Raw genomic sequence first — 142,379 nt, forward strand, 5'->3', positions numbered from 1 at the left:
ACTCACTCCCTGTAAAACAAGCAAGAGGCTGCATCCCACGGGCTCCGGAGGTGCTGCCGTGCTCCAGGAGCACCTGCAGCCCTTCCTCCCTCCCTGCTGGGGACCCTCCACCAGACAGCTTTGCTGTGCTGCCCTGCTGCCATGCGTGCCCACCGATCAATGGGGTGAGAGCAGGGCAGCAGCAATGAGCGGGATGCATGCACGGCCCCCGCAGGGTGTAGAAACTGGGGCTGCTGACCTGCAGCATCCTTCACCTGGTATTGACTCACCATAATTCCTGTACAATTGCACAGGACACCATGGGCTGACACTAACAATTCGTCTCACCCCTTCGTGAAGCAGGCTGGGGGTAGCTCAAGGTGTGCACATCCCTGCTGCAGGGCTGGCCAGGCTAAACCAGGGGGGCCGGGGGGGTGGCTGCCAGGCCCCAAGCCCCGTGCGGGCAGGGCTGGCAGGGAGCAGCCCGCGGCTCGGCGGCGCCTGCTTTGTGAGAGCTGCCGCCAGTTTTGTGCCCGCTCTGTTGTGTGAACAGTCTCCAGTAAGTGCCTGGGGGACCCAAGGGGAGGGGGCAGCTGGGCTCTGCTTCAGCCGGGTCAGTTGGCGTGTGGTGCTGTGTGGGGACACAGGCTGCCGTAGCTGGGAAAGGAGTGCTCCTGCTACAGGCTGAGAGGTCCGTGGGGACCAGCCGCAGGGTAGGGACGGCCAGAGGAGACCTGCGAGAGGCCAGTTTTCAGCTGCCCGCTGGCACAAAACCTGCCTTAAAAGGGAGTGCAGCTGAAGACGGCTGTCCTAGCCGGGCAGTGGCCTCAAAGCAGCTTGGCACCATGTGGGAGGGGAAGCAGGGCCACCAGAGAGGGGAGAGGACATGCCCTGTCCCTCGTATTTCATCAGGGTGCCAGCTGCACCAGGGAAGAAGGGTGTCCTGGCCTGGGCAATGCAGCCAGGCGCTCATGGGGTTCTGTGGCTCGGTGCAGGGGGATGATGTGGCATGGCTGAAATACGGTGCTTGCATGTGTGTGGTGCCTCGGGGTGGGAAGGACCGGGAGGAGGCAGGGTGGAGGCAGCAGCCCGTGCGGGACACCTCTCTCCTCCCATGCTGTAAGACACTGTCTCAGCATGACTCACGCCTTAGCCAGGCGCAGGCTTCCCAGCGATGTCCCTGCCAGCGCAGGCTGCTGACCACCCTGCAGAGCCCAGCGGTGCCCTTGCCCATGCCCAAGGTGCTCCCCAGCCTGTGGTGGGGCTGCTGGCAGGTGGGGTGAGCCCGGGACCATGGGCAGCCTCAGGGAGCATCAGCAGGATGAGGGATCCCGCTGGGAAGAGGGGCTGGAGCCAGGCTGGGTCATAAAGCAATCCCAGCTGAACCATAAACAGCTTGCTGCCTCTCCTCCTGCACCCACGATGCCAACAGGGCCTGGTTTGTGCAGGCGGGAGGATGAGAGGTGCCCTGCATTTCGGGAGGCAGACACTAGGCGTCCTGGCACTATGTTTCACAAGCCCTCATGACCTTTGCAGCACAGCAACATGCCCTGGGGAGGATTGTTTCATACAAAACAGACCTTTGGATAGGCTTTTCATTTCCTTCGCAGCCAAGCACAAAGGAACAGCGAGTCCTCCCTCCTAATAAAATGACAACAGTCAGCGACGCAGATGGGCTGGCTCTCTGCAGTGAGCAGAGCCATGTCCCGCACCCACGCCGTTCCCGAGGTCCTGCAAGAAGGGGGTTACCACCCTATAGCTCCCTCCTGCTTCATCCTGTGCCCCAAACTTCCCCACAGGCAGGAGACGTTGCCTGAGGGTCAACTTTTACACTCCCTTGGGAGCAACAGATCTATGCTTGGAGGGGGAGAGCACTTCGTGGTCAGCACCCTATAAGTCTTCATCTGGGAGCATGGTTAATTGACAGATGCCAATCACCCCTCCAGCCCCGCTCAGAGTGGGGCTCTTGATCACCCGCACGGCACAAGCATGGGTAGGGAGCAGGCATGGAGCCAGGGTGCAGCGACTTGCGGTGCAGTGGCTGTAGGGACGCAACGGGTATAGGGGTGCAAGGGTGCAACTGCTGTCGGGCTGCAGGGTGCAAAGGGCGCGGGGCTGCAAAGGGTGAAAGGGGTGCAGGGGGTGCAGGCAGAGGGATTGCAAGGGGTGCAGGGGGTGTAGGGCTGCAAGGGGTGCAGGGCCGCGCCCTGGGAGCCCCTGCAGGGCTGTGCCCCGGGTGGGTGCTTCCAGCTGCGGGCGGGGCCGCACATCTGGGCGGGGCGGGGCGGGGCGGGGCGGCCGCGCAGTGACTCCGGCGGGGCCGGCGCGGAGCATCCCACAGCCGGTGCGAGCTGTGCCCCGAGCCGAGCCGAGCCGAGCCGAGCCGAGCCGAGCCGACACCATGCCCAAGTGCCCCCGCTGCCAGAAGGAGGTCTACTTCGGTAAGGGCGTCCTGCTCCCTCCCCGGCCGCCTCCACCCCGCGGGGAGCGCAGGGCTGTCGGGTTGCTTAAGCCGGGGTGCCCCGATGCTGCACCCCGCGGGGCTTCGGGACCCCGGGCACCCCAGCGCTGCGGGTCCCCGGGGGCACCCTGGTGCTTACGGGTCCCTGTGCACCCCAGCGCCGCGGGTCCTGGGTACCCCGATGTTGTGCGCCTCAGCAATGCAACTTCTTGGGGTGCCCCAAAGTTGTGCACTCCTGCGCTGTGGGTCCACGGGGTTCCTCGGCTGCTTGACCCTGTAAACCCACGCAAGGAGGTGCCTCGCTGCAGGGTGCGGGCTGGGGTGGGTACCCCCAGTCTGCAGACGGGGCCACGGCACAGCGTGGGAGCTCAGCCCTGTTTCCTTCCAGCACCGCCTGCAGCCCTGTGCTGAGGCAGGCGGCTGGGCCAGCCCTGAAGACTTCTCAGTTTGGAGCCCAAAGGCCTGCTGCTCTGAAAGCCTGGGTGGGCAAACAAGCACCTTCCTAAAAGTAAATCCTGCCCTTGGGCACGTTCCTGGGTCAGTGGGTTGCCCACATGTCCTGCGTGGTTTAACACAGCAAGATGACAGCCCTAGGGTGTTATTTGTAAGCCACTGTTGCAGGCTAGCCGCAAGCCTTGTTTGGCTGCTGTCTGCCGCTGGGTTCAGGTGGATGTCCTCCCTCTGAGCTGGGGCACCTTCTGGTGCTGTGATTCCACTGCCCTACCCAAGAATATCTGGGGGTCTTTGAGCCTCTCTCCCTGCTCTCAGCAGCTGCTGGAACAGGCGGGGTCCATCTGCCAGACCTCCCCACTTCCTTGGTTTAGCTGAACTTGAGTGGGTTTGCTGAGAGCAGCTTATATGCGCTCCCTGCTTTTTAATTTACTAGGGATGCGGGATCTGGGACCCAAGTGCCGTCACTGACTTCTGTTCTCTCTGCCTTATTCCTGCTTGACTTGTGTGTACTTCCCAACTTCTTCTGCTCTGCCAAAGAAATTGGAGGCTCAAATGCAGGGGCTGCTCGCCCTGCCAAACAGCCGTGTCCGCTACTGATGCCTGCCCTGGGGAGTTGTGCTGGGGCTGGTGTGGGTGTTGCCTGGAGGGCTGCTGGGGATGTGGATCCTTAAGTTAGGGAACATCTCTGCTTAAACTTGAACTCCCTGCTTGCAGACAGGCTTTGAGGTGGGGTTTTGGCACAATACAGTTTGTGGGTCCTTTCTGTAACCAAGGGTTCTGGGGCACCTCATTTACCCATGTGGCTTGATAATAAGAGCTACCAAGGTGCTGGTGTCAGTGTCTGCCTTTCCCGTGTCCCTGCAGATCTGCTTTGACCCCAGTTGTGGTGAGTGGGGTTTGCTGTGCCCGCAGGTGCGGCTGTGGAGGCGCCGGGACGGGGCCGTTTGACCAAGGAGGGGTTGGGCCCTGCACTTATCAGGCTGCGCTTACAAAACAGTCTCTGTTGATGCAGAGGCTGAGGAGGGTTCAAAAGCTGCTGGAGAACCAAGCTCGCTGCCTGATTTCTGTCCCTGAAGATAAGGAACACTGGTAGAGGAAGCAGAGCAAGCCTTGCTCTGGAGCACCCCGGGGCTCTCGGAGCCTGGCCATCCTGCTTGGACGTGCCTTGGGCGGATTTTAGCCAAATCGTGTCTGTAGAGAGCAGGGGTGAGGAGGAGATGATGCCGAGAGGACTGGGGATTGGGTTTGCGTGGCCACCACCAGCTTTCCAGGGGAATCTTGCCTGCATGGCCGAGAGCTGGGGGGTCTCTGCTGCAGCAAGATTTGGCAGAGCTCCTGCCCAAGCATTGGTGCAAATCCTTGTCTGAGAGGAGGGGAGGCTGAGCGCCTTCCAGAAACCCTGCAAAGGAAAGGCCGCGCTGTGGGCCAGGCTTGGGCTCCTGGAGCTGCCCGGGGGGAGGACGCTGCGGCCCCCACCAGGCTGTGGGCACAGGAGGCTCTTTGTGCCACTGGGGGATGGCAGCAAGACTGCCTTGTGACATTTGGGCACTGCCCCCGCTCCCACCTCTGCAGCCGCCGGCTTGCTTCTTGCATAAGCTGTTGTGGGCATATTTGGACTCCAACGAAGAGGTGCTCCAGGCTGCTGAGGGCCCCCCTGGGGCATGCTCTGCCAGCAGCAGCTTGGTCTCATTGCTCGACCTCCTTTTGCAGGCATGGGGAGAGTGCCCAGATCTGGCTCTGACACGATTCCTGTGGAAAGCTCTGCTTTATCACTTAATAAATCCCCAGGAACGTGGCTGCCAATATGAAGAGCACACGCGCCTGCAGAAAATACCCTTCTTCCCTGCCGCAATTAAAAGCCACCCTGTGTTCCCCCCCCCCCCCCCCCTCGCTCCATAAACATGTTCTGGCTCCAGCAAACAGCATGTTGTCCCCCCTTGCAGCCACCTGAACCCCAGCCAAGCTCCAGACCCACTCTGTTTTGCCATGGTGTGGGCAGAATCGGAGCTGTGGCCAGAGTGCTGGTGGCTGGAGGGGACTGGTTTGTGTTGGCAGGGCGTGGCAATGGCTTTGCCTCCCTGGACCTCACTGGCATCCCCCCTTCACCCCTGCCAACTCTAGTGATCGCTTGGGCTCCAGCTGGCTGGGGAGAAATTCATCCCTATGCAGGCTGATGTTGGAAAGGGGGAGGTCCCCAAATCTTTGGAAGGTGGATAGAAGTCAGTCCATCTGCATGGTTGCAGCAATGTTCACCCTAGGCATGGCACTGCAGTTTTGGATATGGGTGCCTGGAGGTGCACGGTGATGGGTGCACAGCGAGCACTTGGGTTTGAAACACCGTGCCCTCTGTCATGGACAAATAGACTTGAGAAACTGCCCAGAAGTATCCTCCCTAGGGTTGATGATGGGGAGGCCAGCCTGCCAAAACTGACTTTTGTGCCTGTTCAGTGCCTCAACTAACCCATCTCCTTACCGTGGCAGCTGAGAAGGTGACTTCTCTGGGGAAGGACTGGCACCGGCCCTGCTTGAGATGTGAGAAGTGTAACAAGACCCTGACATCTGGAGGCCATGCAGAGGTGAGGTTTGCTGCAGGTGGGGTGGGATGGGCAGAGATGGAGCTGAGGGCGGTCAAGGCTGATGCTCTTTCTCTCCCCGCAGCATGATGGCAAGCCGTACTGCAACCACCCCTGCTATGCTGCCTTGTTCGGGCCCAAAGGTAGGGTTGCTGTGGCTGGGGTTGTGAGAGGGAGGGGAAGGGGGCTTGAGGCTCCTGTCTCTTGGCAAGGTGCATCCCTTGGTGCACTCGCCATCCCATGGGGATGCTCACCCTGCTCTGTCTCTCGTCCAGGGTTCGGCCGGGGAGGAGCTGAGAGCCACACATTCAAGTAAACCTCAGGTTGGTGCCCCCCCCCTCGGAGCTCCCCTCCTGCCTCCGGCTCCGTGGACTGGCTGGGGCTGGGCTCCCCCAGGCAAGCGGGGAAGGCAGGTGCGCCACGGCATCTCTCCAGGCTGGCTGTGAGCCCTTGTGCTGGTGCTTGGGAGCAACCTGCTGGGTGCCAGCTCCTCCTCTCCACCAGCCCCAAGTGACTACCGGCACCCACTTAGCTCCAGCAGCGGACGCCAAAGGCTTTTGCTTTGTGGCCTGTCGGCAAAGACAGGGTCTGTCTGGGAGCACCGTTGTCCCTGGGATGTCTCCACTCCCACCCCAGCCTGACTTCATCCACCCCTCTCTTCCATCCCTCTCCAGGTCTGATGGTTCCCAGCACAGCCTGAAGACAGCACAAACGCACCGCAATAGACATGCATTTTTACTTTGAATTCACTCTGTACTAGACTAGCACATTAAAAGCAATAAGTAACCAAGGCTGGGCCTGGTGCGGAGAGGGGCTCTGCTCCAGATGGAGCGCTGCCGGCGTGGGGGCGTTGGGACGCCCTGCCGGATAGGAAATTTGGCCAGTATTGCCGAAGGCCGCCTGGAGAGGAGACCGCACCCTTCCAGCCAAAACCCAGCCCTGCTTCTGGCACCCACCTCTTATGGCTGGGCCCACAGTTGTATTCTCAGTCTTTAATAAACCCAGTCCGAAAGATGCTTCCCTCATGTAGCGGCTGTGCTCTCTGTAAGGGGGGTCTTGCAGGACTCCATCCCAAAGCGCTTGCTGCTTGCTTAAGGACACCACGTGGCCTCTGGATTGAGCACCGCACTGTGCGATGGCTCCACGCGCTTTGGCTCCTGGTGTGCACAGGGTCCTGCCCTTGGCTGCCCACCCCAGGGGCTGCCCAAGCCATGTGGGGCAAGAGCAGTCCCCAGGTGCTGCAGGCACCGGGGCTGAGTGCGCCCTCTGGGAAGGGTGTGGTGGGTGTCGTGCTGGTGCTTCCCCAGGGACTTGGTCTTCCTGGGCTCCGGGAGAAGGTCCTACTCCACCACGGCCTCGCTGAGTTTGTGTCACAACATTCACAGAAGGCTAGAGCATCCAAGCCATCTCTTGTTGCCTGCGGCTGTAAGAGGTTTAAAGCAGAGGTATGCAGTGCTGCTGGGCAAGGGTCTGAGACTGCTGATCCACCGTCTCCCCAGCACTCAACAGTTTCCTGGCTGTGTCCCGGTCCCTGGCAGTGCCTGCTGGAAAGCCATCCCCACGGGCAGCCCCAGCGCTTTGCTGCTGGATCTGAGATGGCACTTTGGAGCCCGCAGTTTGGGCAGGGAGGTGCCTTGCTGGGAGGCAGTTGACTGTCACATCAGGAGAACCTGGTATTTGCTGCTTTCACTCTGAGCAGCCATACGAAAAGGCCAAATAAGGCAGGATGTTACCTTTGAGGCAGAGCCATCCTCCCTCAGCAGGGAAAGCAAAGGTGCAGTATCACGAAGCGAGAGCTGGCTTGTGAGCTCTTTTTGTGTTTCAACCTCTTTGCCCTGCTGGAAGAACAGCACTGACAGATGTAAAACATGTTGACTTGAGGGATGTTTCTAAAATGGTTTCTTAACCATGTCGTTCCCTAACCTCTACCATCCCATTTACATATTCAGAGATACTTCATAACACGCTGGGATATTTTTGTCTGTGGTTTATGCATGCATTTCCTTAGAGACTGCTCTGCATCTTAGTGTCACGCCAGCCTTCCTGGGACTTGGCCAAAACCCTCAGGGGTCAGAGGTACATGTCCAATGTCAAAATCTTTGGTGTCAAAAGCAGCCCAATCTGATAAGCATCTCAAAACTTCCCGTATGCTTGATGCCAAAAGGCTCTGCACCCACTAGGCACGCTTCAGGGGGACAAACAACCAGCCAGCGCTGCCTCGCCTCCCACCCAGTTAGCACAACAAATGCAGGCGTCTGTGTCAAAGGCAAACCCTAGCTATTGCTGTTCGGCCACTACCGTGCCTCCCAGCCAGCCAGGGCTTGTAGGGCCCCCTGCCCTCCCACTGCTGCCCTCGCCAGCACCCACAGCTCCCAGCCAGCGACACACAGTCCTGTTCTGCACCAACGCTGGCACCCAGCCCACCCCTGGGGCACTGGGATGTGGCTTTCCTCTGCGAACTCGGCTTCAAAGGAAATTAGTGATATAATCCCGGCAGCCTTAAGCATGCCAGTGAGACAGCGTTTACTCTCAGCATTAAAAAAAACAGCAAACACAAGGCTCGTCATCCTCTGGGCTTGCATAAGTGTGTCCAGCTGGGAAAGGGACCTGTGAACTGGGCTCCTGGTCTTTCCCACAGGGCCCTGCACCAAAACTTTTCAGGAGTAGCTAATTCCAGGTGCAAAGGGCCAGGCTGGAAGGAACGAGCAGGGAACCAGTGAGAGGTATGGAAAAACAAGTGCTGCCTGAGGAGAGGCTGGGGGGATCAAGCCCTCCAGCTGAAAGCCCTTTCTGTGGGCAGTGGCCGCAGCTGGGGCAGGAGGCAGCATGTTGCTGTATGCAGTGTGCTGCCCTGGGGCTGCCAGTTGCTTCGGTCCCTGCCACTGATTTGTGGTGTAGGTGTGGTGACTGGGGACGGCTCTCCCTGCCCTGGGTGCGTGGAGGGATGTAGGAACTCTGCAAGGTCTGCGTAGCCTCAGGAATCCTGCAAAGAAGCCAAACCCAATCCTGCAGCTGCCTCACTCTGTGCTGCAAGGGGCGGGGGGTGAAAAGTGGGGGTCCCTCAAGCAAAGGTCTGGGGACAAGCCCTTAGGTATTGATTCCCAAAAAGCTCCTTCTGTGTGTCCTGTTTCTCTGTCTGCCCTGCAATAGGCGCTCCCACTGAGATGGTGTTTAGCCCCAGGACTTGCTGTCAGGATACTCCCCTTGGAGTGCTGTGCTTGTACAAGTCATGCTCTCTGCCTGCTCCAGCCTTGATGCCGTAAAATTGGGCAGTTCAGGCACGGGTCACATCCACAAGGATCCTTGGTCAAAGGAAATATATGATAAACTGAGTTTTTAAAACTCGCTTCGGTCTTTGGAGAGGAAGCAGAAACAGCTGTATCACATTTGGATAGGAAATCCACGCCCGAGCCGGGCGCTCCCCTCGGATGCGCAGCGAGGCTCGGCCGCGGCCGGCGTGCCGGGGAGGTGGGCTGTCAGCAGACACAATCTTTTCTCCGTTGAACAGTAAATCTCTGTGGCCTGGAGCGTGAGCTGCTCAGACAGGCAGCAGCATGGCTTCCAGCGCAGCTTGTCTGCGATGCTCTCGGCTCTCAGCCCTGGTGGGAGCTGGAGATGGGCAGGGACGGTTCCTCCCCTCCCAGTGCAGCAATGCCCTGGCTGTGCTGCTCGTGGAACAGGGGAACAGGTTGCTCAGGTCAAATCCCAGCTTTTTTGGGGAGCAGCCAAGGGACGCCGGCTCGGTGTGCCCTACCAGATGCTCTCACCACTCTTGAGGCAGAGAGGAGACCCTTGGGAGGTGGCTGGCAGCCCCCACATCCCACCTGGTCACCAGCCAGCAGCCACAGGGATATCACTGCCATCGCAGGTGGGGTCAGGGCACAGCCCCAGCCCCAAGGTGCCAGTCTGGGCCAGCAAAAGGTTTTGGGTGATCTCCAGTTTGGTGATGCCCAGCATGAAGGAACTTTGCTTTGGTGTCCTGAAACACCACCATTGCTGACCCCAGAGGAAGGGACTGTGCTTCCTTTGCCATTATTTCGGAAGCTTGGGCTGAGATCAGTGAAGTTTGTGGATTGCGGAGTGATGGTTGCTATAAACACTTCATCACTGTGACAGAAAAACCAAACAACATCACCCGTTCCTCTGGCAGCTGGGTGCGGGCAAGCCCCAGCACCCTGGGTAGGGAAACAGATGAGGTTTTGGCAAAGGACAGGAAACGGGATGGGTTGAGCAACTAAACTGCTGCTGCTCCTCACCCTGGCTCTGCAGCTTTTTGTACAGAAGAATAAAGGAGCGGGGGGTAGAAAGGGGGTTGGGGGGGTCCTTTAGTTGATCTATAAGAGGTGAGGGTGTTGCTTCAGCCCCCAGTGAAGGCAGAGTGCAGGCAGGAGGGGCTGGAGTGGGCAGCCTCGCCCTGCATCTTCCTCCCAGCACAGATGGGACAGACCTTAATCCGAAGCAGGGGACAGATGTGTCCCTGAGTCTGCAGCTGGCAAGGGGGGGCGGCTTAGGCTGGGAGTCTTACAAGCAGGGTGCTGCCCTCAGCATCACTCCCTAGGGCTGTCCTTGCCAAAAGCAGCAGCTGCAGCCCGGGGGACAGGGCTGTGTCCTGCCAGCGTGGCCGTGGGAGCGGGCTGCAGCCTTCTGAGCTAACATGTGGTGGGGACCTGGGGGGTCTGGTTCAACGCTGCCTCGCTGAGGTGCCAGCAGGACCACCGACCCTCCCCTGCCAGCTCTCATTTTGTGTCTCATCCACGCAGGCTCCAGCCCCTCGGGGCCATGGCAGCCCTTGGGGCACGGGTGGAGCCAGGCACCTGCTGTGGGGTGGCGAGCAGTTTGTTACCCTGCGTTTTCTGCAAATACAGCTGTGTCCCCTTCAGGGACAGGCAAGGCGCAGGCGGGGACAGGGAGGGTGGCACAGGGGCTGCGGCTGCAGGGGTTCCTGCTTTTTTGCTGTGTGGGGCTCCTGGGGATGAAGCTGGTCTGTAACTGGGTGGTACCCAGCTCGCCACTGCTTCAGATATTTTTAAGGCTGATTTATGTTAAGCTCAAAGAGCTCTGATATCTTTTAGGTCGAGAAAGTGTCTGCCCATCTCCTAACACCTCAGAAATCTGCCTTCTCATCTGGGCAATGGTAAGAGGGGTTGTGCAGCTGATGGTGGGCAGCAGGAGCTCTGCAAGCTTGTGCGGTGAGCCGGGACTTCCTGGCCCAGCTCTGCAAAGCAGTGGGTTGGGAAAGCCCCATGCCGCCAGCGGAAGCAGCTTTGCAGAGGTGGCAAAGAGGGGGTCAAACCTCGTTCCTGATGGGGAACAACATCCCCAGAAAATACTGAAGCAGCTGAAGACAGAGGGGCTCTGGGCAAGACAGCCAGGGCTGTTAACAAGAAGCAGACGAGACCATGAATCATGGTACTGGAGACTGAGGTCTAATCAGGGTGGAAGGAGAGGAGGGGATGGGCTGTTCCACCATCATTCCATCCCTGGCCTGATGATCCAGGGTTGGAGAAGAGCTGGGTGCGAAGAACACTGAGAACGTTTGACAGGTCCTGGGTGTTTTTCCTCAGCAAGGAACCTGAGAAGGAAAGTTGGCATCAAGCCCTAGAGCTGCATTTTACTGTCACTCCTCTTGTGTTATTTTCAAGAAAACAGAGAGAGTTTCCAAGGGGGAAGGGTGTAAGAGCTTCTCACCAAAGCCTCTGTCTTTGATGAGTCCTGTGTCAAAGGCCCAGGGGGGGAAGAGGGCAGAGGGAGTTTGCCTCGGTGCAGAGGACTGTCAGCTTGGCTATTTAAGTAAAAAGGAAAGGGTGAAACTCCTGAGATCAGAGAATAGAGAGATCTCAGAACATTTTTGCTAATCCTTCCCAATTCGCTTATCATACTGAAAGTGCAGACTCTGCATCAGAGGGCCTGAAACGCCAACGCCTACAATAAACATCCAACTGCCGGGAGCTGACCTTGAATTTTGGCGCTACAGCCCACACACAAGCCTATTGCAGACTAATTCACCGTGTCCAGGAAAACCTGCACTAGAGCATTTGTGTAGCTGTTACGGTCCCTCTCAGGGACCCAGTGACCTGTAACTGTTACGTGATGCAACTCAGGTTGCTAAACATGTGCTGGCCATGCCAGAAATATCAGCATCCCTTACACCCACCAGTGAGGATGGTGCCATGAGGCAGCTCATTGCTCTGTGACAAGGAGATGCTTATTTGCGACTTGACGTGGCTGCTCTGAGCATGCTGACGGCTGGACTGCAACAGCAGAGATCCCAGGCTGGCTGGTCTGGAAGGCACCATCCTCTCCCCAGCGAGGGAGAGCAGCGTGGCTGACGGAGACAAGAGCCCACAACAGAACATCATCATCAGACGCCGTGTCCGGTGGGAGCTGTGGTCGCTGACCCTTCCCCAGGCGGTGTGGGGCTGAGCATCACTGCAGGGCTGCCCTGCTACGCAGGCGGCCTGTGTTCACTGCCCCCGCGCTGCTCTGCTCCTTCCTGCCGGCGTGGTGTTCGCCCTGCTGTCACGCCGTGCCTCTTCCCGCTCGGGTTAACCCGGCGTCCTGGGAGAGCCTGCGTGTATAAAAGAGCTGGGAGGGTGTTGGGAAGGAGCTGGAAATGTTTGCAATAGGAAGCGGTGCAGCCTGCCTGCTCTGCTCGGGGTGTGAAATGCTACGGCCGCCCAAAGCCTCCCTCGTGCAGGCAGGGAGAGCAGCTGCGCTCTGCTCTGATGTCTGCTCAGCCGCTGCTGCTGCTGCGGGGAGGAGAGGAGAGAGGAGAGGAGAGGAGAGGAGAGGAGAGGAGAGGAGAGGAGAGGAGAGGAGAGGAGAGGAGAGGAGAGGAGAGGAGAGGAGAGGAGAGGAGAGGAGCGAGGAGAGGGGTGGAGTGTGGAGAGGAGCTCCGGCTGCCTCAGCTGGCGGCTGAGTGTGGGAAGCACCGATGCACGGCCCAGGGGCCTGGCTGGGAGACAAGCTGGCTCCTGCCTGCGCCTTCACAGGGATGAAAGCCTTAGAAAAATAATAAAAATAAAAGAGAGAAGAGGTTGTTTTCCTGGGAGGAGAGCTCACACCTTCTCCTTGGCAGGGCTGGGCCGAGGTGACATCAGGAAGCTGCCGGTGTGAGCAGAGATTGCTGTTATCGCATACAATCTGCATGAGGCAATGGGACACGGCCGTCATCTCTGGCAACGGCCACAAACAGTGGGGCTGTCTGCGGTGGCGGGTTGCCATGGCGCGGGTGCAAACAGGCCCCCTCGGCCCTGGCTGAGTCACCCCGGGTGGAAATGACCCCAGCTGACACACCGCGCTGAAAACGGCCGGCTGTGCGGCTGCGCGGCTTTACACGAGCCCCGTGAGCCGAGACAGGGTGAAGCCCCGTGACCTCTCCCCAGAAGGAGCATCCCTGGCCTCGCAGAACCCACCAGGAACTCCCCTTCCCGTAGTGGTGCCCACGGCTGCTCCCACTGCTGGAGCACCCCCGAGCTCGGCTCCTCCCGAAACTGCCTCAGTGCCAGGGCAGAGCTTGGGGGCCTGGAGGAGCAGCCAGGCAGGTTGAGCCAGGTTCTTGAAGGCTTCTGCTGGTCTCCCGGCCCCTCACAGGTGGGATCAGAGCGGTGTGCTGACATCAGCCTGCCATTATGCATTTGCAGCCGTCAATCCCTGCGGGCCAGGGCTTGGGACAGGCGAGGTGATGGTGGCTGGGATGCAGCGGGGCAAGGGCTCTGCTCCCATGGGGTGGCCTCACCATCACTGCTGGGACAGCACACCGGGTCCGTCACACCGTCACCTCCTTTGTCTGTCCATAGCATAAGGTCCCACCTCTGTGGCAGGAAACCATCGCCTTCCCATCAGCTTCTCCCACCCTGGGAAAACCGCCCAGGCAGCCGGCAGAACAGATAAGTGGGGCCTCGCATGGCGGGACTGAGCCTGCGCCGCGCCGTGCCGCGCCGGAGAGGCTGCGATTTGCCGCCTGGCGTCAGACTCGCCGGTGGCCAGGTGCCAGCCCTTTGCAGCGCCAGGCGTCTTGTGTCAGCTGCGCCCACAGGGCTGTGTGCTGGGGGAGCCGTGGGACCGGGGACCAGGGGCCGCTGGCCGGGAGGGTGGCCAGCTCGGCTCTGGGGCGCCGCGGGGCTGGCCTGGCCAGCGGGATGGAGAGGCGGCATGGGGGCTCTTGGCGTGCCGGGATGGCATGCATCCCAGCTGCTGCTCCCATGCCAGGTGATGATGCTCGTTTGCCAGGGTCTGGCGCCTTGGCCAGGGGACGGGAGCCCAGAGTGGGGGTGACGGGCAGGACCACCCACTGGTGCGTGCACTGGGTGCTGCAGGAGACCCCGTGTCTCAGCAGCGGCAAAGCAGGCAGCTGCCCTGGGGAGGAAAGGCCTAGACAGAGGAATGTGTGTGGGGACAGGGATGGCTTTGAGCAGGGTTTATGGAATGGTCAAGAAAACACAGGAAATTGGCTCCAGCTGAAGGTCCTCCTGCCTGGAGACTGCAGCGGGGACGGGAAAACAGACAAGTGATGTGTCACGGAGGGTCCAGACAGCGCTCGATAGCAGGAAGGTATGGAAAGCCGAGAAGGATGCCAAAGACAGCAGAGGATTATCCGGGTCCGATAAGGCTCTGGACGATATAAAAGGACTTTATGGGCTGTTGGGAACCGAAGGCAAGGAACCATATGGAGATGACAAACCTGTTAGGAAGGAAAGTGAAGAAGTGGATAGAGAGTGCTGAGCTAGAGCTGGACGAGGGATAAAGAAAATGCTTTCCAGGCCATTAGGAAAGAAGAAGGATGTGAGACAACATCTGCTAGAGAAGATAGTTTAAAAATCCTTGAGCCTGGATAACTCACACCCAGGGGTCCTTTCATGGCTGGTTGGAGCGGCAGCCAGGATCCATGGGACTGGGAGAGCCCTAATGCAGCAGTCGGTGTCAGAAAGAGCCATGCTCCCCGGCACAGGGGTGGGAGGCAGGAGAGGCAGCAACTGGAGGGAAAGAGTGCAAATGCAGTTCATGTTAGCAAGTGGGGCTTTGCTGAAGGTCTCGTTGGACCAGTGTAATACTCTCCTTATTGAGAGCAGCCGTTTGGCTGCACTCAGCCATTCCGTAGCTCGAAGGAATTTCACATGTTATTTCATGGTGTTCAGATACTGGGAAAAAAAAAAAAGGAAAAGCATCATGCTAGATCCATAGATCGCACATTAAGTGGGTTTTGTACTGCGTAATTAGCCAAGAAACCGTCAGTGGGGGTTTTGAGCAGGTCATATGCACAGGCACAGGCAGGATCCCTGCTGTGCTGGCAGAGCAGACCAGCCTCCCCAGCACACACCAGATGTGGTCGCCCCTCTGTAAGGCCCACAGTTGGGAATCCACCTCAGGGCCAGGTTTTGGCCGTGTAAACCCCAGCCAAGAGGTGGACTTGTCATCTCAGTGACTCAGGCTATCTCCCAAAAGCAGAATCACTTCTCCCCCATCACGTCCTCCCCAAGGATTAATCCCTGGGATTGCTTCAAGTAAGAATTTATACACCTGGGGACCCGAGCTGCCTGCATCACAGCCCACTGAACTGAGAGGAAGGCGGGAAGCCGGGGATTTGAGCTGATCCCCTGCTGCCGAAACCACGTGCTTTCTCCTCGGCCGAGAAAGGATTTCTTGATCTGACAGCAGCAGGGCTGTGTTTTTAGAAAAGCCGAAGAAGGGTTTTGTGGTTACTCTTTCAGCCAGGAAGGGTGGAGGAAGCTTGCAGGGCCTGCTCGGGGTTTTGGGCTGGCAGGGAGAAGTGGCCTTGCCTCGTGTGGGCAGCAAGAGGTGACCCGCATGTGTGCCGTCCCCTGGGTGCTTCCCGCTGGTGTCACTCTAGGGGAGGGAAGAAGCGGGTTGCACAGGGAGAACAAACAACGAGACGCTCAGCGAGCTACGGGAAGGCCCGGAGGGAGGCAGCGAGAGACGCCCGGAAGGAGGCCCGGAGGGAGGCAGCGAGGGAGGCCCGGAGGGAGGCCCGGAGGGAGGCCGGGGCCGCCGCCCGGCTCCCGCGCACCCCTCTCGGGTCGCGGCCCACGCGTGTCGCCCCCACGCGGCGCAGGGGCGGCCGGCGCAGTGCTCCCTCCCAGCGGCCAGGGGGCGCTGCTGAGGGCGGGCTGCGGCGGAAAAGCGGCGGGGGGGGAAGCGCCCCGCCGCACTGCGCATGCGCACGCCGCGCGCCGGCGGAGGGCGGGAAGCGGCGGCGGAGCAGCGGGATGCGGCAGCGGGAGCAGCAGCAGCAGCAGCGGGGCCGGGCGCTGTCGGCCGCCGTCGGGGCGCTGTGCCGGGCCCTGCCGCCCCGCGCCCGGCCCGCCCCCGACACCCTCCGCCGCGCTAGGTTCGACCGGCCGCAGGCGGTGAGCGGGGGCCGCCCCGGGGCACCTGTCGGCGGCGGACCCCGCTGTTACCTAGTGCCCCCCCCCGCTTCCTCCGCGGCCCCCGGGGGGTACAGGGTGGGGGTGGGGGGGCTCTGTGAGCGGGCAGGGATCCCCGTGTGGGGCCGGGTCCCAGGTGAGGGGGGACGGGGACACCCAAGTGGGCCTGGGGACAGGGGCACCCGTGTGGGGCCAGGGCCTGGCTGGCGGGGCTTCTGTGTGGGCCCTAGCTGGCATGTGTTGCGTGACTCTCTGCAAACTTGCTGCTCTTGAAAGGGCTTTATCTTACTGTGGCTTGATATTTCACTGTGGTCTGCAGCACCCTTTTAGTGTCACCTGAGGTTTGCGTCCCTTTACTGTACACCAGCTTGGGTCTTGCGACTTTTGGGGCTTTGCAGGGCGATGGTTGTGAGGTCTGCAGCTCACACATGGGGTGCTCCACTTGCTCAGCTGTCTATTTTAAGTATGTTATGAGTGTCAACTGAAATTCCAACTGTGAGAATCACTGTTTCAGTTTGTCTGCATACTGGCCTTGTGTGGCTAAGAAATAATTTCCAGTTCCAGCTCGTTGTGTGCTGCCTGTTTGATACTATCGTGGTCAGACCTTTTCAGTGTCTTCAAGTGCTTGCTTGGCCATGGGCAAGTTGTGCCATATGTGGTTATATCAGAGCAGATATTTTGGAAGCTGTGCTCCTGTATGCATGTTCCTCAAAAGAGAAGTGCTGAGTCTTGCTGTACAGCCAGCATTTGTAGCCCTTCTCTTTCTGAGAGCACCTCACCGTAGGTAGTGTTCGTAAAACAGCTAATATGTGAACCCACCTGCTTCGACAGTGTTAGCAGGATGCAGATGTGCTCTTCTGTGTGACAACTGATGCTCAGATATGGATTTAATTGCCTAATTAAGACTAAGTATATGGCAGATATTTTACCTGCTGTTCTCGCCTCACCCCTCTCTTTCTTTTCCAGAGCCTGGATTTCTGGAGGCTGCTCTATGCTCTTCTGAAACAAATCCACGGAGGCAAGGGGACAGAGTCTGATGCCATAGGTAACCGAGTCAGTCTGGCTGACTGCGATTTCCATCTGTCCCAGGGAAGTACTGGGACTTGTTTTGTAGCACCTTTTGTTTGTCTCCTTGCTCCCTGTCAGGAATGCTCCATTTTGAATACCTGTGCCACCAACTTACTGTTGCATCACAGCTGTGCAGGCAGGTTTACTCCTCTTTGGCTTGCTTTGTCCAGGAAAGTGGAATGTTCTTGTGTCTGCTAGGGGCTCTTGCTTCCCTTTGACATTTTACTGCAGGTGAATCTCTGCAATGATCTTGGGCATTCTCAGCATCTGCAGAGATAATTACAGAAATAAGTTTGTTTTTCCTTTGATTCCTTCTTTCCCCATTCCACATATGATGTGTGATTTTGTGGTTAATTTTCTATCAAGTCCTATGTCAGGGCTGTGAATTATAGCATATGACCCATAAAGGCAGTGTTTTGGGTTGAAGTTCTAAAGAAAACAAAAAGTGGAGCGTGTCTGTGATTATTTTAGAGGGACCAAGAATATCTCTGTGGACAGGGCTGCTACTCCAGAGAGAAGCCGAATGCAGGTTGGCTTCTCACAGTAACAGAGCACTATTTACTTCTTAAATGTATGTTATTCCAAGTAGGATACTACTCCCCAGACTTCTTTCTTGAAAGGTGTCTATTTGGAGCCCTTTCATTGTCAGAGGAAGTTTTGAGAATGGGATTGTCTGTGATGGATAAAAATCTCCTCAGACCAAACCCCCTTAAAATCCACTCTTGCCCTTGAAAGCAAAAACACCTAAACAAGATTGTTTAAGCCCCTGAAGAGCTGGGAATCTTATGGCTCTGTAAATGGAGCTAAAAAAGGCTAAGCATTGTGGAGCGTGGAGCAAAACCGGCATAGTTCTGCTGGTAGCTCAGCAGGAAGACAGCATGGTTCTGTGTTACTCACAGGACCGCTATTTTTCGTTTGGCTGTTTTTGCTTTTCCACTCATCCACAGTCTGCTGTGTATGGTAAGTCAACTTATTGTCTGTCTCCTACAGCTTTGTGGAGGTGGTCCCGCATGAGTGCAACCTCACTGAGCCTTGGCTGCTCCTGAACTAATTGCTTGTAGCATTTGGAGACAGGATTTCCATGTGCATGTGGCAGGTTGGTGCCTCTAGAGAGAGTAAACCCAGCCTCTGCTGGTAGATTGTGAGGTAGGAACTGCTAGGCTGATTTTTAAGAAATTTGTTTAATCACAACTTGGTGATAGAAGCTGAAATTTGGGTTGGAGAGCCGTACTGTTTTTCAGATTGCACAATTACCTTTGCTTGGCCAAGTGAATGAGTTGTCTGCACGAAGACAATATTTTGTTGCCTTTCTTCTCTCCCTGCTCTGGAGCACTTGTGGATTTCATGCATTTATTTCATGCAAATGAGGTGGAAGCCTTGGGCTAGGACTAAATAACTTTCTTGGGTTTGTACAGGATCCTGTTGCACAACAAAGAATTGAAAATAATTCCTCTAATCTAAGTCCAATGCTATAGTCCATGGATCAGGCTTTCCTTTCTTTGCTGTTTTTGTACCTCTTAATTATTTTAGCTAAAACAGGGAGAGCAGCAGTTGCCAGATCCCAGAGGAAGGCTGTGAAGACTCCTTCAGTATGAGGGTTACTGTGTGCATAGGAACAGCTTTCTGGAAAAGAAAACCCTTACTCAAATGGTCTTGCACCCTTTTTTTTTTTAAAAAAAATTTTTTTTAGCTAAAAGTTTTTCTGAAGGGAACACTGAGCTTTGGCCTGTAGTCTGTGTATGTTGCTGGGGTCACAGTGGTTCTTCTCACACTACTCTGTAGAGTGAGACCTGCATTTCAGGGACTGCCTGCCAGATGTTGGGCCATTTGCAGTTCTGAGGTTCCAGAAGAAAGCAGTGTGTTGCAAGGACAGAGTGCTCTTACAGATTTTGTCCATGGAAAAGTACAGATTTTTCCAGAAATTTTTCCTTGATCTGGGGAGTACTTTTTATCAAGTGACTCTTGAAGTTGAACCCCAGTGTGTATTTCTGTTTTGAGTTAGTAGTTTTCATTAGTCAGTTTTTCATCTGATCTTATACTATAGGTGAATTTTAGAGGAGATTAAGACTTCCTTTGAATAGAACAGCTACTAGTCATTCCCTTGTTATGGTTGTGGTGTGATATTCTTTAGAAAAACTTCCTGCATCATATATTTAGATGGTTGGTATATTTTATTGCCTAGCTGTTTTGTGCAGAAAATACAATATTTGAAAAATCACATATAAAAGAAATCCCATGCAGTTTGATGTTTTGAAATATAAGAACTATTGCGTTCTTGCAAAAAGAAACCAGAAACCACACTGAAGCCTGCCAGTCAGTGGCTATACAATTCTGCAAATGGCTCTTTTGGTTTCTCATTTTGGAAGAATTTTTTCTTCACACAGTAAAAACACTTGTAAACTTTGGTGGGAAGCCATCAATACACTCCAGCCCCTTAAACATGTCAGAACAATAGGTCTCTTGTCAGTGGAGTATGAGTCAAAGTAAGCTGTGTAATAGTACTCCGGGCATAACCTTACTGATGAAGTCATGATTAGTGCTTTCATGCTGCCCTTTCTTCACAGGGCCTGAGAGCTGAGGGATTGGTAACAACCTAACAACCACACCAGGCAGCAGTGCAATATGCATTTAGATAGTTGGAGGAAATTCTTCTTTTCTGGAGTTGCAATTCATTTTTTTTATAGCATGGGAAAGTGGTCTGGAGCTGCAATATATTTTTGTTTGTTTGACAAATGAAGTAGAAAATGTTCTTCTGCAGCAGTAGTTTCCCATAATACCACTACCTATGCAGGTGTTTCTTGCCTGAGTGCATGAAGTAATGTGTCTGTGTCTGTTCTTGTACTTGATTTAGCGCCTTTCCATCTTAGCCTGCCAGGCTAATGCATAACCCGTATTTGAATATCATGTAATTCACTGAAAATATTCATAGGATTCATAAAGTGGAAGAGCACAGCTTGAGTATAGTTTTAAGAGAGCTGAATTTTGAGGTTTATCCACAGCTTGGTCTTGCTTCCTGGACGTACTTTTTATAAATAGGGTGCTGCAGAAGGGGATTAGTTGGAAGGACTGTGGGGGTCAGTCTTTGTAAATTGCCTAATCCTAATGAAATGCTGTAAGAAGATCTCAAAAAGGAGGTGTTTGAGTGACTGGTGTTATCTGCTGAGTGGTGGTTATTCCTCTACCTCTGCTGTCATTTATCTGAGCGCTGTTTCCTTGTACGCAGAGCACTGTAGAGATGAGGAAAACTAAGTGACTTCTCTAAGGTCATGGAGAGGCTCTCTGAGCCCCAGTTCCAGATCCGTGCGTTGACTGCTCGCCCACATTTCCTGCCTGATACTCACACCAATTGTACCCTCTTGTGTGAGGGCAATGTGTTGCAGAGGGAGAGATGAAATAGGGGGAGATGAAGGACCAGAGCGACACAGAAATTCAGGTGGCGAATTGCCTTGGTGGATCGGGTCCTGAATGGTGTATTAGTGCAGGGAAATTGTGATAAAGGAAGAAACCACCTGGCTTGCTCTGTATTCCTTCTCTTTGATATGTGATTTCTTGGGGAGCTCCCTGAACTGCAGATGGCAGCATGTGATGCTTGTTTGTTTTGAAAAGGGAGGAAAGTATGTACTGATCTGCCTTCCTTTTGGAGTATTTCTGCCTTTACCTGTTATGGCAGTTCCTTTCTTGACAAATGCACAAAGAAAAGGAAACAGCAACATGAAAACTTAGCTCATGTGAGAAGGTTCAAGAATCTTCAAAATAAAATCTCTAATATCTGAGTGCTCCTCCTGTGCATGAGGGATTGGAGTGCATATCTACAGCAAGATTTTTGGCAAACCGTAGGCATTTCTGCCTCCTTAACATCGTGAAGGGAAGCTGCTTGTTTTTACATTAACAGGTTCTGCAAAAAGAGCAGATAGGGGGATTTAGGTGTTTGGGTTTCCTTTTTCTGTCTGTAATGCAGAAATAAGCTAGGTTTAAGGCCAGTTGTCTGACTGTCATGTGTCTCTGCAGAAACTCTGTTACACAAAACACTAGTCCTGCAAAAAATCAGTAGCTCTGCATCATTGTGTCACCTGATTAATCATGCTCATGATCTTGTTTTTAGTTCTTCAGTCATGGTTAATGTCTTTGTCAGGAATTCATTTGTAGCTTTCAAATGGCCCATCGTGCATTCCTGGTCCTGCTGCTGAAGATGTGTAGTGATCTGTATAACAGTTTTAGCCGTGTGTTTGCACTGTGGAGCACTCTGGAAGTAGACATCTCATTAGGGATCCACATTCTGTTTCCCTAAATCCTAAAGTTGGTCAAACAGTGCAAACAATATACCTTCCTCCGGTTTGTCAAGGTGCAAAGTGCTTGGTGGCTCTCTATGACTGCCGACTCCTTCCAGCATCAGCAGAGCTGGGGCAGTGTACTGCTCCTGTAGGGTTACTAGCATAGGTCAGCTTATAGCTCCTCCCCGTGTCTTGGCTTTGTATTACGTTTGTGGATAAGACTCCTTAGCGTTTTGCAAATCAAGTTAAGTCAACCGCTCTTCACTGTGAGAGTCTTTTGTAATTAACAAAATCCTTTTGAGAGCAACAGGATTTTTTTTCTTGTTTCTGTTTTGAAGTTGGTCATTATGTGGTGGTTGAGCTTCAGCAGCCGCTGCCAGGCAAAGAAAGATTGCGATATTTGTCAATGCTAAGGGATGTTTTTACCAGAAGTGGCAAGGAGCAGGCAAATGAGTATGTAATGTGATGAATTGGTGTGTTAATTAAGGACAGCAGTGACAGTCCTTGATTGTGTGAAGTTTGTACTTCATGTTATTTTTTTGTGTGTGACAGTGTACCTTTTTGTAATGAACCCTATGGAGATACTGAAGCATTACACTGGAAAAGGGGAGCAGCTTTCTTCCTTACTTTTTAAGAATGCCTAAACTGGATCGAACTGAAGGTTCTCTAGCTCCGTCTGGCTGTGGCAGCTGTCAAAAGTGGATGCCCAGGGGAAAGGAAAGAGCAAATATAGAAGGGTGCTTTCAGGGCGGTATTCTTTCAGCCTCCAGTAGTTTAATCTCAGACTTCCCAAAACAGAGAGGATATCTTTGTATTTCATAAACTTCCATGAACTCCTGCTCCATAAATCAAGTTCCTCCTTGAGCCTGTGTAACTGTCAGTGTCCATAGTGTCCCATGACCAGAAATTTCAGAGCTTTGCTCTATGTGTGAAGAACATCTTGAACTTGTTTTGACTCACATGCTTGCTAACTTTGCTTGGTGGCTTACAGTTCTTGTATTGAATGTCGTGCAAACAGATTATTCCCTATCCATCCATTCCACAGCACTCACGGTTTTAAAGAGTTTTGTCATATCCGTTCTCAGTCACCTTCTTGGCCTATGTTGTCAGTTCTTACAATGAAGCTGTTCTATATGTGTGATCATACTTGTCCTTTCTCATTTTTTTTTTCCAAGTCTTCTGTAGCCTTTTTGGGACTGAAGAAATAAAATAACACTGTGAATTTGGGATGTGGGATCACAGTGGATATAGAAAACAATATAGTAGTTCCCTGTGTTCTGTTTAGTTTCCTTTCTTGGTTTCTCACATGCAGTTTTGGATGTATACGAGAATCAAGTGCGATATTGTAATGAAAAATCCTTCATGATCTGCCTGCATTCCTTACTGCTGAATGGTATCACATCAGCACCAAATTTTCTGTCACTGTCATGTTGTCTGTGTGTCATTTTGAGTTGATTGAACAGCAGCTGTTTAGCCCAGAGCCCCCATGTGAGACCACCATTTGTTCCTACCCTCTGGTTCTTGTCTGCTGGGCACTTATCATCGATTTAAGGGGCCTTCCCTGTCCCTCCGCCGCAGCAGCTTGGTTTCTTTGTGCTAGCTGAGTCCCACTGGGAAGATTTAGCCCTGCACTGGTTGCATCTTCCTTAATCGCTTGTTGCCTTTAGAGAACTCCAGTAGCTTTTTGAGCAGGACTTCCTTTTACAACTGTTGGTTCTTCCCCATTATGTATTGTTTATCATTGTGCCCCCTAATTATGTTCTTTATTATAGTTTTGACTTGGTACACAGCTGAGGCTTACTGGTCGGGACCTTTTAAAGTAATTTTCTCTGTGTTTCCTTGGTACTTTACAGTTCTGTAGTGCCTGTCTTGTAGCTGTCAGGTAACATTAGCTGGTGTGAAGGAATACTGATCAGAGCATTCCTGAGAATTAAATAGTCCATGTGGTCTGGTATGCAGTGTGGTGTGCTGTGTTATCTCTGCCTGCTCACTGGTGTTCAGAGATTTGCAGCAGACTGTGAAACTCCTGTCTCTAAATTCCAGTTTCATTCAGGAGTAAAGTGACTCGGAGTGTTTACTAATTCATACCATGCTTGGTGGCTCATAAAAAATGAAGAGGTGAATTGGAGTCCTGTTATAGTGGGATAGCTATTTGCCTTTTTTGCCTTTGTTAGTCTCCAAGAGGCCGTTACTGGCCATGTTCTCAACTTTGAATTTCTTCTTTTCCCTTACTAGTAGTTCCTGTAGATCAGGATGGGGCAGCACAAGGAAAGCTTTTACCCTTTACCTCCTGTCCTTTATCAGTTGTTGATGAAGACTTTAGTCTCCACTGTCCTCCATTAATCTTAGGCTTGATTAAAAATCTTGCTCTCGAAGGAGGCAGCAGTTTGTGGAACTGAATGGGTAAATGCATTGAGTAGTGCAGTGTGTTACTCTTAATTGTTTCCTTCTTTTCAGATAACCAAATTAGGTTTGTAAAATCAGCGTTGTGGTACCATGGCTATGGCAGGCCAGAACTCTATCGGCTCCCCTCCGACGGCTCAGCGGGTAGTCGGGAGCTGCTGCTGGCATTTTCCTGGCTGCTGCACAGGCTCAGCCTCTTGGAGCAACTTTTGGCTCGGAACAGAGTACAGACTGGAGATGAAACCTCTGTATGCACGGTGAGCATGTTTGTGTCCTTCCACCTTATCTGTCCGTAAGTAACATTCTGTGACAGTAGCCATGTTATCACTAGTATGTATGTATGGTATCTTGATACCTTTACAACTAAATGCCTTACTCCAGCTTTAAAAAAAACTTAAAGGTGCCAGCATCTGGAGCGTGTTTTCTTTCCCGTCTCTAAACTTTCTGTGTGCAGGTGATCTGCGTTCCTTCTTTTTCTCAAACTCCCACTCCTGCGTGAATTTATTTCCAGTATAGGTGAGACCAGACCAGTGTGGAGGAGTGCACGTAAGTGAATGTCTTTGATCTCTGTGCTTCTGAGTTTTGTGCTTTCAGGCTGCAGCTTGGGTGATTCTACAGTGTAAGCAAACAGGTTTGCTGTGAGTGCTGCGTATGTTGGCATTGGGTAGAGCAGGTAATCCAAAGGCAAATACTACTTTTTAAAAAGATCAAGATCTCAGGTGGTAGCTACTGTGCTTGGGGTAACTAATGACCTTGTAGCCTCCTTGAGAGAACGGTGGGGTATGTTGTTGTGTTTCCATCAATAAAAAGATGTTAGCACATAGAAAGCCTGCTCTGAAGTAAGCTAAGGGTAGCTGTTGACTGCTTTAGCTGCAATATATATATATATATGTGATTAAAGAAAAAAGGCAAAAAACCCCCACAAAAACACAGTCTAGTAATGTTTGGTAATACTGTTTTTAAAATCCATTCCTTGCATTTAAGACCACATGCACGTATTACAGTTGCTGTGGAGCATAGAGTGAGAAGCTCAGGAGAGAAGATGTTTTTTTGATGTTTATATCGTTTGTTACAAATAAACTGTTCCTGCTCTTAACACAACAGATAACATTACAACTTCTTCCTAATATCCAATCCAAATCTACCCGTTTCTAGTTTAAAGCTATTGCCCCTCATCCTATCGCTACGTGCCCCTGTAAACAGTCCCTCCCCACCTTTCCTGTAGGCCCCCTTTAAGTACCAGAAGGCTGCTAGAAGGTCTTCCTGGAGCCTTCTTCAGGGTCAACAACCCCAGCTCTCTCAGCCTGTCCTCATAGGGGAGGTGCTCCAACCCCTGATCATCTTCGTGGCCTCCTCTGGACCCACTCGAGCAGGTCCATGTCTGTCTTGTGCTGGGGGCCCCAGAGCTGGACGCAGCACTGCAGGTGGGGTCTCACCAGAGCAGAGCAGAGGGGGAGAATCCCCTCCCTCAACCCGCTGGTCACACTTCTCTTGATGCAGCCCAGGATACAGTTGGCTTTCTGGGCTGTGAGCGCACATTGCTGGCTCGTGTCCAGCTTTTCATCCACCAGCCCCCCCAAGCCCTTCTCCCCAGGGCTGCTCTCGTTCCACTCATCACCCAGCCTGTATTTGTGCTTGGGGTTACCCTGACCCATGTGCAGGACCTTGCACTTGGCCCTGTGGAACTTCATGAGGTTTGCACGGGCCCACCTCTCCAGCCTGTCAGGGTCCCTCTGGATGGCCTCCCTTCCTTTCAGCAGGACCGCACCACGCAGCTTGGTGTCATCGGCCAGCTTGTCGAGGCTGCACTCGATCTCACTGTCCATGGGACAAAGCAAAGCAGGAGAGCAAGAGTTTGGAAAGCTGCAGTGTAGATACAGTGTGTTCAGAAGGAAAACGCTTGTACAAATGGAAAACAGTTCAAAGGGAAGAGTCACTTTTGTAACAATATTATTAGCAGTATTTTGAGAAAACAGAGCGTTCTTGCTGCATAGAAGAGGGAGCACAGGAGGCTGTGCTTGGTGCACTGGGTGTGAGTGGTGGTGGTGTGAAGGGTGCCTTGAGACTTTAGGAAAAACACACTTCTGGAGAACTTTTTACTTTAAACTTCTCTTACCATTTTCTTCTTAGGTGGTAGCAGATTATTTTTTGTGTCCTTAATTTCTATTACAAAAGAGTGACAAGTGAAGTGTGGCAGCCACATGAATTCAGGAAATGGGGCAGCGCCTATGTTATTTTCTCTGAAGGTCTTAAGTTTTGTGTTTTCCAAAAAGAGGTGAAAGACCTATGGTAATACAATGTTATCTTTTATGGCCACACAGAGGCACACTGAGAAATTTATTGCTGTGCCTTTCACTGAAATTCTAACCTGCTCTCGAGTGTTTCTTATAAAGCATGGAATATGTATTTCATGTTTTTATCCAATAACTGTGTGAAACAGTGTTTGGAAAGGTTTACAGATCTGGAAAACTTTTTTCAATAACCCAGACAAAAATTTTATAGACTGGGAGCTGGGAGTTAGTGTGTGTATGTAAAACTCATTGTATTAATGGCAACATTTCTTGCATGGTGTTCATCTATCAAGTTTTCATGCTCCAATGAAAATAGGTGTTCATAGGGAAAAAATGACAGAATGTAGTTACAGCGTAACTATTGTGTTTTGTGATTCTACATCACAAGAAAGTTAAAGCAGAATTTGGAGGGAGAGGTCTTATCTTTTATTTGATCAGTGAGGCATTACAAAACTAATAAATTCAACCACTAAGACCCAAACAAATTAAGGTTTGGGAATGCACACTTGAGGACATAAGGAGGTAATGGTGGGTGAGGAGGAGAAGATAGGTGGATCACACACCTCATTTTAGTTAATAAGTCAGTTCCTTGTAAACCACTCATGAAAGCCTGTTTGTTGCATAAAAGTGTGATAGTTTTGTTATTGTTATTATATGTATGTTTTTGATAATTATTGTTATTTTATGGGATACCTCCATGTGGCAAAGTCTACTCATCAGTCAGACAGCATTCAAGAATGTAACCTGTAAAATCATAGTAAGAAAGGAGGAAGGTGAGGTTGTCAGTTTGATACCTGTTATCTTGTGAGTTAAAGTACAACTTGAACGAAGGAAGTACTGGAATTTTGACTCTGTGAATGTTAAGTACCAGGCATTTGAGTTTACTTAAGCTTAAGTGTTGGAAGATGCGTAACAAATTGTAAAGGCGTTGCTGAACACACCAGTCTGCAGTCCTAACTTTCTGCTATTTAAATAAATTGAAGGAAAAAGGTAAAAGAAGAAGAAAAAAGCTTCACTAGAGGAAGATCAGGCTCAAAAAAGAAAAAAGAAATGGAAATGCTCTTTAAAACAACTGAAATTCTTGGCCGAGAAAGAGCTTGAAAAATCTTCCACTGCATGGAGTCTTTTTTATTTTTTAATTATTATAAAAATGGAAAATATTTTCCTGAAATGAAAATGTCGCAAAACAAAAATCCGTGAAATAGTATTTGGTTCTGTGCATTGTTGAGATCTCTGCCAAAATCAGCAAAGCATGAAAGCCAGTACTTACTGGCAAAGCACATCTGTTGGTCTACTGGTGAGAATAAATGTGATGAAAATCCTTACTCTTCATCTGAAGAAACGAAGTCTCAAGAACTGTGGGCATAGCTGTAGTTCAAACTGGTATTCACGTGGTTTGCTTTTAAAATTTTGTCTGAAATCCACAAAAGTGGACATGTTCTGTTGTATGGAGAGAATGCAGCTAATCCCTAAATTAAGGGTGCAATCATGTTCTGACTATTCTTTCAGCCTAAGTTTAAAACAAAGCCTACAGCCTGCTAAATTGCTTATAATATGCCACGTACCCAACATATCAAGGGCCAATTAAATTACTTCCTTTCATTTCATTTCAGATTGCCACGCTCTGGCCTTTTTTTCTTTGCAGTTTCTTAGCAACACTGTTTTCTTCCCCTGCAAATTGAACACTTCCATCAGCTCTAAAGGATTTCAGACCAGTTATTTATAGAGGGACAAGGGTATTGATGACACATGTGGGACATGGAGCTCAGCCACTGCATGGAATTCATAATCTTAAGATCCTGAGCTGGGGAAGGCTTCCACGAGCTTACTTTTACATGCACTTACATCTTCAGAATCAAAAGTTAGGTGATTCCTAAAATTATAAACTGTACAGTGGTGAAAGCACGATGAAAGGATAGTTAGGTAGTGCTTAGTGTGGCTAATGTAGTTAAAAAAATAATCTTGAGGTAGATGTTGGTGAGGACAGGTATGGTTAGTAGCCTGGAATGGTTACATGGCTTGACTGCTTTTGTGTGTTAGATAAGAAGATCCTTCAGGGCACCTTGTCATGTGGCCTTCAGCTCGTTTTTTTTTTTTTTGGTGTTTTTTTTGTTGTTGTTGTTTTTTGGAAGGGCAGTGCTGCAGTCTCTCCTGAGCCAGGGTACTGCTCAGAGCTTGCTGCAGGGTGCCCCCCTGAGCAGGACTGGAGCCACTGCCCTCTGTAGCCTTCCACTCACGACTGTCTTCCAGTACGTGGAGTTTATAAAACGAGAGGGGAGATGGTTAAAAGAGCAGATTGGAACCTCTGTGTTGCTGTGCAGGAGGAAGAGCAGAGGGAAGAGGGGATTGATGGTGCATGTCAAACTCTAGTACCTGGCTGCTGTAGTGCGAGTCCATTCTCTGAATTTACTGTGCTGATCTGTCAGCAGGTTGTTGACTCCAGAGGCAATAAGTGAAAGTTCAAACCTTGCATTGGTCAACTCTTTAAAAAAAAAAAGTAATTACTAATTCTATTAGATCTATAAAGACTTAAGTACAATCTGAATTGGAGGTTCGCATTGATTTACTGAAGTGTCTACTTGGGAATTCTTGCCTGTTGTTGCTGCCTTAAAACACCGGGCGATTAATTGTTGGACATTGTCTTCAAAGGCTTTTTATACCCCTTGTGGATTTCTGTGTCAGATATGCACTGCCGTGATGTCAGTGAACATCTCGTGTTGCTTTGGTGATCATGTACAGGCCGTTTATTCTCAAGTGTCATTTGTTGATTCCTATTTACACATGAAAATCCTGGAGTAAAAACACATCTGAAAACCTGTAGGTGAAACACTGTGCTTCACTGAACCTATAAGGCAGACCTGGGGACTTCTCATATTCTCTCTCTGAGAAGATAATTATTTGAGATAAACCTGCCTTTTTAGAACATTCAATGTTTGACTAAATTTTTTTTTTTGCCTTGCTTTTTAAATTTTAGTGATATCATCGCAGTCTTCTCCAAATCAACGATGGTTTGGGCAGATAGTAGCGGTACTCTGTGAGCATGTATTCTTTCTGTTTCCAGGGAGGAATGCTGCCTGTAGTGGTATCATTTCTACAGCTGAAATTAATTTGTGTGCTTTGTAATTTAATTATGTGTGGAGGCTGTTGAGTCTTTTAGGTGGGGGTAGTGGTGTTATATCCCTCATTATCACCAGAATATGCTGTACAAATGCTGGTTCTTGGTTCCACTAATTCCCTTTGCCTGCTTCTTGCCCTCTGAGTGAAATTGGATGCCCCTCCCCTTTTCTGAATGTATAGTAATTGACAAATAGAGCTATTATGGCTATTATAGTTGGTGTTCATGCATGTCTTTCTAGCATGCCAAAGTGAGCTCAGTTTAATTATTTCTGGTGGGAAAAATGGAACTAAACATGCTTTCTGACTCTTAGGTTTGCAATTTCATTAATCGTATGTTTATCATGGTCTAGTTTGACTCACTGGCTGTTTCCAGGATAGTGTAAGGCTTATGCTTGGTCTCATCTTATTGTTGAAATGCCTTTCTCTTGTAGAAATCTTGACTGTCGCTGCTGTTCCATAAACCATGTTATTAGAGGAAAGTGTTAATGTAGCAGCCAAGCTTGATGTTCCCCCCAGCAGAAAACCAGGAGACCTTTGTCACTAGTGTCAGTAAATATAAATTTCCTGTTTTTTTCCCCCCTTCTTCACCTGTTCCATTGAGGGCAGAGGTAGGGATTTTATTAACCTATTGATTCTGACTCAGAAGCATAATTACTTTCCAGATCTTTATGGGCTACATTAGTCTGTCAGCTTTCATTTTTTGATTTCCCTCCTTTATTCCCTGTGCTTACACTTGTATTCTCTTTGTTCTCCTATCTTCCTAGTAACTTACCATTTATCCTCTTGTCCTTTTTTGTTACTAGCCTTGCCACATTGGAGTAGCTGCTAAGGAACACTTTTTTAAAAGCTGTCCCCAAAACCTGAACAGAGGGCACAGGATCCCTAAAGTTTCTCCTGCAGAATTTCCCTCACTTCATTTTTGCCAGTGAGCAGTGCTGCTCTGCCTGGGACAGCCTGATGGGTTTGGTGTGTGCTGCACCCCTCTCCACGCCGCCTCTGCTGGGGTAGCACCAGGGCCAGACTTTTGCAGGTTACTGGGCTCCTGTATGTATGGCTGCCAGATCTGTTGAAGCGCTCATTGTGCTGCTGCCCACCCTGTAAAGGCTTCTACCAGAAACTAAGGGGAAAAAATGCTTGAATTTTGCTTTTCTGCCTTTTGTACTTTAAAGTCACTTCCTGAATAGATAACTATTGAACCCTAAAGTCTTAATTTTTGTCTAGTTCCTGATATTGCCTGTAGGCTTAAACGTATTTTGTGGTCAGAGGCGATTAAATTAGGAATATGTTTTTGCCATACGGAACTAGAGCACATTTCAGTTTGGGCTCTTGAAATGCACTTTTAATTTTTTTTTTTGGTGTTAAAGCACAAGTTACAGGTGATAGCTGGAATTGTCCCTCTGTCGTTCTGCATGTGCATATGTACATGCTATTCCTTCTGATCTTTTGCGGGGTTTTTTAATTCTATGTTTCGGACTTGTCATGGAACCTTTTTCCCAATGAAAAACAATTGCCTGTGGTGCACTGGAAAATGCGTGGTTAACATCTATTTTTTTTCCTGACACGGTGAATATACCCTTTTAAGAGGGTTTTTTGTTGTTGTTTGTTTGTTTTTCCAGACAGCATGTCAAGGTAAAATGCTGTAAAAGAGGAGTCTGAAATGATCAGAAAGGCTTATAATTTATTGAATCTGCTGTTTCTCTGGTAATGTCTAAATTTCAAATAAATGCAAAATATCTTGAACCTGATGTTACAGCTGGTATGTTCTGGATGGGGTCCTGGAGTCATTTGAGCTTTCATGTGAGGAGAGGAAGACGAGGACTGTCCTGCCAATAGGAGGGCTTAGCATGGTCATACTGCTGCTCTGTACTTTGCTGAAATCCTGCGTAGGGAGCTCCTTCCTTGTCTGTTGGGGAAACCGAGTGATTTTTAAGGTGTTTTAGTGCCTCTCCTGCCCTCCAGTGACAGTGAGCAGCCAGTACGTTTGGTACCTTCTGATTATCTTTGCCTTTTGATGTAAATGATAACCTCTGCTTTTGGTGGCCCACTTTAAGTGATCAGGGTTTAACTCTCATTGGAGGATCTTTTGAAATAAAGCACTTCTTCCTCAGGAGGACAAAAGGAGCACACAGAGAAGGCCACGCAGGCCTCCTCATAGGGCAAAGCTCTGCCTCTCCTGTCCTGGAGGGCTGTTACTGTTTCTTCTTGTGTCGGCCTCTTGCTCCAGATTTGCTGCTGATGTTGCATGCTGTGTCTTTCTCTCTTCACTGGATACCCCCTGTCCAGCAGCTTCCAACAGCGGAGGAAAATGGATGTGGGCAAGCAGGGCTGCAGCTGCAGGCAGAGGAAACTCAGTGCAAGGCGTTCTCTGTGTTGCATTTCTTGAGACCTGCAAAATGTGCTGCTCAGCGAGTTAAGGTCTGCCCTGCCATGTGTTTGTTTTAGCCTATTTGGTTTCCGTGTTTGTCTGAATACATGATGCAGTGAGCTTTGGGATTTAAATGTTATTTTAAAACCTTGCAGCTCCAAAGATTAGGCAATGGCTGTGCTCTTTTAAAGGCATAGTGCTTTTGCTGTATTGCAGAGCAATACCTCCTGGATGAGTGAGGAGGGATGGGATAAGGGGCTGACTTGCTGTAGTGCCTCAGGCCTGTGGCTACTGCCAGACAGGCTTGTTTGAACAAGGCAGGAATGGGTAGGAGCTGTGTTCACATTTTCTGTCTTCCCTCAGCACCTTTTCTCTTTTTCACTCTTTGCCAAGAGTGAGCTCTTGGGAGTGCTGTTGAGAGTAGCAGTTTTTACAAAAGGCATTGAAATTTAAAGGCTAAAAGGCCTTTTTTGCTACTGGTGTTGCTGTATTAGAGTAGCTGCATGGAAACACAGGATTTTATTTTTTTTTTTTAGTTGCTAAATACTCTATGAACATCTACATTGTGAGCACTTATGTTTATGGAAAATGTATTCTTCTGTGCAAGTATCTGGGTATTTAATTGGTATGTACATTGTGTGGGAGTGGGTTCTTACGCCATCTAGCTTTCCGTGCATATGTCTAATCTGGATCCTACCTTGTCTAGGAGGAAATCCAATTAGTGATGGTGCTCTTAATGAAAATAGTGTTGGCCCTTTTGCATTCGTCTGTTCAAATTGTTCTTTTTTCACATTTTCCCCTCCTGCAGATAGATATATGGCTGTGTTAATTAAGAAAGCATGTCTGATACTGTTATTTCTGGCTATGGTGTTTAATTTTTAAAAAAATTATGCTCCGTTTAAAGATCTCTAGTTACACAGCTTAACATATGTTATGTCACATCAAAACCATTGTCTGAATTATGAGCAGTTCAGAACAAGCGCTTAGTACAAGCTGTAGAAGCGCTTTATTGACTTGATTTATGTGATTGTTTTGCCTTTCCTGAGTCCTGCAGTGAGGGATCTAGATACGTTCCTTCCTACCTCTGTGATGCCAGGCTGCGTGCTTAGTGTAGTTAAGATTTGAGTAGTACCTGGGAGTAAATAGTTTCTGTCTAGACCCAGATTAACTCGAGTGCAAGTGAGTAGCGGGCTGGGAGCATGCACTGGAGGTTTCAACTGGCAGTTGCTTTGTTTTGCTGTGCTCAAGGACTGATGTCAAGGAGTTGACTTAATGCACACATCCATGGGTGAAACATGTTATCCGTGTTCCAGTAGGATTGCTTCTTCATGGGAAGAGCAGCAAGCTGTTCGCTGGCTGTCCAAATATGGAAGCAGAGAGCTGATCTTTGGAGGGATTTGGAAGATGTGGGGAAGAGCCACAGCGCACCAGGGACGAGCCAGTGGCAGCAGGGCTCTGTCCGGTACCGACAGGTGGCAGCTTGTAGTCAGAAAAGAGCATCTCTCTAGGAACTAGCCTTGCTGTAGCCTTGCTTTTACAGCAATGCAGGCAGTGTAGGCCTTTTCTTTTCCATTGTGCTTACACGGCGTAGTAAATTTATTAAGGTAAGAATTTATAAGCGTTGAGATACCTGTATGAATTGGAAAAGTACAGAAAGTGTAGAAGTGTGATGAAATTGCACAACAAAGGGTTTTCTTTGCGGTGCTGTTTGTGGCATGTGGCAAGATCTCCACTGAATCTGCAAGGAATTTTTCTTTAAAACAATTTCTGGAGTTTGTTTAATTCAAAGTATATGAACAGATCAAGGTCAACCATATACCAGGTTACTAAAATCCCGAAATGAGGCAAGTAGTGTAAAAACTGCTCCCTTCTCACGTGTCTACGAACACATTGCTGCTTATGTTGTTCTTTGATAAACTATTTATAAGATGAAGTAATTGTGTAATTTATCTCCATCCACTGTTGATAGAACTGCTGTCTGTGTTCCAATAACATGGGATTGCTTTGTATTTCAAACCAAAAAGAAAAGCTTCATTTCTGCTCTAAAAGTTGAAACTTCTTAATCTTTAATTTCTCTCTAAGCACGTTGCATGCAAGTTGTTTGCTCAGATGTATGGAATGTGAATGAAAATTGATGTATCACCGTGTCTTTTTTCGTGCCCTGCTTTCTCCCACCCCTTATTCTTTTCCTCTAAGTACTGTTATGTCTGATGGCTTTTCTCAGTTCAGTGTGTTTCGTGAATCTGTCTTGCCGGCTCAGAGCACTTCTGCCATGAGGACTGTGTTGGCTTTTTTTTGCACTTGCTGCATTGCTTAACCACAAGTCCCTTCACACGTTTTGACAATGATCTGGCATCTTTTTTTCATAACAATTGGACTTGGAATAGCGTGGGGGGGAACGTTTAGGGCAAAACTTGTGTGGTGTTGGAGATTGTATTCTAGGCTGCCTTACAAAAGTTTTAAATATATCCTCTTAGGACATAAACCGTGTTTAGCTCTAAGTCAGAGATGTATTTATGAGCTTGGGGTAGGTTTTGTAGTTTGTGAGCTGCCTTAGTTGGGCTGGTGCTCTGTGGTGTCCTGGAATGTGTACTTATTCTGGGGTTTAGCTGGTTATTTGCCTGGATCTTTTACCACAGGAGAGCTGGGTTTAAGTTCTGCCTAAGTGCGGGCAGGGTGGCAGTTCAGGAATTGGCTTGAAGAGGGTTCATATAAATATATGCACGTCACCTTCATCAGGCTTCTGCTTGCTTTTCTGAGTCTTGCCAATAAATGGATATTGTGATCATCTAACAGCAGTACTTTGAACTTTTAGGACAGAAAAGCTTGTTTGGGGTGAGTTACAGTGGGAGTGGCGTTGAGGGGCTTCAGTCTAGCTTCTGCTTAAGTTACGCTAATTGCAGGTGCTCTGCTGAGTCCTCATCATCCAGTTTGACAAGATGAGCTCTGATATCGCCAGTGTAATGGGAAAAGCCTCTGACGCTGCAATAAGGGTATCAATATGTGTTGTGGCTTTTGTACTGCAAGCCTGCGGCACCATTCTGTAGCTGGAATCCATGCAGCTCCCTTCTCTGAAGCAGAATCAAAGAGAAACATTAATTGCAGCAAACAGTTTACAAGCAAACAACTTTTCTGGGAAGTGGCTGTGAAATGATCTCTTCCAGAGCTGGTGCGGAGCATTCCAAGTGTGGGGAGACCATTGAGAGCCCTGGGTAGTTGCCTTGGCTGCTCTCTTTATGACTTTGGCTAATAATATGCATTTCTGTATCTCAGAAGTGAATGTAGGTGTGTACCCGTATTGCTGCATAGATTAGGTAAATTCATAGTGGTATCTGAAGCAAAGACTCTCACTTGGGCTGGTATTTTAGTGATTTTTTTTTCTCCCACTGGGAGAGCAGTAAATAGTCTTAGATTGTAAAGATGGGACTAGAAATTGAGGTCACAGTATAATATGCAAGAACTTTTTTTTTACCTTGTTTACTTTATGCCAGGCTAAGTATTTCTTAGCAAAAGTAAATTTTTTGTGCAGTTTGTGAAATAAATAATAGAGAGATCCTGTTAAAAATGCATTGGCTGGCTTCCTTATTTTAATATTAATAAGGCGGGTTGCTACAATAAAATTAGCTCTGCATGGTGTTTGTCACTGTACTGCCAAAGCAATTGAGTCTAATGCCATGCCTTCCTGAAATGAATCCCCAGGAGAGCAGTATTTGTGCTGTTCTGACACCTCTAACCAGGGAAGCTGGAGTTGAACTTAAATTATGGAAAATGCAGATTTTAATCTGGGAATCCCAAATCTGTCTTTGGCCTTGCGGCTTTCTGGCTGCTTATGTGAAGTGTTTTAATGTTGTTTACACATGCATTTTCTCTGCTGTAGTGACTAATATCCAATTGCTTGGCTCATCATGTTTATGGAAAACTTGGTAATCATATCTGTATGGTTTCACAGTCCAGAAACCTGTCCTGGGTGGGGGCAAGACAATCTGAACCACAAAGATACTCAGCTAGGACTGCAGCACCCTAGGACATGGTACCTTTTGATTTAGGGGCATGGGGCTGAAGGCATGGGAGGAAAAAGAGTGACGTTGCAGTTGGCACAAAGGAGGTACTGTTTTTTGGGGTGTTTTTTTCTATGTGTTTATTTTTTTTTTAAGATGAATCTATGCCTTTAAAAATAAAAGCCCTTTACCAACCCTGTGCCCCTGTGATTTATATCATGCATTTATCTGAGCCACAGAGCAAAGGGGAAAAAACCTGTAATTTTGATACATTTTGTTATGTGACCAGAACAGCATTTTTGTGCTTATAAATAATAGGAACACTCATTGTATTAGAAGCCCTGTCAACTGAGGTGATATTTAGGTTGAAACAAGCATTAGGGGGTTATTGGATCATGATTATGAATACACTTCTGCTGAAATCTGCATTTAAGGCAACATTAAACTCTCTTCAGTTTTACAGCTTGCATTTTTAGTTTAGCATCCAAATTGGAATTACATTCAAGTTTTGCCTGCCAACTGAGTCTTTGTAAGATTTTATTGAACATGGAAGTCTGTGAAGCAGGGAAGCACATATGTTTAAATACCATCAAGGTCTATGGGTCCAAATATCTGCTTAAGTGTTTTCTTGAAAACAGTCATGTTTCAAGTAGGATTTTTAAATTTCCACTTTAAGGAAATGTCTTGAGAGCCCAACAACCGGGAGACCCTTTCTTAGCTTGCAAACATGCATTCTGAATAACCAGGCCTTTGCAGTTCTGTGTTATTTCTTCTTCTTATGATATGCTGTAGTAAAAATTTGGAATTATAGATTGTGTTTATTGTATGTACTTTCTATAGACTGGATGAATTTGACAGCTCAGCCTTACTTTAAGTAGTGTTACTGGCATCAGAAGTAAAACGACCTGTGTCTTCCTCCCTTTTTAATTTGCAATCTGCAGGAGTCTTAGCTGAAAATGGAGAGAGAGAGATCTGTTTGTAAATGTGAATGATCTCTTTGTGCAAGAGGCTGAGGGAGGTGGAATTCCCCCCATGTTCTTTGGGAAAGAGATACGACAGAAATGTCTGTCTTGCTTTATGCCATTGGGCAAGCTGAAATTTCATCTAGAAGATGAAGGTGGGCGGTGTGGTGGTTTTGGTTTGGGTTGGTTTGTTTGGTTTTGTTTGGGTGAGTTGGTGTTTTTTGGGGGGGGGGGGTGTCTGTTGTTTTTTTTTTTTCAGCAGAAGGAAGGTGGGACAAAATGAACAAAATGGAACTCTTTGCTGCTTCTTCCTTCCAAATTACTCTAGAGAAAGGCAAAACAAGGCAAGACAAGTGGTGCAATTGTAGCTGGGAGTGCCTCTGTGGACTCCTGGCCAATGTCAGTTAGATGATTGTTTCGTTTTCTCTATCCTGCAAGAAGGGAAATGCTGGATGGAGAAAAGAAAATAGCTGGGTAAGCACAGGTCCACAGTTTTGTCCCTATATAAGGCATTAATTTGCAAAATAGGGTCACTGAATACAGCCTGCAGCACGTTTGGGAAGACACTGGAGCAGCTAAATCTGGTTTTTATGTTCTTTGACGTATTAGAATCTAGTCAAAATGTGATTTTTCCCATCTGGGTAAAGAACAAGCTTGCTGTCTCAGGAACACTGTGTCTTCCTGGGTATGGAAAATGAAAGACGAGAGAGGAGACAGCTCACCACATCAGAGCTCAGAAGCTGATATTTATTCCAAACTTCTGTACTTGTTTAGGCTGTTCCCAGTCCTGTATTCTAAAAGATTACAATTTCTCTCTACTGCTGCAACTTATTTCATTTTGGGGAATTTTTTTTTTCTCTTTGGCCTATTTGTGTTGTATGTTCTTCACTACTGAATGATTATGAAAGCGTTGAAGCTAACTTAAAACATTTGGGTATTCTCTTCTGCTTTTAGTGTGAAGATGATCTGCCTAACAGCCAGAAAGGTACAACTGAAATAGCACCTGAATATGGGCTGGAAGACCGAGTAGATGTTCGATACCTTCAGTGGCTAAATGGAAGGCTGAGGTTCCAGTGGCAGAGTTTGCATGCTCAGCACCAAGAGCAATGCAAACTTTTGCACAAGGTAAATGATTCTTCTAACTCACTATGGCATTGTTTATTATTAAAAAGCCTTGTCAGCTAGTGCTAAATGTACAAATTATTCTTGTTTGCTAGTTCTGCGTTTTTTGTAGATAAGAGTGAATTACTGTAAATATAAATACCCCTGTCTTTCCCTAGTGGGGCAGAACAAAGAAGTATGTACAGCATTTGTAAGCTTATAATTGTTGTATAAAAGTCTTGCAGATTGGCCCATTAGTCACTTCTGCAACCATAGGTTGTCTCCATTTTTCTCAGAAATGCCTGGTAGAGGCAAGATGGAGCATTCTGGTCCCACAGACAAGAAGCGGTGATTCAGAACTATAAGTTCAGCGGAAATGTGGATTCAAAATATTGAGCGTGGATGTTGAAAGTAATAGCAGCAAAATAAAAAGTTTTGAGAAATTTCTCCTCGAAGAACAATATTTATCAGAAAGTTGTCAGAATCGGAACAAGAGGCTTTTGAATGAAGATGCCTTCTTGGTTTTAATCCTGTGTCTGACAGAGCAATGCTGAAAACTAATGAGGTTACATTTTGTTCTTTACATGAATTGATTGCTAGGCAAGATGCCTGATTGACAGCCCTAGGGGAAGATCAGGTGGTATGTGTGCAGCATCTAAAATAACTTTTTGCTTCTCATTGCCCACTGTGAATGTGCTTTCCTGATCTGGGAACGAAGATAGCAATTCACCCTAAGTGCAGGTGCAGTCCTTGGCTTTTGCACTGAGATTACAGACAGCGATGCTATTGGGAGAGCTGGCATAGTGATATAAAACTCAAATGAAATGATTGGCATCTTCTCCCCTTGATAAGCTACCTCTATTTAAGGTATGCTGATTTTTATAGTATGTGAGGCAAATACCTCCATAACTCATCATCAGTGCTCTGATTTATGTAGTACTTGGCAGTAACAAATCATTAGGCAGCTTCAGTACCTCAGCTTGAAGTTAATGAGACCAAGGAAGAATTAAGAGCAGGTCGAACCTAGGGCCTTGAGTACGGAGATAGTCTCAATGGTCCAGATCAGACACTGAAATGGTGAAGAGATGTGCTGATTGGGCAACATGCTAAACTTGTTGACAGGAGAGATGATGACCTCCTATGGGGATTGTACTTTGAAATAAACTTGGACTTTTTTTCCCCCTGTGGCTATCCAAGGAAAAATGTTTGCTGAAGTCAGGACTGTTACAGTCAGACAAATATAAGACAGGTTAGTTATGCTGCAGCTCCCTGGACCACAAATCCAGAATCTGAAAGAATAAGCAAGAGGGAGAATGTTTCTCTGTTCATCCAGTTTCCCAAAGCCACTGTTACTGCCTTCTCCAACAGTCAACGTGGACTGAATTGAAAGCAATAAGCAGTGCTGGTGATGATTCTTATGATCAGACTATGTGCTGCAGTGTATGTAGAGGGCTGCCATCACAGTTGTATACATGGGAGGATAAATTGGAGCCCAGCTTCTCCATATGTGATCACGCAGCGATACTGTGCATGCTCAAATACGTATGTGCAACTGTGGGAGTGCTGTTCAGAGCTGTAATAAAGTGGAGTGCTCTGAGTTATATTTTAGCCTGAATTAAAAGCACGAAAATTGAAAGGTAAAAGTGACTTTTGAAGAGACTTTATTACAGTGCCGCATTAATGGTAACATTTACAGTAACACAAAATACAACATACAGTTTAACAGCTGTATAAACAATAATTGATATTTCCTGACTCTTTGTAGAGAAATTGTCTCTGATACTGCATTAATTTGGAAACTTTTGAACTAGTCTGTGTGTTAGAAGACTGAGCTTGACCCAGTATGACCTCTATATGAGCTGCTGCTTTTCTCATATGAACCACAAACACAGTATGCAAAAGGCTAATGAGTGTTCTGTTTTTTAATTATGCTGACAGATTTACAGAGGGCTTTCTCTACAAAATGGTAATTATGGCTTTTACTTTCTCTGTTTAATAACTTAACAGGTTATGTATCTCAACTGTGGAACAGTCTTATTTACTGCCGAGCACGAGCTATAATTTTTGCCAAGTAGCGGCGACACTTCCACAGATTTCATTCTGTGACTCACACAGGCTCTGAAATACCATATTGACTGTTTGGGGCTTTCTGAGAAAAACACATCACACTTGGAAAATATGTTCTTATTCAGAAGATGACTGCTTTTCCACTCAGGTTTTTGTGTGGTGTGGGGTTTTTTTTGGTTTTGGTTTTTTTAGTACGGATATTGCTACTGGAAGTAAGAATTGTACAGAGAGGATCCAGCAAGAGGCTACCGAGATAGTCAAGGACTAGCTGTTAGGCATGAATCCAAGAAGAGGTTGAGGGAGTTGGCTTGTTTGCTCTGGTGGAGAAGAGGCAGAGGTCACCTAATAGCTGCTGTCAGCTATTTGATGGATAGTTACAAGGATGGTAGTTACAAAGATGGATCCATGGTCTTCTCAGCAGTACCAGAAGATGAAGGGGAAGGGACCACTGATTATAGCGTGGCAGGTTCAGGCATATTAGAAAAAGCTTCTCTGGGATGATGGGTAGTGTTGGAGCAGGTCACCAGAGACACAATGATCTCCATCCTCAGAGGTTTCCAAGACTCACATACACGAAGCTACAAACTGATGTTGGTGATAGTCCTTGTTAGAGCAGGAGGTAGGACTAAAGACGTCCAAAGGTCTCTTCTGTTTCTATAATTTTGTGAAAAAATTCTGAATCGCTTGGCTGATGAGGGACATGTACTTTCAGGTTATAAGCAATGACTTGTGTCTTAATGAAGTAGTACTCTACTGCCTGAAGAGAGGGTAAGGGAGCAGTAGGAGGGAAATACGAGGGTGAAACAGGGAAAAATAAGTGGCTGTTCTTTATTTAGAATACATAAATGATAACTGAAACTGATTGCTGGGGCCTCCATCTACTCTGTCCTGCTTGCAGCCTCTTAAGGTTGATGGTATGAAGTTCTGCAGTAACCAGTGTAGGTGACTGAAGAGGGAAGCCTCCCTAGAGCTATAGCTGGTCATGTGTGGGGAATTGCTTGTTAGGTGGTCTGACTGGCTGTTCCTCTTTGCTAGTTCTTCTGATGAGCCACTTTTCAGTGACTTTGGCTCCCAGAAGGCATGTTGAAGCTTACTGACACACACATGTCCTGCTGTAGGAGGAAGGCTTAGGGATATCTTAACCTCTCTCTTGCTGAGGAATTTTGCCGCCTGAGGCGATGAACTGTTGAATAACATTATAATGGTTCGTCAACATGGACAGGTTGGCCTACTTTGAAAGTATAATATAGTAATACCGTTATAATTCCCTTGAAATTCTCAGTGGTACATATTTACCTGTTATACCTTCAAATATAGGGAAGCATGAAGGATAAATTACCTTGTTAAAGCATGCCTCTTGGTTCCTTTTATGCTGTTTCTTCCTCTTTCTGTCAAGTGCCAGAGGACTATCTATCTGCCTGGTTTTTGATCCCTCTTGAATTCATAGAGGAGAGCAGCTGTTTTTAGATAGGCTTTGAATTACCACTTTGCCTTAAAAAATGTGAATGAGAAGCCTAGCATAGTTTCAGAAAAACAGGTAGGAACGGGTATAGTTTAAAACTGGCATTGTTTTTTGGTTCTGTTAAATGCACTGTGTGACAATCAGCATGTGAAAAAAAAATAGTGGAACAAGCAAGTTGCTGCAAAACAGATAGATTTCCTGTGGGCATTTTCAGCTATCCTCCATCCACTAAAAGACTAGGACAGAAATTACACCTGAAATAGGGGAGGATTAGATCAGGTTCAGAGGTGAATATTGTTAAGCAGGTGAACATCTGATTGTGGACTATGTGTATAAGTTAGTAGGAATAAAATGATAGTAAATGGAATTCTTGATGATAGAAAAAGAGTTTAACGTAATTGACATTATCAGATCATGGTAAAATGACAATAATGGTTGTAATATGCTTGGAAACTGTAAGAGCAAGAGTTGTATTTTGTCAGTAAGAATGCAGAGCACCACTGGGAAATACCTCCTAGGAAGAGAGTAGTTTCTTGTGCCTCCTCTAAGATAAAGAATATAAAATAAGATTTATTACAGTGGATTGGGTTGGTCATATCTGTATATCTGATGTTGTAGTAAAAGAGCAAAGCACAAGGACAAAGTCTTGATCTCTGAATAACAGAGGGCAGAGACTGGTGCTGGGTGATTACCTCATTGTCAGTAATTTATGAGTGAGCCAAACTGCAAATGTTAGGCGCATCTGTATCTTGGCGTGAAGAATGTACCATATTACTGTGTAAATTACTCCATTGGTTAATTATATCTTTTTTTGCCTTGAGATATTTGGTGTGAAAATCTTTGTGTTTTCCTAAAATGAATTTGCCATTAGATCTCAATGGCGCATTCTTTAATTCAGTAGAAGTTTTTCCTTTCATGCAAGTGTGTGTGGACTATGAGCAAGCCCCCTTTTCATCTTCTCTTAGGTGAATTAGACAAGCTGATCTCCCTGTAGGGTGTCTAAGCTCAAGGGCGTTTAGGAATTGGTACTGGAAACTACCCAGAAGTGGCGCTCAGTGCGGGGCTGTGCCTGTACTCTCATGCAAAGGGTAGCGTAAGGTTAAATCAGACCTGCCTCCACCTTGGTCCATTCCAGTGCCACAACAGCAACATGCTCTGTCTCTCACCCTCACCTGCTCCTTCTACCTTGGCACTGTTTCCCTCTAAGCCTTGTTTCATCTTCAGTATGTTGTGCTTATCAGTAACAGATTGCGAAAATACAAATAGTGGATTATTCTAATTACAAATACTGGATTATTCCAGTATCTATCTAGTCTGGTTTTAGGGTAACACCTTGTTCTTCTGTTGTTACGGCTTTGGAGTATTTGTTTTTGGCTTTAGCCAGTGATGCTGCTGCAACATGCTTTTGAAGAGGGGCTGAAATTCATTCCTGGCGCTGGAGGCCCAAAGGTTTGGCAGCCAGAGTTACGCAAGAATGCAGTAGGGAGAGGAGTGGCAAGTAGAAAGGAAGAACATTGTGTGGGGAGGTGCTCTTTTATTTTTAAACTCGCATAGCTCTGCACATGTGACAGATGGTTGTCACCAGAAGTGAGTTTTGGGAAAGGAACGCTAAAATATTCTGAAGTTTCAGGGAAAGGTTGATAATTACCCAGTGCCTGTCAACTTTAAAATAGTTGTCAATACCCAAGTGTATGATAAAGTTCATATTAGAATAAAGGAAGAAAAGCAGGAAACATTCTCTGTCTTCTGGCAGAAATATTAATGAAATATGAGCGATTGTGTGACAAATGTGCAGTGCTATCTTGTTTGGCAGCTGCAGTTATTACAGTAACAAAGGGATCAGCTCTGAATAGGAGGAATTGCTTTTTATTGTTCCCTTGACTAACTTGGGAAGCTTCTTCATCAAGTAATTGATGATACCATCACCAGCGCAGCTGGGACAAGGTCCCAGTAAGTGAAAGCCAACAATATATAGCAGCAAAAGAGAAACTTACTGTAACTAGGTAGCATTTTCCGCTTTAAGGAAGAAATCAAAAACTATTCTAAAGGTATCCTTTCCCTCTGGTAAGACTTTTGCTGTCTGTGTAAATGGTTTCTCCTTCCATGCTATGTGCAAGAGCATGTGTAGTATAAGGAAAAAGACTTTAAGACAGGATGAAGAGAGAAATCCTTAGTTTTACTGCAATGGCAGCAGTAGCAGTTCCTGCATGTGGTTCTGGTAACAATACCAGATGGACCATTTTGTGAGATGATTGTGGTTCATGATCACTTCCTGCAGGCTGTTTTAAGAAAGTCTGTGGTATTGGTGGTAGTAGTTACATTTGTATTTGTCCATTGGGAATGGGCTTGTAACCACTGGTTCACATCACCATTCCTATCCATGCAGCCATTAGATGGTTGCTAATGGTGTTGTTAATGATCTGGTCCCTGTACTGACAAATATCTTTTAAATTAATCTGTTCCAGATCCATTTATTCACTAGCGGCTCACATATGGACCAGATCCTTGGACATTTTTCTGTCACAGAAACAGAACTCGTTAGACAACCAGAGAAGTACAAGCAGGTAATGCTTCTGCTGCAATTCTTGGATGCTTAGTATGCTTTACACAAACATTGTTCAGCAGAAAACTGCACTCCTTGTAACATGTTTTTAACTTGGTTTCCTACAGAAATAAGGGCTTATATATTGAATTGTCAATGTCCTCACTTATAACTTGTATTCACCAGATGGTTTCTTCCAGTTTGATAGAATATAGACACAAAGGTATTTGGTGAAGTTTTGTAAAAATTGACAGACAGGGAGTGAGGAGAGACCTGACTGAAAGTGTCCCTGAAGAAAAGGCTTGTAGAATAAAACTTTCTACATCAGTTGGCTGACTGCTGTTGTGTACTGCCAGTAACCCCATCTGGGCCAGCCGGGCAGAGACCTGTGACCTTGCCTGAGTGGGTTGTCAGTGAGAACATGGAGAGGTCTGATTTAACTCTCCAGGTGAGCTAAAGCACATGTGATGCTAGCACTCATTAGTTCCAGAAGTTCTACAAGTTGGCTGCGTTTTTGGATGGTAATAAGGGGCTGTATTTTGAGAAATGTTTTAGAAGCACAGAATCGTTGAGGTTGGAAGGGACCTCTGGAGGTCACCTGGTCCAACCCCCCTGCTCAAGCAGAGTCACCTAGATCAGGCTGCCCATGACCATGTCCGGATGGCTTTTGAATATGTCCAAGGTTAGAGACTCCACAGCTGCTCTGGGTGACTTGCTCCATGCTCAGTCATCCTCACAGTAAAAAAGTGTTTCCTTATGTGTTCAGACAGAACCTCCTAGGACAACATGATTTTTCCTAGTGTACTGGTTTACCCTTAAGTATATATTTCTGTTGCTCTCAAATACTCAATTATCATAGATGTTTCAGTTTGTTATTTGAAGTAGTACAATTTGCTTGTTTAATACAATGTGATACATTTGTTTTACAAATCAGTTTGTAGAAGTTCATTCTATGTGACATTTGAAGCTCAGTCCTAACAAAATCAATGTTTGGCAAATTTCTGCGGTCTGTCCAAATCTGTTTACTCAAAGAAGATATTCTTTCTGCCACTACCTTAAGAACAGAAGTGAGCATTGTAAATGCCGCGCACAAAGAAATTCAGAAAAGCAGATTTGAAGATGGGAGGTAGTCTTATGTTCAAACCCCCTAAAGTAAAGTGCACGTTAATCTTTCGTTACTGAGCATTCCTTGGATGAATGGTTCGCACATAGCCTCTTGATAAGGTTCAGCTGTTTAGAACATTTTCCTGAAAAAATACTGGTTTTCTAGAGCAAATGGCTAAGTCAGCTTCAGATTTCTTTTTTGTTTCTGCTTCACAGTCTGCCTCCTACGGTTTGCTTAGCAGCTCAGAACACACAGCAGCACAGTTCTCTGAAGCCTTCCAGAGCTTAGCAAATGTCCAGAAAGGTCTGGTGGGCTGGTACTAGAAGCTTCCAGGCTGTGTGGAAGGACTTTGCAGCTACCTTTTTCCAAAACCTTATCCTGAATATATCACTGATCTGTTACAGTGAAGCATAACGATACTCTAATAAAGCCTATTTGGTTTTGACTGCACTGTTAATAAATCATTCCAGGAGTTTTATTTCTTGCACACTGCTCGCTTTCCTGGGTGTCTGCTTCAGGTGTGCTGTTCAGTGGAGGCTCAGGGTAAAATGGAAAGAATCTTCTTGTATTTTAAACATTCTGGTTAGGTAAAGTGCTGTAGTCCAAGATGGTTTAGTAGGCAGCTATGTTGCTTAGTTAAAATCTGTGGAGTCTTCATTCCACCTTTCCCAGGCTTAAACTGGAAGTACATGAAGCAAGGGACACCTCTTCAAAACAAGGGTGATCACTGAGAGGGATAGAGGCAGGGTGGCAGAAGATGTTTTCTTCAAATAAACTATGAGCGGCCATAGTCTCCATCTCCTTCAGTTTCTGGCTGTAACAGGTGCAATCCCAAACAGGCTCCAGCTCCAGTGTGTGTGTTTTGGAAATTCTTTTCTTATGTCACTTACTGCTTGGACTGGTCCAAAATTGGAATTATTTGTTGTCATAATCAGCTGTGAAATTCTTAACTTCTTGAAGCTCTCTAACCTATTCAAGAAAAGCGGCTTCTCTAAGCTGCTCTTGTGCCTGATTCTAAAATAAACAGGAAAAATTGCAGGAAACGATGACAACACCTCAGAATAGTATTTTTGAGAGATGTAAAATTATTATTGTCATCATTTGAGCGATCTTTGTAGTTTTTGTCTCCCCTTACCCTTACTTCCCAAAAAGCAGCTTCCAGAAGTCATATGCTCAGTATGTATGAAGAGCCTGATGTAACAAGGTGGTATGGACTGGAAAAGGCAAGGCTGTTTCAAGCGTCGGTTTTCCAGACGGATATAATACTCAATATGCAAAGTGATGCTTCTTTAGAAAGTGTAATAAAAAGCCTCTAATTTTCAAATTTCTTGGTAAGATTAAGTAAATTGTGCATATTTGAATAGCTTGGTTTTCAAATGTTGGTGCAGATGGCAGCACTCTGCCAAATGTTTTTCCCAAAAACTGTGAAATAATTTTTTCTCATAAAGTAATGTGACATTTCTGTTAATGTTACTTCAAAGAACATCCTGCTGCATGGATCAATAAAAAGAGCAAGCATGTCGATATGTCTTACTGTAATGCACCCCTGTTGGTGGATGGTGTTATAAATTCCTTCTCATGTTAGGCATCCTTCAAAGGATAGAAATGCAAAGTGGATCGAAGTGTCAAAAATTAGCTATCACAGAAAGGACATTGGGCTGTTTTTATTGAAGCCTAGAGTTCATTTTCATCAAAAATATCTGGTGAGATAAGTTGCTCTGAGCTGTAATAAAACAAGAGATGTTTAGTCTGACAGGAAGAGTGTGATAGGATACAGATAGCTGTGAAGTTAAACTTCAGTTTATGTAATGGAAAAGTCATGCTGCTCCTTTTCTATAAAAGTTGCACATTAACTTGTTTAAAATGTTCTTCCCTTGGATTTCTGACTATAAAGCTCTTTTACTGCTTTTATGTACAGGGATTTTACTGGACATTATTATTCTTTTATCATCATAAATGCCTTTGTCAGATTCATAGAGCTGGAGGTTTTCCAAGCGTAATAGTTTTAATTATGTTTTTCTCTAGTGAGGCATGATCAAAATTCCAACTTTTCATGCGGTTTGACTTGGCTGTGGTTATATATATGTTTGTGTCTGTGAGTTGCAGGTCCCCGCTGTGCTTGGTTCCTGTGCCGCCCAGTGGTGTCAGTGAATGGGAGGTGACGTTATTTCAGCTGAGATTCAATTTCCAGTTGAAGTACATGTGCATGCTCATGTTAGCTCTTGACCTCTACATTTATGTCCTTTCTTTCCCAAGATGCTGTCATGTCTTTTTGAGCACTCTCTGGCTTGCAGAGTGTTGCATGAGAAATGTGCTGCTGGTCGTTTTCTTGGCCGAAGCTCCTCAGTCAGTGGTGATGGTTGTGGAGCCATTTCCCTGCGAGGCTGTGCTAAAGTGTGCAAATCAGGGACAGTGGCAGCGTGCAACAGCCTGTGCCTTCCTGGGGAGCTTGGATGTTCGTTGTGTCTTTCCTTGAAAACCTCTTGCATGTATCACTTTAGAGTGTGCTAGAACATAGTTTGGAGCATCTTGAAAGTCTTGGGTTTTGGTACATTTTCCAAGCTGTATCGATACTGCTTGTTTTTAAACGATTCCTCTAGACAACTGGTGTGGGGCTGGGGGGCTGGTGTTATTTGCCAGCCTGAAGTATCTCAGGGCACAAATGGAGTTCTGGTCTCTGGCACTGTGGCTAAAACAGTTTGGAAGCGGACTGGGCAGAGCATGTGGAGGATGTGGCTGAGCGTAAGCAACACCTGACCCAAACTTTCCCAGGTGGTATGATCTGTCTCTGAGGAGTCACATTCCTCTTGCGACTGTGAGGACTGTGATTGTAACGTGTGACCGGTTGGGTAGCTTTTCATCATTGTGAGCATAATATAATCCTGCTCTTGTCTATGAAGCCCATTTACCTTAATTCTACATTGCAGTGTAGAACTGCAGACTACAACTACGTTGTAGTTCTGACATTTTACCTCGAGCTTGAAAAAACGTGTGTTGCACTTAAGAGTCATTAAATTAACTTTCTTATCAAATTGTTACCGTCTAGAGATCAATGAACTTTAAAGGAAAGCAGCCTAGCCCTTTGGTTTCCTCTGTCTCTTCGTATACTGTTTTATATGTGGAATTCAATCTTGCAGGTTTTGTGATTAGCAGAGATTAAAAGTTGTGGTCAGAACTCAGGTCATTGGTACAATGCTGGCAGTGCTGGAGTGATCAGTGAAATTGTAATGACACCTTTAAATGCCAGTAGATCAATTTACTGAGTGTGACAGCAAATAAATAATGCAGCTGTCTGTCAGATGGACATGCGAAGAAATTCATAGAACTTGGATGTGACCACGAGCCAGCAATGTGCCTTTGTGGCCAAGAAGGCCCATGGCATCCTGGGTTGTATTAGAAGGGGTGTGGTCAGTAGGTCGAGGGAGGTTCTCCTCCCTCTCTAGTCTACCCTGGTGAGACTGCATGTGGAATATCGTGTGCAGTTCTGGGCCCCTCAGTTCAAGGACAGGGAACTGCTTGAAAGAGTCCAGCGCAGAGCCACAAAGATGCTTAAGGGGCTGGAACATCTCCTGTATGACGAAAGGCTGAGGGAGCTGGGTCTCTTGAGCTTGGGAAGAGGAGACTGAGGGGTGACCTCATTAATGTTTATAAATATGTAAAGGGCGAGTGTCAGGAGGATGGAGCCGGGCTCCTCTTGGTGATGGCCAATGACAGGACAAGGGGCAATGGGTGCAACCTGGAGCATAGGAGGTTCCATGTTAACATGAGGAAAAACTTTTTCACTGTGAGGGTGACAGAGCACTGGAACAGGCTGCCCAGAGAGGTTGTGGAGTCTCCTTCTCTGGAGACATTCGAAACCCGCCTGGATACGTTCCTGTGTGACCTGCTCTGGGTGGTCCTGCTCTGGCAGGGGGGTTGGACTAGGTGATCTTTCGAGGCCCCTTCCAACCCCTCACATTCTGTGATTCTGTGAATAGCTAATAATTTTATTGCGGAATTTTATGGAAAATATTTATACTTGTTGGTCATTAACACATTTTAAAGGGAATTTATTTGGCTTAAGGAACTAAGGTTCTTGGTAGCAAGTAAATAGTCTGTCTGACTTTGCATTCATAATGTATGGTCAATTCCATGCCTATAAAAAATTCAGGTAAGCTTTAGCTCTCCAAGCAGCAGGGATTGGGTGGTATGGGATAGGATGGTATAGGCATAGCATTGATCTGCTTTCTGGACTGTTCGTGTGTCAGGGAAGAAAGCCAATGTACAGTATGTGTATTGCTTCCTTCAGTCAGATGGGACTCCATAATTTCTTATTGGGTCATTCAAGGGGTAAATAATCAACTCATAAGTTGATTGTGGACCCTAAATCTCACAGCAATTTCCATTTAAAACGTCCCAGCTGGCTGTTACAGATGGGTGACACAACTGTGAGTAATAGCCCGTGGTTTGAATTCATGCAAAGCACTAAGGAGCTTCTGTTCTTTTCAGAACAAGTACATTCAGATTGGGAGCATTAGGATCTGATAGGCTTTGAATTTTCAGAAATGTTGAACATGCATTTACTAGTTACTTTGCATGAAATTCGAGTCTTCAGTTTGCGTCATGTGCATGCACATGTGGGCTTGTGCACTTCTTGCATGAAGTCCTCCTGATCTGCTGAAGGATTTTACCCCCATAGGCATGTTAAAGGGTAAGATCAACCAGTATATTGAGTGCACAAACACCATGTGGGAGCTCTTGGCCCATTTCCGTCCGAGTGATAGCACCACCTCCTGGAACATATGTGAAGGCAGAGCAGCAAAAGTGAAGTCTGCTATCTAATACAAGTTGTTCAGCTGGGTACTGAATAATTGCTGTGGTACTGCATTATCTCCAGAAATAGATCCTAAGTTGCTGACCGTCTTGCGTGAAAATGGAGTAACTATGGCAGGATAGTCCCAGCTGCTGTGCCAGGCTATATTTGGTGTCCTTGTGTAGGTTGTTTAGGACTTCATGTAACGTTCCTAGTGGTGATAGACGCTGCAGGCAGGCGCTAAATGAAAATAAACAGTTAAAACCCTGCTGCTAAGCTTGACACTGTGTCACATTACTGATTTGATGCAGACCTGTACTGTTACGTAGTGTTTCTGTAATCAGCCCTGTTATGGTCTTGTATGGTACAAGTGAAGGATATGTAAACTTATTTGAATTTCAAAGAGCCTGCTAGGGGACCATCTGATATTTTATGATGTCCTTCCATCTGTTGTACAAGAAGCAGTTGAACCAACACATTTCTCAGAGTGTAGATACCAATGGAAAAAAATCACATTCATGCTATAGGCCGTGATGCTGCCGTGTAGAACACTAATTCAGAAACGAAGGCTTGTACTGCATGCAAATTCCAGAAAAAAGATTTGTTCTTTGCTGAAAAAAATGACCTTAAGCTTCAAGAACAAGCTGCCTTCATTGGTATAAATTGTGAAAGGTTCATTATCTTCTGTGATACTCTGGCAACTAATTCTGTTTGATCTGGTCCTTGGCTTTTTATATATATATATTTTTTTTTTTTTAATATTGCTTCATTCCCTTGGTAAAAGCCATAGTTCTGTCATTTCCGTCATGGAACAGGATCAGTATTTCATGTTGTAACTACCATTCCAATTAAGGGCAGCTTTGCCTATTTGTCATAGTGTTTCAGTTTCTTGAAAGGAAAAAAATACTTGAAATTTCTTAGGTGGACCCTGCATTAAAATAATAGAGCATAAAGTTCAAGAGGAATTGCATTGGGGCTTATGAGTATTTGTGAAAATGTGGGGGGTTTTGATTTGTGGGGTTTTTTTTTCCTGTGCATTTTCTGTCTGAAATCCCTCCTTGGCCAGTCTTGACTCTCCAGAAATCTTCATGGAGATTCATTTTACTAGGTGTTACGCCAGGCTCTGTGTGACCTCTTCTTAGAAAGATTGTAGCATGAACCAATTTTCAAGGTGGGGAGAGACCGTGTTGCTGTGAATGAGATCAGAAAGGTGGAGAACAATCCTCCCCAGAGGAATACAAAGGCCTGTGACACAGTTCTTGGAGCAGTAGGGCAGAAGAGACAGCCAAGCCACAAAGGTTCTAAACACAACAAGGTTACTTTAGACTTTACATGCTGCCAGAATAAACGTAGTTTGAGTCAGTAGTGACTCCTGATCATTTACTAACTCTGCTTACAGGGCTTCAGATGACCAGAATATTTGGATTCCGATGCTGTTGAGTTTTCAAACCAGCAAGTAAGCTCGTTGATTCTGTAGCAAGAACATTTTTTTTCCTTTTACTTTTACAGAACTTTTTAAAGGTACAGGTTTTTCTAACCCAATGCATCAAAATTTTTACTTGTTTTTAAGCAAGTTGGTTTTTCATTGATGATTGCTGCTGGGTGTATCTTAAGTAAGTTCTTCAACGACAAAATGAGAAGAAGTTCTAGAACTGCTGTCCTTTAATAAATTTCAGGGTTCACTAATGAATTGTATGCTAGACCCATGGACACACGTGTTTTGAAAAGGTCGATTATGACAAGTTTTTTGAATTTGCATAATTATGCTTGCCACAGCACTTTGAATAAAAATAGTAAATGCTTTGCCCTTTTAAAGTATTCATGTTTTCCTCTCTTCCTGTTCTTTAACTTGCTTTTACTAAACCATTCTAACATTATTCATTGAAGAACATAGACTGTCTGTGTTAGGAGCTGCAGGCTGGGAGCAGAAGGGCAGCTCTGGACAGGCAGAGGATGGACAGTGAAGAGCCTCTTTGCTCTTGTTCCATGAAGTCAGGAGCTGGAAGAGTCTGCTGGACAAGAGGCCTGCATGAGGGTGTTGGGGAGGCAAAGTGGCTTTGATGTGAAAGAATTCAGGCTATCTGTGTGAATAGAGACTGAGTGAGGCACTGAAGAGAGGCTGCCACTGGAGGGGCTGAATATGCACAGGAGGGTCAAGTCTGGAGAGGAGGGTTAGGACAGGGAGCAGTGAATGGGGAAGATGAGTCTGTCTAAAGCCTTGAATCACTCACTGTCTTGCTCCTTGAGGGATTCTGAGAAATTCCCTACTTGCAGGAAAACGTCAGCTTCCTCCAGTGATGGTCCAAGTGGACAACCTGCTACTGCTGCTAGTTAGTCTATCGACTCAAGAGTCTGAAGCATGTCTAGTTTCTCTAGAGGTGATGATCCTGCAGATATCCAATGGGTATCTTTGTTGCTGCAGGAAGAATTTTCAAAAGTATCTTTCTAAAACCACCAAAGGTAGTAATAATCTAAATTGGAGTATGATATTGCTGGGTAATGTGTGTTTATTAGGAGATATTATCCCAGGACTGTTGTATCATTCAGAAAGCAGAATGCTTTGTTTCTGAGTCAGAGCTGTGATGAAGAAAGTGGTTGATGAAGGTGAAGAAGTAGTAGTAAGAGTGGGAGAATCACTGAAAGAGGAAGGAAGCCTTAATAGCCAAGACAGTAGAGCTTTGTCCTGGAGAGTTGCAATAATTCTGTGCTTTTGGCTTCTCAGGTTCCCCACAGCAAGTTACTTAAACTAGACATTCCATGGTTGGCTGCTGATGGGACGTTCACATTTTTCGTGTGCCCAATTTGATGCTCAGAGATCTGATTTCTGGAAGTTTTGTGTTCCTAACTGCTACTAAACTTGGTGGGGCTTCTGCTTGGAGTCCCTGAAGAGTTTCAGCAGTGCAGGCAGCATCACCTAGTAATGTCAGATTCAACCCCAGATGGTGTTGTAGGTCCTTGCAGCACACTGCTCTGCTGAAGTATTAAGCTGGATCCTAGAGTCAGTAGGGTGGTTTGTGATAATGCAGCCTAAGCCAGCTGCCTGGTTTCTTCTACTAGAGCTGATCAGCAGAGGCAGCGTGCCATGCCTGTGTTGGCTCAGGACTAACTCAATGAAAACTACCTAAAGCATCTCTGCAAGTTGAGTTGGGCTGGGTAGATGTATCCATGAAGAGTTTTATAGTAATTTTTAAATTCTCTGAAAATTGTGTCTCAGAAGTCTTGGTTAAGGCATCCAAAAGAAATGGAAGCATTTTACTTTCATCTCTTCACTTTCATTTCCCATCTGTAAAACAACAATAATGCTATCATCTCATCTCACATGGGTCATTAGGAAAGATAACTTGTTTATGTGGAAAATAAAAATTCTGTCTTCAGAATGGGATTTGAACGATGTATGGCAAATAAGTCCATGGCTTCCCTCTGAAGAATACACACAATAATATGCAATTTAAAAGGAATAGCTTGTGGAGTGAGCACCAGCCATTCTGTGCCCTTGATGAGACAGGTTATGAAGGGAAATATTTTGGTCACGTAATTCTAGATCTTATATGCATAGGATGGTCAAATTAGTGTTGTTTAGGCACCTTGAATTCTGTCACTTTTAAACTTTGAATGGTTCTCCAATGTTAGCAGTTATCTTGCTGGATTGTGCATTAAAAGTGCAAAACATACTGCCGCGTGCTCTGGACAACACTGCCAGTCAAAGCCAATGCTTTTTTTTCTCCTGTTAAATTACTTAATGTTTTCTGTTGTTGTTCAGTCATAGTTACTTTAGACATTTTACATGCATGGTAGTCAGATTGGTGAGAACTAACATGGGAACTGACATTAATATTGCAGAGGAGAGCAGATCTGATAACATACTGAATTATATATGGGGCTCCAGCACCTAAATGCAGGAGGCCTGGAGGACCACACAGGAAAACTCGAGGGAGCTGAATGATCCAGAGTACTTTTTGATGGTGGTTGTTCAAATAAGAGTGGAGGCTGTGAGGATGGATTTAATGTGAAGTTCACCTGCGGGCTCCAATGAAATGTAGCCTCTGTGCTGCTGCAGGGTCAGGAGCGCATCAGTGATACGTGGCTGGTTTGAGCTGGCTTTCGAACCCTGTCCGAGAGTCCTGCCCTGTCCTAGACTACTGCTTTCCCCTTGGTGCCCTGATATCGGTAAGATGGACCATGGAGCAAGAACTGGCTTTAAAACCCCATGGTTTATGTTGGTTGAAAGATTGATTTTTTTTTTATTTTTTTTTTTTCCCTCTAGATGTCTAGTTCAGTCTTCTGGTGATGTCATGTCAGGAGTAGAGTGCCTGCGATGGTGCTGTGCACAGTGCGATCTGCTACGCTGGGATGGGCAGGGTTTCAGAGCCTGCAGAGAGGATGCGCTGTACTGGGAAACCCACATTTCCCATGTGTGTGAGGATGTTCAGCACAATACATTAAAGCGTTTTTTGTCCTCTTGGCGGGACTGCCTCGATAACTAAAATCCAGGATACTTACTACTTATTGTTGTTTTTCTGGGAAAAGGCTCTGTTGGTTTGAAGCTTGGTACACTGAAGATTACTGAAATTGAAAAAAAGCTGTTCTGTTCTGTTTCTTCCAGCTGTGTACAGGGGAACCTCTCCTTACAATTGCTGGAGCAGCAGTGGATACTGTCTTACAAATGGGTGATTTGGTGGTTGTTACATATTTCCTGTACAGTAGAAGAATGGCTACTGAGAAAACAATTTTAAAATGAAATCAAAAACTGTTGGTGATTCAGATATCGTTTTTCCTTCTCACATTTCATTGCAAGGAAAGGATAAGCGCTAATAAAGCAAAGAAACTGTCAGTGACAGCATGTGCTGCCCACCCCGTGCTGGGTGGCAGGAACGAAGAATTTTATTCTTGCCTTTCTTTAATGATTCACTACAGAAGGAGGGGGTAGGCTGCCATGTCATTTTCCTTCCGAAATACCGTAGGCAATTGGTTTTCAGTTCATTTGCTGACATTTATCACATAAAACATGGTTTGCTATAGTAGTTATTAAAACCTGTTGGAAACAGTGGGTCAGGTACTTATTTGCAGAAATGAAGCAGAGCAGATGCAACCCTTGTCATCTGTGTAAAATGGGGAAGAATTACAGAGGTCAAAAGGCTTCGAAGCTGCTTTTAGACAGTGTCTACTTGCAGCTGAGTTCCTGATCCTTCTTAAGAAAGTGAAAGGCCCTGGCCAGCTGTGCACTGTAGAAGCAAGAGCTATCAAATTGTGCAAGATAACACATATTGGTATTTCTAAGGCAGATTCAAGTCAATTTGGTGTCCTGTGGGGCAGACAGTGGACCAGTTTGGGGTGAGGAATTCCTCTCCTAACTTTTCTGGTCTTCCGTGTTCTGCTGCTGCTGGAGGTTTTACTCCCGCTATGGGAAGCAGTGGGGCTTGGATTCCAGATCCTGTCTGGAAGATGGACAAAGACTATCCAGAGCCAAGCAGCAGCTGGAGGTCAGGGTGGAAGTTTGGGGTTGATAACAGGAGAAGGGATGAATGGATACCCATGGGAGAGTTAATTAAGGGAGGTTGAAGAGGCTAGAAATGTATCCTCATACTGTAGAAAGAAAGAAAGAAGCCTTTTCAGGAGCTAAACTGCTTTAAATCTCAAAGAATGAATATGATCAAAACAATCTCCTCTGTTTCTCCTTCCCTGCAACTGTCTGTGGCATCAGACGGTTTTCTGCTCATCTGATGCCTGCTGTTACCTGCTGGTTCAGTTCTGCCTGCTCTGGGACAGGCACTTTCCACCTCCACAGTCCCTTCAGATCTTGTTGGAGGTTCCCTTTCAAGGCAGTGTGCAGAATCCCATCCCAGAAGGAGGCAGACATGTAATTAAGGAGCTTTGAGAAAGGCAGATAGGGACAGAGAATGTGCCTGTGTTTTATGTATCACTAAAAGAAAATCCTTGTATCCTTGTAGCCAAGTTGGTTAGAGATGGGCTGGATAAGTGAGCAGTAGTGTGAGTGGAAAATTGTTTGGGCCACTGAACTCAAATTGGTGTCTGGTTGTTAATGGTGTCCCTCTGGGATCACCTTTTGGGCCAGTACTGTTTAACATTTTCTTCATGGCTTGAATGATGGGATGGAGCACACCACCAGCAAGCGTGTGGACAAGGCCAAACTGGGCATAGGAGTGAGTACTCTGGAGGGCAGTGCCGCTGTTCAGCAGGACCGAGACAGGCTGGAGAAATGAGCAGAGAGGAGCCTCAGGAGGCTAGTGCGAAGGCCTGCATCTGGGGTGGAATAACCCCTTGCAATGGAACAGGCTGGGAGCTGACAGCTTATACGCGGCTTTGCGAAAAAATACCAAACCAAAACCCACCAACAAACCAAGCCCAATACCTGGGGGTCCAGGTGGACAACAAGTTACCCAGGAGCCAGCAGTGTGGCCAGGTAGCAAAGGCTGGCTGCATCCCAGCTGTGTTAGCAGGAATGCAACTGGCAGGGCAAAGGGAGGGATGCTGTCCCTCTGCCCAGCGCTCGTGAGACTGAGTGTTAGGTGTCCAGTTTGGGCTCCCCAGCACAAGGACAGTGGCATATAGGAGCAAGTCGAGTAAGGCCACTAAAGTGGCTGGGGCTGGAGCACAGACCAGGCTTTTCTCACGAGTTGCACTAGGACAGGAGAAGGGGCAACAGACACAAGTTGGAACATGAGAAGTTCTGGCCAGATATAAGGGGAAGAAATTACCATGAAGGTGGTCAAACTCTGGAGCCAGATCCTGGAGAAGGGGCGACTTCTCTGTTGTTGATGTTCAGGACTTGCTGGACAGAGCCCTGAGCACTTTGCTTTCAGCGGGAGATTGGATTAGAGACCTCCAGAGGTCCCTTCCCACCTACGTGGTTCTGCTTGGCAGCTGATGGTGTTAGCATGAGACCAGCTTCTTCAGCTGGCAAGCACCAGCTTGTCACCCAGACATGAATCACTTAGTTGTTGAACTCTGTACCAGATTTCACTTTCCCAGTGCCCCTCCTTGGGAAGGATGCTTTATTTTTTTTATTACTCCAGACAGTTTTAGTGCTAAAATATTTCTTTAGATATTTTTTAAGCAAGGTGGCCTCTTGCTGCAATTAGCGTCCCATTGGAAGAACTGGCAGCATTATAAAGCAATGCTAAAGCAAATCATTCTACCTCATGGCATTATTACCTTGATCTGAAAATTTCCCCAGGCTGCAATTTGTCACTAATATTGCCTTCAGCTAAACTTACCTATAAAAAAAAAAAAAAAAAAAGGGAGTTAATAGAGCTGCAGTTCTGGAGTTGCCATCACTATTTTTTGGGGATGAGTTATTACTTAGTACATTTTATTGACCAAGCACGTAGAGTTCTTGGTCCTTGAAAAATGATGTGGTGGTTCATCATGGACTCCATAAATTGTTGGAGTACGTAGGAGCGATATCTTAGTCTCCTGCACCATAAGAACGGAAGGTATCTCTGAAACACAGTAGATACGTACTGCACTGAAGTGCGACCTGCATTGTGTGTCTTCACTGATACGAACACTTGGTTGTGATTGAAAGTGACAGAAAAACTGATAGGATGATACTGAGTTTCGTGGCTGCTTTTGTGCTTTTGCTTGTTTTATGCCGTACTTAACATAATTTGAATGCTGTGACAGTGACAATGACAGTGATACACTATAATGTAATTCCACCTGAGACAATGCAGCTGGAATTAATAAGCTGGAGAGACAAGGCTGAGGTGCTTTGTCATCAGTTGACATTGGATAATTTCTTTTTTTTGGTGGAAGTGCTAACAAACCCAGTGGTGGGAGCAAGCTGCCCCTGCTCAGGTGATGCTTTGGGCCAGCACAGGGAGGCCAGGCAGGTTCTGTGGTCTCGTACAGTGCTATGGAAAAGGTTGTACTAGCGTCATATCTGGTGTCTGTAAGCTGAATGATGAAATTCCCATTATTGGTTAGGTCAGCTGAGGCTGGTGTGCAGGGGCATGTTGGTGTGAGAGGTGTGTCTTGTCTGTACATTCATATCAAAATACCCTGGTCATGCTGCCTCTTAACCTTCCTTGGTAGGAGACTTTGGAGTGAGAGTTGCTTACTTGTTGCCATTCTTTGGTGATGGAGTCTGAAAAGGTCTCGTTGGTCCAGCCTAGTGGATCTTAACTGGGAGATTTGGCCCTGAAGGGACAAATTAAATCTCAAGAAAAAGAATGTTAGGGTGAGGAGCTTTGAAGCTCGTAAACCCTGTCCTGAATTATGCCTTGAAGCAAACAGTAGCCACTGGAGAGTGCAGAGCATCTTTGCTTGTGGAGTCTTTACTGCTGTTGTTTTCAGCCAAAAGAGAAATCAGTTATCAGCTTCTAACAGAAAAGGGACATCAGGCTTGTCACTCTTCTCTTGTGCCAAAATATGGCTATTGATGAAGGCTGATCCTGAAGTGCCCCAGAGCTATGATGATCTTATGGTCCCTCACTGGGACCTCTGTTATCCTGCATCCACCGCTGCATCAAAAAGACGCTTAACCCGTCCAGAAAGTCAAGCAAAACAGAACCACTGCATTCTCTAGCCTCATGCTAGTTAAAGAAGCAAATTCCAGTTAAATTCATATATTACAATGGCTTTGGTCACAAATGAACTGTTGCTGGAAAGCTGAACGGAACTGAACTCTGGTTTTTAGAGGTGAGAATGCAGTCAGATTGGGAGGAGACTGGTAGAGCTTTTTTTACAGCCTTGTAAAATTAAGCTTTGTGTGCAATTGGCCCATAATGCTAACTCCACTCTACTGGTAGGTATTTTTGGTTTTTTAAATAGCCAAGGAAATAGAGTTATAAAATCAGCTGTTACTCATGCTTTGCAAGTGGTTTCAGATTTGTGGTTCTTTTTAAATATGTTTGTCGCTTAATTTAAAGGACTGTGCTAAGAGACTAGCAAGAGTAAGAGAAATGAATTGACATAAGGGAGACTGTAGCAGACTTTAAATTAGTAGTTTCTGTAGTCAATAATGCATATTTTTAAATGTGTGAAAATAACCTGCATGCACGATGGGCTATGATGGCTTGTCAAAGAACAGCTAGGCTGGGAGAAACTGTATTCATATCAAGTTGGCAAGCTTAGACTAATCCTCATATCAAATAACTTTTTAAATTCATTGTTTAACTGTGATATATCTGTGATAATTCTGTGTGCTGTTGCGTCTCCAATGGTGAAAGCCATTTTTCTTTATGTTTCTTTTTCTGTCTTTGGGTGAGAGCTAAATTTTATTTAACATTTATATTTCTTAGTGCTTAGAGGTTGGGTTTCTGTTGCTGTGGATACTGTACAAGCCAGTCCTCATCATGATGTCCATCTGATGGTGCCCTGGGAGTGCAGGTGATACCATGCAGCTCCGTCCCTGACGAGCTGTCCCTTGAAGCAGAACTGGGGAAGCCTTGGATGTCACTGCTCACCCAGCCCTAGGTTGAAGACCACATGGTCCTTACAGGCCAGTAGGCAAAGAAGGTGACAGGGAGCTTACAGGCATCTGTGGGGAGGTCTGTGCCAGGAAGGCACTTCAGTTGTGCCTCTGAGCCCCTGTTCTGGCCGGAAGCAGACAGGGAGGGAAAAGGAGGCTTGGGAGCCTTAATGTAGCCTTTGGGACTGGCAGCCCGTGGTATACTTAGCTGAGAATAGATGAACTGATACAGCAAAGTCCCCACAGGAGTTTAAGACATCACTTGTGCACAACTTGGGCTACAGAGCCCTTTATTTTGAAGAGAAAATACTAAAGCTTAAGGGCTCAAAACAGCCAGCCAATTCAGGCTGATTTAAAAAAAAAAACAAAAACAAAAAACCATTTCTTTGGCTTTGGGTAAGGATAGTTTTTGTTTATTCACTGCCAAATGCAGGAGAAGGATGTCAAGGAAGGACACAGTAGGTGGATATAATAAGCTGGTGGCAAGGCTGTGTGGGATAATAATGAGGGGGGGTAAAACCTAAAGGTTAGTTTCCCTGTTGAAGTTAGCAGTCATAACACACACACACAAAGGAAAGGAAATGCTCCTCCTATGACTAGCACTTCTTCATGGTGTAGTAACATCCAGTGTGGAAACATACAGAAACCAGGTTGTTGGTACTGTTCAGAAGTGTAGCATCAATTCTGAATTCAGATGAATTTAAAAAGCAAAATAGAAATTGTTTGTTTCTGTTGATTTCTATGTGTGTTTTTGTGGTCTGTTAAAAATATAGGAAAATGGGCAGGTATATAGGGGGAAAAAAAAAAGAAAAAACTGAGTATGGGTAACGCTTTGTTCTGTGTACAGAAACAATCTGAATAAAAGTGGATTAATAATGGTGGTCTTTTGACATCAGCTACATGGGGGTTCTGGTTGGCAGTACCATATGAACAGCTGTCAGGCAGTACTGTGATACAATTTTGTGCTTTCTTTGAAAGCCTCTGGCTGAGATTTCTCTAAAGTAAATTGTGATTTTTGGTACCTACTGGATATGCTTGAAGTGAGCGTATATTCAGGTAAATGTACTTAGTACTGGCTGAAAATTTGGGTCTTCAGGTATGCCAAGTTAGGCACCCAAAATCATTGGTACTATTGGGGAAGAAAACATGTGCCTGTTCCATTCTCATACATCTTGATCTTGGCTTGATGTTAAAGTATAAAACTTGCACTTTGGTCTTATTACTGATCTTTTTTCCCTGTTTTAATATGTGCTACTTCCACAGGGAAAAATGCAAAGTGGTCCATTCATTGACCTGTTCCTCTGCAAATGAATGTCATTGTTAGTATATTCCAGTTGATTGCCTATCAATGTGAAAGCTGTAGTACAATTTTTAGTGCCAAATGCCTCATTTTGTTTGCTTTAAATTCCATTTTCTTTCAGTTTCATTTTAAACAGCTGTTTTCTAAATCCCTCCACAAATAGCAATTATGTATTATAATGATGATGTTTGTCACTTAAGTTCTTAACTAGTGGTTTGATTCCCTGCTCTCAGCAATGTAAAACTGAGATAGCTCAATTGAAGTTTGAGTTGTGGTGGTCTGAAACTGGTGTTGGCAGGTAGAAAAGTCACATATTTTGTTTTAGGTGTTGGAGGTGTTGCACACATCCAAGCATGTGGAATCACACTCCTCCACCCACAGCTGCTGTGTTTTTTATTTTGTCTTCTGCAAAAGATCAGAGTCCTGTTTTTCTTTACAGTCTGCACCACAGAAAAGCCCCCAACATTACAGTTCCAAAAGAGATGATGCTCAGCAGACACAGGAATATCTGCTTCTGGCGCCACAGAGGGCCTTTCCCCATTCCTGCTAGTGTTTTGGTCAAGGTCCCTATAGGATCCATAGCTGATGGTGGGAGAAGTTGTCATCCACTTGTGTCATCCAGGAGCCTTTCTGATCCACCTGCCTTGTGATGGCTCGGCTGCAGTGTTTCTTCTGCTCTATCTCAACCCTCAGTGATATTTCAAAGGCAGAGAAATTACTTGATTAGATCTTTATTTGCCTTGTGCTTATTGGTCTGTTGGTTTTTGCTCTTCAGATGCTTGTACTTCACACTAATCTACCACTACTGACTGTATGCTGGGCTGCATTAAGACAAGTGAGGCCAGTAGGTCTAAGGAGGGGATTCTCCCCCTCTACTCTGCTCTGGTGAGACCCCACCTGCAGTGCTGTGTCCAGCTCTGGGGCCCCCAGCTCAAGAAAGACATGGACCTGCTTGAGTGGGTCCAGAGGAGGCCACGAAGATGATCAGGGGGCTGGAGCACCTCTGCTATGAGGACAGGCTGGGAGAGTTGGGGTTGTTCAGACTGGAGAAGAGAAGGCTCCAGGGAGACCTTATAGCGGCCTTTACTTCAAGGGGACCTATAAGAAAGATGAGGGCAATCTTTTTGGCAGGATCTGTGGTATAGGACAAGGAGTAATGGTTTTAAACTAAAGGAGGGTAGATTTAGACTGGATATAAGGAAGACATTTTTGATGATGAGGGTGGTGAAACACTGGCACAGGCTGCCCAGAGAGGTGGTAAAGCTCCATCCCTGGAGACACTCAAGGTCAGGTTGGACGGGGCTCTGAGCAACCTGATCCAGCTAAAGGTGTCCCTGCTCACTGCAGGGGGGTTGGACTAGATGGCCTTTAAAGGGCCCTTCCAACCCAAACTATTCTGTGATTCTATGATTCTATTCCAGTGTGACTTTCCAGTTTTCAGGCCTGTTTGTTTTTGCTTCAGCCTTCAAGGAATATATGGGAAGCTCTTAAACCAGCTTTGCTTTTCAAGAAATCACAATGTGGAACTGAATCTTCAAGCACTGAGAGTGTCCACCTACAATGTTGCTTTTCTTGTCCCAGCCGTAGACATGTATGATACCAAGATTTTCTCTGGTTTTTGGTGAAGGAGTCTCAAAACTTAGCCCTGCTAAAGTGCAGTTTGGGCAGTATGTGCCATTTTAAACCAAATGTCATCCACCTGACAGCCTGCCTGCCAGGAGGCTCTCATTTGTCAAGGTTTGCTGCGTTTTTCTGTTAAGGGAGTTTTGTATTGTAGCAGAGATGAAGCTGTGCTGTAATTTATTTCATCTGATGCTTGGTCAGGTCTCTAAAACCTTAATCCTAGTTATGGTCTACTTCTGGTAATGTACATTGTTCAACTTTTTAATGAATGCTTACACCTTTCTTTGCATTTTTTGGAAGGAAATTCTCCACTTATCTTCTCTCCTGCTGTTAGGTATTCAGAACTACTATTCAGATTACCAAAATTCAAGTTGAATAAAGCTATTTCCTGTTAAACAAATAAAAGTAAGATATAGCATATTGATACTTTCCCCATATAAGCTTTCATACTAAGCCGACTTGTCCAACTCTGCCTCAAGCCTTGAGTCATACTTCAAAGATGTTGTCATTTAGAGTGAGGTTTGCAGGGATGTGGAGTCAGTGCAAGTTTTCTGTCTACAGTCATACGTGAGTAGGTGATGAATCAGCAGTCTTTTGTCTTTGAGCCAAGAAACATAATTTATTGCTGAAAACTGTTTTTTGTCTGTCTAACAATAGGATGATTTTCTGAATATTTAGGCAGAGCAATTTTTGATTAAAAATACTTTTGCCAGTGATATGGTAGTTGAATTATGATTTGTGGGCATCAGATATTAAATACTTGTTGCAGGGAGCTCTCTGGAACTGAGCCTATGAAAAGGATGCATTATGCTACAAATTATTAAATATTGATTTCTATAACAGTCTACATGCTTCAATGAATTTAGCAATATGCTATTAAATAACATGAAAAAGATTAATATCTCAACAGAAAAAGTAATTACAAATATGTTTAATGATTTTGGTGTGAGTTAGATTTGTGGATACCAAAGACGTCTCAACTTTGGCCTCTTGTTGAGTATCCAAAACCACCTAGAAGATGTTTTCACCTAGGATTTCTGCAGCTGAAGTTTCCAAAGTTTCTGAGGTCTGTGAGCTGTGTGGGATGCTGGATGTTTGGCTTTGGAGATCACAGCCACATGTCAGAGGAAGCGAGGCATGTTTTTCCACAAAGTTTTCATTCTTCTGCATCACACTCAGGTTTCCTGGCAGCCTGCTCTGAGACAGCTCAGTTAAGCACAGTTTAGCCTCTATAGCAAAGCTGTTGTTTGCAAGTCATTTGCACCAGTGATGGTTTCTTTACAATGGTTTAAAGGAGTTGTTACTGCAAAGTGTTTGCTCTCAGCATTCATTATAGAATTACTTCTCCACAGAGCTTAGCAATTTGAATTTGTCATTACTTTTTCTCTGTCTAAGTATTTTAGAGCAATAACTTCCTTCAGAAGAATGAAGGAAATGGATTTCGTTGTCTTAATTTTGTGTAGAGGAAAAGACAATTTTCATGTATTATCCCTAAGCATCACTTAGATATCCACGTGAGGCACATGTTTGACTTGCTGCTTCACTTTGTTCATGAGACAAAATTAATGCTCTTCTGCAGATGTTAGTCTTTAAATTTCATTAGGAGGCATGACAACATCTGGGTTCTTAGGTCACTGGAAATGAGCTTTAGTTGCAGCTTGCAAATTTGTCTTATATTTAGAGAGGCTTATGTAGCAACAGAAGTGGAACTGCTCATCGCATATAAAGGTGTTTCTGTATGAACTGTTGGTATGAAATGAGTAAGAAAGAGTAAGAAAAGGTACTGTATTGGGGGAAAATGCAGAGATACAATTTGGGCTTTGGTTTGCACAATTGCAAGTACTGCTGAAATACCAGCTCTGGGATGAGTGTGATGAGTGACTTAAGAAAATGTACGCCATTGGGCATACATTGGGGGAAAGAAGCTGCCTGATACAGATAGCTATTCATTTGCTAAGTGCAGGTATGTCCGAGTGAAAGCCTGTCACCCCTGGGTCATGGGGAGACTGTCCTTCTGCCCAAATTCACAGCATGCAAACATACAATCTGTTGTCCCATCCCCGCCTTGAACGTTTATTTGGTTTTATTTTTTTTTGCTAAGGTATCTCAAGGATATTTGTAGTACATTAGTTTTTATTGTGTTCTGCTTTATTCTCCGTGCTGCAATAACGTCAAAGTCTTGCAAGGCCCATATGAAGGATGGCAGAGAATACTGGCATCCAGGAACAGTGCCTTTAGTCCCTCGGGGCAGAAACTCAAATGTTGACTGTTGCAGGCTGCCTAATGCTGTCATGGCGGTATTCCAGCTAGGTTGAAAACTGTCCTCCTAGGATGAGCGGTGTAGTCATCCAGTTACTGATTTATAGCTGAAACAATCTAGCACACAGTTGCTGGACTGGTATTTCTGGGTGTGGTAATACCTTAGTGAAAGGTGAGGATGCCATAAGTAGGTAAGTCAGATGAATGCTTTCAAATGAGCTGTTCAAGTTTTGTGTAACTAATGGAGTAGTTTTAAAAAAAAAGGCAACAGAAACCCCTCAAAATGCAAAAGATCTTGAAAGACTTGAGATTAGGACACTGCTTAGAAAGCTTTGATTGTTGTTAAGGTCAGTTAACTCCAACAGATCATTTACAGGTTTGGTGAAGTTCCAGAGCCATATCCTTTCAGTTGTGGTGTCAAAGCAAGTGACATATGGCTTTTTTTAACATTAAGGAGCTCCTCTGGTGAGACTAAAACTAAAGATGACGATTATGTCTTTACTAGGATTATCTTTTTGGAAGGCTTAAGATGAGAAGCTCCCATTCCAACCTTTAGCCCTCTTTAGCTGTCATGAGACATGTTCATACTGCAATCACAACTGCATTACAAAGCTTCTTTAAAATCAAGTAACTTGGCTGTTGCCTGAATATTTAATTACTTTTTGGCTGGGTTTTATTGCCAGCATCAAATCCCATAATGTAAGCCATTTGTGTGGTAGATATACCTATGAAAAAAGGGAGAAAAGAAAAAAGTAACTTATTCTTCCACTTTTCATATACCAGCTGAGCTTGAAACTAGCAGAGTCATTAAGCACAATGCCAAGTGTCAGTTGTGCGAACAAAAGTGTAATAATTGTATTTTGGATCCAGCAGTGTTTTAGAGCAAACTGCTCATAATTTCCAGCTGTTACTCTTGCAAAGTACATTCCTTTCTTGGATTTCTTTATCTTCAAGTTATACCTGCAGAATCAAATTGCAAAGTCAACTCATGCTTTGCAGTTACTTAAATTATATGTTATATAGTAAGTAACTAAACCCAACAAAGCTAGCAGAAGATAGTTGTGTCTATAGGGTGGGTTTAACTGGTACTGATCTGGTCCATATCATTCTCTTCGAGACCATATACTGTCTGTGTGTCATCTTAAAAAGCTGCCTTGGGCATCAGACTGGTGTTAAAATTGTTCATTTCAAATATATGACCAGTACTGCAATTGTTAAAGTTGGTAAGCATTTATGTACACCTAATTTGTTCTTTACAAGAACATTTGTTTTACTGATATATAAATATTTAGTCTTGGAATGACTCTTAGTGTCCGTGTATGCATTCATGTCTGTTGTGTATATATTTAAGAAAAATTTATAATTCATATAGCTAGAACATAACCTGTCTTCTTCAAGTGCTCTCAGGTAAAGGGAGGGATTCTTATTGCAGCAGATCAGACAATTTATGAAATACATAACATTTTTAGAGGGAGTTCTTCCATGCTATTTCAGAGCACCAGAGATCATCTCAGTTTGAGTGAACTGAATAAAGGAGGAAAGGTTTTGGGGGAGGAGACAGAGAAGACTGGAGATACTGGAGTTCTGAGTTTTCTACAGGTGTGGGAGCAGCATTGGCAGGAGATACGTTGGACTAGTGGAGTTATCTGTGTATCGCAGTTGTGATCATAGAATCACAGAATCATAGAATGGTTTGGGTTGGAAGGGACCCCAAAGATCATCTAGCTCCAACCCCCCTGCCATGGCAGGGACACCTCCCACTAGACTGGGTTGCTCAAGGCTCCATCCAACCTGGTCTTGAACACTTCCAGGGTTGGAGCATCCACAACTTCCTTAGGCAACCTGTTCCAGTGTCTCGCCACCCTCAGGGTGAAGAACTTCTCCCTTATATCTAGTCTAAACCTGCCCTCTCCCAGCTTCCAGCCACTACCCCTGGTCCTGTCACTGCAGGCCCTTGTAAAAAGTCCCTCCCCAGCCTTCTTGTAGGCCCCCTGCAGGTACTTGGAAGGCTGCTATAAGGTCTCCCCGGAGCCTTCTCTTTTCCAGGCTGAACAAGCCCAACTCTTTTGGCCTGTCTTTGTAGGAAAGGTGTTCCAATCCTCTTACCATCTTGGTAGTCCTCCTCTGGACTTGCTCCAGCAGCTCCATGTCTTGTGCTGAGGACCCCAGAGCTAGAAGCAGCACTGCAGGTGGGGTCTCACCAGAGCAGAGTAGAGGGGCAGAATCACCTCCCTCGACCTGCTGGCCACACATCTTTTGATGCAGCCCAGGATACGGGTGGCTTTCTGGGCTGCAAGTGCACACTGTTGGCTCACGTTCGTCGTATCATCCACCAGCACCCCCAAGCCCTTCTCCCCAGGGCTGCTCTCAATCCACTCATCCCCCAGCCTGTATCTGTGCTTGGGATTGCCTTGACCCAGGTGCAGGACCTTTCACTTGGCCTTGTTAAACTCCATGAGGTTGGCCTCGATCCACCTCTCCAGCCTGTCAAGGTCCCTCTAGCGTGTCGACCTCACCACACAACTTCTTACTGAGGGTGTGCTTCATGCCACTGTCCATGCCACCGACAAAGATGTTAAATAGCAGCGATCCCAGTACCGATCCCTGAGGAACACCACTTGTCACTGGTCTCCACTTAGATATCGAGCCATTGATCGCAACTTTTTGAGTGCGACCTTCCCGCCAATTTCTTATCCATGTCTTTCCAATTTGGAGACCAGGATGTCTTGCGGGACAAGTCTTGGCTTTGCACAAGTCCAGATAGATGACATCAGTTGCTTGCATTACTGTTGAATATGAGGAGACCTGGTCAAAGACCAACTGTGTAAGTTTTAGCTGAGAGAAGGTTGTACATGGCCTGGAAGAGAAGGTGTTTAGACCTTACAGCCTTGATAAATGTGAGTGAATGGATAGATGAAAAAAATACTCTTAGAGAAACATGGTAGTCAAGAAGTGTAGAAGATTTGAAGATGGTCATGTATCTAGGCCTTAATATATCAGAATTATGGCTCTTTCATCCCTCAAAACAATATGGAAGCTCACATTTATATACATAAAAGCTGATGGTGTTTGTACAGTGAGGTGAGGAATAAATCAGTGATGCTGGGAAAGTTTTTCACATCACGTTTCCACAGCTGGTTTTACAATGTTCTTGTAAGCCAGTGTTGTCCTGTGTACCACTGACACACTTTTTGTACTTCAGACCAAACACACGTTTCATTTAGTTCACAAGTGACCACTGTTACCTGATTTTCTTTCCTTTGTCTCCTTTACTCTAGCTATTACAGCTTCTGGAATCTGAAACCATGCAACTAGAAGCCTTTCTGGAGTGGAAGCAACTGGAACCAGTTTATTGGCAGTGGATGGTAATGAATCAAACTGATTTTGAAGGGTACAGCTTTCTTGACTCTAACATAGCTGACTGCTTCCAAAGGCCCCTTCCCACAAAAATAAATGCTGCAAACCAACTGTTCAACAGCACTTGAGAAAAAGGAAAAAAGCCTTTGGTAAAGTAAGGAAAGTTTTCTTAGTTCTCCTTCATCCCTCCGTTTTCTTCAGTAAGGCTCACCCAGCTAAGTTGAAGAATTGCAGGGCAGAGTGGCAGAATTTCATATAGTTAACACAAATGAAAACGTCTGATCTTCATCTCTTTTAATGTTTTTTTAAATACAGCAATTGTACATTTTCTTAAAATTAAATGGCTTTTCAGAAGAGGGTCTCAAGCTTTATTGCAGACTTGAGAACAACTAAATTTGCAAGCAGCTGATATTGAAAACAACTTCATTTTCCCCAGCCAAATAGTGTGTTGAAATTGCCGATTTCCCCTTGAACTGTGTTGAATGATCATAAGAAAATCAATAAACCTTTCTCTCTGTATCTTATCATTTTTCAAGTGAGTGTAAACGGTACCATCCATTTCACTTCCCTGTACAACTTTTGCCCATTCACAGTTGCAGAAAAGAATAGTTTTGAGGACCACGTTACCCATATGAATTTACAAAATTTTCAGAATCAGTAAGCTGACTGTTAATTGCCCATATGCCTTGTTCTATGCTAAAAGCAAGGCAAAGGAGTGTAAAACTAGCTCACCTGTCTTGAAGAGTACTTCCAATGCAGAGCCATTCAAATTGCTGTTAGTTCTATGATGGTTTTTGCTTTACATGTCTACCATCTTATGGTTAGTTGGAAAGCATCAACACCAGCATAAGCCTGGCTCCAAACAGGCAAAATATAAGTGCAGGTGTTTATGGCATTTCAGTGTATCCACCAAAACATTTGCATCTGACATGTTGAACAGTGTGGGGAGTATTGTGAGTGTTAATGTTCCTCCTGGAGTGAAGTCCTAAATAAATACTTGCAAAATACCCTGACCAGCACATCTTTTTAAATCGTTCAATAGGCTGGATGGTGAATTTGCCTTTTTCTTTCGTTTCGCTGATGATGGTTGTTCCCGGATGCTGTAGGATGTATGGGAACGAGATGTGCTTTGAGGATACAGTAGTTTTCTCTTTCCACTTAACCTATGCTTTGCATTGCTGCTCTGATGGACGAGGTGATTCTTGCATAGCTACTGCCAGGTCTTCCTAATGGTTGTGGGCAGGAGTACGACGTAACCACAGCAACTGGAGTGACTGCAGTAATGTTACTTTAAAGTTCTGTCATTGAATGAATTTCAGATTAAAAACAAACCAACCAACCAAAACCAAAAAAAAGCTGTGTTTTATTTCCATGCAGTTTGTTAGCCTGTTGGTGTCCAGAACCTATCTGCATTGTCAGGGCATTGTTGAGGTGGGCCTTTCGTCAGCATGAGCTGTTGGCCTCAGCGCTGCTTTGTGCCATTTTACAATGCTGATGCTCGCTGAGAAAGGATGTTTTGTAGGGTGTCTTCTGCCATTCTTAGCTATATTACAAAGTTTTTTCTTGTATGAGCCTAAAAATCTCTTTCTGTGAATTAAGCCAGAGTTTTTAACCTACTTGCAGAGAAGAGGAAGAGGGGAAAAATTTTCAAAATATTCCCATTCTCTTTATAGCAATTTTTTTGTAGAAGTGAAGGCTGTTAGCATGTCACTGCCTTCGCAGTCCTAGTTTCTAGGCTAAACAAAATTTGTTCTCTCAGTGTCTCCTTTGTAGGCCATTCATTCAAACTTCTGATGGTTGTTGCTGCTTTCCTATGGGACTTTCCCTTCCATTCGCCTGTGTTTAACTGCAGGTGCCTCACCTGTGTATCAATGTTACAGTCAGTGCTCTTCTGTCACGGAGACTTGTGTTTATACTTTCTGAAATGGTACTTGACTTTAACAGTATGACTTCTGGTTTTCCGATGTCTCTCCCAGCAGTGTTGCTGCTGAGCCAGTAATTATGCATTTGGTTTTTCCTTGCTCTTGTGTAGACCATGCTGTTCAACTGCTGAATTTCCTCTCACTGTTTTCGAATTACTTCTCCAATTTCTAAAGATAATTTTGAATGCAAATTATGTCCTTAAAAGAGATTACGACCTCTTCTGTTTAGTGTCTTCTTGATAACAATATGGAAATAAATATTTAATACTCTTGAGGGAGGAGGCCTGGGTCCTTTAGTTATGCTATGCTACCCCGGCTTTAAAACTGTGTGTTTCTACGTAATCTGTGCACCACGGTGTGTAGGGATATGCATTTCAAGGACTCTGAATTTATTTGGTATTTTTTTGAGTATTTCAAATAATGGTTGCTATCTCCAAAGGCAGTTGCAGGATTAACTATAGAACCAGGTAGGTGGTCATGGTCAAGTAGAGCTGACGGAGTTCCTGACCAGCCTGGAGCAGGGATCTCTTGGGTTTCTTCAACTTTTAGAGTTTTACATGGACACAAGTGATCCCATGGGTGCTACAACTTACTGTGCCACACAGCAGATGGGTCTTTCCGGAACAGTGTAAGCACCTATCTCCTTCCTGATCATCACTTTGTTACAAAAAGCCATAGAAGTGCATCCGTCCTCAGAGTCTGAGGGAAAGGGACATATCTAGGGCTTCTCCAGTACTTACGATCTCTGTCCCACAAGTGTTTCTTTAAGCTTTAGTGCAGTGGAGAGTAGCTCACAGTATGCAGTGCTTTCTAAAATAAGCTAGGTTAGCAACATAAGTTTTCTGTTAACTTAGAAATATGTTACAGTGAACTGAGGAGGTTATCTCTTAAAATAACTCTGAAACTGTGGAGCAACTGTATACTGAGATGGCAGCAGTGAATTCCTAGTTATGAATTACCAGGAAGATGAGGGGGGGGAAACCATTTTAGATCCTGCTGAAAAGTAACTTTTATTGTTTTTCCTTTAGGAAACTGTGTTAGATAATATGGCTGAAGAGAGAAAAACGTACGAGTCCCAGGACGCTCATGTAGAGAAAAGCAGGCCACCACAGACGACCCTGTGCTGCCCTTGGGCTGTCAGTCTGACTGAGCGAATTGACAGAATATCCAGAGATCTAATGACTCTCCATGACCAGCTGCATAAGCTTGTAACTCACCGAAAGGCTGTGTGGTGTGAGAAGGTAAGGCTTTGGGTGGCGTTCTTGATCATTAGTGACTTTTAAGATCCTGTATTTTTCAGCTGTCTTGCTACTCCCTGTTGCTGCTCTGTGTCAACCTTGCTGCAGTCTCGATGTCAGATCTACAGTTACTTGTCTGTTTATGCCCACAGCATGCCAGGTGCTTTTTCAAACACAAAGTAGGCATGTGTCCCGGAGAGGCAGCATGCTGAAACATAATAAGTGTTCTTTTGGAAAGGAAGGCATCAAAGGATATGGGTTGCAGAGGAGAGAAGAGAAAAGGAGGAAGTCATGGCAGCCCCTGGAGGGGATAGAGGCATCAGGTTGAAAGCATCAGTAATGGTTATAGTGAGAAAAAGAAAGAGAAGTATTTGCAGGAAAAGGAGAGTGGGAGAGGCCAGAGCTTGTCATCTTTCACTGAGTTAGTAGTCTTTGAAATGTCTGATGGGGGAAGGAATAAGAAGGATTTGAAACCCGTGAAGTGAGAGAAGGGACTAAGCGCAAGATTTGGTGGAAGAACAGACTGGCTGTGGGAGGCTGGCTGTGGAGGAGAGCAGGTGATATGAAGGAAGTGTACATGGCATTTGCTGACATAGGGATGGGGAGACACTGGGAAGCACCCAGAGAGGGTGGTGGGGCATAAATAAAGGAGCTGTTAATGTAGATGTAGAAGGTGAATCTGAATATTAACATGCTGGTACAAGAAGATACGATGAAGATGCAGGCATAAAAACTAGTAATTTTTTTTCAGGCATCAGAAGGAAGGAAGGATACAAGAGAATGTGAAACCTGTGGATGGAGAAAAAGTGAAAGAAACAGTTGGGGCAGATGGAGCAGTAACAAAAATGATACATAACTATTTTGTGTCTGTATTAACTCAGGAGAGGGCGCTTTTTTTTGCCTTTTATTGTTTGTTTGTTTGGGGTTTTGGGTCTTTTTAGATTGAAGTGTTGGTAGGCAGGATTATAGATCAGCTGACAAAGTGAAAAGTTGCAGATTGTCAGATAAAGAGGTATTTGCCCAGGAGTTGAAAAAGGTCTGGCATGGAAAAAGTATGTGGAGAGCTAATTGCTGTCTTCCACTGTGAGGATAAGGAACTAATTAGGATCAGTTGGATAGGGACAGGAACAAGGAGCTGCTGCTTCACACAGAGTATGGAACTTCTTCCCACAGGGCACTCTGGATATAAGCAGTGTACGTGGATTTGAAATCTGTTGGACACATTCTTGGAAGATTAAATCTATCAAAGGCTATCAAATACACAGATGTAAATTACAGACTTAGGAAGCTGCGGGAGTACAAATCATTGCAGGCTGGGGGAATATTCTGAGGAAGTATCTCCATATATTTGCCTTTGTGTTACAGTCCTCTCTAGGCACTTGCTGTCGATCACTGTCAGCGATGGGGTACTGGACTAGGCAGGTCTCTAGCGTCATCAGATTTGGTTGTTTTTATGGCAAAACGGACATGACTGTTGCAGGATGACTCAGACCTTGAATTCTAAAAATAAAATATCCAATGCATGATTTCCAAAGCAAGATATGCTTTGACTCCTTATATATAACAATATATATGCTCTTAAATATTATGGTAAATACTATATAATAATCACACTGAGAATTTTTTTATGCTTAAATTTGGAAATGAAATCCAAAAAGATTAACTGATGAATTCTTCATTGTACTTTGAAATAGATGCACTGACTGGTTTTGAATGATGGTTGGTCAAGTTCCAGTGTTTCTGAGATTCAGTGAATGTCATATGAGTTTATGATTGTGGGTAACAAATGGAGTGCATCTTAATGTGGTGTTAAAAGGATGGTTTATCACAAATGCCGCCTCCTCTACATGCCCTGGAACAGAATTGTTTTGTAACGCTACATGACAGCGTTTTTTAAAATGCTATGGGTCAGATGACTGTCCATCTATCCTCTTTATATCAACTCTTCCTTTCAATCGTGTTGCTGCTTATGTGATGCTTTCTGCCTGAAGTCTGTCTTTTTTCCCCACAGTTGGGATGCCTGATGAATGCAGGCTCCTCTATCAATTGTATGTTTCTGCCCCCTTCAGTCTTTTCCCTGGAGAAATAAGCTTATCAGATCTTTCCTCCTATATTGTTTTTTTAGTCAAAAAAAGAGAAGATACAGCAGCAACTAAAGTGGTCATTGTCTCTAACTTTATATCTTGCCATACTGAGACATCTGGAAATTATCTTGGCTCTCACAAGCATGCCCAGCTGAGGGACAGTACAGTTTATTATAGCTCTTGTGCCACTACCTTGTACTTCACAAAAAACCCGTGATAATCCACAGAGTAATTATGTCTGTTGTTACCAGTGGGCCTGATGTCTGTGCCAAGCAAATGAGTAGAAGCTGTTCTGAAGAACAGAATTGAGGGCATGTGATTAAATGTGATATACTGGGGAAGAGACAGCACAGTTTTTGCTGAGAGGAATCACAAATCTAAAATCTGTTGGAGCTCTTTGAAGGGACCAGTGAGCATGTGGGCAAGGGAGGTTGAATTGCCGTCATTTAATTCATTTATAAATGGCATTTGATAAAGTCCCTGAAAAGATTCTCAACAAAAATAAACTGCCCACGAGGCTGTATTTCCTCTTACCCTTGAGCAAACAGCAGAGCAGGAAGCGGCGGCTGTGATCGGTTTGCGGAGGCGGTTGCCGGTGGATCCTCACAGGCCTGTGCTGCTCAGCGCGTGTGTCAGTGCTTTGGGAAAGGAGGTGCAGAGCGAGGTGCCCAAGGTGAAAGATGAGACTAAATCCCTGAGAGCACATGAAGGACAACAGCGAAGGGTTGTTGAGGGTCCTTGTACTGAGTAGTGAAGTGGTAAAATGTCAGGTAAAATTGCATGGAGATAAATCTAACAAAATGCATCTGAAGAGAAAATCATAATTTTAGATGTGTTTTTTCTGATCTGACTGTCATGGCACGTGAATGAGCTCTTGGGGTTGTAACGATGGTTCTGTGGAAATGTCAGTGGTCAGAAATAGTAAACTGAATCCTCAGAATTGGTAGGAAAGCAGAAGAAAGCAAAACTTAAAAAAATTCCCATCCATTCCCAGAATGCCGTCTGCAGTTCTGGTCGTAGTCATTAAAAAAAAAAAAAAAGTGCTCAAGCTGAAAAGGCACAGGGAGGGGAAGCAATGATGACCCAAGTTGTGAAAGGGTTTCTCTGCGAGGAAATTTACCTAGGCTAGGGCTCATGCAATCTGGTCTGTCTAGTTGTCTAGTCCTAAACTTATTCCCTAGCTCTTGTTACTGAAGACTGTTGGAGACAGTGCTGGGTTAGATGGAGCTTTGATCTAACAAGGTACAGTTTTCTTTACATCCAGCTTTGAGCATCACAGTTCAGGAGAGAAATGAAAATCATTCTAAGTCTGGAAGGTGTGGTCTTTATGTTAAAAATGGAAAGACTAAGGTGAGGTATATGATTCTTTGAATGTGAGGAAGTTTTCTATGGGGGAAAGATTTTTATTTTTATTTTTTCCCCCATGTCCTCAGTGAATGGGACAAGAATGTGTGTAAATCGCAACACAGAGATTCTAGTTAGGTACTAAGGAAAAAAATTCCTACTACCCAGGGCAGAGAAACATTGGAGTAGGTTGTCTGGTGAGCTGTGAAGTCTCCATTCTTGGACCCCACACAAACCAGGTTATGCAAATCTCTGTCAGGGATAGCTGAAGAGGAGCTGGACCTGCTCTAAGAGTGTGGACTGGGCTTGAAAACCTGTTGAAACCTCTTTCACTTATGCAAGCCTGTGATTGATCAATTGATTTATTTTGGACTCTATAGAGGTATTTCAGGTGTGTTAAAGTCACTGCTCTGCCACAATGTCTGGTTTGCACCACTGAACACAGCTGCTTATTATTCAAGGTGTGGTTTCAGGGGCAATGTGTCTATTTGTTGCAAGTTTGATCATTTGCACACTGTGATTCTGGTAGTTAAAACTATTGATCTTAAATCTTTTAAAATTAGGGAATGTATTTTCATTCTATTCTTTTCTTTCTTTCTTTCTGTATTTTCATTTGTGTGTTGTTTTTCTTTTTTTCCCCACTTGCCCCCAGCTCTTTCTTTGGTTATGTGCTTGGAATGACCCTGAAACTATTTCCCCTTTCAGGGACACTCACTAGAAGATATCTGGTTGTTGCCATGGGATTTGGGTGATTTGTGAAACACTGATTAGTGTGACATTTTAACTGATAGCCATCTCTAAGCAGCAATGTGTTCAGTATCTTGGAGGAGAAAAGGCATATGACAGAGGTGTGATCTGAATATGGGGCTTTCTTATTGTTAGCTTTGTTTTTTTCCATGCAGTACTGGGCAAATAATCGTCATGTCTTTGGTGACATTTTGGGGATTTGTAAATGATCAAGAAGATGAGTGAAATGGTTAAGCTTTAAAAATGTTTCTCTTCTTAGAAACAAACTTGGCTGTAAAAGATGAATTCTCCTAATTCCAGAAGAGAGCTTTTTGTTTGTTTGCTTTTTCCTTTCTGAATATTTCACATTATCTACATGCACACAGGCCCACCCCCCCCCCCCCCACCCCCCCCCGGCTTTGAGAGGGGGCCTTGATGTCGGTCTGCGTTAAACATTCGGTACCCACAAGCTGGAATGCAGAGTATTTGACTCCAAATGGTGATCGCTTCAGTTTTCATCACACAAATGCTCACACCATACTGAGCTTTTGTTGAAACTTGGGATATTGTATCTCGGCATCCTCTGTGTTCACTAGCATTTAAAAGCAAGCCAGGCTCCTTTGAGACGGCAATATGATGGGATGGAGTTTTGCTCATGCATACATACCTCTGAAGCATGGCCCAGAAAGACTTAGAGCCATTAATCTGAGCTTGAACATGCTCTTTCCACACTGGAGTCTGGTGGCTGTTATTGCATGCTTGGCTCATGTTGTGCCTGAGTACCCAAAGTTGAGACTTTAAGAGGCTGTAATCCCTGGCCCATATCAGACCTCCTTAATGACAGTGCAAGAGCACGCTGAAACCTGCATTTTGCCTTTGTTTCTGTGTTTTTCTCCTGATAGGTTACGTTCCCTTCCATTCGATAACCCCCTAACCTTCCCAAACTGTTGCACCTGCAGCCTTGATATAGGGACGGGAGGATGCAGGGCTGCCTGTTTTGGAGGAGATGGCCTTTGGAGTCATAGTCTTGGGGAGGGGCTGTATGGGAGAGGGATGATTTCTCTTGCTGGGGAGAGGGGAGGTGCAGGAGTGGTCAGTGGTGGTGGCAGGAATGGCCTGGGACACCCCATCAAGTGGGGACGGCCGGCGCTAAAACATAGAGAGGCTTTTGCTCCATCCCAAGAGTCTTGTGATTCACTCAAACTTTTTGTCACTGCCAGCTCATTGCAGCACACTGCTGGAGACCTTGTAGAGTCTAATAAAAGGAGATTTTTTTCTAACGATCTTACATTTGTAAAAGGGTTTTTGATGCACTTTTATTGAAGTTTTCAGTATTTGAAGTATGGAAGCAGCTCCAGGGGCTGATACTGAAACATAGTCCTATATCCTTCTGGTTTTGGGGTTGGTTTTTTTTTTTGTTTTTCTTACCAAGATTGAGTTGAATTTTAGTTACTCAAACAAGTTCACTTTCAAAGTTTTTCTATATGCTTTATAATTACTTGGAGGGGGGCATGAGGAGCTGTGGGTACCCTGGTAGCCACTGGTAGTGCTTGGTGGCTGTGCTGTCTATGTGGCTAACCTGCATGAAAATAAAGGCACGTGCAGTGTATGTATGTGGGTGAGGGAAATATAAAGTCTCTTTATTTTCTCCACCATGTGAGTGGTGAGGAGCACTGGTGGGGGTTGAACTGGCTCCTGGTGTGCTGCATTCCCTCCTGTACTGGTGGAAGGCTGGGTTGTATTTCTGCTGCCTTAAAGCCAGGGCTTGTGGCAAAGGGGTAGCTGAGCTCTCACTGAAAACCTCTGAAGGCTTGTCAAAAGCTTTTTTTTTTTTTAAAGGAAACTGTTCACATTCCATCTTTGCTATTTCTGCTGTTTATTCTAGTTCTGTGGGCTTTCTACTAATGTGAAGATGTTAGTGCAGCCAGTAGTTAATTATCCGGGCTGTCTGGGGTGCAGGAAGTGGAGGAGTGGTAGGGGATGGTTCAGTGCCAGCGTATTTCCTCAGTCAGCACATTCCCTTCTCCTCTACCCCTTCCCTAGTCCCAGAGCATTTCTGTGTTCCACTTTGTATTTGCAAACCTCCATCTGGAGCACTGAGCAGCTGTCAGTAGAGCTTTTCATGCAAAAAGAATTGAAGAACAAGCAAAGCTGCAAGAGCAGCTTTTGGAAATGCATGGTTGGCTGGGCCCAGATGCCTGGATAGGGGGAGGAAACACAGAGAGATCAACAGAAACATCCATCAAAGGGAGCAATGGAGGACATGGACAGGAGGACGGCAAGAAGGGACAAGGCTAATGGCTTTTATGTGTTAAATGTGGGATTAAATTTGCTGCTGATGGAATCACCATGGTATCAGCAGATTTAGGTTATTAGAAAGCATGGATTTGCTGTAAACAGTAGGAAGAAAGATCCCAATGTTTGTATTCACTTTTTGCTCATGCATTCTCTTGCATTGGTTTATTTGTCACTCATCAGTATTCCTAGCAGGAGATCTGAGGCTGGTTGCTTCTGGTAAGTGCCCGTGGAGACTGCAGTGGAGATCCAAGTGATTGTTCCTGGAGGGCAATGCGCTCTCTCTTGTGTTGGAGGGAGGAAAGAAGCCATCTCTCTGCATTGCTTCTCCTCTTAACAGCAGGATCTAACACTTACTTTAGACCTGAAGCCCCTAGTTAGCCCAGGTTAACACTGGCATGCATGTGGGAAGTTACTGCAGATAAGCAGACCTGGGATATTTTTTGAAAGAATCTTGCTCATTTCTGAGGGCTCTGTGCAGGTTGGTCAGGCTTGAATAGTCAACGTTAAGCTTGCAGCATACAAAGAGATGAAAAAGATAAGTATTTATTCTTCGTTTGCAGATGCAACTTTCTGTGCAGATTGCTGAATGAGTGCTGAACTGTGTGAGAGACAGAGAGACTCTTTGTACCAGTTGCTAAATCAACAAACTGATTTCAAACACACACGAAAACTGTAACTGAAAATAAATTAGCCAGCCTGACATTTTTCATAGGGCTTATATATTGTAAAAGACTGCAGCTCCTTAGGGAAGAGAGAAACATTAAAACCTTGAGTGCTGTCTCCTGTTTTGTGTGCAGAACTCTGGGGTTTGGAGTAAGCGTGCGTGAAAGTTTTCCTTGCTTCCCAAAAGGTGCTGTTTTCCCTTCTTTTGCCAAAATGCAGAATGTTTGCTCAGGTGACAGGATCAGTTAAAGTATAATCAATAACAAGTGTTAATATTTTACTCACGTTATTTGTCAAGATGTTGGATACCAACCAAGGCAATGAAACATGTAGTAAATGCAGCTGAAGAATTATACTCCAATAAATTTTTAGATGAGCTTTATTTAACAATAAACTAAAAAAAACCACATTCCAATGAGAGAACATGTTTTGTAGCCACTGTAAATGTTTTAGTGCATTTTTAAGAAATAAGTGTAGTACTTAATGTTCTCACAGTTAAAACACACAATAAAACATGGATGATCAGGAATGCCCATAGGGCTCAAATGCTTAAGGTACAGAAGATCGCAGGTCTCAGCACCACCTTTATCTTTTGAATGTGAAAAGTTTGGAGGCTGAAGGGTGGGATTTGTGGTACCTGTGACCACAAGGTTGCTGTATTTCGAGACACTGCAACAAATGTTGTCCTCCACAAGGGCAGTATCTTGGGGACGTAGCTAATTCTGGCTGACAGAGGCCATGTTAAACACCATAGCCAGTGGCTGTATTTTAGAGCAACTCTATCTGAAACACTATTAGTGTGTTTTACTGAACCTTTCAAAGTGGGTTTTGGGGACGGTAACTTCCAGGAGGTATCTGGCTTGCTTTACAGCTCCAGGCAGACTGTTGGGATGGGTTTCTCCTCTGCCAGCAGGAGTTACAAGCGTATACTTTGCAGTACTGCTTGGTTTTTAGTTGAGTGGATAGAGGTGCTTTTAGAAGGACAGCTTGCATTCATGCATTCAAGCTTAATTTTAAGTTTCCTTTTTTCTTAAAACCTTTGCCTTGTTCTCTCAGTCGTCTGCCCTGAATTCGAGGGTACTTGATCATAAGAGAAAAAAGTATCCGACTCATTCCTTTGTCCCTTGTGCTTGTAGAAGAGGTGACATAAAAGTAAATCTGTAATTTAATATTGTCACATCTCTTCTTCCGAGCCAGAAATGCATCTAAATAAAGCTTTAGTACACTTCTGAGCTCAGAACTACTTTTAACTCTTCATCTTATCAGCACTCTCAAAACCCTGAGAGCTGTTTGATTTTTCCCTTTGCAGGCTAGCTGTAGGGCCTGGCCTTTGACTGATGAAAGAGTCACGATGGCCGTTGAAGCAGCTTCGCATCCACCTACGGCTGCTACTCGCCATCAAAACTGTGAGCTAATAAGAGAAACTGCTGAATGCGTTTTAAGAGTAGTGGCTTTAGAAAATGCCTGCTTTCTCACTGAAAGTCTGAAAATGTTTTATGTAGACAAATCTCCACCTGGGAGTTAAAAGTTCATTTGCCTCATGCCATAGTGGTGGATAGGCTGGGTGGCTGGAATGACCTTTGCTGCTCTGGATGCACTGCTCCCGCCTCCCCCGAAAGCAGAGAGGAGAGCTGCAGGGCTGGGTACTGGTGGAGGTTCTGCAGTGCTCATACAAAGCCCCTGGAGGGGACAAGGGAGTATTTTCTAACAGAAAACGAAACTGGTTATGGGGTGAAGAAAATCCTTAAAAATCATAGGGTTTTTTGTTTGCTCGGGGTTTTTTTTTAAATGTTCCTTGTGATTTTTGCATAAGACAGACCCTTTTCTGAAAATTTGTATGACTAGGTGGTAATACCTTCCTCTCATCTGTTTTTTTTAGGAGTGGTTTGTATAAGCGTTCCTTTTTTTGGCTGTACGTACAAGGACTACATTGCTTGAATTTGTTTCACATCCTGTTCTCCCAAAGCAGGGTAATATAGAGAAGTGCAAGTAACAAGCAGCACTCTGTTTCTGAAGTGGCTACTTTCATGTTGCACAGTGATAAAGCTCTGCTTCAAACAAAGTGGGGCCTTCCAAGACTCTGCAAGTCACTTAGATCTCAGATGATATCTCATATCATCAGTGTTTGTCTCTGCTGCCCAAGATAAAAGTTTGGAAGAACAAATTGAAAAATAAGTGAGCAATTTATTATACGAAGCAATACTTGTCTGTTGCCTTCCTTTGTAATTTGTAGTTGTCAGGGTCTTTTTCAAAGTAGCACTGCAGCCTTTTTCCGAGTGTCTAAATTACTTAACACTGACATACTCTGGTTTTCATATCATATATTTTTAGTATGTGTCTATTAGTACATTAATTTGTGTGATCTTCTAATTGAATTCAAGGATTTTGAAAAGTCTGGAGATAAAACTGTAGTTAAAAAGAAATGCATTATAAGAGGCCTGGCTGTTAGGGTGGAATTTTTTTATTACTGTAAAAGGCTGAAGATTTATAATTTGGACAAGGAAATAGGTGTTTATCTCTTATGCCCTGTGGTGTGCATGCAGAATTGTGTGGCATACGGGACTTTCACAAGTCTGAACTGTGTCTCCTTGTAGTCGATGGTAAAGAATCTGCAAGTTTGATGCTCCTGCCTGGAGCTGTCCCATCTTCCCCAGAGCAGCAGGACCGTACCAGGTGGTGGACTTGCGTATCTTCTGAAGAGGTAGCTGAAGAGGTTTAGATGAGCTCCTGTCTCCAGAGCACAGTGATTCTGACCATCTTGTTGTATGCTTTTGTTAATGCTTCAGGTCTGCTCTTCTTGTGCTGGCATCCTCTTTAGCTGAACAGAGGTGATGCAGAAATTGCTGGTTTCTTTGAAGATCGTTTATTATTTTAAGATTTGTCCCTGGCTGTTGCTGCAACGGAACAATCACATGAAGTTTTTGACTCCCATCTATTTTTTTTCTTTGAGTTCAGTTGATCTCCTCAAAAGTTAACCATTGGAAAATTAGTCATGCCAAAAACTCAGGAAGAGAAAGTTCAGAAAATATCCATACAACAAGAAACTTTTCTGTAGCTTTGTGGAAGAGGGATGTATCTCATGAGGCTTTCAGCATAGCTGCCTTCATTCTGGGCTGTTTGCCTCAGGTATGTCCTTTAGCAACCCAACCCAGAGGCTGTCCTTGAAGCAACTGCCTTTTTGTGCATCTCCTGAAGGGTAGGATCCAGTGTGGCTCTGTCACAGGAGGAGAGCTGGGCGAAGCCCTTACTGTAAGCAAGTCTACTCACACAGGCTCACTGCACAGCAGTCACAGAGTTCAGTTGCTTATAGGCCTAAGAGGATTAATTTCCCTTTTGCTTTACGTGTGTGATAGGTATTTGTAGACTCAGCAAACAGACAAGGCTTTTATCAGTCGTGTGCTTTTGTATTTCGTATTGATATTTGGAGGTATACTTTGCATTTTTCTGGTAAAGACCCTGAAAAAATCTTAATATTGTTCTTTTCATGTTTTCTTAATCCTATATCCTTTTCCTTTATCTTAAGCTAAACTGACTTTTCTGATTCCTATCAATGTGTTATTTAGATACATGAGTCTAAATAGAGACCCATTTGATTATTTAAAAAAAAAAAAAAAAGAAAGGGGAAAAAACCCCCAAAACAAAACCAACAAAAATATGTTATCCATTCAGACGAGATCAGGTCACTCTCATGTCTCAATCAAATGCTTTAATTAACTAATTAACTTCCAACTTTCCATTACTGTGCTTCCTCGCCGTCTAAAAGCTTTCCATTGGAGAACCGCGTGGATGTCGTTCTGAAGGCTTGCGAAGTGCTTTGCGGTATTCAATGTATAAAAAAGGAAGCAGAGAGCAGCGGTGCCCTGCCAGACCATGGTAGCTGTTCTTGTTGGGTGCAGCTGTGTGCATTCCTGGTGTTAAAACTATATTTTTAGTTTGTCCTCAGAGGACTCCTCCCCCAGTTAAAAGATGGCCTTCTATTCCTAGGTACAGTGTCCTCTCTATGGCTTCCCTGTCAATTTGTTTTGGAATGACAATAGGTGCGCCTGGGAGCTAGCGTTTGAATAGTGAATGTCTTGCTTAAAATGCGTAAGATGGAGATGCATACATTCCTCTCTAATTGCAGGAAATTGCAAATCCGGGCAAAATTTGGAATGCAGCTGCTTGTATAATTACATCTTCTGTCAGTTGCTGTAGCTCAGCTTTACAACCCTTCTTATGGTACAAATAATGCCCCCATTAATATTACTTTGGGATCACCCCTTTCATTTATCTGCCACTAATTCCAAAGGCTTAACATTTTTCCTCTTGCTGAACTAATAACAAGTGTTAGAAATCAGTAATTATATTAACGTAAAATTTTGCTCTAGCTATTATAATTATTGTTAAGCCAAAAGAAATTATTTTCATTTCTTACTGTTGCTGGGGTTTGGGTTTAGTTAGAAATACCCATGCATGTACCTCAAACCAGTTTGGTTTGCCTGCAGCATCAGGTTTTGGATGTGTGCAAACCTTTCCGTTTCATGGCCCTGTGAAATAGAAGGTAATGGTAATGGGTCATGGAAAAGTTGTTAGGTTATTGGCAACTGAGTGTTGCTATCTGCTACTGGTCATTAAATGACGGATAAGATACAGATCATAATTTAGAGCTTAATGAAATGTGTTGGCCCCAATTATACCAGCATCACAGTTGGAAAATGGTTGAAAGGTTGGAAAGGATTAAAGGAGGGGTAGTAAAGGAATTATTTGGTCTGGCTATTTGGGAGGTGAGAAAAGTGAATTTAACCAAGGCTGGATCATGTTCTGCAAGTTCTTAGACCTGGAGTTTTGAGGGTATAAGACTTTAGATGAAAGATGGTATAAGAAGACCCAGTGGCTAAGGCGGAACTAACTGAAAAGGGCAATATTTTTAACCATAAATGTATTTCACTACTGAGATAACACAGTGATAGTGTAGTTTCTTGATCTGCTGGAGCCTGTGTTTAAAGAACCAAAAGTATATGTTTCTAGAAGAGACCCTGTAGCTTACCAAAATGCAGTAGAACATTCCAGAAATCCCTAGGTGATATACTGTAGCCTGTGCTTTGTGGTAGGTTAGACTAATAAAACAGTTTCTTATGGCTTTAAATCCATAAATGTATGAGCATTGGTATTAAATGGGCTATTTCAGAAGAATATCAGGTCTCTGTGTACAATCGAGGATCTCACAAGAAGAAAGAAACCTCATTTAGGCAAGACAGTGTGGGAGGTGTACAGCTATTAAAATAGAAAATGATGGTTTCCAGCGTTTCTAACTGGCTACTCTTCAGTGTGTAGAAATTGCTGCAGAAAATTAAAAACCTTGAAAGCTTACAGCAAAGAGGCTTGATTCAACGAGACAAGTTTTATAGAGCTGCAGTACTAACTCTGTGACTTTCTTAGAGGTTTGAAATTACATTTCGCCGAGTTACTGTAAGACATGCATTTGAAATTAGAGTAAGGTATTTTTTTTATAGTAAAACACCTGCTTACTCAGTGTTGTAGTGTTTCCAGAACAGCTGATTGCAGATATTGCTTTTGCTTTAACTCATGAGGTTTTTTTTGTATAAGCAGCAAATGCTTTTAGATGTTTTCCTGAAGGCTGGGAGTCTGATTTTCTTGAAGTCACTGTTCAGCAAATGTTTGAACTTCATAGGCTCTGCAGGGTCCTGTCCCGTCCCGCTCCATAGTTTTTCCCAGAAGTAGGAGCCTCAGGATTTCATTTTTCCATCTCTTCTGCATTCACAGCATCACTTGAAATGGTGCCTTTCTCTGCTTTTCTGAGGCTGAATGGGTCACTGTGTAGAGCTAAGGAAGGAAAGCATTTGTCATATGCTTAGCCATGATTGTTCAAAAAAAATGAAGCAAACGTTTTTCTTAAAAGAAACTGGCCCTCTAGCCAAAGTATTATTTGTTTGGGCACACATAAGCACAGAAAACACTTGGCTTATTCTTAACTGTTCTGTTCTGTACAGAAAACAGTGACAAACGTGGAGAGTAAAGGTGTTGGCTTGATCAGTTCTTGCTATTGCTAATGATGCTTGAGATGGACTCTGCTTGGGCATCTTTCACAGACAGACCACGGTGCATGTTTTTCAGCGCTGCTCTGTGTGCAGCAAGGTGCAGAATGCGTATTGTATAGCCAGGAAATTCTTGTATAGGAACACAAAGAGGTTGTGGGTGGGAACTGTGGGATCCCTGTGGCATATTTTTGTTGTATTCCACTTTTATTTAATATTTACAGATCTTTCTGCTATGCTTATAGTGGACTCTGCTCTCTCCTCTTCTATCTTATTGATACTTTTGCCTGTTATTTCCTTTTACTCTCTTTCCTTTTGTAGTTGGTGCTGCTTTTTCAGTGCTGACAAGGAGGGCTTTCTTAAAAATAGTTTGCAAATCCTTCTCTATCCTGTTTTTTGTATCCCAGATAGACTGTCAGCTGGGATTGCAGTTCTGCAAGGTTTTTCTCCAGGATGGGAGGGGGTGGTGGTGCAATAAACACGAGACATAAACTGTAAGACAGCAAAAGGTATAAATAACGTTAATTTATAAAGCTTTATTCAGGTCGTACTGATTAAAGGCAAGTGTTTGCAAGGTTCAGCCACTGGACTGATCTGGATTCCAGTCTGGAAACTAGAAGCTCCTAAACTAGCCTTAATTTACCACGCCTGGTTTGCAGCACTCAGCTGTCAGGATTTTTGCATGGCATCCCATGCTGGCAGTGTCTGAGCGATGCCAGTATCTCTGTGCTTATCCCGCTTTCATTTTTTACTTATAGATCTTTATCTATAATTGATGCTTGTCTGTTGAATGAGAGTCTGCTCAGTATATGTGGAGACTGAGAGCTCTGGGCAGCTCTTCTAACCTGGGGAACGCCTCTCAGTGCCTGTGCTTGGGATATTGCAATGTGCTGGAGGGCCGTTTGGAGCCAGGCAGAGGAGTGCACTGGCTGACCCGGCAGGTCTTTTTCTATTTCTGCAGTCTGGCCCCTATATTTCCAAACATGTAATATTTCACTTCACCCTTTTCAACTCCCCAGGTACAGGGGGCCATCTTAGATGTGATAGCTTTATAATAAAGCTTGGAAATGAGCTTCCTTTAGGAATAAAAAATTCTGCAAGTCAAATGCTGTTTGGTGTTTTCAGAGGAACCAGGTGAGTTTATGAAAGGTGTTGAGTGATTGTGCCCAAATAGCAAAGGCAGCATGACTTAGTGGTTTGGATATTGCATCCATTCATATTTCCTAATTTCCTTTCGCTCTGCAACCTGAAAAGACAAGATCTGAGATTTTTCTGTTTGTTCCTTGTGACTCGGAGCACAAAGGAGCAGGTTGTACTGTGTTTTCCAGTAAGGCAGGCATTGTGGTTTGTAGTATCTGTACAGAATGGCAAGAATAATTTGTATTTCATACTGAATGCATGTGGGGTCTTCTGCCTATTCATAAGAGAAATACAAGAGAGAATGAGTAGACAGATAAGACTGGAGGCAGAAAACGTGCCATTTTTAGGCTTATGTAGTTTGTTTTTCTGAACAATATGGTTATTATAGCCTTTTCTGCAAAACTAGAATAATTTGAAGAGATTGCAGTTTTAAAACAATGATATGAATCAGGGTTCTAGCATCCACTTCAAAAGGAACTCAAACAGTTTGGTTTGCTGTGCCTTCCTCAAAGCTGGCAACAATGCGATCGTAAAATCGAAATGCTCCTCCCCTACTCTCTTCCTCGAAATAGGTGTTTGGACCTTTCATTGCTGCTGCGTTTTGAACTTCATTCCCAGCTAGTGGCTTCGTTCAAGTACGTAACTGAGAGGCAGAGCGCTCATTTGCTTTCTGAGGCTTTCAGGTTACCATGTGAAGTTTTAACAAGCTGAAATGTTGACGTCTAGCATTTGGAACATTGTCACTTTTGTTAGGTCATTACTGAAAATGATTTAAATAACGTGATGTGGTTATCTAGATCTCTTAGCATCTCTTTGTGATGTCTTGCATGTTGGTAAAATTCTCTCCAAATATGGTCACATCCAGCTTTCTTCTTTGCACAAAATGGTTCTTTTTCTGCTTAATTTTTACTACACTTTTTATTAGTGAGCTATTAAGAGTCTGAGAGAGATCAGCCTCTCGGGAATGTTTCTGAGCCACACAGAATGAGACCCAAAGCTCTGGGAAGCCCATTACCAGCAAAGTGCAGACGAATGTGAGGGAGCTGAGGAAACCACAGCAGTAATTGTGAAGGCCTGGAAGGTCTTCTCTTTGAGGAGAGATCAAATGAGCTAAATGTGTAGGTCATCTAAGCAGCTGATAGAAGTAGACCTCCACAAGATGGGCAGCCGAAAGACTGGGACTGTCCACATGACAAATTAGAATATGTCCAGAGGAGGTGAATCTGGGTATTACTGTTCTGGCCTCAGAACATGTGGAACATGCAAAGAAACTGGAAGGCAGCTTATTTAAAATGTGCGACACGTTACCTTTTCCATGATTTACTGCTGAACTCATCGCAGCCTGTTTCTTGGATGTGCTTTTCCCACTGCATGTGGCAGTGTCCTGGACTGGGCCCACCCTTTACTGTTTTGGCTTGTCCATTTTCCTCAATCAGAGCTCAGCCTGAAAGTTTTGGGAAACACAGCATCAGTCATGGTGCTGTCCCCGGGGAGCTGGGAAATACTTTCCACACTTGATGGATGTCCCACTTGGCTTAATTCCACCACGTCAGGAACTAGAGGCTGCCTGACTGCCCACCCTCTGGATGTCGTTGGAGAGTTCTGTTTTATAAAGGGTGGCTACCAAGAAGATGGAGACGCCCTTTTTACAAGGAGTCATATGGAAAAGAGATGGGGTAATGGATACAAGTTACTCCTGGGGAGATTCTGGTTAGACTCCAGAAGAAACTTTTTCACCATGAGGACAATTAGACATTGGAATAATCTCCCAAGGGAAGTGGTGGATTCCCCTACATTGGACAGTTTTAAGACTCAACAGGGTGCTGGGCCATATCATTTAAACTATATTTTTACCTTGAAAGGTTGGACTAGATGATCCTTGAGGTCCCTTCCAACCTGGTATTCTATGATTCTTCCTTTGCATATGCCTGTCTGTGAATCTGCCAGCAGTGTCTGTGCACACCATACCCCTTTGCACCATGCCAGGCTCAGGAAGGGCAGCACAGGCGATCTGTCACTTCATAGAATAATAGAATCACAGAATGGTTTGGGTTGGAAGGGACCTTAAAGACCATCTAGTTCCAACCCCCTGCCATGGGCAGGGACACCTTACACTAGACCAGGTTGCTCAAAGCCCCATCCAACCTGGCCTTGAACACTGCCAGGGAGGGGGCAGCCACAGCTTCTCTGGGCAACCTGTGCCAGTGCCTCACCACCCTCACAGTGAAGAGTTTCTTCCTTAGTCTAAATCTACTCTCTTTCAGTTTATAGCCGTTACACCTTGTCCTATTGCTACATGCCCTTGTAATAAGTCCCTCCCCACCTTTCCTGTAGGCCCCCTTTAGGCACTGGAAGGCCGCTATAAGGTCTCCACAGAGTCTTTTCTTCTCCAGGCTGAACAACCCCAACTCTTCCAGCCTGTCCTCATAGGGGAGGTGCTCCAACCCCTGGTCATCTTCATGGCCTCCTCTGGACCCACTCGAGCAGGTCCATGTCTTTCTTATGCTGGGGCCCCCAGAGCTGGACGCAGCACTGCAGGTGGGGTCTCACCAGAATGGAATAGAGGGAGAGAATCACCTCCCTCAACCTGCTGGTCACTTCAGTCCCTTTTCAGTCTGCCATCTAAGATGCAATACTCCTACCTACAACTACACTAGCTTTTTGGGTTCTCCTTAGAACGTCAAGATTGTTACAGTTTTCCCTTTAGCTTTTAGTCTTTTGAAAACCTACAGTGGTATTTTGGAGGTCTTAAGTTATTTTAAAGGAAACCATCTAGGAGAGCTCTGGGCAGTTTGGCCACTGTCCTGTCCCAGACAGTGGTTGGTGACATGACAGGGTGAAGAGCTAGAAGGAATCTATCAGGAGTATTTGCCTCAGTGTGCACTCCTGGCATCTGTCCATCTGCAGCCCTCGTAGGGCTGATGGGGGACGGGACACTTGGTGCCTTGGGAAGTTCCTGCTATCTTATCATGGTCTTGGGATTGTGCAGCCTGGTAGGGTACGTTGACCTAGCAGGGCAGCACACTTCCATGGACTCAGTTACAGCGCCTGTTGAGTGTCTGCTCTGTTGTGCTGTTGCAAACAGCTAACCAGATCAGTACTTGGCAGCAGAGCGGGGTGTGTGTCAGTTTGAAGATGCCGATTCCTCATCACCTGATTCTCTCTACATTTGGCATGGCTTTTCTCAAAATACACCAGGTCCCTTTGGGATGAGGTTGGTTCTATAGAAGTGGAAGCGATGATTATCATGGTGTTCTATTTATTTGGAGAGGATGTGCAGCAGTTGTCAGACAGCACTACGTACCTAATTGGGAATTCAACTTCCAGCTGGTAGATTGAGACTGAAAGGCAAAGCTGTGGGATAGAGACAGGCAGGCACAAAATGCTGAGGCTCCTAATCTTTTACAGTATGTTTGTTTAATACAAAGTGGTCTGCTGAGATTGTAGAATAATCATTGTGTGCTGACTAGCGGGAGACAGCAAGCTGTTAAAGAGCATCAATTAACCATACAGAAGGAGGTTATTGAGTATTTTCACAACCGTTCAGGATGGGAAGAGTAAAGAACATTACTTGAAGGTAACCCTCAGAGATTTTTAGCTATTGAAATCTACAAACTGTAGCAAGAGTATTTGTGGACATACATATGGTTGCAGAGCTTAGCTTTCCAGCTCCAGATTGTGCTGATATGAAATAAATAGTGCTTTGCGAACTTGTTCTCTTGTTTCATATTTGTTATTTTGAAAATTTCCCCTGTTAAATTTATCTGATGTTGTCCCAGGAAATATTGGTCCTCTTCACAGAAGATAACATGTGCAGTGCCCTTCTGATACTCGGATGTCAGAATGTGTTATACTTCTGCTTCCCTGACTGCTCTTACAGTTATGCTGTTGACCTTGTCCTTACAGCTGCTCCTGCTTCAGTGTAGTAATTCCTGTTTCTGCTATTTCTATGAGTTAAAATTCAGTGCCCTTAGTGCTGAGAGGAGCATGCTCTTCCATCATGCGCTATGCACAATGGATAATAACATTCTCTAATCTTGGCCAGTGGAGGGTATGAAAACCTATGTTTCATTAGGAATACTTTTATACAGCCCTACTAGTATTCTGCCTGAGTTTAATGCAGAAAGTAAATACCACTTTGTGGGCTCTGTTTGCTGAGTGATTTTGTTCTTTCTCAGTAACAGGAAGTTTTTCGCATCCTGGATTCCATTGTTAAATCCGCTTTGTGCAAACATAATTTTCCATTTATTCATTGGCAGTGGGGAGACCAGGTAATATTGAATTCATTTTTTCAGTTTTGTTTTTTCTAGAGTGGTGTTAGAGAATTGGACCTCAGATATTTTCACCAACAGCAAGAGTTGTCCTGGGATTCCTTGGGGATTATGATAAAGAAGGACCCTTGGTTCTTGGACAAGGGCAAAGATAGACTTTGCTCAGCTTCAACTCTTTATTTGAATGCCTTAATCAACAGAGGTTTCCTTTAACAGATGGTTCTGCATTGATAAACCTTTAGTGTGTTAGGAAAAAATCAGAGAAATTTACTTCTTTTCTGATTGGATTGATTTTCTTAATCCTTTTTGAGTGAGGGCAGCAGGGGGAGAATAACACATCTGAAGACTATGGAGAAAATTAATTACTTGGCTGCAAAACTCGTGAAGATACTCTGATGAAAGATGTGGGATAAGTGAGTGAAGTCCTGGTGAAGTTGGTGTCAGTAGGGAGATTTAACTTTGACTGCGGCCGTCATGCCTGCAGTGTTTTGCACTGTATGAGAATGTAGTCTGATCACCTCCCTACTGATCTATGGAGAAAAAAAAAATAATCCTTTTTTTCTCCAAATATGGCAGCTGGTTTGACCCTGAGCGGTTGTAGCTTGACAGTGGCAAAGGGGGCTTTGCTGCCTTAGGTCTCTTGTCCTTGCAGCTGGTGCTGCTTTGGGCTCTGACTGATCTCTGGTGCTTCAGAGAGATGCCAAAATATCCCTGACTTTACAGGGAACTTGTCAAAGCCCTAATAGGTGAGATACCAATAGCTTAATGCAGATTTGCAGATTTAAAACCCCAAGGAGTTGTTCAGCTTCACCCGTGACCAGGGAAGGGAGGGGTTGCAGAGCAGTTTCAAGGCTGGAAGGGAGTATCTTTAGCACTGAGCTTGACCTGATCTGAGCTTTGGCCAAAGGATTCATCCCTGGAGCTGCAATGAAGCATTTCATGGTTCATTATCCTTACAGTAGGAAACAATGTCTTATTCTGGAGCTGAATATCTAACTCAAATTTTCATCCGTTTGATCTTTTTATGGCTTTGTCAGCAAAGTCTGGTCTCTCACCACTTTCTTTTCCACTTTCTTTTAGGATCTACAACAAATTATATGTCCGTCTCCATGAATGGCATAGTTTGAGCTCTTGAAGTTTCATACTATAAGGCTTGTTTTTTGGGCTGTGAGTTGTTGGGTGACCTGCCTTTGAATCCTACTCTCTGTTTCCCTGGGTGTTTTTGAAGCGTCAACCACAGAACTGCACACAAGTTCCAGGAGAGCTCTGGGATTTGTACAGGTTGCAGAGGCAGCATCGCTTTTCTGAAACTGCTGCTTTTTGGCTGAGCTGATTTGGCAGCTTGTTGCTGTAGCAAAAACAGAAAATGCCATTGGACCAGGAACTGTTTCCCTGAAGGCCTTAGCAGGATACCTCTTCTTATGGATGCTTCCCCACTAACTACTACCTTTTGAGATGAGTCATTTGCAAGACGACACCAAATTGGGTGGGAGAGTTGATCTGCTCGAGGATAGAAGGGTTCTGCAGAGGGATCTGGACAGGCTGGATCGAGGGGCCGAGGCCAATGCTATGAGGTTCAACAAGGCCAAGTGCCGGGTCCTGCACTTGGGTCACAACAACCCCATGCAGCGCTACAGGCTTGGGGATGAGTGGCTGGAAAGGTGCCCAGCAGAAAAGGACCTGGGGGTGCTGGTCGACAGCCTGCTGACCATGAGCCGGCAGTGTGCCCAGGTGGCCAAGAAGGCCAACAGCATCCTGGCCTGTATCAGCAATGGTGTGGCCAGCAGGAGTAGGGAGGTGGTCGTCCCCCCGTACTCAGCACTGGTGAGGCCGCACCTCGAATGCTGTGTGCAGTTTTGGGTCCCTCACTACAAGAAGGACATTGAGGTGCTGGAGCGTGTCCAGAGAAGGGCAGCGAAGCTGGTGAAAGGTCTGGAGAACAGGTCTGGTGAGGAGGGGCTGAGGGACCTGGAGAAGAAGAGGCTGAGGGGAGACCTTATCGCTCTCTACAGTTACCTGAGAGGAGGTTATAGTGAGGTGGGTGCTGGTCTCTTCTCCCAAGCAACAAGCAATACAACAAGAGGAAATGGGCTCAAGTTGCTCCAGGGGAGGTTTAGATTGGACATTAGGAAAAATTTCTGTACTGAAAGAGTGGTCAAACATTGGAACAGGCTGCCCAGGGAAGTGGTGGAGTCACCAATTCTGGAGGTGTTAAAAAAAAAATGCGCTGATGTGGCACTTTTGGTTGTGGTTTAGTGGGCACGGTGGTGTTGGGTTGACAGTTGGACCTGATGATCTTAGAGGTGTTTTACAACCTTAATGATTTCTATGAATTCCTGTTCAATCCATTAGTAAAATTGGCAAGGCAATTACCATCTTGCAAGTTCTTCAGATCAAATTGTTAGAGAACATTAAATCAAATGCTTTGGAGAAATCACAGTATATACAATTGCTTTTATCATCCAGTCTGTGATTCTGTCTCTAGAAAAGCTTTGTTTTATTGGGCCTATCTTCAGTGAAAGTGCGCTGCCTGGTACTCATTTTGGTCTTAGCCTCTACTTCTTTGTCTCTGCTCCATTATTTTCCTTTTCCTATTTGTTACCCATAATAAGAATTGAGAATTAAGGAATTTCTAGCTTACAGATGTCAGCTCTACTTTTTAGTGTTGTCAAGTACAGAAAGCATTTGCAAACTGAAATAATACTGTTAGTCACGAGGCAATTAATCTGTTATGACAACGTGGTGGCTTAAAGGACAATGGTGATGAAGGTCACTCTGCTGGGTCTCCCTTTTTGCTCCGTGTGTTTTGCTCTGAAGTCCAACTACTCCCTCCTTGGTAAGAGGGAAGTGTGCAGAGCCCTTGTGTATTAGTTGTCAGTGGAGGGGCTGGTAGACTGTGAATCTGCAAACAAATTACTACAGGCAGCTTTTTTGGTCACTGTGGCTGCTACCTGATAGAAAGCACGTGTTAGCTTAATTCAGTTTTCACTGCCATGCACTTGGGTTTACACACACTTGTCTCTCTTCTCTTTGGTACATCCTGGTCCAAACATGACATTTTGTATTCGTTCCTGGCGGGAGGATTTTTTCACGAAAAATCTACCATACTCTTTCCCCCACCCTTTTTTTTACTTCTCTCTACAGGTGAAAACAAGAGAGGAAGAACTACAGAAAGAGAGGTTCTCTGCCACTGCTAGGAAGATACAGGAAAGTGTTGAACTAAAACTGCTGGATCTTACGCACCTTTGTGCTCCAAAAGAAAATAAAATGCATGGCTCATGCAGACTGGTGTTCAGAAGCAAACATCCTGCCAGCAAAACGGGCTTCACTAGGTCTGTATCCAAGGAGCCTGTTTCAGCTGTCAGTGCCACAGAGGTGATCAGAGAACTGCAGATGAGAGAGGCCAGCCTGAAGAGAGAGCTGAAGCGGCTGCAGGAAGAGTGCAGGCAGAGGCTGGATGAAATTGCAGAAAGGTTGAATGGAGTAATTTGTGTCTCCCCTTGAAGAGATAAAGCTGGACTGAGAAGAGCAAAGGAATAGACTGACTTGATCAGAACACATTGTGCAGCTTGGCGTGGGGGAGTGGGAGGTGAGGAACCAAGTGTAATTTCTAACTTTTAAGCCTGGGAATCGTAACTTGTTACTGCTTTATGACTTGCACTGGGGCCATAACCTTGGTGGTTCTCTCTGCAGCCCCTTTGTTGCTAACCTTGCCAACTAGATTCTGCAGCAGCCCTTGGTGGGAGTGTGTGTAAATCTCCCTTTTATCTTTTGGATTTCTAGTTCTTCTGCCGAGCACTGGGCTCTCTTACAGTGCTCAGCTGCTAGGCATGGCATACATTGAGGTTGCACATTGAAGTACTAATGATGTTCAATATTTTCCAGCAAATGGAAGAGTTTATTAGTCAGAAAAATCCAGGTATTGGAGAACATGCAAAGTACTAAGGCTTAGAGATTGGAAATGTTCAAGAAAGTGTGTTGGTTTAATTCAGCTGGTTTGCATACTTGTGGCAGCTATAACGCAGTCACCATCAGGAAAAACAAATGGCTAATAATAAATAAGGCAGCACACTGATCTCATTTACTGGTGTGATGCACTTGAAGTAATAGGGTTCTCAAAGAGAACAAACTAGAAACCCGTTCCACCGAGTTATGAGTCACAATGAGATAACTTATGGATCTGCTATAGGAAGTTTCTGTAAAATAGACATATGACCTTAACTTCCAAGCTTGAGGAGCCTCCAAGCTCTGTCTCTGGAGGCTTCTTCCCCTGGAACATTTCAAATGTTTTTCACTTGGCATTCATTTCCTACCCTTTTCTGTTTTGCTTTCACCAAGGAATATTTTTATATTCTAGTTGTACACTTTTGGGAATAAATAAATTTTAAAAAAACAGTTTGCTTTTCATTTGTGAATTGCTGTGAGCAGTGGGCTTTCCTCCCTCTGGATTTCTGTCTGCTACCCCAGCTCGGTGGTGTCACTGATTTCCAGCCGCTCTTGGCTCACTCAGCAGCCGAATGTGAGGAACCTTTAAGGTTCTCTTGCCAGGCACGGGTATGGTTGCCGCTCTGCAGGGAGACCACGTGCAGGTGGGGGTGTGTGGGCAAGGCTCAGGTCTCCTGGTTTCTGCTGCACCAACTAAACTTCTGATGCTTCCAGACCCTGCTCATCTCCACCAGCCATATTGGTTTTCCAGGAGTGGCAATGCAAACGTCAGTGGAGAGCCCCACAGAGAGGGCTGGTTTGCCCTGGTTTCACCCAGCTGGACGCAGCATTGCTGGTAGGCCAGGAGTATACAAGCTCGGTTTAGTATTGGCCAAGTTTCAGACAGCCTTTCCTCTGTGTGGACCTGGTGGCTTGTCCAAGGACCAAGCTTGAGCAAAGCTGGTGGGAGGTGCAATTCTCGGCGAGAGACCTCAACTCCAGTCAGCCCTACACGGATGGGACGGCCCCCAGGAGCGGGGTGTTTGTGTGCGTTGACTGAGGCTGTCAGTCACAGCCAGCGTGCTGGCTGTCAGCTGACACCAGCGGTGATAAATATAGTCCAGGAGCAGAAAACCCCAGTGGGATAGTGAGATCCATCTCTGGGGCAGGTGGCCCCAGGCTGCTGCTCCTGGAAGAACAGCCCTGACCTTAAGAATCGCATTCACCTCGCTCTGCTTTTCAAACCATCTGCCTCTGCTGGGTACCAAGCGCTGAACTGTCTCAAGCTGGTACAGCTTCGGGAGGGTGTTGACTCCAGGGCTGATGAAATTCAATGCATATGAGGACTTGTTCAGACAGAGGTTTCACAGAAAATTATTCATGAATGGGAAAGAAACAGTATATCCTAGAAGTAACAAGAGTGGCAGCCCCAGTCTATATCTGTCTGAGCATTTTATGCCCTCTTTCAGCTTTTATACAAGGGAATTTTCATACTGCATCACATTTAGGTTTAAAACATTGCCCTCAAAAGATCCTTTGTTCTCCTGGGATTTTCAGCAGTGACAAGTGGGCAAATGTTTTTGAGCATGGTGAGAGCACTCAGGTTCAAGTGCAGGTCTAGCTCGTGCCTTGCTGTGGCTTATCAGGGTTGGCTTAATGCTGAATGCCACGATGTGTTATGTTGCCGTCCACTTAACATGGCAGTAGTCACTCATGGGGTGACTTATTTCCTAGTAGCAAGTATTTGTCACCACGCAGCACTTAGTGCGGTGTGCTTCAGTGCTCACCCAAGGATCCTGTTTCAGCAGAGACCACAACTGGCAGCGCCTTTCCCCTGCTTGACCCTGAAGAATTTTTCTTCTCTGGTGCAATGTAAAAATGACAGCACTCAGTATGTCTGTGTGTATGTGTGTGTGATGTATAAAAGCGCCCACAGTGAGTCACAGACAGCTGCGTTTACCGTGCGGCACAAATCGCTGTGCCGAGGTGGACGCGCGGGAAGCTGTCAGGAGAGCCAGCGGGTTGGAGCTGGAGCTACTTGTCCTGGCGTGTACCTCGAGAGGGGCTACAGCTGAAAGCAGCTTAGAAGAAGATGGCCTTTCCACCTGCGTGCTGCTTCAGACACAGCGTGCAAAGAGCAGAGGCAAGCGTAGATCTTATTTCCCACTGCCTTTTGTTTCAGGTACCAATTAGCAGTTTAAAGTACAGCAGATGCCCTGCGATCCCTGTTGAAGGTCAGCGGGGCGTTTTGAGCTGGCAGTGGTTTTAAAACCAATACCTGCAGCTCCCTCTTTCCTTTGCCCCTCCTCTCAGCACCAGCACGAAGAGCACAAAGCAGGAGGTACTTTAAGGGCTTCGCGCACTCATGCACCAAATTTTGAGGGTGGTTTTCCTGTGAAGGCTGCCTTTTAAAATCACAGCACCTCTGCAGGAGTTGGACACAAAGGGGCTGAGCTGTGGTCGTGCCTCGGTGACTGGTCACAACTTTTGATTGCTTTTGAGGCATATGGATGCATCTCAAATACAGATGCTTTCCTGTCCTCCTGAGCTTGGCAAGGCATCAGCTGTCTCTCCAGCACTGCTGGGAGATGCTGTATGATAAGCACCACTTAAAAGCCGAAGAAAATCATCCCTGGATTAACACTAGCTGCAGTGAAGGCAGGAGAGTGAACTGGCTGACTGCAGTCACACTTAATGGGATATAACCTAGGAACAAATAGATGTTTGTCACCTCGTGCCATTACCATGGCATTTGAAATGTTTCCCTGTCCTTGTTTAGGCTGCCTTCTCTCACCCGCCATCACAGCCCACTGGTTTTAAAGACTGCAATGACCTTGGTCACAAGGCCTTGGCCCCGTGTCAGATGCTGTAGAAAGAGGAACGGCTGCCCTGGGAGAGGTGTGGCAACCAGCAACTAAATGACTGTTTGGTCTCTGGCGGATGCTGTGACAGGCAGAAGATGACTCAAGCAGTACATTGCATCCATGGGCTCAAGCGTGCTCGGTAAAAATGTTAAGTGTTACTTCACAGAAATTGGAGAGTGTTGTAAACAACCCACTGCAGACAGAAGAGCATAGATACAAGCTGTTGAGTGGTTTGTCCTTTGCTGTATCACCACGCTGGGTGTACATTTCCTTGTGAAAGCAGGGATCTGCCCTAAAATTGTTGATGGAGTTGAACAGAGAAGGGTGGGTACAGGCTGGCGAAGCTGGTGGAGAGCGAGTCGCACGTTGTGTGCACCTGGTTGCTAAACTCAAGTGGTGGGGGAAGGCTGTGGTGATGCTGCCCTAACATCTGGAAGAGGCAGCAGGCTTTGGTTTGGTTTTTGGAAGAGGCCACAGCAGAAGTTCTCCCTGTTGGTGCATCCTAAAGAGAGTTAGTTTAGTTTGGATTTGGATCCAGGGTTTCTAAGTGATCTCAGGAAGAGAGGAGCATATTAGAAGCGATAGCCGATGCTGGAAAGCAGGAAACCAGGGTTAAATCAGCACCCACCAGAGATGCTGCACATGGTCATGGAGTACACCTGACAAGGATCAGGCGGTAAAGTGCTGTCCCAGATTTTCATCTGGTGATAGTTCACAGCAAAACCTGTCTGCAGGAAGCCCTCGTAGCAGCTAACCCTGCTTACAGGGCTGGGAGCACATGGCCTTTTGCATTGTGCTCTGGTAATCCATCACTGAAGACAGGGGGAGTTACTGCTGCAGTGTTTAAACCACACTCTCTCTGGTGATGAGCTGCTTCCAAGCGTAGCCTTAAGAGTAGCTTTTACAGGACTCCTGTGTATGTAGTTACTGGTAGGCCAGCATGGAGGTGTTTATAGAAGAGCACAATTTAACCCCTTTCTCTGATGTAACTGGTGTTTGCTTTCCAAACGTCTTGCTAGGAAAATGGAATTGGCCATAAGTACTTAATTGGCTGATAACTCTGGCTCACACTGCGTAGCTAGAAATATTCCTTCCCAAATAAACTGAGCATCAATCAGCTTGCAGTCAAAACAGGAGGTTTGCTTTGCAAAAGGCAAGCGAGGCATCTGCAGTCACTGCTCCTGACAACATTGTGCCTGCTGGTAAATAAGGGCTGCAACCTATGTTTAAAAATAAGAGCTGCTGGGAGTAGTGATTTCCAGCCTAGAGTGTTTTGGGTTCCCTGTGGGATTCCTCCACCAGCTCCTGCAGGAGGATGAGCTGGTAGCAGTTGGTGTGAGCGTGTGTGTGTGGCAGCCTGGTGCTCACTCAGTGGGAGTTAACACATGCCTGATGGTTGAGCTCGCTCTCCTCTGACCCTCAGCCACCTGTAGCGAGAGCCTTGGGTCTTTCACCCTCACCCTCCGCCTCCTGGAGCCAACAGCTTGTGTGAAGCAGTCTGCTGGTACCACTGCTCCTCGACTGACAGCTCCAGCCCTTGCAGCTGGTGTCTTGTAGCCTCCAGGCTGGGAAACTTCACGTTGTCCCAGCCCCTCTGTGCCTGCCCTGTGCCCCAGGCACCGAGCCATGGCCAGATCCCTGTCCCTATCCCGAAGGGGTTTTGTTCCCCAGCTGCTCTGAAATGGGTGACAATGAAAACAGAGGTTTACACCCATGGGGACTGTGCAAGCATCCAGTCTCGTGTAGTGCAAGCGCCTGGCCCGGGCTGGGGGTGCCTGTTCCAGCCCCAGCTTCTGGGTCCGATGGGCTTTGTGCACATGAACAACTCTGCCAGTCTTGCACCGTCATCCCCCAGCGATGGCAGCCATGCCCTGCTAAGCCAAGGAGCTGTAGCAGTCAGGTACCTTCACTGTTAACTGCGCCACCTTATTTCCCAGCGTGAATCTTAGGGTCTGCATCCAGTCCTTCCGCTTTACTTTCTTCTGCAGGGCTGGAGAGCCCTTTACTCACCTAGAAATACTCCTCGTGCAGGTCCATCTAGACACTGAACATGAATAAAAGGAATGCAAGCACTTTGCAAGCCTATAAGGCAAGTTACCCCGAGTTTGACCTTTCCTTGCCCCTTGGCTCTCATTTGTTTCACTCTTTTAAAGTGGGAGGCAGAGGGCTGGCTTCTCTTCCGTCCTGCAGGACCCCTGGTAGATGTCCAGGGCTTGGGCAGCCCCCGTGGCTGGGGAAAGCAGCCCCCTGTGGCTGCCGGGGGCTGAAATGGGCAGCAGGGAGGGAGTGGGGAGGCACGGCCCCAGCAAGCCAGCCTGGTCCGGGTGGGCAGCCGGGCTGGGAGGGAGCTGTGCTCTCTTGGTGGCTCATGCTTTGATACAGCATTAAGTACAGCTAAGAAATGTTTGAGTGTTAGCTTTCTAGTGTGGCTGACTGCCTCAAAGACAAGGAAACAAGGAATTTGCTAGGGTAGCTGTCAAAGCAGGCTCTCAGTCCCCATTAATGCTCTCCTTCTCCCATCTGACCTTATTAACGCAGCCTGGTTGTTTTGCAAGACGCCTCCTTTGCCTTGCAGCAGCCCACGGCCGCTCTGGAGGGAGCGGAGCTGTGAGAGCTCTGGAAGGACTGAATGGCTCAGTGGAGCACGACTGAAGCGCCGGGAGGGAGTGGGATGCAGCGGCTGAGCCGGCGTGGCAGGACTGTGCCTGCCCTTGGGCTTGTCTTGCAGGAGCCACCAAATGCCCTTTGTGTTAGAAATACAAATCCAAGGTAAACAGACTGCTTGGCTGGCAAAATCTTCTCCTGCGCTTGGGGGGCAAGTGAAGGATTTTGCTTAATCATACCCGCCTCTTGTTTTCCACGTGGGATTTGCAGCTTCCTTGGGCTGTACGCTGATGGGTGCCGGGGCTGCGCTAGCAGCCAGGTCCCAGGAGGATGCAGGGCATGAGGGGTCTGGCCATGGAAAGGGGGCAGGCAGAGTTTTTCTCAGGATGCTTTTACATGAAGGCTCCCTGTTGAACTGGGTTGGCCATGGAGTGTAGCAGGGGAGCTGGTGGGTCCCCCAGCTCCCTGTTCTCCTGCGGCCCCCTTGCATCCCTTCCCAGGGAGGGATGAAAGGTGGGTAACAGCCTGTGTGTTTTCTGTAAGCACAGAAATCCCTGCCTCTTGCACTGGCCCAGCTCCATCACTTGACAGCGTCAGGCCCCTGTAATGGCTTGGCTTCTCCAGGTTGCACCGTTAATGCCATGAAACACCCGCTCCTGCTGCGGGCTCAGCAGGGAGCTGGAAGAAGCCTTAGGCTGACTGTGAGCTCTGAAGCACAGTTCATCTCCTGTTTAGCATGAGGCAGTCTACGACTCCTGGAACACTATTAGCCCCTGAGCTGAGCTGGGAGGAGAGAGTGCCTGGATCAGGTGTGAGAAGAGCCTGGACGTATGAGGCGTGGATGAGCCGTGAGCCTGGGGAAGTTCACCGCCCTGAGACATGCTATTAATTCATTCTGGTCCTCTAAGTAAATGAGCTTTCTAATTTGCTTTTTTAAAAGGATTTTTCTTGCTTATACTGATTAATATTAAAAATGATAATATCTATTCTATAATGTTAACCACCCACAAGGAGACCACACTATCACCCTTGATTAACTCCAGCTTTCATGGTGCTGACATAGTGTCTTATCTCTTTATAAATCCCTTTTAAAAATGAAAATACACTGTAAAGCCCACAGCTGAGGGTCCAGGCTGCCCACAGGACTGGGGGAGATGTCCTGGCCAGGCTCCCCCTGCCTCCTGGGTACCACTGTGAGGGATATGGCAGCGTGGCCAGGCTGTGCCATGCATGCTGATGTCCCCTATTAATCGCTGGCTCCCCACTGTTTCAGGGCATGCATTTACTTCAGGCTCTTAGAGGTTTCCATTTGTATTCTCCCTTTTTCATTGCCACCCTCTCAAGGCAAAGACCAGCAACAAAAGGCATCATAACAATAAAGCTCGATTGCAAGTTATTTACTTGGCATTGTTGCATCTGCCAAACAATGATATTAATTTTGTCTCTCAATGAAGGAAATATTCTGCTGATTAGCCACGGGGGCAGCATTTGTTCTACAAAGCAGCCTTTAATAGGCCTTTATATCACACTGCAATTCATATCACTAAGTCAAGAAGAGCTTTACATTGACACGCTCAGGGTCTGCAACTCCGTTGCATGCCCGGGCAGGGGGACGATGGCTCATGGCACGGGACAGGCACAAACCTGCGTTGCCATGGAAAGTCAGACGGCCGTGATTTGGGCTGTAAGTGCTGTGGGGAAGGAGGGGGCTGCAGGATGGAAAGGGCAGGACTGCAGTGGGGAGGGATGGCGTCACCCCAAGCTGCCGTCCCTACAGGGTGCGCAGCTCTGCCGCTCCCCTGAGAGGTGCAGTGGGGACAGGGATGGGCTCACAGGGCTGTGAAACTTCCCAGGGAGAAAATTACAGAGCCCAGGGGGCTGGAGAGCATGCTTACTGCAAGAGCACACCTCTGCCCACCAGCCATGGCCACGCTCCAGCCTCTGCAGCCGGCAGGGATAGGAAAGGGAGTGATTTATGGTCTCACTGCTCAGCGGGGATTTTTCACTTGCCTGTGTTTAATTTTGTCTGGAGATGACGGTGCATTTAAAAAAAAAAAAAAAAATCCCTCATACACGTGAAGAGGAAACCTGGGGCTGAAGTTTCCTGGTGCCCTGGCAGTGCTTAGCGCAGTTGTGCCGTGAGCAGTGAGTTAATGCGCGGCGTGCCGAACCTGTGCCGAGAAGCTGGTGGGGATCTTCCTTCCCGTTTCAGCTATGGCTCGGCATTACTGCCTGCGCTGCCCCTGCTGCTCTCAAACATGAGCCCCAGCTAGACGTGCGCTTGGCCCTGGGCTGCATCGCCATTGGGGTCTGGAGCCCCCCGGCAGCTCCCTGCCACCCAGCTGCCCCCCACCAGCAGTGCGGCACGTTGCTCCCCTCTCTCGGCACCGTTCTCCCAAGCACAGCACTCGGCTTTGAGCTTCTTTTTTCCAGCGGGACCCTACCGAGCGCCATGGTCCCTGTGGCAGAGCTGCCTTTCTGGGCACAACCCCCAGGAGCCTTCTGAAGTGGCAGCCCCGGGGTCTCAGTGAGCACAGTTGGGAGCCAGCTTTTCTCCCCTGGCTGCTCAGGGGTAGGCGAATGCCCTGGGCTATGCTCAGGGAGCAGATGGGATTGAATTTCTAAGGGCAAAGATGCTCTTTAAAATAACTTTTGGCGTCAATTGCTCAGAGATGGTTTGTCTCAAAAGAAGTAGGTTAGAACACAGGAAGAAACAGGGATTTTGCTGTTTTGGCTGCAGGGACTCTGTATGCTAACAAATTATCACAAGGGCCCAAGTCCACCTAAGAGTTCTATTGTAAGAGATGCTCTGTCTGCTGCTTATCCCCTCCACTGCCACCTCTGGCTATGGGGATGGGGCCTGTCCCCCTTTCCCCGTCTCAATTAGTAACCCCAGGGAGAAGTGAGGAGGACGTCACCAAGCTGTATCTCCTCTCCTTTCACGTGTTTCTTGGCGATGGAAACCGAGGTGTGTGCTGCTATCCTGGACCGAGGGCAATGACATGTTCTTGAGCAAGGTGAAGCCAGGCAGACCTGGAGCCTCTGCCAGTGGGGCTATGTGGTACAGGGTGCTCCAGGGCTGCATCATGCTCTACTAGCCTGACCCAGCGAGGACTGAGCTGCCACACAGCCTAGCTGTGGCCAGCTCATTGCCTTTCCTGCCAGAGCGACCCTCTGGGGTGAGCCTGGGGAGGTTTCAGTGCCAGCGTGGCCTGGAAGGCTTGCTGGCACATGGAGCTGCTCCCAAATAACCCTCAGACACCCAGGGAGAAGGTTGCTTTCAGGTAGGAGCTTGCTAAACCTGTGGTTGAAACATTTCAGCTTTGCTCAGTGGGAGCATTTCAGTGAAATGTGGATATTTTCCCCAGCTATTTCTGAATAGCCACAACCTAGTGCTTGAGATTAATATTATATTAACAAAATTATTACTTCATAAAATATTTCTTCAATAACATGAAGTTTTAATGCAGTTCTAAGTGTGTTTCTGTGTGGGAAGTCAACATATTTAGGAATGCTTATTTGATAACTTAAGACCTGCTTATCTGATAACTTAAGACTTTTCCCTCCACACAAAATCCCCATGGTCATGTACCATTCCCAGGCCGAGGCATACATCGTCATGTTCATTTATTTTGAAGAGGTGATACAGGATCTGTATTGAAAAGGAAGTGGGAGCCTATCTGTCTAATGCATTGGTCTAAGTTTAGCTCACTGGTTTAGCAGCCTCCCGAACAATCTGTATTTAATTCTCCATCCAGCCTCTCTGCTGACCTTTGAGACCAGCTCATGTGGCTACCAATCAAAGGAAGAAATAAATTAGAAATTATTTCAGATGGCACTGAAGTATTTAATCATTTCAGTCTCCAAAATATTCAGTGGACGGTCTTCTAGATAACATCCCCAAAGCGGTCCAGTAATATGTAATCAAATAATTGGGTGGCCTATTTTTCAGGTATTTTCTTTTTTTTTTCAGATACTGCTGCTGTCTCTGCATCCCTCCTGGTCTTACACTCTGCATGGTGACACATATGAAGGAAAAATCCACAGCATCTCTTCCAGAGCTGCATATCTCCAGCGCCCTTCGGGTTTAGAAATAAACTAATAAAGGATAAAGGAGAGTTGCAGGTCTAATGAAAAGGATTATTTTTCCACAGGACAGGCTGTTGTGCCTCCATCCCCACTGCACAGAGCACCTCTGAGCCTCACTAAGTGTCAAATGAAACGGCCTAATGAAATGGATTAGGATCTTAATAGCACATTTGATTAGTGAAGCTCTCACCTCCGGGCACTCTCTCATGTGTGTTAATGGGCGCTGCGGGGGATGGCTGCCTAAATGAACCTATTAATGGGGAAAGGCTGATGCAGGCTCCCTGCCACCATCAGCAGAGCGGTTCACCTGGGGTGCAGCCCGAGCCCCCCGGCAGCTCGTGGGGAAACCCATGTTTCTGTCCAGTGTGGGAAAGTGCCATTTTGTGTGGCAAAGAAGAGAAAAAAAAGGAGAAATAATAAATTCTTCATTTGTTAGTGAAAACAGTGACAGGTCTGTCTTTAACGTGAAGGACATCACCCTAGGAGGGACTAGCATTTTGTGATGGATGGGGATTTACGAGCAGAGCTGCTGTGCTAAGTGTATTCGTGGAGCCTGGTAACTAATGCCTAAACCCTGGCGCACCACCCATCCTCCCCAGTGCTGGACGTCAGCAAGGTCTCGAGCATAGGGAGAAATGCCTTTGCGTTAGTGGTGCCTTCTGCTGTAATTAATGCTTCCTAGAGTGGCGTAAGGGTGAAATGAATGTCTTCCACTAATTAACGTGATTGCGCACAGTCGGCGCCTGCTCCTGCCATCCTCAAGGGCCTGGAGGAGGATGGAGGATATGGTGGGAGTGTGGGGGCTGCGGGGAGGCAGGGACTGCTACTGCCCTGCCTGCAGGTTGGGCAATGGAGGGTTAAATACGTTAGAGAGATGTGAACACCGGTGTGTTTCAGGCTGCATCTGAGGAGACCGAATAATTCCTTAACATATTTTCATAATGTTTCTTATTTCAGTGTCAGGCAGTATATAATAGAGAGCTGTAAACAGCTAGGATGCTCTAGAAGCCAGGAGTTATTGCTGATGCAATATTGCTGATGCAATAAGCTATCGTGTTATCTTGAGGAAGGGATTTAAAATACATAAATGAATAAACAGAGCTGGCCTCATTTTTTTCAGATGGTTTCAGGATCCAGCAGATTACTGAGAAAAGGGGTCTGCAAGCAGTCGGGCCTGCAAGCCGTCAGCCCTGCACATGGCTGCTGTCTGCTGAGAGCGAGAGTTTCATCATCCCGTCCCGTGAGTTGCCTCTGACTGGGGCCTTTTTTGTGGTATTTGTCATGTAAAAGCAAAATAGTTTAATAGCTATTGTGGCAAAGTGCTTTCTCCCCAGATTTTTTCCTTGTTCTGAAGTCTGATGATATCTCTGAAATTATATACTTGAGGGGATAACCCTCACCCCCCAGCCAGGGCACTCACTGTGCTGTAAGATGGCTTGAGGTATGATGCTCCTCCTTGCTGCGGCAATAGGGTGGAAGGTGCCCAGGCTGCTTTTAAAGCTTTTAGAAAAAATTGCTGGATTTAACAAAGTTGGGGGAAATAAAGAAGTCTGGCTCTGTTTTTGCAGTGCCACCAGTCCATGGTCACCCTCTCTGGGTGTCTGGGCTCCCGTCCTGGCTGTTCAGCATCTCCTCCTGCACACCATGCAGCGATGGTGCCACCAGCCCTGCTGCAGCAAGTTACCAGCGAGAGCAGCCCTTGAGGCACTACCCAGGCAGCATAAACAGGTATGAAGCAGCTCTTGAAGAGCCTTGGAAAATTAGGATTCAAATTGAGCTGGAGCGCAAATAACCCCTCTGTGCCCCACATCCGAGCCCAAGCGAGCGTCCCCAGCCGTCCTCCTCCAGCCCTGCCTGGCACCCTTGCAGGTGAAGGGCACATTCTGACATCTGCCTGGAATGTTAGGTACAGATCTCTGGGGCCTGGGAATTGTTTCAGTAATTTGGCTCACTGTTCCTAGCACAATTAGTCATTGGAGTAATGTTCGCAGTGCCTGATGGCGCCGCCGTTTCCATGGCAATGGGCAGATTCCCGAAGCAGATGGGAGGAGTGTGCATGTGTGTGTGCATGCGTGTGTGCGCACACGTGCACGTGTGCCTGTGCATGGGGGCCGAGGCATGGGGAGTGCTGGAGAGCAACCAGCCCCAAGAGCGCGGAGTTTCCCAGCCATCGCACCAGCAGCGCCGACCCTGCCGGTGCTGCAGCCCCCGTGCCCCAGCGCTCCCCTTCGCACGGCTCTTCTGCAGCAAAGCCCAGGGCGGCACAGCCCCAGGCAGCGAGGAAGTGGCATTCCCGCTCCTTCCCTGATGGTGCTGTCCCTGGAGAAGGTGTGAGTCCCTCTGCTTGTTGACCCTGATGTGGTGGCACAGGGCCATCTCAAAGTAGAAGGGTCCTGTGTCCCTTCCTGGCTGTTAAATGTTGCATGGGACAATTATGGCAGGAGCGGGAATAAACCCAGAGCCGTGACATTGCCCATGGAGCGTCTCCCAGATATAAATGCCTGCCTCCTGCCGTGGCAGCCCAAGAGCAGAGGGAAGTGACAAGCTGCTTATTGATGACAGATGTAATTAGAAATGATGTGAAATACAAGGTCAGGTGAGATATGGCATAGCTTGTATTATATCTCAGTGTGCCAGCTCTGTTAAGACTATTCATTCTGCTTTTTACCCTAAGTGCTAGGTTAGCACAGAAGCTCTCTGGAGCTTGGAAGACTCCGGGTATCCCCCGAGTACCTGAAAGCCTGCTGGGATGGGAGCAGAGCCACGCTGAGCCTCAGGATGCAGAAATAGCACCAAAAGCCTCAGTTAAGAGCCGAGGGCAAGGAAAGGAGCGTGGCTGCATCTCTGTTTCGCACAGAAGGTCTGCCTAGTCTCTCTCTTTCCTAAATTAACCCCCTTGGCGAAGCTGGAAGAGGACCTCTGCCCAGCCTGGTTGGTTCCTGGTCCCCTGCTGCCAGCCTGCATTAGGCCTTTGGGAAACCTGTGAGAGCCTGTTTGCATCCCAGCAAGGTATGACAGGCAGGGCGGCCACTTTTCCACTGCTTGAGCATTAAGATCTAATTCATGTTGAGGGCAAACTTAGCGAGCTGGTGGAGAGCGTCTGTTGGCGAGGTACAATGAAGGGAGGGAGCATAATGCAATTGCTTCATTTGAAGCAATTAGAGCGGAGCAAAAACATGTTTTTATAAACGGACTCGATATTGGTAAGTGATGCACGGCTGCTTTTTGTTAGCGCAGAGTCGAAAAGCAATTTTCCTGTGCGTTAGGGGCAGTGCAGAGGTCTGACTCATTTGCGGTGCAGGCTGCGGTGGGAATTTTCGGTCTGCATTGGAATGAGCTGCTCCATTTCCCGGTGAATTTAGAAACAGGCTGTGGGCAGGGAGTGGGGGCAGCAGGGCAGCTCCCAGTGGTTGCCAGGCTCTCGATGGCACTTGACATGGCTTGGGTCACAGCAATCCTGCCTCGGCAGCATTTGTGCCATTGGGTTTTGGACCATCCTGTCCTCCTGGGGCAACTCCTGGCCTGGAAACTGCTACCAGGAAAGGATGCAAGGGGACACCGGTGCCTGCCGGGGTGCAGCACGGGATGCTGAGGGACATCACTGCACATTATTTAAGTCAGCTCTTGGGAGAAAGGTTGTAAGGAAAGCTGGAAGTTAATCCCATTAATCTGGCCTGGGGATCAAGGCTGGAAGAAGACAGTGTGATATATTCAATCTGCAGATCAGGAGATAGCAGCCAGAAAGTGCTGCCGTTTTTTCTGACACTTAGAGATGGGGCCAAGGAAATTGATACCCAGCTGAGGCCTTTTGCATGGCAAACATTATGTACAGGAGTCGGAGAGGATTTAAGCTGTTGCCACAACAGCACCTGATAGCCTGAGGTGTTTCTATACCTGTAGAGAAGAGAACAATAATAAAAATAAAAATGAGGAACAAGGTAATTAATGCTCTAAAATGGACTGCAAGGCCAATCCTATCATTTATGTGGGAAGCGTGGGGATGGTTTGTACCCAGTGAGGTCTCAGACACATCCAGCTGCCTGCAAAGCCATCTCTGCCTCTCTCTGCCCACACCTCCCTAAAGCACAGCCGACATGGTGCTGGGTGTGGTGGTGTGAGCTGTGCCCCTACATCCGTGCTGGGGGGCAGATGTGTAACGGAGAGCCGGCCTTGGAGAGCTGCCACTGCCATGGCCAGTAGGCTTGGCGGCTTGTTTGGTGGGGCTGAGCCACGTGGTGGCGGCTGCCCTTCACAAGAGCAGGCAGAATTATTTTGCAAGGGGCGTTTGTGTTTGCAGCCAGCGGAGGGCTGGGGTAAGGAGCTCACCATGCACCAGTTGCCTGACCATGGGCTTCTCTGTGGTGAAGACAAGAGGTGAATGCCTGGAGAGCATCAGTTGCGAAGGAGGGAGGCGATCGCACAGCGAGATCATTAGCTGGAAAGGAAAATGGGAAGCAAAGCGTTTCCTTTTTTGGGGCCTTTCCTGTGCTGGCTGCGGGCTGTGGGCACCCTGCGTGGGACAGCAGCTTTGACAGACAGTGCTGGTGCCTCTGCAGCACAGCATGGCTTGGCTCGGCTCAGCACAGCTCGGCTCAGCTCGCTGACAGTGTTTCCCCCAGTTTGGTGACTGCACTGTGCTGGGCGCGTTCGGGTCTGATTTGGGTCAGGGACACTGGTCCCCGGCCCGTCAGCCATGTCCGTGCTGGCTGTGCCCAAAGGGACACAGATCTGGATCTGAGCTCAGGGCAGCCCACGGCTGCCTGGGCAGTTACTCCATCCTCGGGGCTGGTGGGCAGACCGGGGCATGGCGCAAGGCACTGGGGAGAGGTGTGATGTCTCTGGGACAGCAGCATCTTGTGATATTTATCCAACCTCTCTTGCTCTCATCCCAGAGTGCCTACACTGACAGCTCTGGTTTAAAAGTCACCGGCTGCGAGATTAATTGGGCTGTCAATTCTTTTTCCAGTAAATGAACTATCCAGAGAGTCTTTTCCAAGGTCCTATTTTCTGTGGACAAAAATGTCATTTCAATATTTGGGGAGAAATATAGACAGGAGCTTTGTGAAACAGAATTTACATCTTACTTGCTCTGTTTTAAAGCTGAAGATACTTGGAGCAAACCTTAATGGCCAAGGAGATGATGTGTTTGATTGATTTGAATTACTCCATAGCTGTAGGGTGAGTGGACACCTAATCGGTGCACAAGTTTTCCCGTGGGATGGAGGAAAGAGTGACACCTCCCAGCGAGGAGAAGTGGGCTTTTTGGTGTTTAATACACTTTCAATTCAGGTAAAAACTTTTCTTGCCTCTGGGATCTAAATATAACAAACAACCCTTCCTTAATGCCTGCTTTCATGAGCCTGCTGCTGCTTGCCCCTAATGTGCTTGCTGCTCACCCAGGACCTCAGCAGCTTTTGTGGGTGTGTGTGAGTGGCCAGGTGGGAGTCTGTGCTGACAGGGGGGCTCTGGCTCCCTTCCCATCACTGCCACAGCATCTTCCTGCCTTCATCGGTACCTGAGCTCAGCAGTCAGTGTGGCTCATCACATTCCATCTGTTAATATCTAACTAGAAATTAAGATTTATTAGCCCAAATGCAGTTGCATTTTGAACAGCCCACTAACCTTTGCCTCTTGAAACTTTGCTTATTTCTTAAAAATTCACTTTCGGTATAAGACTGTCAGATTTAATCCTTTTTAAATATCCTTTTCCCTGGTGAGGCAGCAAGATTTCCCAGGCAGCCCTGAAACTTGCAGATAAGATTTTGCTGGAATAAGACATCCAGATGAAATGAAGTCTCTATTTAAAGCAGCCTTTTGGGGGGTATCCCACTTTGCCCGTGTTTGTCTATAACTTTTAAGAATCTGTTTTCTCACAGGACAGCTCATTTAAACTTGGCTCCACAAAAAATAAAAGCTCTTTCTGCTTTATAGCTGAGAGTCCTGAACCCTGGTCATAAGGTGGGCTGGGAAGCTGGTGGGTCTCTGGCAGCTATCCATCCCTGTGGGGAGGCTTCATGCCTGTCACACAGCTCCAAAGGAGATGGCTGGGCTTTTCCTGGCTGATGAAGACCAAGGAGCCAGAGGAAGGGACCTGAACTGCAGTTGTACCAGCAGCCTCCATTGGCGAATGAGCCTGTGCTGGTCACCATCATCCTCTTCCCCAGCCCCACCAGGTGAGCCACGCCGGTCCTTTTTTATCACCACGCAATGCATCCCGTTACTATTAAGGTCTGGAGCATCTGTTCGTCCCGAGCTCTAGGACTGATAGTTGCTGTGAGCATCCGTGGAGGGACTGCACGCAGCATGGTGGGACAGCTAGGTGGGGTGACTGTCACAAGCACAAGAAGGGGAGCGGTTTGGTCAGGCTAGGCTGGTCTGAGCTAATTAGAGACAGCAGAGCATCGTACACTGACGGGATTTTCCCTCTCACCTGCACACCCCTGTACACCCTGCAGAGAGACTCCGGGCGCCGGGCTGGGACCAGGACTTGGCTGCAGCGGCAGGGAGGGTGCTGAGCTGGTGGGGTGGGGGGGGCCTCTGTGTCCTGGCTCAGAGTGCTCCCGTGCTCAGGCGACGAGGCCTTGGCAGCAGAACACCATGCAGAGGCAGCCAGCTGCGAACGGCTCTCATGGTCTGTGGAACTGCAAGCTGGGGGGTTATTTTTCGAGGATGTAGAGGTTTGCTTGTATGTATATTGTGGTTTTGGGTTTGTTTTTTTTTTCTTTTCTTTTTTTTGTTAATGACTTTTACGGACAAATAAGTGTGTAGCTACCTGCTTCTGGTTCACTAAAAATAGCTGTAAACACAACACTAAACAAGCAGCGAGCAGGTATGTGGAAGTACGCCTGTATTTAAGGGACAGCATCGCCATTTAGAGACACAAACCATTCTTAGGTTAAAGATTTAATGGCTGCAATTAAACTTCCTGCAGGAATGATTTCCTTGCTGAGCTTTACCCAGCAGCAAACTCTGTGGTGCCAGCATTTCCATAGCATTAAGGAGGTGCAAAGGAAAAGCCCAGCACGAGCCTGGCCAGAAGTGCAACCTCTTGCCTCTTGGCTAGCTGACAGGATTAAACTAAGACCCTTTGCAGCTATTCCAGCAGGCATTTCTGGTACATATCAGGGCTTGCTCAGACACTTTTCTCTGCAGAAAGCGTGTAAGGCAGGTGTGAGAAAAATCAGTGGGTAGGTGGCAGGGTGCCATCAGGCAGCGCTCAGCTTGGGAAAAACCCAGCTGCCTTCAGCAGCGCTTAGGAAAAGCACTCGATTGAAATGAGCACACAGTTCAGCTCAGAAACAGGGAGAAATGCCCATTAGGCAAGGGGCAGGCAGCAGGCAGCAAGCTCTGCCTCGCCAGCAGGCAGCCAGGCATTCGGTGTCGGTGCTTTACAGGCACCATGCACCCTGTGCAGCTGCCTAGCCAAGCTGAGGGGTGAGGAGGGTCCCCGCCCCTGCATGCAGAGGTAGGAGCTGGTGGGAGGCATCACAGGGCCTGTGCACTGCCTGTGTTTCCCTGAGCATCAGACTTTCAAAGGCACTTGCGTTTTTAGGGTGAAGAGCAGCCACTCCTGGGGCAACGGAGACCTCACAGCAGTGGCTCCTTTAACTCCGATTGTGCAGTGAGTGTTTTATCCCAATGAGTCCTCATCCCCAGGGACACAAAGACACGAAATAGGCTTTCCAGAACTATTGATGTGAAACATTAAGGTTTATTTAACAGACCACATTCGCCCACAGAGATGAAATGCTCTGGGGTGTTGCACAGGGAGCTGCAGCGAGGCCCCACAGCACCCCATGCCCCCACAAAACAAAGCCCTAGCGAGGAGGAGATTGCCCTTTTGACTTATTTCAGCCCCCTTTGGCAGGTTGACACCACCCCGTTTAGTAGGAGGGAGAAGCGTTTTGTCTTCAGACGTGATGGCAGCTGAGGGATGCCCAACACAGGGGTGAGGCCAGTCTCAGGTGTCCACGCCGGTCCCGGTACTTGCTCTGCCAGGATACATCTTCTTTGTGCATAGAGCTGCTCTGATGAGTTTGGGGACATTCAGGATGTGTTTGCGCCATCACCTGGGTTTGCCTTGTCCTGGACCAAGGTTTGGCTCAGACCATGCTATGGCGCTCAGTCCCCCAGGCACAGCCCATGACCGGGGACCAGAGGATCCGGGACATGTTTCAGTGGGGTAGCAAGACCTCAGCTCCAGCCACCTCTGCAGCACAAGGATAAGCCAACAGAGCGCAAAAGCCAAGCAGCTGTGTTATGCCCCCTACCCCCAGACTAAAGCCAACTGTCTATATTCAACAGGAAGAGGAAAAAAGTAGGAGAATTCAGCTAATCAGGCAGGAGCAAACCTCTTGGCTTCCATATCAGACCCCAAGCTCCTGCGGGGCAGTCACTGTGAATATCTGTGCTCAGCCAGGTGGGCATGGGCATGTTCTGGGGGAGCAGGATAGCTGACGTGTCTCAGATTAACAAGCTGGTTTTGGGTAGAGAAACACAGCAAAGAAAGCAAAAGCTGTATTTCTGCTCACCTTTAAAAACAGGGCTGCTGACAGTGAATGCAGCTGTAAAGCACTTTGCTGTCCAAGGATGAAAATTACTAGATGAAAGCTTTGTATATTACTTTTGCGTCAAGTACAACTGTTATCATTTAAAGTGATCTTTAGTGCCTGCTTTTGACATCTTCTTTTCAACCTTGCAGACTTATTTTCATCGGCCTGAAGAGAAAATCCAGCTATTTCCGAGCTGAAACAATTTTCTGGTAGAAATTGCAGCAAGGTCAGAATTAAGGCTAATACAACATTGTTTGCAACCGTTATAGGGAAACGGTGTTGAGATGAAAACAAATGTAACAAGGGCCCAAGAAAACATCCGGAAAGTTACAGCACCAAACAGCTATATTTTACAACAGCAGTGCTCCCTTTGAGCTGTCCATAAATTTAGAAGTCTTTAAAAAGAGGAAGCAAGAACAATTCAAAAAAAAAAAAGGATCAATAAAAACAAGGGAATGAAAAGTAGCGAGACTGGGCTCACGTATAGGTTAATGTCCAGCTCTCGATAATTACGCCTTCACTGCTGTGGCGCTGTCAGGGTTCAGGAAAAGAAATGCCACGCCTTAACTGCTGGCTGCTCTGCTTGGGATCAAAATGGAAAGATTTAAACCCAAAGTAAATGTGATCAAGTCGTTTCTGTCTGACAGCAGAGCAGGCAACCCGAGAGGTGACTCTGCTCTGCAATTAAAAGGTGATGTCCTCAGCCGTGCCGGCAGCTCTCCAAATTGCGCTCTGGCTAGGCGGCAGATCTGCTTTTTGACGCTTAGATGAACCTGAAAATCAGGGCAGAGGGTGTCTGTGGTGCTTTCTTCCAGAAAGCTTCCATGGCGGAAAGGGCAGTGAAATACTGAGCAGCCACTTTCCAGAACGGAGGCTTCCCTCAGATGAAAAAAACTGCCTGGAGAAGGGTGAGTGGGCAGCAATGTTCCTGGAACAGCCCATCCACAGCAGGTCCTGCCTCTCCAGGCAGGAGCGCTGCTGCTCAGCTGAACCGGCTGGCCTTTCCCCAAGGAGACATTGCCTGTTGCACCCAGTGTCACTGGGTTGCGATAGACCTGAAAGCCTTCTTCATTTACCCTTGAAGCAGCAGTTGAGCTCAGGTCCAGCAAGTCAGTATCAAGGCCATACCTGGTGCCTAAGAGCTGGCATGGTCTTCTCAGCTCCCAGCTGGACACATTGCTTTTGGCCCCTTCTCAGCCAGCCTGCAGGCACTGGGGAGCAGTGGGCACGTGGCTGCTCTCATCACTCCCGTGGGAGATCAGCCCTGCAAAAGACATGGCAAGCAGGGGGCAGGAGGGTGGTGGCATCACCATGGTTTGGGCACAGTCCCCGTTGCCATCCATCCCTGGACGGTGTCCGCAGCCCCATTCCATGCATTTTCACGTGCTTCAACCAGCGGAAAGAGGCTTTGGGCTGGTTCATCTGCTAACCACAGGGCAGGACTCACCCAGGCAATGCTGCATGCTCCAGAGAGGCAGCTAGTTAGGTCAGCCAATTTTAAAATATGCTTCATTAGTGCAAATAGAAGAGAAAGTATCCATCATCTTCAGCTGGTGTAAATGTACACCCTCTTTGTTTCAATCACACCTGCCTGCCCCTTCCAAATTGCAAGCCTTTCCTGCCCACAGGAGGGTCTGCTTTCTTTTTCTAACTCTGTTTTAAGTTCTTCTTCTTGGAACAGTGACATCTATACCAATATTGAAAATTTTCTTATTACTTTGCTTCTTATCCCAATTTCCTGTGCTTCTCATAGTGTCTTCTTCACAGACACCTTTCCCTTCCTTGTTTTCCGAATATTGTTTTCTTATTTTTAACAGCTGTCAGGCTAAACTTCTGGCAAAATTGTTTCCTTCACTGTTTCTTAAACCCTTCTTAAAGAGCTTTTTAACTTTCCATTCACAATCATTTAATTATTGTTTTTTCCACCCAGTCAGTTTTGATGGTAATTTCCCCTGATTTATATTAGCCCTTTTGAAACATCTAGTAGCTGTATTACTGGCTGGGGCTGCCCTCTGTGTGCTCCTACTGACTATAATCAGATCGTTGTCACTACTCCCTAAGCAATTACCACTTCTTTAGCAATTAAATCATTGCAGCAATACAGCATCCTCTTGCATCCAGCTTAGCAGTTGCTATATCAGGAAATGTCCATCTGAACGCCTTGGAAACTCTCCTGACACTCGCCCTGGTCACCCACATCCGCGGTGGAGGGTACCCACAGCATCACCATCTGGACCCCATGGGAGGGAGGTTGCTGGGACCTGACACCCATATCTGCTTTAATTCAGCAGATTTTTTTTTCTTCTTTCTTTTTATTTGCAAAAGAAATCCTAAATTGCCTGATGATGCCTCGTGAGTGAATGATCAAAAGGGTTTTTTTATTACAACACCCTTCTCCCAGGGTGCCGCCAGCAGGTAGTCCTTGAGGCTTTCAGGCTCATCTAATGCCAATTGTACCACTTCCATGACATTAGCCAGTAACACAGCAGGAGCAAGAAATATTTCTCAACTGCTGTATAATTTTCCTACAACTATAAAACAAGTGGCTGAGCCCCATTTGCCCTGGATCAGCTGCGATCCCCAACGTAGGCTCCTGTGCTGATACTGCACAGAATGGCTGTTAAGTATTTTTGCTGCAATACTGCAAGAAGAGTGATTTATAGCTTAGGGATTTAGTGACATCTTTTTCTTCTTAAATCATCTCTCTCTCACCCAAGGTGTAGAACTTGGTGTCTTTCTGACAAGAAAAGAAAATTTGCTTTTTGTCTTTCTCTTTTTCCGATGGCATCTTACAAAGGTCTTTCTTCTGTTGCATCCTCAGCGCGGACTTCTGCTGTTCAGAGCAGCTCAGGAGGACCTGCTCCTCAGAGCGGAGGGGGAAAGAAAGCCTGGTCCATTCAGACTACTTTTCCCTGCCAACATGCTCAGACCCCTTCAAGGCTGGGGATGGGGTGGGAAGGACCCAAATTACCTTGTTTTTTACACCATTTCTTCTTTCACGGTGGCTGCCCTGGCTGGATCCACCAGCTCGCCTGGAAACACACAGCAGCGTCAGGGCATGGCTGCCGGGGTTCACCTGCACCCCACGCCCAGCACCTCCAGAGGTGACACAAAGCCTCACTGCCCCAGCTCTGCTTTGGGCAAACCCCTGGGCACAGGGAGCCCCAGCCCCAGCCCCTCTCCCTTTATAGCTGGAGACTCCTCAGCTGGCCCCGGGGATGCTCCCCTGATGTGTAACGAGCTGAGCCGGGCTCCAGCCTCTGCAGCCCTTCCCTGAAAAAAAACAGGTTTGCTCACAAAAAAAGGCTTTGCGGGAAAAAAAAAAAAAAAAAAAGCCTGCTTTGCCTTTCTATCCCAATTCCAAGCAACCTGTAGTGTCAAGAACAATAATAAAACTGTATTTTTTTTCCCAGGAAAGGCTTTCTGCCTTACCCTGGTGCCAGTCCCAGTCCCGATGGTTTTAGCCCCAACCCTTTGCAGTGGCTCCCCTTGCCCTGCCACCTGTCCTGTGGGGGTCTTGCAGGGCCTGGCACATGGGAGCCCTGCAAGGCTATAGGGGGTTTACTGCCACTTCTCTCTGTGGTGTGATGGCCGGGAGGCTTGCCGTCGTATTTTACACACGGCTCAGTCTGTATTTGCTGGGTTTTGCACTATATATTTTCATTACTGGAAAATGCTGAGGGCTAAGGATACTTAAATGGTAATAAATACATAAATTGTTGCTGAAGACTCCCAAACAGCATGATGGAGGCCTGGGGAAGACACAATTACCTTACAGTGTAATTGAAGCCCTTGGAGAGGTCACTTTATTTCCATAGCCCTTAATTTTTTATGAAGAATGGTTCCTAATATGTGCCTGACAAAGATGCTCATATAGTGTTGCTAAGTGAGAATATGAGAAAAGGGAGGGAATACGATTACGGTGCTGCAGAGTGTGACATGCCATCTTTCACAGCACCACTGCTGACGCCCCGATGTACCAAATGTGTACTGGGGGTGAAACGGGTGAGGGGTGGGCTGGCTATGGGGAGCTGGAACCCCCCCACAGTGCAAAAGGACGCTGGCAGCATGCCCACACCTTGTACACCCAACTTTGAGGACCCTAAATCTTCCCTCCTGGCCTGCCAGGGCTGTAAGGAGGAGTGAGGGAAACATGCTGCACTGGGCAGGTGCCCGCTGGGGACACCTGGGTGGCTGCCGGGCGGCGGTGGGGAGGCAGCCCGCCAGAGCCAGCTCCCAGCGGCAGCATATGCTCACCCAAATGGTCCCTTGAAATCTTCCAAACAACTAATTAGTACAACCTGGAATGTGTTTGTTGCTAATTTGTGAACAGAGAGAGGGAAGGGAAGAGGAAAAGTGAGTGAATAAGCAACAGCCCAGCTGGGGGACAAAAGTGTGCCCTGAGATCATGGACAAATATGGTGGTGTGCTATGGGGCCAAATGATGGGACTTTTCATTTTGGTGGGGGGAAAGCTGCTGGCAGAGGTTTGCACCTCTGGTAGGTGGGCAGGGAGCCCCTCTACTGCCCGTGCCCTGAAGGGGGGCAATGCTCCCATACACCAAAGCCGTCCCAGCACACCCTGGCAGGCATGGGGTGGTCCGGAGGAAACCTCGTCCCTTGCAAGTGCAGAAGCTGCTTTTGCGGTGGTGCTTTATCTGCTGCATTAACTCTTTGCTACTACAAGTTATTTAGCTTTGAAAAGGAGCTGGGCGTCCGGATGGAAGGGACTGACAGCTCAATTTTTCAGAAATTTATTGTCCCTGATTAATTATATGACCCGCTTTGGTTGCAGGCTTTTATCTTTTCCTGCTACTCGTTTTGCTGTAAATCTCTGTCCAGGAGTTTTGACGCATAGGGTACCATATAATTTAGTTCTGTATATTCATTAGTGCTTTCTGATATCTCAGTAAAACCTTTTTGCATAAAAGTGGCTATTCATTTTCCTGCAGTAAGTGTAAAAGACAACCAATGTTACCCATAAAAATAGCAGTTTATTTCAGCAGCAAGTGTCTCCATGGGAAGCAAAAGCATCATTGCCAGGCCAGCTGCCTGGCATGCTTAGAAAGTGCCCTCTTAGAAGGAAAAACCAAAGTCCTGAGCAGGTATTGCTCTGTCCTTGTGCAAAGGGGATGGCTGGTGTAGGCTGCGAGAGCACCCTGGGACCCCACCAGCCCCCATCCCTGGGGACCCTGGAGGCCCCAGGCCCAGCGCTGTAGGGGCAGCAGCGTGTTGGGACGCGGACATGCAGGAGCTGAGCTCTTCCCAAACCAGCACGAAAGGACATATTTTGTTTGTTCTTCCACTCTTCAGCCTGAATAAACACAATACGGAGTGTCTTCAGGCTTTTCTTTGCGCTGTTTGTTGTCATATCCCCTGTTGTAACAAGCACTTTCCATTTTATCCAAGCTAATAAATGATTCTATTACCAGGCTCATTACCACAGCGACTGACTGATACTCTCTGGTGTGGATCGACACTGTGCTCCTCCTTAGGCAGCACCACGGATGCTGCCGGCGTGGGGTCCCAGCGGCTCCCGGGATGCGGGCAGCCTCTCTGCTCCCCAGCTGCCATTAGGCATTCAGAGAGGGTTCATATCAGAGGATTTAATGCCATTCCCACACATTGCCCGGAGAAATGAGAGTTAAACAATGAAAAGATTGATTTTCCAATGAATGCCAATTTGTTTTCTAACCGGAATATCAAATTACAGAAGGCTGAGAGGAGGGGAGCATGGCACAGTGCAAGAGAGGACTTGTTCTAAATGGGCAAACAATTAATTCCCAGATTCATTACAACGATTGTAAACGAGGGTACATGAAACAGTAAATGCATTTAATTTGGAGCCTAGCATTTCCCCTGATGAGATCGAGAGCTTCAATATGCTCTTGCCATCGATGAAGCTTCCTTTCCCCTGCAAAATTTAATTACCACTTCATTACTTCAGGAAATTGATGGGAGACTGATGTGAGGCTGGAAACTTCACATGATGCTCCCCAAATCACCTCCCTCCCCATGCTCCAAGGGCTGTTGGAATGGGACTGGGTGGGACCTCACATCTCCCCTGGCTCATCTCCGTACCTGCAGGGAGAAGCATACCCTATTCCCCCGGGTGTCCATGGCAGCTCTGCAGGGATGGAGACCCTGGCTGGACTCGGGCTGGATGCTCCAGGCAGGATGGCAGCTCGGCAGCCCTTGATGTGGCAGCAGGCAGTTTGGGTGCACAGGATGGGGGTCCCGGCAGTAACAGCAGCAGTGGGAGCACAGGATAAGACCCTTACACGGGTTCTACCCTGCAAATGGGCACAGAGAAGGTGGTTGTGCCCGTCCTAGCACTGCTCTCTGCTTCACCAGAGCAGCTCAGTGTCGCCTGATGCAGCTCCTGGGGACGCTGGCCACTTGCATCAGTGCTTGGGGGAAGCTCTTCACGGCTTGTGGGTCTGGGAGAAATCAGCAGGACGGGTGTGCAATAAAGAAATTCATCCAGGCAAAGCCAATTGACTTTCCAGGTAATTACCTAATGACTAGCTGAGAGGAGCACAGCAGATATAACACTACAGTCTGCAGGAGGGCCTCTCCTGTGTCCTTGCACACTCCAGGCATGGCAAGAAGATCAGGTACGAATGCGGCAGGCTTGGACCTGATGATGAGACAGGCTCAGAGGGCGATGCTGAACAGGGATGCTGGTTCATCGTGGCACCAGCCACCCCCAGACACATAACTGTGCTGCCAGGGTCTGCTTTCCAGCAGGGAGAGCACAGATCCTACTCCCAGAGCAGGCAGCACCCCAAGGGGACACACTGAAACCTTGGCACCAGTCAGCAGGGACTCGTTGCATCCCAGCTAGGGTAAGGAGAGCAGGGTCCCCAGGCTCAGGTGCCGATTAATGGGTTTCAAGGGTGCATGTGCCTGCTCTATCCTTCCTACAAAGCCCTGGCACTGCCTCCAGCGCTCTTGAGGTGCTTTCCCTGAAAAGTCAGCTCCAGACAGAGCTGTCAGCAGTGCTGATGCGATAACAGGTTTCGTTGGCAGTGCTGGTAAACAAGTGCCTTGGAAACCTCAGCTGAAAATAGAGTTGTGGCTGTCTCCTACTCTCCTAAGGAGAATGGAGCATCCCCCTGGCCCAGGCACTTTTTCCAAAAAGTCGCCAGATAGCTCAAGTTGTTGGTGGCAATGCAGCAGTGATGTGCTCTGCATGGGGCCAATGGCTTGGAGCCTCCCCCCAGGTCCTCCCACGTTCCCCAGCATGCACCAGTATGCAAAGCAGACCTCAGCCGAGCTTGAGATTGCCTGCCCATGTCTTTAAGGCAGGTGATCCATTTTACGGACTGCCATAAAAACACAGGGAAACTCACACAAATCAGGCAAAACTGCCATTTCCCCAAAATGATCTTTTCTTCTCTCAGCACCAGGGACCTGCACAGAGCCCATTAGCAGTGCTCCTTGGAGGAGACCCTGGCAAGGCTGGGGAAGCTGCCAAGGCACACAGCCCACCGCGGGGAGCCACCTGGAGAGGTCCGAGCACAGTGGCTCTCCCAGCAAATGCAGCTCCCCGGCCTGTTGAAGCATTGCAGGCAGTCTCTCTGCTCCACAGGAGTACCCAAGCACTGCAAGACCCTTTGGGCAAATTCTGGTTTCCCACAGACAAATCTTTGTCCTGCAGACTGTCCCTCTGGCTTCAAGAGTCCTCCCCTGCCAAAATATATTTTGGTGGTGTACACTAAGAGGAAAGAAGCACAGTGATCTGGGGGGTTGGAAATTGCCTGGGATTTAGGGAAAGGGGATTTTCAAAACTTTTTTTTCTGCAAAGTGAATGGTGAAATTGCTCCTGAAGTGCTTGCCCTGGCTCCCTCCAGCTTTGCTTTTATCTTCCAACCCCACAGGCATGTTGAAACCCTCAGATTTGAGACCAGCAAGATATGATTCAGCAAGAATATTTCAGCACCTTTTAGGTATGAAATTAACAGTGTGTAATTAGAATGGCAATAATGAGAAGTTATTTAATAATTAATTTCTTCTTATGAATTATTCGGTGTGTGCTTAACTTCAGTGCTGATGTGTTATTTAGCAATGAACACCCCTGGACTCCTCTCAGGCCAGCCTCTGGGTGCTGCTTTTGCTGGACCCTACTCCTCACCAGCTCCCTGAGGGCCAGAGGGGCAGCACTGGGGAACTCTGAGCTAGTTTTAGGGTTCCCTGTGCACATCCTCAAATGCAAATCCTTTAAAACATGGAAAATCTCATTTCAAGCAACATTGCAGCCACAAGAGACTTCTGCTTCGGTGGAGGGAGGGGAGACCTGTCATCTGCATGCCCGTGTTTATGGTTTGAGCCTTCATTTGCTCTTGTTAGCTCTCAGTTACTAAATTTACAAGGAAGCTAGTAAATCAGCTTTGCAGCAGCATGTGACATATTATCTGCAGGCTGGGGTATTCTCACAGAGGGTCTGAGCCCAGTTCTCAAAATAAATGAGTTCTGGCTGTAGCCATGGAGCCATCTGTCCTGCCAAGCTCAAAACCTGGGTGAAACGTGGTCCTAGAGACTCATGGGTGCTGCTTGCCGATGCCAGCCATCGCCCTGCCCGCCAGCCTGGGCATGCCCATCTTCCCTGCCCAGCCCTGCGAGGTGCCCAAGGCTCTACCAGGCACCAGAATTGCCTGGGCTTTCTGTATCTCTCGGCCCTATTCCTTTTGACACCAGCTTCTTGGTGAGATGCTGACACTAGCAGGACCGTCTCTGTTTGCATTTCTCGCTGCGGTGTTTTGCCTGGCCTGGTTAGAAACCCGTATCGAGGCTCATATTCTCTGAAGCAGAGCAGCTTCTCCTGCGGGGCTCAAGCACACCGTTAAAATCATCACCACTTACCAACTCAGCAACACCAGAGCTATTTCTACGGTAGGGTCTGGCTGACCACATCCTCTCCCCGCACTGATTAGATAGTTGACTCAAAAGATTTTTGCCTCCGTCAGAAACCCTGAGTCCCTGGATGCCACAGGCCACAGGCAATTACTGCTTTGCACACCTTGCTCCAGCATCCCTTGCTGGAGGCCACCATGTTAAGCAGCACGGGCAGGTGTCCCTCACCCCATGTGCTTTTTCCCATTGGCACTGTGCACACAGCCTTTCCATGCAGGCTGAACCTCAAATTCAGGCTTTTGGCACCTTGGGATGGTTTGAGCCATTGAGACATGTGTCAACGGCCACTTGATCGTGGGTTTTACTCCATCAACATCACCATCTTCATCACATTTCCTGCTTCACTTCTAAGCGCTGCCCATCTAGTTGGAGAGTCACACCTTCCTGCTGAGCATAGCTGTAGCTTTTGGGAGACATTTATGATGCTGCTGACTCCTTCCCTCTCCCTCCTCCTTGGCTCCACGGTCATTTCTCCCCACTGCTCTCCATGGAGAGGCAAGGGTGACGTGCCAGGCCTGCATGCTACTTGCACATGCCTTCAGCTGCTTTGTTGCCATGTGGCTCATCCTCAGTCAGCCCTTGAAAACCTCAGTGTTTCCAGTCCCATCCTTTAATGCAGCCCCTCCAGGACCTGGCCACAGCACCGCAGAAGTATTCTTGGTGGCTGGGTGAGTTTCCATCCTCACACCCCTCTCCCCTTACATGCATCATCTGACTGTATGTTTTCAGCCCACAACCCTTGCTTAAATCCAATGTACTGAGGACTGACACCGCTGAGGTTTTGGGAGCTGCTCCCAGACACATCCCTCCTGCAGGACACTCCTCATCCCTGGCCTTTGCTGCTGCTGAATTAGCGAGGGAGCGTGTCTGTCACAGTTGTACCTGTCTGAAGATCCAGCCTGGCAGAAGGAGCTCAACACTTCAATCACGAATAACTTTAAATTCATAGCTTTTTTTTTTTTCCTCTGTATGTGTGTTATTGAGCAAAGCCCCTGTGGTTTTTCATTGCATAAGCCTGTTGGCACAAAGCAATCAACATGCTTCAGTCCTTGCCTTGCCTGGCTGGATCCCATGGAGAAGATGAGTTTGGAGCATGGAAATGCTCTTCTGGCCCCCAGTGAGATGGCCAGCACAGCACAGCTGGAAACACACAGCTATGAAGTCCCCATGATGTCCTGAGCGGATTTCATCTCTCACATAGACGTGACTCACCTGCAGAACATGCCAAAAATCAGCTCACTGTTCCTGGGGTTCGCTTGTTCAGGTGTCTCTGCATTTTCAGAGCTTTTACAGCGATTGCAGGGGGACCATTTACCTCCTGGTCTTGCAAAGTGAGCTGTGCTGGACATTTACACTAGGTTATCATTATTTCTGACTAATGTATTTTCTTTTTCAGCCATGGTTTAATTAAATGTATTTTCATTTCATTTTGTCTTTTTTTGGCTGATCAAGAACAACATCGAGAATCAAGATAAACCCAAGAGAAAAAGGTCATTTGTAAAGAAATAATTTTATTTTTTCCCCTTCTTTTCCACTGGCAAGGATTCAAGCAACCACCCACAGGCTGGTTTCAGTTTGAATTTAATCAAGTGCCGATGAAGTTCCTCCCCCTCCTACTGAAGGGCTGCTCTTGCTGCTCTAGCATCCATGCAATGATAAGCACATTGCTGCCAAGGTAGGATGCTACTTCTGGGTGAGGCACATATTCCCAGGTGGGCACCCTGGAGCCACAGCAGCAAACCTCAACTCTTGCCATATTTTACTCCATTATCTGATGCAATACTGACACGTAGTACCTGGCGGTAATTCTCTAAATACCAACAGAAGCATTGATTTTCAATATTCAGAAGTACATCTCTCGATCTCTCTCCGAGGGAGTGCAAAGGGCAATGCATCCTGCGAGAGCAAAGATGTGTCTAAATCCTCCCCAAGCGCAATTAGCTCTTCTCCTCCTGTTCACCCTTTCTCAGCACTCACTGCTGTGCTGTGCCTGTCCTGCCCCCCTATTTTCTGCTCTGCCATGCAATTTCTTTTCTTCAGGGCTGCCTCTCAGCAGCGTCCTTGCGAATGTCTCTCCAGGCAGGTGTGGCTCCTTGATAGCGTTACGTTAAAATAAGGTTTTCTAAGCTACTAAATGGAAAGGGTTTTATTTTCTTTTCTTTTTCCCACTGCCTTCTGAAAGCCTTTTCCTGCAGCAGCCTGTTGTTCCCTTCCTCCTGAATTTACATCTCAGTGACTGTAATAAATTGCAGTGGAAGTATTGCTCCATATTTCCAGGAAATAATCAAGCAAGATTGTCCGGCAGCAAAAAGCCAGGGCAGGTGCTCAGAGGGGTAAATCCTGAGGGAGGACCATGCCTGCCCCTGCCTGGCTGGGAGAGTGGGGCGGAAGGAGAGGGGATGCTGGTTCCCCTGGCCTCCACCCTTTCCCCCCTGGCAGGGACTGACTAAACCCAGCACATTTATGCATTAGCTATTGGGAAAAAAGCTGTCTCATTTTACCCTGTTTTTAGCCATTTATTTGTTTGAGCCGGTTGCAGTCCAGGCTTGGCATATGTAGGAGAAGTCATCCCACGGAGAGCCTCCGAGCAGAGTTTGTGACCAGGGAGCTGCTAATATCAGCACCAAGATGAAATGGTTTGGCAAGTTCTGTACATTGATGTCAATCTTGTTTCCCTTTGATGCTTCTCTCCCTGCAGGGAGGAGCAATAAATCACGTGCATTTTCTGAGTGCAATCCCGTGCTGCCTGGCCTTGGAGGCAGAAGACGAAGCCCTAGCATCGTGTGGGTGGGAAAATGCAGGTACTCCTGCAAACATCAAGGAAAACATTTATCTGCAGCTGGTGTAAGCCAGCAAATCCAGCCATGCCTGATCCGACCCAAGGTCCCGTACAGCCAAAAAGAGACTTTAAAATGTCCTGGGGAAGAAGCAATGATTCAGCTTGCTATGTCTAAATCCAGGATCATGTATTATGTATTTCTCACCAGAGTCTGCATGAGATCAATGAGGTCGCATCCATCAACAGCCTGCTCTTTGATGAACGCGGCAGTGAAGCCTGAGCACAACGGCAATGGCTGGCAGCGGGAGCGTGGGTCGGGGCAGGGCACAGCTTAAAGGCAGAAGGAGCAGAAGGAGAGGAGGAGGACCTACCCCAAAGCTCTGGGCGGTCACCGCTGCGAATTCATCACAGCCTGGGTGTGGTGGTGCTTCCCTGGCTTAAGGCACAGAACTGCGTCCCGTCCCTGAGACTTCTGAATTCTTTGCTCTTATTTATACACTCTTCCCTACACAGTCTTATTTGTACGCACAAATTAAAGCTAGGCAGTGACCCACTGTTTTATGAAAAATCCCATCATACCCATTTTAACTGATTTAGTGAGTGTTAAGTAATGTTCAGAAGATAGGCTTAAGACTGCTTCACGTCTCTCTTTTTGATAAATACAGCACTCTCCTGGACCACAGCAAATTGTCTTCCCTCCAGCTTCCCCTTTGCCACAGGGAATGAATTTCAGAGCTTTTTTTCAGCTCATTATTCTAAGCATTTCCCGTTAGGTGTCTGATTAGAGTTTCACAGGCTGTGTTGTGCTATAATATCTGCTTCTGACGTGGGCTGCGGCAGCCAGAAGAGAAATCCATTGCATTTTAGATTGAGATAACAGTTTAATCTGATCTGCACTTGGGAAAGAACAATCTTGCCAGGGAAAGTCCAGGTCCCTGAAGGCAGCATACAAGGCAGAGGCGCTGCTGGCTCCCATAACCTTCCCTGCAGAGACATGACCTGTTCTCAAAAGAAAGCACTGGGAGGTCGTACTTGATGGTGATTTTTCAAGCCATCTTTAAGCCTGTGATAAGCCCCACAAGCAGGCTCTGCACCACAAAAGAAGAGAGAAATCGAAGCTTTCCCTGGCTTTGCAGGGGGCTTGATGCTTAACACAGGTTGTTGGAGGAAAATCAGCCCGTGGTCTGGAAGACCGTGCATCGAAACAGGGCAAGGACCCCTGCCTGGCCAGGGGAAGGACTCTCACCCCACATGCCATACCAACAGCTCACTCTCTGCTTGTCTTAAGTACTACTATACCTATCACAGCCTTGAAACCTTAAAGTTGGATTTAATTTTAAGGTGAGGTTAGCTAAAAGCAACAAAAAGATCTGTTCGTGTTTGCATTCAAAAGTTTTTAAGCCTAATCATTTTTTATTATTTTTTTTTTCCCTACTGGCTGTAGTTATATAGAAAAATCTAAACCAAAAAAGCAAGCAAAGTTTCTGATTAATCATTTCTTATGTTTGAAGAAGAAACACTTTGGTTTTGAGATCTTCTGAAAACAGAGTCCTTCCATGCTGGGCAAACAGAGTTACCCAGCAACAAGGCAGGGAAAAATAAAGGGAAGGGAGGCAAGCGGGTAGAGGAGCAGAGCCTGTTTTCTCCCCGATGTCCTTGGCGGGCTCTGCATGCAAATGCAAGGGTGGGTGGCCTGAACTGCTGCGTCTCCCGGGCCATCAGCTGCTGCCTGGCTGGCCACCGTTATCCTCCCCAACACTTTGGTTGGAGGCTGCTGTGCAATGAGCCCACTCCTTGGCAAGGCATGGGGACAGTCCCTGGCCATCCATGTGTGCTCCTTGCTCCACGGAAGGGCGCCTGCTCTGAGACACCCAGCACTGGGCACTGCTCGGACCCCCCAGAGCATTGTTTGCTTGTTCCAACCAGCTTAGCCAAAGGTTTTACCCCTAGCTACGCCCTGGCTCTTTAAAGAGTCGTCAGACTCTGGCTTTGAAATGCCGTATGATGGAACATCCTGCCTGGAGTTGTGGTGGAGCGTCTGAGGGTCAGTTACGCTCCCTGCATAAAAACATTAGGGCACCCTGCCCTTAATCTTTTTTATGGCTTTGCCTGCTAGATTTAAAAGCCCTGTGTATAAACAAGCCCTTAAATAAATAGACCTGGAAGTATAATCTCCTCACATAGATTCTTACAAAATTGTGTTCAAAACATCTCAATCTTCGGACAAACTAAATGGATTGAGACTATTAGGTTTCTTCCTGTAAAGTGGCTTTTAGAGATGACCCTTCTCTGAGCTCTCCTGATTTTCCTACATGTGCTTTTAGATGCACAGGCAAGTCAGTGAGTGCCAATACCAGCCCATATCTCTGCTTAGCTTTTTCCTTTTTATTTGTCCAAGGATCTCATCAGTCCATTTGTGCACAGCATTAAACTGCTCATGAGCACTTATAATTCCTCTGCGTCCTGACAGTGTCGTCATCCACAACTGCACAGCACTTTGGAAGAATTACACTGCATTTGCTACCTGGCTGATCATCACAATCCTCGATCATTAATAAAAGCCTGCATGATCAATGCCCCATTGAATCATGAGTGTGGTACTTTTAGAGGGATAATTCTCTAAGAGAGGCTTTGGGGCTAACCTAGGCTCACCCAAGTACCAGCTGGAAGCTGTGAGCTTCTTATTCCTGACCAGGACAAAGTGCTGCTTCCACCCTTTGAGTGTTTTTCACATTAGAGAAGTTGTAGCCGAGCCACCTTTGGAAGAGGGGTCGGGCACATGATTTATGATAGAGGTACAGTTCATTGTAACTCCAGCAGGCAACTTCATAAGCCAGGCATAACTCATCTTTCCATCTTGTGGCTGCTGGGAGCGCTATTTAAAGAGGAAGAGATTGCACCAGGAGAAAACAAATGGAGATGTACAAGCAAAAACCCATATGAAGTACCCTGCCAGTTCAGGAGGGGCAGGAAAAAGGGAGTGCAGAAATGTGGTGTTGGTGAGAAGGACTGTATTTCCTTCGGGTCTGTTCCTTGGGAAGCTTTACTCTGAATTTCTTTGTGTTGCTTTCATCTACCCTCTCAATAATCCCCCAATTTGCAGTTGCAGACAGCAGTATCATCCCCCAAGTCCTCTTTTCTGAGCAGACCCAGTGCTCTTGGCCTCTCCTTGTCTGTCCTGTGCTCTGTCCACCTCAACATCTTGCTGGCCTTCACTGGCCTCGCCCCAGTATATCCACATCCTTCTTGTGCTGCTCATTTTTCCTTGTGTGTGCAGGGCAGAAATAGTTGTTTTATTTCTCTCTGAGCTTGCAGCCATGCAGCCAGGTCTGGTTTAGAGATGAAAGGCTTTCCCAAGAGCCTGCCTGCGACTGCTGCTCCTTGTTGTGCCTCCTTGTGTTTGAGCCAATATCAATATTCAGCCAAGCCCAAGGAGAGGAAAATCATTACAGTGCACCAGTTACTCCTCTCTTTTACTTAGTGAAGAAAAAAATCATTCTGGCAGCAGATCTGGAAGCAGTGTATCATATACCTTTAGTCAGAGACATCAGCTAAGTCCTTCCCAGGATGAAAGCAGCCCTGAGCATCCCAGGGCAGACAGCCAAACAGAAGACCTCCAGGCTCTGCAGGGGCAGCGTTTACAGAGTCCCCTCAGGAGGACCATGGTTGGGCAGGATAGCAGCAGTACAAAACCACAGGCTGCTAGGTCACTAGCCCATCTGCACCAGGTCCCTTGACTGACCACCCAGCTGCTGTGGTTGGCTGCGCAAGGATGCCAGCGAGCAACCTGGGTTAAATGCTCCAGAAACAGCCTTGCTACAGAGCACATAGCTTTACTGCAAGTAGTCTTTCAGCAGGAACTGGAGCCATCCTGGCTCCTCTCGCCAGGCACCCCATCCCAGGCTCTGTCCTATGCTTTTATTACCTTGCTGTTCCCCCACGCCCGTCTCTTTCTTCCTCTCCCTCCCAAAGGGCAGGAAACACCTTCCCTTCATGTTTCCCTTGTTCCTTTGCTTGGCCTCAGCAGTCTTCCTGGGGTCCATCACCTGCAGAGCTCTCCTGGTCAGAGTATCAGGTACTTACCAGTGCTGCCTGACACGGCACCTCATCTCCAACTCCTTTCAGCATCTGTGCATCCCCTCCTCTTTCCAGCCTGCCTAATGGCCTGAAAGGAAAAGGGAATTATCTTTTCAGTCTCATGGAGCAAGCTAAGCATTTGTTTGTAGGCCTATATGCAACTGAAAAGTCATCATTAGCCTAATTCATTAAGCCATTAACGATGCTAAAGCATGCAAAGTACATTAAAAACCTCTTCTTAAGCAGCAAATTCGTCCCATGGCTTTTAGGGTCAGTGCAAATTGATATGCACGGCATTAGTGCCGCTGCAGGATTTAAGAGCTCTTGCAAAGCACTGGGCAGTGCTGCCCTCTCCTCCCTATAGCAAGACAAAGGAACCTCTGACCTGCCAAGCTGCCAAAATTGCTCTGAACTGCTACAGAAATCTGCCCTACAAGGCATGCCTGGCCAAAGAGATTTATTTTTCCCTTTTTGCAGGTGACAGCAGTCAGAGGTAATTTATGGTGCCAGGCCAGCACAGGGAAATGCAAGAAGCACCACCTGCAGCACTGATCCACCTGAAGGCATGCCAAGGGTCACAGAGCCCACACACCTGCCCTGAACATGTGCTCGTGAGCACCATGCTGCTGTGATTCCCCGAGGGCAGGAGATGGGAGCAAGGGCTCAGGGCAGAGGCTGGGATGCTCATGGCCTGAGGAGCACCACGTGGACCAAGCATGGGTGGGAGGTGGCTGCAGAATGCCCGTGTTCCCTGGGGAATGCTAGGCTTGGAGTGGAGCCCAGGAGGTAGGAAGAAGTTTTCCAAGGGGCTACAGTTTGGCTTTAGTGAGCAGGCTGCAGGTCTCTCCATCTGTATTTGGCGGTGTTTCTTCTGGAAAAAGCCATGTGTCTTCTCCTGAGACATTGCTGCTGTTTCACTGGACTTGAGGTGGCAGCTACCACTGGGTCTGCTAGCTTTTCTGGAGGAAGCAGATTGCCATCTTTGAAGTACCTGAATGGCTACCTTTGCCTTTTGAATTACTGCCTAGCTGAGCAGAGGCGGTGAGCGAAACTCCACCTCTGAGAGCCAGGAAAATCCAGCCACATCCTGCAGCTTTACTCTTGGTGTAGCACAGGGTGTGAGGTCACAGAGGGAGGAGGCAGCAGGTCTTCATGTAGGTGAACTTTAAGGTTCCCTCTGAAGTCCTAAATAGCTTTGCTCTCCAGCACTTACTCTTTTTCCTGATGTTTGAAGTTACATAGAACTGTCCATCTCGGTAAATAAATGCGTCTGTATCAAAAGAGCCATCTGACAAAAAAATTGAAGAATTCACTTTTATGGAAATAATAAGTATATCGTGCCAAGCTTCCCTTGGTGTCCTCTGTCACAGGAACCTGTGACAGGCTTTCTGGTGAGATGCTAGGATATTGAGGCACCTCATCCCACTTTCTCACCTCCAGGATTTGAAAGGAACATCAAATGACAACTTTTATTCTGCCTGAGAACTGCAAATTAGGATGTCTCCAGCACACAGAGATGCAGCACTGGGCTGGCAGCTGTCATCACTGAAGGATTCTGTTTTCATAGTTGCTGCCTTCCCCTTGTCCCAGGGTGTTCCTTTGGAGCAAGCAATGGGAGCCAAGAGGAGAGTTTAGCCTTTCTTGCTTGTTCCACCCTCAGCTGACACTGAGACCGTTTCCATAGCACACAGCACCCCTGGGAGTTGTGACTCCCCATTTCAGGCAGAGCATCAGCCCCTCCTGGAGGCTCAGCCTTTGTGCGTGGTGGTGGCCAGCCAACATCAGCTGGCTCCAAATCCAGCCCCTGGCTTGCAAAGTAAGTGCCATCTCCTCAGTGAGGCCTCTGCAGCTTCTCCCAGCACGAGATAAAAGCGGTTTATTGTGCAGCACTAACAATGTGATTTGCTAACACATTACCCAGGGGTGGCACAATCTGTACTGGTTAAAGGGAAATGTTAAAACTGTCACTTCGGCAGGAGGTGTTCGAATGTGCTAAATGGGTCATGTCGTTAAAACAAATATTCCCTACCTAAATTTATAAAGTACTGTAAAGAGACAGCTATCTGAATGCTGCAGCATCCAAAGGCTCTCTCTAGTGAGCAGCCACAGCATCACTGAGGTGCTGGTGCGTGGCTGAGGCTCCTTTTGTGCAAGCAAATTACTGTGCAAGAAAACAAGTGCACCAGCAAGGGCCAGGGTGGTCACGGCTGCTTACTGCAACCCAAGGGACAGGTTGGAGGGTCTGACAGCCCTGAATAGCAGAAGCAGGAGTGGGATTTTACAGGGCTGCACTTGGCCAGGGCAGGTGGGAGGCAAGCAGGAGGACAGGGGCTGAGCTGCCCGCAGGCACTATGGAAAGCAGGGCTGCAGAGCCTTCCACTGGGGCTGGAAATGCACAACTAACCTATACAAAGCACCTGCCCTCAACACCTTAGAATTAGGGAGCAGAAAGCTTCACTTAGCCCTCAGAGTGTGCATTACCCTGCTAGGTGAAGGGGAGCAAGCATCTAATTCTCACAGGCAGCTGCCCACTGCTGCAGGCCAGAGGACAGCTTGGTTGCAGGGCAGGTTTGCTGCTGATGCATCACCACCTGTCCCAGACTTTGTTTCTAGATATCTATTTATCCATGACCCTTCCAGGGGGGGCAGGTTCCCATCACACTTTGAGCCTAAGCCAGCCACAGAGGATGCACCAAGGTGGCACCAGCCTGCAGGTTCATCAGGACTGTGGGCCACTCTGCCAGGCGAAGCAGTTGAAAGAGCAGAGGAAGAGCAACAGCCTGTCCTCAGAGCTGCCCCAAGCAGGGCATCGCTGCTTGGGATGGGAAGGTGGCATTCCCCAGAGGTCCTCAGTGGTGGCCAAATGAGCCCATTTATTTGCCCAGTCGGCTGGGGTCTTTGACATGGCACCTCCAGGAATGCAGGTGCCACCTACTCAACGCTGAGTTGATAAGCACGGCCAAGGGTGAGGGGCCATGGGGGCAGAGAGGACATCATGGGTTTGGTGCTCATCTTGCAAGGACGCCACTGCAGAGGTGGGTGGTGGCGGGAGGTGGGTTGTTTCAATGCACTGCACGTTGCCATTGTAGCTGAGAGATGCTCTGTGAGACAGGGGATGTCTATGCATCTTGAAAGAGGCTGGAAGGAGTCTCCCAGCAAAAGGGAGAGCTTCTTATCAACTCTGCTGGAAACATTTTGCAAGGAACTGGGCTCACAGAAACAACCTTGTTTTCAAACACAGACATGGGGAGGGGCTGTCAGTGTTCCAAAAATTTCCTTTTCTCCCTAAACTATTCCACAGTGTTATTCTCAGCTGGTCACTTCCATGGGAAATAAAACATTTGAACCAATGTCAGACATTAGTGCTGGCCTGGCCCATGGTGCATCTTGCTGGGAGGGGAGCAGAGACAACTTGCATGAACCACAGCTCGCCCTCTCCTCCTGGCTCTAGGAAGCCCATTGCATGGAGATCTGAGCCACATGGGCTGTTTCATCCCTCACACGTCAGCTCAGCTGTGCTCTCACATTTAGCCCTCACCACCCTGTTCAAAATAGCAAAGGGAGCTGTTGCCCCTCACACTGCCTGTGAGAGGAATCCTGCCAGCGCAGCAACTGGAGCTTCGGCCAGCAGCGCTCAGTAACTAGGTGGGAACAACATGGCACAAGGTGAATCCTGCCATTCCCGTGGATGGGTAATGAGGCGGAGGATTCCTCAAGGATCTCTGAGTCTTCCTCATTGCACCACCCCCCAGCATCTGAGCAAAGCACTCCAGGTCCACTGCCCCCTCCAGGTGCCTGCTTTGCTTAGATTAAAAAGAAAAAACCAGTTACCTCATGTCCCAGCCACTCCAGGGATAGCAGCTTTTGGGTGCAGAAGGAGCAGCGTCTTCCTCTGCAGCCAAGGGGTTTGCTGAGCTAACTGTCCCAGGGATGACTGGGAACTTCTCTGATTCAATCCACACTGGACCCCAACAAGGTTTGCGCTTTTTGACCCCAGGGAAGGAGAAACTTCGAGCACTGGATGCCCCTGCAACATCAAGGGACCTAGGGCTATTCCTTCAAGAGCTGCTACCAGATTGCGCAGCTGAACTTGCACATCTCCACCTTCTCCCTCTTTCCTTTAATACTTGTAGAGTGTTACAGCTCTACTCTGATCTTTTCTTCCTTGGACACGCTGATAAACACCTAATGAAAATGCCTCCTGTGCTATGAGTAGGAGGAGCACAGTGAAATGCACACAGCAGTTTGTAGCCCGCAGTAACTATTTCAGGCTCTCTGCAAATCCTGGCAGCTGTCTCCAATTCAATTACACATATTTTCCATCCTAAAACCATTAGTTGCAAAGCAAGAAGCATTATTTTTGCTAACACAGAAAGTCAGGGGATGGGGAAGAATTCCCATCTTTGATGGAAGAGCAAAAAATATATCCAACATTGCCATAAACTCCAAAGCTCTAAAATAATGCAGTGGCAAGCCAAGTGAATATACTGCCTCTTAATACAATATAAAGCAATCAAAAGCAATAGAAAAGTATCTTAAAACTAGATATCGATTTCCTGTCTGATAAGATCTATCTCAGCCATTTCACAGCCTCGCTGAAGCTGCAGCTGTGGGGCTGGAGCCCCGCACTCAGGCTGGCACAGGCAAGGAGAGCCCTGACCATCACCTTCCACAGAGTTTAGATCTGAATAAAGCAGGAAAAATGAGATGAGGTCCATTTCAAAAACATCAGAAGCAGAAGTCCCATACCAACAGCAACAGCCTGGAAACATTATTTTAAATTAAGAGCTATTGCCTAGCGCATTCCCCAGCTGCTTTCTCATCTACACTCCCCTTACCTCTCAGTCTGTAACAGAAGCATTTGCCACAAACCTGCCTGTCACAGAGTGCTGGAAATGCTGCAAATATCATTCCTTCGGAGAAATCTCCTTTGCACAGGTACCTGTGCAAACCGCTGTGCAGGCAGCTTGCTGCAGGGCAGCAGCTGAACTTGAGCAGAGATGCTCATGCAACCGCTGAACACTATCAGCTGCACAGCAGAGTCACGGGCAAAGCATGGGGCATGACAGAGCATAGCCATCCAAGAGCAAAGCCAGCCCCACTGCTATGTATAGTCTGTGGCAGGTTTATTTTCAATTAATTGCCTAGGAACTTTTCAAAGCCATGCAGTTGCTTATTACTCACGGCACTCTGTGTCATTGACATCCACTGTTTCAGTACCTACCACACGGAAAGAAGTAAGTAGGTCCAATATACAGGGATTTGTCCTGGTCTGCCAGCCCCCACCAGCACAGACCCCTGGGCTGGCACTTGGGGTCACACTGGCACATGCAGCAGGATGCTTTATTCAGAGGATCTCAGGACTGCATCCCTGCACAAGCAGGGCACAGAGCCACTCCCAAACCGTATATTACTGTCATACCAGGACAACAGAACTATTTCTTTTGGTTGCTGTTTTGGGAAATCAGAAGAGGACTAACAGACCAGCAGAAAATGCAAAGGGACTCTTGTCTGTTGCCCATCATGTTCTTATTCCTGACCATCCAACTTCTGCCTGCTCAGGGTGCCTTTGGGCACAAGTGAGCCTCAGTGAGCCCTGGAAACACCCAGGGCTGAACAGCAAACGTAGAGTTTTTGGGCTGCTTTGATCACGCTCTGCTTTTCCTGGGATTTGCTACCAAGGCCATTAGCCAAAGGAAGAACTGAGATCCACTCTGCTGCCCACCTGTCACTCCCACCCATGGAAATGTTGCAGATTTGCAGGCAGACAAACTGGCAGGGATCTTTCTCTAGGCAGAGGGAGACATAATTAATTGGCATAATTAATAGCATAAGGAAGGTCTTTGGTTTATCAGTCCATTGATCAGAAAAGTTTCTAGCAGATAATCTGTGGGTTGCCAGCATGCTAAAAACAGGAGGGAACAGACTTTTCCAACTTTGCCCTTTCTGGTCTTTCAAATGTTATACTGAGAGACACTAAATATGGATACAGATGAGCACCAGTTGGATAGCAGGTGCATAAAACCTGGATTCAGTAAAGCAGAACAACATCAAGGTATATCAGAAGAGCAGAGGACATTGGTGACGAAACTGAGTTTGTTGGTTTGGGTTTTTTTTTTCTTTTTTTTTAATCTGACCTAGGAGTACTAAACCTTGGGTTGGAGATGGTGTAGCATCCTCTGAACACATTCCCCTGGGCAGATGTACTGTATTTTACCTTATGCAGCTCTCAATTTGGTAACAGACCTTTGTGTATACTCATGTAAGTCAACATGTAACAGCTAAATATAGTCATCTCATTGCTAATATCTTGTTAATGAACAATCTATGCTATTCTTGCTCTGTACGTCATGGTTCTTCAAAACCCCCACGGCATTACACTGTCACCGCAGGTCACTGGTAAGACAACACAACAAAAAAAAAAAAATCAGTGGAAGTTTTTCATGTGCTGGCCCTGCAGTAAGAGAAAGGCAGAGCCCAGGCTGGGCTGCCTTGCACAGCAGAGATCATTACCTTACACCATGCCAGGCAGGTTTCAGCTCCCTGAGCCATACCAGCAGCAGGTGTCCTGGTGAGACCTCAGCCAGACATCAGCCTCTCTGCTAACAAGCAGCCCCGAGGGAGAACAGAGCTCTTCACCTCACCCATGATCCTAGAGGCAAATTACTCAGGCTTCAGAGGCTGCCTGGGGAACCTTATTTTTAGAGGATCCTCTGAATTATGCATGAAATATAGGGAGAGAAGGTGGCATATTATAGGAAATTGTAGCATGGGGCTGCATCAGCCCCTTCTTAACAGAGGCACTGGGGATTCCATCAGGCACCTGCACTGATCATGGGACCACTCCAGCAGGAGCTAGAAGGAAAGGTTTACTGCAGGTACACTCTCTGAACCCATGGTAACCCCAAAGCCAGCTGCAAGCTCAGCTTAAAACACTGAGAAGCTTAGAGGGAAGCTAGAAAGGATCACTGGATTGGAACCCAAGTGCCCAAGGTTCCCCTTGCCCAGTGGCTACCCACCCCATGCAGCACAGAGGTAGTCCAACAAAACATGGCACTCTGATCCCACTCATCTAAGCATGGTGCCTCCAGTCAGAAACCTGCCAAGGAGCAGCCTAACAAGGCATCACTTGAGGCAGCACTGTGCGCAGAAGCCTTGCTCCATCTATCAGCACTCAACCTGGCTCCTTTGGGACCTGCTTAGCAGGGTGCCTGCACAGCTGGACAGAGAGGTCAGCTCCCAGCAGCTGTCAGAGATGGGTCCTGCTGCCCACCTGCACACCCATCCAGCCACAGGGTGGTCTCCAGTAATTGCCGTGCAGGCTGCGGGGATGGGGCAGAGGATACAAGGAGACCACCACAGCTGGGAGGTGCTGCAAAGCTCTCTCTCATCTGCTACTTGTTCATCTGCTCTCCCAGGGAAATAACCAAACAAATGAATTCGCTGCAACAAGACAGAAGTAATTTGGGGGTGTTTTTTCCCCCCTCCCAGCTACACCATTTGGAAAAGTTCATCCCTGCTGCCTTGCTTTCCTTAATCCTCCTTTCCCTGCTTTTGCAAAGGCAGGAAACCTCCCAGAGGTTTCCAAGAGGTAACTGCCAGATTCAAACACAGTGATCTGGGGTCTGGCAGCAGCAAGCAGCTTTAGAGCAGCTGATCCAGCTCAGGGTGGACAGGAGCATCCACTGGGTAGCACTGACTCTTCCTGAGATGGCATCAAGCCCACAAGTTTTGCTCTTAAAGGACCATCTCATTTAAGAGCTTTAGTCAAACCCTTCCCAACTCCCCCAGCAGAGCTAGAGGTAAGGGCTCAGCCACACTGTGACATCTGGCTCTGGGCAGGAGGAGCGAGGGGAGCTGATGGGAGAGGGGCTAGAGGCAATCCATGCATCCAAGAGATCAGACGGGGATGGCAATGGAATAAGTAAACACGTTGCTAGGAGACACCAAACTTAGGATCAATAATTCATGAGGTCTCTGAAATGAAGTAAATAATTTAGGGATGTGGGAGACAGGGGGAGAAATGGGGAAGAGGCTTTAAAGCCCCCTGCCCAACACTTGGGGCAGGGAGCCTGGCACCCAAAGAGCTAGGATGGGGGTGGGGGTGCCCCCTGCCCCCCAAACCAGCCACCTCCTCCCAGCAGGAAACCTACCACCACTGGTCCCCTGCTTGCACATCATGCCAAAACAGCACACAGCCTCACGTGGGTGAACAGAAAGACCTGGGGCTTCTCCAGGCCTGGAGGGAACACCCAAAACACCAGCTCAGCCTGGCCACCTCGGCATCAGTGGCCCCCAAACAAGGCTCAGGAAACACAGTCATCTGTTAGACGCTTTCCCTACTTCAAACTCACCTAAGTGATTGTACATTTGGCAGAATGTTTTTCCTTCCCCAAAATATTATGGTTTCTAAGTCATAATGTTAAATAGAAACAATCCTGAAAGGCTCCAGTGATCCATTAGAAATGTTTCATTTAGAACTCAAGCTAAATTTAAATGAGAATGGTAAGTACTGCAGAACAAAATCAAAGTGTTTTCTTTTGCGTTGAATTGAGTGCTTCACTCAACATGAAATAAGGATTTTCTGAAATAACAACCCACCCAAAACCAACAAAACCCAAAAACCAACTCTGGTCACTCAGCCAGTAAGAAAAAGAATTTTTTTTTTTTTTTTTTTTTGCGGAGTGCTTCTCAAAATGCATCTCTGCAAATGAGTTTTGGGAGGTAATTTGGCTGATAATACATGTATGTTTGGATGCTTCCCTGAACAGGAGTCCAAGGCTTTACCTTCACGAGACAGGACCCAGCCTGACATCCAGTTTTTCCCCCAACCACACAGGTTCATGTTAGCTTCCGTGTACATCCCTCCCCAGTTTGGAAGTCACATTGCAGGACGGACCGCCTTCTTTCCCCTGGGAAAGGAAAGATGTCCTTGGGGGTCTCAGCACTAAGTGCAGAAGCATGGAGGGAGCTGCAAGCCATCCTAACCGCCACTGGGTTGAAAGTGGTACCAAAGCTAGGAGAAGGGAAAAAAAAAAATCTACCAGCCCCCACCCCCCCAAGAAAGCCCAGTTCATTGAGTCTGCTGGGGAGATCTCCGACAGCTCTGTAAAACCTGGTATTCATTAGCATTCAAGAGAAAGTGCGTTGTTTGGAATTGCCTCAGCTCCTCACGAGCCAGAAACACAATTGGAAGAAAACAACTAGTTTGATTTGCTCTGAAATGAAATGGACTTTGGACAGGGACTGATTCCAAAATTGCCTGGTACTACCCAGGCAGTAAAAGCTGAACAAATGAGATGTTCACCGAGCAATTAAGAGGGTTGGTTGTTTTTTTTTTTTCCCCCACAGAAATATCACTTTGCCACTAGCAAAGACTTTGTGAGCAAGGAGGGCCAAATGTCATTTCCAAACCCAGTTACATCCTACTGTCAGGCTTAGGAGTCCTCCCAACAGCAAGGCTTTCTGCACCTCAGCTCCGAGCTGGGCAGAGGGGGTGCCAAGCATCCCAAGGGAAGTGCTCTGGAAAACAGCTCAAAAGGAGAGAAATTAATTACTTGGAGCCTGGCAAACAAGCCAGTGACCTGAGGGGGTTTCAGTAACAGAGAAACCAATCCTACTCTAGCTGCAATATTATATCCCCTTGCTATGGGCTTTATGAAGTCCTGGGCTCTGAAGAGCTGACCTTTTCCTCTGAATGTATTTTTGGGGATAGAACTGTAAGAAGCTCCTTGCAGGAGACTGAGTGTAAATTAAACAAAATAAGTACTGATGTACTTTTGGATCCAAGAAGACTGGGAAATGCTATGGCAATAACTCCAATTTGCACAGCTGACGGGAGGGAGAGGGCTCGGCATGAGGAGCAAACCACACGCTCATCTCCTCTAGCCTCCCCATCCACTGCTGCTGGCACCAGGGCTTGTGAGCATCACTGAGCTGTCAGAGGTCTTCAAACAGGGAAATACATCAGCTCACAATTTCTAAAAGGACAAAGCTCAGCTGATCTCAACATCCCTTTCTTGCACACACTGTGCAGTTGTAAGACATAGTCACATTACAATGATCTACAGGATCTTTTGCTGGAGCCTTGCCATATCCTGGCTGGGTTCCCAGAGGAGCTTGCACACCCTGCAGAGGCAAAGGCTTCAACACTCTGTGGTCACATTTCCCTCTCTCCCCATTAGACCCCATATTCCTTCTCCCCAGACCCACTCATTGTCATGCTGCAAGTAGACGTCCCTTTTTGGTGCTGCATCATGTGCTGCCAAAGCAGTGCTTCACAGCACATTCAATGGCAAGTGGTGGTGGTTTTACTTTCACAACAATAATTACTTCACAAGGCACTTGTCAGTTATTGTGCTCTGTGGTAATCAAAACCTCCACTTTGAAAATACAGGGCGTATTCCCGTCTGTTTCTGCTGTGCTCTGTGTGGGAAGATCACTCATTCATGGCTCTGACTTGGAGCCAAGTCATGACAGATTGGTGGGCTGGAGTGAAATTCAGGACTCTGACTCATGAAATTGCTCCGGCAGCTCAGGGGTTTCGCTCTCCCTCCCAGCACCCAAAATTGTGGCCTGGCTGCTGCTCACTGTGCAGCATCTCGTCTTCCCAGGAGGTGCGGTTGTCCCTTTTGCAGCTTCTGGGCCAGGCTCCCTGCTGCTTCATGCCCCCGTGGTACCTCCTGAGCAGGGATGGAGGCTGCAGGAGAGCCCATCCATCTCGCCCCAAGGTAATGAATGGAAAGGCATCGCTGGTGATTCATCCCCATTAAGGGAATGCAAGCAAGCCTCACCTGTCTAATCCACGGCTGGCTTCATTAACTCCCAGCTCCCTCCGTCGCTGGATCAATCATACAATCAAGCTGCACATCAGCACTTGGCACTCTCCTGGACTTGACCCCAGCAAACTCCAACACAGATGGCCTGACAGAGCTGGCTGAACTCAGCCACTCAAACCATGCCCTGGAGACCCTCTTCCAGCTTGGGGGAGGTCTAGAGGGTCTGCAGGGTCTGACACAGGGTGTTGTGACGGTCTGTGTGCCATGCCAGCATTGCACAGGCAGCCACCAGTGCAGCTTGCAAGTAGCAGGTCCCAGGATCTGCTGCAAAAGCTGGAAGGAAACTGCACCGTACCAGCAGGCAGTGACACAAACCCAAGGGTCTGCACATAGTCCCATGCTGTGGCCACTCCAGCACAGACTGACACCACCCTCTGTCCCAGGACCACACATGCAGCAAGCATGACTGTGGCCCAGCATGTTCACCATTGCCTGCTCCAGCTCTTTGCAGCCCCAGAGATGTTTGTACAAGCTGAGCATTTCCAACAAGGCATGTACCCAACAGATCCGACTTTTCCAGCCTCTGATCTTAGGGCTGGTATTTTAAAACCCCAACTTTCCTGAAACCCGTGGCTGCCGCTATGGCCTGTCTCAGTGCCCAGGATGGTGACAGAAGACGCTTCCTGATCAGCTAAACCTTCAGGCTCTTTGGCTGAGAGAAAGGTGCATGCAAAAGGTCAAGTTCATTTCTTTTCATGCTGGAAAATTGCTCTGCAGGGCATGCCACCTGGACCTGGTGCACCAAGGGCTGCAGCAGGCACATGCCCTGGGAAGTGAGACAATGTGCCACCTGGGTGGCAAGTTTCAGCTCGAGAAGTGGTTTGTCTTAAGGGCAGAGACTGCTTGGGTAAGGGGAGCATCAAGAGCAGAGCACAATGCAGCAGGCAGAGGTGACTTACATCTCAGCTGTGGGAGCATGTAACAGCCCCTTGCACCATGACCAAGGGATGCGACACTTTCTCCCATCTCTGCAGGATGGGCACACAGGCAGGGACAGGACGCTGTCCCCAAGAAGGGCACACAGCATGAGGAAGCCCAATGAACCAGGGCAGCCACCTGACACTGTACCAGGCAAGAGCCATTGAGTGCAGCAGTGACATGTCTGCCACGATAGCTAATGCATAATACTGCAGTTGTCTGGCTACAGGTGCCTGAATCTAATTAGGTATTTCAGCACAACAATCATTTTAATTAAGTAAAGCCAACTGCTTCTGCTGGATGTGCTAGTATCCAAAATTCCCAGGCAAGTTTCCATTGCATATCCCCCATCCTGCTGTTAATTTCCTCTGCTTTGTAAACAGTTAGTCTGAACAAAAAGCCATTTTATTGCAGGTACAACACAACAAATCTAGGCCTCAAAAAAGGCCACAAGGCTCCCGATACAGCAGGGATGGGGCACAAAATGCACATCAGGGGCTGTGTATGCAGGGCTTTGGTCCAGGTCCTACAGGATGGGAACACAAGGGCAATCTTTAACCAACGGCTTCAGCCGTTGTGGATTTCCAGCTATAAAGAGCTGTCAGGAGCCTAAACCAGACCACATCTTTATGCAACAAGGAGAACAGCAGCAGTTAGAAGCATGAAACACAGACCAAAAGTACAATTCCCTCCTTTACAATTGATGAAGAAAAGTAAAATAAATTGTCAGAGTGACAGCTTTAAGGACTCAGGGTAGTCCAATTTCATTAGGAGCTGAGTCCTTCTAACATATGTGATACATCTTACTTAACGTATGTACTGCCTCTGCATACAGAGGCCCCCTCTGTCACTAGGCAGCAGACTGCAAGGGACTCTAGGAGCTGCACTGTGTTTTGGGGGGACTAGCAGAATTTGCTGGCTGTCCCACACAGCCCTTCACCAGCATCCCTACCTCCAGGCTCAACCCAACAGAGCTCCAACAGGCTTGTTCCCTTGGTTGCCCTCCCAGGGAGAGGAGCTGCCCCAGCAAGTTCCTTAACCCACAGGTACTCACCATTTCTAGATATCATAGGAAGAAGCAAAACACTTTTCTCAGCCATAAATTCATAATGTTCCCTTCCTACAGCATCCCTGAGCTGGTGTAAGTACCTCACAGCAACTTCCAGTTGCTCTTAAGCACCTCTGTCACATCCACAGCCCTGCTCCCATCCCTAAAACCTTCCCATGAACCTGGAGCTGCCTTTTATCCCCCAGCAGCCTTGCCCTCGGCCAATTCCCATCACCTGGGTTGGCCCTGGGAAGCCTCCTAATGGCACCCAGGTGTGCTCAGCGGCCATCGTCCAGCCTCAGGAGCTGTGGGGCAGGCTCACAGCAGGGAGGACAGCTTGCCGTGAGCTCCATTGCTGCCAACCACGGGAAGTGCCTGGGTGGGTTTGGGAAAAGTTTGTGTCTGATCACTCCAACCTGGCTGGCCAAGTGGCTGCTGGGCTCCTGCCCTTGCTGCTCTGCAGGCGATTTCCCAGGCAGGAAGGATTTTTTTCCCTTAAGGGTCGTGCTGAATGGTTTCTCCTGCAAATCCCAGTCTCCCTGTGCAAGAGCGGTGGCAGCTCAAGGAACTCAAATCTGTCAGATTCTGGAGGAATAAATGGTCCACAACTAACAGTTTCTTCAAGAAATCAAATAAAGCAATAATATATGGAAAGAGCACATGCTTAAAAGGAAATCATTGGGGCTGCTTAATTTGTGAATCCAACCCTACTTAACTTTTTTTAATTACTCCCATAAAGCCAGCAGTTTCAAGCACACACGCAATATTGTGAGCAGATTCAAATCTAATTAGCTGTGTTCACGTTAATTAGATTCATTGTGTATTTGATGCTCAGCTTTTCCTTCAAGTATTATCTTGGAGCATGTGCTCATAATTAACCCAAATTTAGTGTGTAGCTAAGGCCAGTTCTGTAGGAAAGGCTCTGCTCCTGCTTTCCCTACGGACAGTCCCTGTTGCTTGGGGTCCGTAAGGGATGCGGGGAGGTGGTGCTGCAGGGAACACGGCAAAGCCATGACTCTTTTAACCCTCAGAGAGGTGTGATTTGGGGCTCCTGACAGACCTGAAATGTATGGAGAAAACACCAAGCTTAATGAGTTGAGTCAGCACAGCCCAATAGCAATAAACCCAGGGGAGATGCTGGCATCTCTGGGTGACGCAAGGGGGCTGAGCATGAGGTCAGACCCCGTTCTGCCCCTGGCCATGGCTGCTTGGAGCTGGTGTAGTCTCGCTCTGGCAGCCTTGGAAAGGCTCATGTCTCCCTCCCAGGCGTCACCTCTGGCATGTGGGTCTGCTTGGTCCAGCTCTGTGAGCACAAACGGTAAAGCGAAGGCTGAGTGCTGATAAAAGGTGTGAGGTTTCATCAGGTAACTGACGGTTTCTGACTACAAACCTTACATACACTTCCCAATAAACATGCCCCAAACAGTTCTCACCAGTAACACCTGCAAGGGTCCTACACTGGAGCTGCATGTGCCCATGGAGAAGGAGAAATGAGCCCTGGGGGATGAAGGGTGATGAGGGACATGGGCAGGAGCCAACACAAGGAGCGCCGGTGAGGTGCCACCATGGCTGGGGGGACAGGAGCAAGCACACTTGGCACTGCCGGGAGCCGAGCAACCACGCAAATCGGACCCAAGGCTGCCCCACGGCAAGGCAGGGGGTCAGTGTGCCTCCCAGGGCTGGCTCTGCCAGGGACAGTAGTGTCTGCGGAGGGAGGCGGTGCAGACTGTCTTTCTGCTGCGGAAGCAGGTGATTGCCAGGTTTGGGGCTCAAAGGTGCGTCAAGGTCCCTTGTGCTCGGTCTCCAGCTGGCTGAGGTGCACGGCCAGGCAGAGGTGCCGTGCTGGGGACTTGATGTCTCCATGAACTCACAGAGAACGACATTGCTTTGGGGAAGGATGTCACTTGCATAAAGCCCGCTCAGCTCTATTTTAAACTAGAATTTTTTTCCTTACCTTGATTTCACTAGCTAAATATTTGCTCTTACAGGACACTTGTATTTAGACTAATGTGTATTTCTTGCTTATCTGAGATCAGGATTTGTAGGCACAGAGGTACCCATGATGTGCATGCCTGTGACCTCTGAGAAGCAGCAGCATTTCCCCAGGGCTGGATGGGAGAGACCATGGAGGGAAAGAAAGGGATAGAGGTGATGGAGGGGGATGGAGAGGCAGCATTGGCAGTCAGGGAAGGCAGCAGCAAAGCTCCCGGCATTGTGTTCCCAGCCAGGGGCTCCTGTGCAGCACTGCCCATGGACAGGGGAAACCTTTGGCCAAATGTCTTGGAGGAGAATTTGCAAAGTTGAATTTGCCCCCTCCCTGCAAATGAGAAAAAAAATGGTGTTCAGTTGCAAAAAAATCCACACATGTAATACTTCCTTTTTCTTTTTTAATTTGAAGCAACAGAGTTATTGTTTCCATTCAAAGGAAAATGTAAAGACTAGTGACAAACCAGTCACATCTGAAAGCCTCTCATTTGAGATTCAAGGAATCTCATTCTTGCATAATGGTAAATGACATTACTAATTTATTTGGTATTTCCGAGCCACCAAAAAGTCTGAAGAAGTGCTATGTTGTGTTGACACTGACACAAAATGACCATGACAGGTCATTCCTACTCTTCAAAATTGTCAGAGGACCAAAAGAGCAGAGATTTGTTGACTTGTCCAGCTCTGCACCCAGAAA

General features: G+C 46.9%; 2 protein-coding genes across 2 annotated transcripts; both read left to right on the top strand.

Moving 5' to 3' along the window:
* Nucleotides 1-2,347: 2,347 nt before the first annotated feature.
* LOC104341580 (cysteine-rich protein 1) lies at nucleotides 2,348-6,483 on the top strand. The gene is made up of 4 exons (XM_086462540.1): nucleotides 2,348-2,420; nucleotides 5,375-5,469; nucleotides 5,552-5,609; nucleotides 5,742-6,483. The coding sequence occupies exons 1-4, from the start codon at nucleotides 2,381-2,383 to the stop codon at nucleotides 5,780-5,782; spliced, it is 234 nt and encodes a 77-aa protein (XP_086318666.1). The 5' UTR covers nucleotides 2,348-2,380; the 3' UTR covers nucleotides 5,783-6,483.
* A 7,160-nt stretch (nucleotides 6,484-13,643) lies between these two features.
* TEDC1 (tubulin epsilon and delta complex 1) lies at nucleotides 13,644-92,592 on the top strand. Its single transcript, XM_086463051.1, has 9 exons — nucleotides 13,644-13,975; nucleotides 15,317-15,833; nucleotides 16,818-16,896; nucleotides 23,648-23,850; nucleotides 37,281-37,451; nucleotides 43,422-43,520; nucleotides 67,289-67,375; nucleotides 70,318-70,530; nucleotides 92,233-92,592. The coding sequence occupies exons 1-9, from the start codon at nucleotides 13,644-13,646 to the stop codon at nucleotides 92,590-92,592; spliced, it is 2,061 nt and encodes a 686-aa protein (XP_086319177.1).
* The last annotated feature ends 49,787 nt before the right edge of the window (nucleotides 92,593-142,379 follow it).

This window comes from Leptosomus discolor, chromosome 3, assembly GCF_034619465.1.
Source record: "Leptosomus discolor isolate bLepDis1 chromosome 3, bLepDis1.hap2, whole genome shotgun sequence".
In the NCBI taxonomy this organism is placed as follows: Eukaryota; Metazoa; Chordata; class Aves; order Leptosomiformes; family Leptosomidae; genus Leptosomus; species Leptosomus discolor.

Coding starts and splice junctions, on each gene's coding strand:
- LOC104341580 (XM_086462540.1), top strand. CDS start 2,381: ATGCCCAAGTGCCCCCGCTGCCAGAAGGAGGTCTACTTCG. Junction 2,421..5,374: donor CCAGAAGGAGGTCTACTTCG/GTAAGGGCGTCC, acceptor TTACCGTGGCAG/CTGAGAAGGTGACTTCTCTG. Junction 5,610..5,741: donor TGCCTTGTTCGGGCCCAAAG/GTAGGGTTGCTG, acceptor TCTCTCGTCCAG/GGTTCGGCCGGGGAGGAGCT.
- TEDC1 (XM_086463051.1), top strand. CDS start 13,644: ATGGCATGCATCCCAGCTGCTGCTCCCATGCCAGGTGATGATGCTCGT. Junction 13,976..15,316: donor GGGGACGGGAAAACAGACAA/GTGATGTGTCAC, acceptor GTGTCACTCTAG/GGGAGGGAAGAAGCGGGTTG. Junction 37,452..43,421: donor AATGCAAACTTTTGCACAAG/GTAAATGATTCT, acceptor AATCTGTTCCAG/ATCCATTTATTCACTAGCGG.